The sequence below is a fragment of the Gossypium raimondii genome, chromosome 8, assembly GCF_025698545.1.
Source record: "Gossypium raimondii isolate GPD5lz chromosome 8, ASM2569854v1, whole genome shotgun sequence".
In the NCBI taxonomy this organism is placed as follows: domain Eukaryota; kingdom Viridiplantae; phylum Streptophyta; class Magnoliopsida; order Malvales; family Malvaceae; genus Gossypium; species Gossypium raimondii.
This window is the reverse complement of record NC_068572.1, coordinates 1,310,162-1,429,437: the sequence shown is the minus strand read 5'-3', so window position 1 is coordinate 1,429,437 and position 119,276 is coordinate 1,310,162. Positions and strand designations below refer to the sequence as shown.

General features: G+C 30.7%; 10 protein-coding genes and 2 pseudogenes across 12 annotated transcripts; 6 read left to right on the top strand and 6 right to left on the bottom strand.

The window, feature by feature from the left end:
* Window positions 1-11,377: 11,377 nt before the first annotated feature.
* Window positions 11,378-20,261, top strand: LOC105790116 (1-acyl-sn-glycerol-3-phosphate acyltransferase 2). The gene is made up of 11 exons (XM_052634372.1): window positions 11,378-11,483; window positions 11,585-11,707; window positions 12,283-12,322; window positions 12,797-12,870; window positions 14,344-14,403; window positions 16,014-16,091; window positions 16,664-16,822; window positions 17,661-17,789; window positions 18,263-18,355; window positions 19,161-19,247; window positions 19,794-20,261. Exons 1-11 carry the CDS (start codon window positions 11,403-11,405, stop codon window positions 19,980-19,982), a joined length of 1,113 nt encoding a protein of 370 aa, XP_052490332.1. The 5' UTR covers window positions 11,378-11,402; the 3' UTR covers window positions 19,983-20,261.
* A 1,120-nt stretch (window positions 20,262-21,381) lies between these two features.
* LOC105790115 (E3 ubiquitin-protein ligase BIG BROTHER) lies at window positions 21,382-26,420 on the bottom strand. The gene is made up of 9 exons (XM_012617536.2): window positions 26,200-26,420; window positions 25,899-25,961; window positions 25,631-25,794; window positions 25,103-25,343; window positions 23,924-23,958; window positions 23,622-23,666; window positions 22,885-23,012; window positions 21,804-21,912; window positions 21,382-21,663 (listed from the first exon to the last, which is right to left on the bottom strand). Exons 3-9 carry the CDS (start codon window positions 25,769-25,771, stop codon window positions 21,613-21,615), a joined length of 750 nt encoding a protein of 249 aa, XP_012472990.1. The 5' UTR covers window positions 25,772-25,794; window positions 25,899-25,961; window positions 26,200-26,420; the 3' UTR covers window positions 21,382-21,612.
* An 18,347-nt stretch (window positions 26,421-44,767) lies between these two features.
* Window positions 44,768-49,217, top strand: LOC105790113 (serine/threonine-protein kinase rio2). The gene is made up of 14 exons (XM_052634178.1): window positions 44,768-44,969; window positions 45,821-45,937; window positions 46,021-46,067; window positions 46,150-46,220; window positions 46,498-46,611; window positions 46,700-46,875; window positions 46,960-47,048; window positions 47,463-47,580; window positions 47,688-47,761; window positions 47,843-47,890; window positions 48,074-48,227; window positions 48,395-48,499; window positions 48,583-48,693; window positions 48,864-49,217. The coding sequence occupies exons 2-14, from the start codon at window positions 45,854-45,856 to the stop codon at window positions 49,038-49,040; spliced, it is 1,368 nt and encodes a 455-aa protein (XP_052490138.1). The 5' UTR covers window positions 44,768-44,969; window positions 45,821-45,853; the 3' UTR covers window positions 49,041-49,217.
* A 1,587-nt stretch (window positions 49,218-50,804) lies between these two features.
* On the top strand, window positions 50,805-57,420 carry LOC105790110 (outer envelope protein 80, chloroplastic). Its single transcript, XM_012617528.2, has 16 exons — window positions 50,805-51,522; window positions 52,374-52,467; window positions 52,597-52,679; window positions 52,776-52,873; window positions 53,020-53,089; window positions 53,624-53,714; window positions 54,125-54,206; window positions 54,336-54,371; window positions 55,125-55,278; window positions 55,349-55,489; window positions 55,685-55,755; window positions 55,843-55,921; window positions 55,993-56,108; window positions 56,360-56,507; window positions 56,791-56,860; window positions 57,079-57,420. Exons 1-16 carry the CDS (start codon window positions 50,923-50,925, stop codon window positions 57,231-57,233), a joined length of 2,088 nt encoding a protein of 695 aa, XP_012472982.1. The 5' UTR covers window positions 50,805-50,922; the 3' UTR covers window positions 57,234-57,420.
* Window positions 57,421-58,709: 1,289 nt separating this feature from the next.
* Window positions 58,710-65,704, bottom strand: LOC105790112 (zinc transporter ZTP29). Its single transcript, XM_012617533.2, has 12 exons — window positions 65,288-65,704; window positions 63,871-63,929; window positions 63,151-63,243; window positions 62,953-63,042; window positions 62,409-62,490; window positions 61,993-62,048; window positions 60,943-60,999; window positions 60,462-60,502; window positions 60,078-60,145; window positions 59,760-59,816; window positions 59,513-59,630; window positions 58,710-58,984 (listed from the first exon to the last, which is right to left on the bottom strand). The coding sequence occupies exons 1-12, from the start codon at window positions 65,349-65,351 to the stop codon at window positions 58,939-58,941; spliced, it is 831 nt and encodes a 276-aa protein (XP_012472987.1). The 5' UTR covers window positions 65,352-65,704; the 3' UTR covers window positions 58,710-58,938.
* Window positions 65,705-68,624: 2,920 nt separating this feature from the next.
* LOC105790111 (serine/threonine-protein kinase Nek6) lies at window positions 68,625-75,287 on the bottom strand. 3 transcript variants are annotated; one of them, XM_052634116.1, is made up of 14 exons: window positions 75,032-75,287; window positions 74,717-74,866; window positions 74,058-74,124; window positions 73,702-73,767; window positions 73,513-73,559; window positions 72,964-73,009; window positions 72,545-72,625; window positions 72,413-72,455; window positions 72,267-72,316; window positions 71,367-71,448; window positions 70,515-70,579; window positions 69,981-70,054; window positions 69,833-69,884; window positions 68,625-69,458 (listed from the first exon to the last, which is right to left on the bottom strand). In XM_052634116.1, exons 2-14 carry the CDS (start codon window positions 74,833-74,835, stop codon window positions 68,790-68,792), a joined length of 1,461 nt encoding a protein of 486 aa, XP_052490076.1. In that variant the 5' UTR covers window positions 74,836-74,866; window positions 75,032-75,287; the 3' UTR covers window positions 68,625-68,789. The 3 variants fall into 3 exon arrangements, with proteins under 3 accessions (XP_052490076.1, XP_052490077.1, XP_012472983.1); XM_052634117.1 differs by having other exon boundaries at window positions 74,717-74,856; XM_012617529.2 differs by having other exon boundaries at window positions 70,530-70,579; window positions 75,032-75,286.
* A 13,041-nt stretch (window positions 75,288-88,328) lies between these two features.
* On the top strand, window positions 88,329-89,898 carry LOC105790109 (serine/threonine-protein kinase UCNL-like; annotated as a pseudogene).
* Window positions 89,899-90,129: 231 nt separating this feature from the next.
* On the top strand, window positions 90,130-91,456 carry LOC128043096 (30S ribosomal protein S4, chloroplastic-like; annotated as a pseudogene).
* A 445-nt stretch (window positions 91,457-91,901) lies between these two features.
* Window positions 91,902-96,779, bottom strand: LOC105790108 (uncharacterized). The gene is given in 9 exon segments (XM_012617526.2): window positions 91,902-92,431; window positions 92,832-93,105; window positions 93,191-93,497; window positions 94,145-94,392; window positions 94,516-94,815; window positions 94,909-94,939; window positions 94,942-94,964; window positions 95,987-96,096; window positions 96,342-96,779. Coding segments are annotated over 9 exon segments (1,932 nt in total). The 5' UTR covers window positions 96,726-96,779; the 3' UTR covers window positions 91,902-92,176.
* Window positions 96,780-100,015: 3,236 nt separating this feature from the next.
* On the top strand, window positions 100,016-105,359 carry LOC105790107 (protein EMSY-LIKE 3). The gene is made up of 12 exons (XM_052634939.1): window positions 100,016-100,296; window positions 100,382-100,474; window positions 101,355-101,481; window positions 101,929-102,137; window positions 102,223-102,332; window positions 102,434-102,671; window positions 102,785-102,979; window positions 103,057-103,125; window positions 103,944-104,189; window positions 104,278-104,346; window positions 104,422-104,485; window positions 104,892-105,359. The coding sequence occupies exons 3-12, from the start codon at window positions 101,454-101,456 to the stop codon at window positions 105,008-105,010; spliced, it is 1,347 nt and encodes a 448-aa protein (XP_052490899.1). The 5' UTR covers window positions 100,016-100,296; window positions 100,382-100,474; window positions 101,355-101,453; the 3' UTR covers window positions 105,011-105,359.
* Window positions 105,360-106,645: 1,286 nt separating this feature from the next.
* Window positions 106,646-111,360, bottom strand: LOC105790105 (enoyl-[acyl-carrier-protein] reductase [NADH], chloroplastic). Its single transcript, XM_012617520.2, has 13 exons — window positions 111,110-111,360; window positions 110,008-110,324; window positions 109,627-109,736; window positions 109,484-109,539; window positions 109,316-109,400; window positions 109,174-109,221; window positions 108,459-108,533; window positions 108,274-108,385; window positions 108,117-108,168; window positions 107,971-108,022; window positions 107,808-107,865; window positions 107,183-107,281; window positions 106,646-107,097 (listed from the first exon to the last, which is right to left on the bottom strand). The coding sequence occupies exons 2-13, from the start codon at window positions 110,285-110,287 to the stop codon at window positions 106,943-106,945; spliced, it is 1,182 nt and encodes a 393-aa protein (XP_012472974.1). The 5' UTR covers window positions 110,288-110,324; window positions 111,110-111,360; the 3' UTR covers window positions 106,646-106,942.
* A 4,377-nt stretch (window positions 111,361-115,737) lies between these two features.
* LOC105790106 (AP2/ERF and B3 domain-containing transcription factor At1g50680) lies at window positions 115,738-117,053 on the bottom strand. The gene has a single exon (XM_012617522.2). The coding sequence runs from the start codon at window positions 116,888-116,890 to the stop codon at window positions 115,838-115,840; it is 1,053 nt and encodes a 350-aa protein (XP_012472976.1). The 5' UTR covers window positions 116,891-117,053; the 3' UTR covers window positions 115,738-115,837.
* Window positions 117,054-119,276: the final 2,223 nt, after the last annotated feature.

Here is a 119,276-nt window from a genome sequence, read left to right as displayed (position 1 = left end):
ATTGAATAATTTAGTGACTTAAATAGAAACTTTCGAATAGTTCAATAACCATTTTGTAACTTTCTAAAGTTGAGTAACCAAAATGTAAACTTAGTAATAGTTTAGTGACCTTGGGTATAGTTTACCCTTTAGTTTATCGGTTCGGCTCAATTTTAAAAAACAAAATATAATTATTGTGTAATATTTTGGTTTTATTCAAATTAATCTAAAATGAAATCAATTCGAATTTTCACAGTTCAAATCCATTTGGGATTTTTTTTAATAATCCAAACTGATTAGATTGTGAATTGATCAGTACACCGGTCTAGAGTAAGGGAAAGAATCAATTAACCCGCTAATCAGTACCAATTGTTTGAACCAAGATAAAAAAAAATGGTTGAGTCGTTGGTTAAACTAGGTTTTTATTTTTTATATTTTTAATTTATAAAAAAATTTAATAATTTATTTAATTGAAATCAAACTGACGGTCATAATCTTTTTAAAAAGTTTAGGTGATGGGATGGTATAATATCATAGTGTCGTGTCATCGATCATGGACTTAATTCAAGTTCAAGGATTAAATTGAGAAAAGTTGACAAGTTTTGAGACTAATGTGAATAAAAATAGTTTAGGACCAAATTGAAAAAAATGATCAAATTCAAGAACTAAATGTTGCTTTATCCCTTTATTTAATAAGAATTTGTTTTTGCCAATGTGTTAATAGAGATCGAGTTTCAGAAACATTTAGTACTTAAGTTTGAGCCCCACCATGTGCATATGTCATGTATGAATTATCCTCCAGATATATTTTAATTTTATGTATTTTTTAGTACATTATTAATACATGAAAATGTTTTATAAATAAATTAAAAAAATATTTACAATAATCATGTGTATAATTTTTTTTTTTAATTATACATATTTAGTGATAAAAAAGGATATGCAAGTATCATGGGGCTGTTACCCTATTCCCAAAAGAAATGTCTAATAAGATATGCAACACAAATTTGTTTTTCGATGTTGGATTAATATACCCAAATGTAAGGATGGCAATGGAGTGAGTTAGAGGTGGATGTTGTTAAACTCACCAACGCTCCACATTTGACATGTTTTATTCCATCACCCGTCCCACTCCATTATGGATGTATAATTTTGAAATCCACTATCACCTCCATGGATGTAGAATGCATTCATCCCCATCTCATCACCTTGCTCTACTTCGATTTAATTTTTGCTACGTATCTTTAATATTTTCCATATTAAGTCAAGTAAATATTTAAAAATAATTCTTCAAAAAATATGTAAGCATAAAATATATGGATTTTTTTTCTATAATACATTATTACATTTTTGCCATTTTAATAGTTATATATAGACAAGGATAAAATTGTAATTTTATATAGTAGAGCGGGACAGAATCGAGCAAGCAATTACTATAACCGCTCCATACTCACTATGCAAAAGAAAAAATCCATCTCATCTAGTCCCTCACCGCATCCACTATTTTTTTTAAAAAAGAATTCACTCCATTTGGAGTGGATTAAAATCAATCAGACGGTTCAAGTTTTGTCATCGCTACTCAAATGACATTAAATTGTATGATCAATGGTTGCTTTGATACCACTTGTCAATGAACCATTGTCCTATTCTCAGAAGACATTTCTAATAGATAGTTCAGTACACTCACTTATACAACTAAGGACCTTTCCTTTCTTTTCAGATGTAGGATTAACGCACTCTACCTACTTCTTTGGAGCACTTAGTGTAACACAAGAGCCTTGGCCGCTAAAAATTGATAAAATTGTAAATAAGTCTTTTTAGAAATAACAAAATTACAAGCCAATTAATAGTTAAAATTACATTTTAACCCCTAAAACATGGTTATATTTCAGTTGAATTTCTTTTAATTTATAAAATCTTAAGTTACAATGATAAATTTTAATTTTTAGTCTTTTAAAAAATTATTATTCGAATTTACTCCCTATTTTTTTCTTGGTTTGCCTTGCATCTAAGGAATATATTCAAATATCTATCTATCAATTTATACTATACTTGTTCAAAGTCGAGCTACCCGCCCAAGCCCGAATGTTTGTCCAAATTTTAGGAAGGTTTTGAAAAAAAAAAAATTAGGCCTATTCAAAATATGGACTAAGCTCGGGTTTAAACATTTAAGGCCTAAACCCAACTCAAATTCTAAATTTATAATATATTATATTATATTATTTATATATTTTTTAAAAATTTATAACATATAAAAATTAGATCTATCGTAATATATAATACTATAATGTTAAAACATTAAAAAATAAATATTGAGATGTCTAAATAAAAATTTTAATAAATTATTAAATATTAAATTAAAAATAATATAAGATGTAGGCCCATGTGTTGGACCAATTTAAGCTTAGGCAATTATAAATTATGTTAGTATCATGCTTAATCTCGACCCATACCTAGCCCACAAATACATCTAATCTATACTATTTACTATTATTAAGAGTTTGACGAAAACGATGATACTCGTCAGCAAGGTCCCAACTCAATTATGAAATCACTAAAAAGCTCATTCGTTTTACAAAGAAGCAAATATTATTTTGATAGTATTTATGTCTTTTTTATATTTTGATAAATGTAGAAAAATATATACATATTATGAGAATCATGAGATATGAACCCAAATCCTCATACCTTTTTAGGTTAAACATGTCATAAGTCCATGTACTTCTCAAAAATTTTGAAATTTAGTTCATCTACTTTTCAAATTTCAAAATTTAGATCCGATCTATTAACATTGTAAAATTCAGGTCCATTACAACGCTATTTTTTAAATTACCTGGCTACCGAGGTCAGTTTTTTCTTTTTAAATTTCAAAACGTCACACTAACAAATTTAACAAATAATAATAATGTTAACAGTTGAACCTAAATTTTAAAATCTGAAAAGTAAAAACACTAGATTCCTGAAAATAAAAGCATCGGAACTAAATTCCAAAATTTTGAAAAGTACATGAACTTATGGCATATTTTAACCTAATTTTTCTCATCTGGACTTTATCATTTTAATTAAAATCACATTTTAGTTTCATATCAAAATTTAAAAGATATATTATATAAATTTTTTCTCCCAATTTATAAGTGTGTCATAATATAATATTCATAAAAATCGAATCAAGTTCAAGTAAAATATTAGGGTTTTTTCCTTTTTCCAACACATGCAAATAATTTTGCAATTTCATTTAAAGAAAATATATATTTTCTTATTTCTCAAGATATCTACCGAAGTGAGTCCAATAACTAATTTTCTACATTCTGTAGGCTCATTAAAGGGGTAAATATTGACCATTAGTTTTAAAGTTGCTTTATATCCACTAATTAAAATAAAAAAAAACCCCTTACCATTTCACCCAATTCCCGTGATTAAAGAAAAGCGTTGTCATATAATTAAAGTTACAACTCAAAGTATACCTTCACATTCAATTTGTGGACAACTTTTATGATTCATGGACCCAACCTCTAATAAGTTATTGTTTCAATTAATATTAATATTTGGTCAACCTTATTTTTTAATCCCATAAATAGATTTTAAAATTTATTGTGTAACATATAATTATTTAATTTTTTATTAGGATAATTATTTAATTCACAGATGATGAAGTTTTCTAACTCAACATTATGATTATGATTAAGACAAACAAATATCAATACTTACAAAAAAATAAAAAATAAAAACGAGGGATGTGACAGTCTATTAATTTCGTTTTGTATCAAATAATTATTCTTTTTACTGTACCTATGTCTACTTAATATCACCTAAAATTTTAATTTTATTTTACCGTGTATCAAATTTTTTCCTTAAATTTATCAAATATTAAAAAATAAAGAAAATAAAAATAAAAAGTAATTTTGAAAAATAATTGTAAGGTTTCTTTGATATTTCTAAACCCTTACATCCCGTCAATAATGTATTGTTTTTATTTGAGATAATGCCCCTACGCAAGGGAATTAATAATTTTCCAATAATTTGTTTTATTAAATAATAAAATTTAATATAAAATGTATATTAAATTATTTTATGAGTCAAGTTAAAATAATCATTTTAAATACAAATGTAAAATAAAAATATTTTTTCGAACATATTGATTCAATGTTATTTTGAATGAATATTGAAAACTAACTATTGAATATATTATTTTAGAAATAAAAAAAAATTTCAAGCAGATCATGTGTGATACCTTACATCTGATTCAGTTGTTGGATCCGAATGTGTGACATCGCGTTGCGTTGTCGGAGTAGCTCAAACTAGCTCAATATCGTATTGTTAAATGACATGTATTCAAATAAATAAAATCACATAAAATCTCAATCAAAACATATGAATATAATCAATGGATGTTAATGGAATAGGTTTAAAGTTTTTTAGATGTTGTACAACGTTAGAAACGGAGTTAGGATTCGAATCTGAACTCATCTGTCCAAATTCTACCGATGGTCTCGATATATGGTCTTTATGTCTCAAGACATAATAAAATTTATTTTTGATTTAATGTTGAAGTGTATCGAGATTAATGCCTCCTTGTCTTGAGATTGATCTCGAAATGTTCTTCCCATATTTTCCTAATTTAATGTTGATGTTTAGCTATCTCGAGACAAAGCCTGAAACATGACAAATCTAATTTAGCTTCGATGTGCCCCTGTATTGATACTTGCTTGATAAGTCTCGAGACCATACTCAATGAATTACACCAAATGATAAATTTTGTTCTTAAGGTCTCGAGACATATTCTTACTATCTCGAGACTAAACGATACAATGGTAAAAAATGCACATTTCAATGCTTCCAAACTTATACAAAACACACTTAAACTTATCTAAACTTACACCAAACTTAAACGCATATATATAATACAGAGACCTCACATTATCATTATTCACTAATAAACCTTACAGTTTTTATCTCTTACAATTAGGTCCCTTTAACACATGATTAACTAAATCACTCAACAAAATTTCAAGCTTAAATCAATACTTCTTATAAAACAACAAGTATTTAAGTCATGTGTTAAGAAAAACTCTAAAAATTGTTTTCTTTTTTTCTCCAAGCTGTTTGCTTCTTATATTTTGTTTTTCTCAGCGGCGATGCCAACCTCCGAGCTGGTTATCACCTGCCTTTTTCCTCCTGTCAACACTTTCTTTCTTTCTTCTTCTCATTCACTACACATGTCCTCTCTCTTTTCAGTTTGCAAATCTATTTTACAGGTATCTTTGTTGTCTTCACAAGTTGTGACGGAGAGATGACAATGCCTGTCGTTCGCTAAAACTCCACCGACCACCGGTAGTTTTTCCTGGAAAAAGGATGGCTCTTTGTCAACTTCTTAATTTTTTTCTCTTTTGTGAGTATTTTAGAATAATAAATTATTTCACGTGTCGATTTGGACCCATATTGTCTTAAGTTTTATATGTTTTTTTGTTTGTTTTTTCCATTGTTTAATAAATCTTCAGTTTTAAAAGTTTTTTATCTGCTTTTGTAGCATGTTTTTTAGCCTTGCTTATGCATGTAATATTAGTTTTACAAGTGACTTTAGGGATGAATTTGTTGTCGTCCTCTCTAGTTTGGTGAATGCTCGGTTCTTTTGTCGATTTTTGCTCGCCACTTTGGACCATTCGAGGTTGATTTTCTTATTGTATCAAGTGCTTGCAATCACTCCAGATATGTCGTACTTAAGTTGTGACAAAACCAATTGTCAGCGTGTCATAATATTTTATTGATGCTGAGGCTAAAACCTTTGTTATGTTGGTGGAGCTTGTCCTTCACCATCTACAACGAATGTTTACTATTTTTTCTCTGAATTATATGATTCCATTCTTTGAATGAATTAATGAATTTACTTAAAAAAAACAGTACTTCTTATTTGCCATAATTTTATCTAATATCAAACATGGATAGATTTAAACTCTAAACATCCCTAAATCTCTATAACTTGAGATGGAATTAAAACTTCATTAATCAATAATCCTAATACATGGGTCGGTTAACCGAATTTTTTCGGTTTTACCCGAATTTTGCACACCCCTACTCTTAGAAGAGAATATGTTTCTTTCTCTCTCCTATTTACCTTTATTTTAATTAAAATAATTAATACAAATCAGTCATCCTTATCATCCCAACTAAAGTTTAATGGCAATTAATGGTTTAAATCATATCAGCCCACTAAGTCATGTAAAACAATGGTTTAATTGCCAGCATAACCCTAGATTAATTTCCACTCATTTTGGTCACTTTATAAATTACTATTTGTACTATTATTAACAATCTATCTAATTTAATTCCAATTTAAGATTTGATTCTACAATTCCACACTTGACACATAATTATTCAATTCTAATATCTGATTAACTCGATTTAAGAAATTTAGTCTCAAACTGAATTTTTCCGACACCAATAAAAATCGAGTCGTTACATCATATATCGATCTTAAATTAATTTGCAAACGAACATGTTGTTCAAACATATCTAAAATTAAATTAGAAATATTACTATTAATAATATCATATTTTGTTAATTGTTAAAATAAAGTTTATGATAATTTAAGAAAATATATTATTTAAAAATATATACATATATTAAATTAACTTCCAAGGCGAAGTCAGGAAATTTGTTTAGAGGGGCGAAATTAAATTGTAATTTTTATAATGGTAAAATGTAATTTTAAAAGATTAAATCAAAATTTTATCATTTTTAAAATTTTAGACCCATATTTCGGGCTAGACCGGACTTGGACAAATATAAAATATGTTAATATCATATTTAGACTCGATCCAAATCCAGCCCAACCTAACCCATTAGCACCTGTAACCACCGCCAAACAATTAAAAAACAAAGGCAAAAAAAACTTTTATATATAGTAATAAATATAATTTAAGAAATTTCATCTTGAATTTTGAATTTATTTAAAGATGAAGTTAAGAATTTTGTTTAATTGTGTTGAAATAAAATTTTAATATTTTGAGAGGTTAAAATTAATAAAGTTGTGTTAAAAAATTAATTAAAAGTTAAAAGATTTAAATTGTTTGTTTTATTTTATAAGGAGACCAAAGCTTTTGTTTGCCTCTAATTATACTCGTAAGTTTATAAATAAGTGTTCATGGGTTGAGTAATTTGTTTTGTGTCGAGTTTTATTATTTAAAATAATATTTGTATATTTTATAATCAAATAAAAATATTATTTTATCAATAAAATAAACCATTTCAATAGAGCAAACATAAACACGGATAACATAATTTTGCGATTGTTGCTTGATTTACATGGATGTAGGATATACATTAAAAAAAAGGCACATGCTAATTTTTAATTCTATTTGTGAAGTTATAAAATGCATTATTAATGTACCGAATATCAACTCCTATTAACTAATTAATTAATTAAACTCAAACTAATTAATTATATAAATTTCATAATATAAAACTCGAAGTTAAACACTTCGTCATGTTAAATTATTGAATTTAATATTTATTAATAATAAATACGAGTCATTATAATTTGAATAAATAATTATAAAATATGATCTGACTGATAAATTAAAATATATTTGGATCTAAATTAAAATATAAATTTGGACAATATTCATACACGGTGAGCATGCATAAAGTCAAAAAAAAAATTGTGAGGTTTGATAAAATTATATAATCAAAGGGTTAGAGGGTAGGGGGGCTATGGTCTCCCCAAGGTTTAAAATTTTTGTAATTTAGTCCTTTGTAGATATACTATGGTCGTCTCAAAAATATAAGTAGGCCCCTCAAGGTTTAAGATTTTTGCAATTTCCTAAAAATATTACTTCTTTTGGATCGATTGTTTTTGTTTTTAAATCGATTGCCATGTTGCACTACATTGTTTATATATTTAAATTGATTGTCATGTTGCAATACTTCTTTTGAATTGACTATTACGGTGGAATACTGCTTCTTCTTCTTTTGAATCGATTGTTTATATGTTTAAGTCGATTGTTACGAAGCATGTTTAATTTTAGCTTACCCCTAAGATTAACATCCTGGCTCCGCCACTACTTAAATTAAATAACTAATTATTACTAAGGGTTAAAATAACAAATTTCTCATTTAATCAAGGGAGTCAAAGTCCTATTCTTATGCTATTGGCTTAGGTGGATTTTATACTAAAATAAATTTGAAGATAATTCAAACATGATTTACGCGGACGAGTATGTTTCAATATGAATACTACCATTTCATAGGAGTTTTACGAAAAAAAGTCAAAAGCCCCTTATCGGATTTGAACCGATGACTTACGCCTTACCATGGCGTTACTCTACCACTGAGTTAAAAGGCGGTTCGACTCAATTCTTGAATGAATCAGAGACGGATAAGATCTATTTATGTATATAAGTATATGCAGAGACTCATAGTGGCTAGTAGCTCTCAGGAATGAGAATTCTAATTTACTTAACGTGTAGAGGGTAAAATGGTTTTATTGATATTGGGTTTGATAAATATCAATGCAATAAATTGTTTCAAGGCCAATCATAATTGGCTTATCAGAACAGAACGAAATTCATTTATTTGATTAATACATGTACCTTAGCAATTCGACATAGATCCAATCTAGTTTATCGAAACATGTGATGATGGGATTTGCTTTGTCCACCGAACCCAATTTTTAGAAAAAAACTAAGAAAATCTCTAAATCACGGCCTCATTTGATTTTTTTTTTGAAGGATAAATATACATTTTAGCTAATGAATTTGACTTTAATGTTCAAATTGATACTTCTGAACTTGACTTCTGTCCCACATTTCAATCTATTTTTATAGCTTCATTAAAATTGAATGATATAGACCAATCAAATTTAGACACGTAGCAATGACAACACGCATGCCATGTCATCAATCGATGTACTTGTCCTATAAAACAACTAGATTAGTCAACATCATCCCATTTTAACAAAATTTTAAAAAATAAACTAAAATATATAACAAAATTCAAATTAAAAATATTAACCTAAATAAAAAATATAAACATAAATTTAACCATTAAAATCAAACTCAAATATTATTAAATAAAAAGTGCACTTAGCCACCCTTAAAGAGATTACACATAACTTGTCAGATTTAGGGCCTTAAATTCCTTTACTCTATGCACCGAAATATAAATAAAAAGAGAAGCCAAACCTAAACCCTAAGTAGAATGCTGCTAATTAAATATGGTGACGACCCCTTAATTACGTTACCTCATATATAGGAAGGAGAGGGAGGGTTAATTAATTAATTTTTTTCAAAAATTTTCCTATTCGATAATCTCGACTAAGGGTCTGTTTGATTGAAGGAATTGATTTTCCGAAAAATCATTTCCAACTTTTCCAGCGTTTGATTGGCGGAAAACATTTTCCATTTGGAAAATAAACTCCAAAACAAGAGAAAATGGGTTACATTTTAGGGAAAATGTCTTACCCTTTCAATTTCCGTAAGACATTTTCCGTGCTCTCCTCTCTATCGCCTCCTTCATTCCTTCCTTCATTTTCGGTAGAAAATTGCTTCTGTTTATCGATTTTCCAGTAACTTGTTTTTTTAATTATTCAATGCTTATTTTTTTAACACAATTACAAATAATTTATTTGATATTAATTTTTTTCAATTTATAACGATTAATATTATAGCTTAATAATTGAGTATTATTATAAATAAATCATTGCAATATATGTAAAAATAATTTAATATATAAAAATTATTAATATATATATCAATATATGTAAAAAATTCAAAAATATTTCTAGAAATCATAAACAGTAGAAAATATTTTACATGATTCAATCAAACACCGAAAATATTTTCCAGTAAATCATTTTGCAGAAAAGTAAAACATTTTCCCGAAATCATTTTACGGAAAATATTTTACTGGCAATCAAACAGACCCTAAATTTATAATCTAGCCGGATTTAATGCCTAAACAGGAACAAAGCTTGTAAGATTCAAATCTCAAAACTTTGTTTAAGAGATTCTGAAAACTCAATCCATAAGCGTGATTATTAATTAACACTATAATTTTTTTATGAGATTTTTCGATATCCAATTTTCACATTGGATTCTATTAAATCTAAAATTAAGTTGAATCAATTTACTAGACGGAGTAAAAATCTTCTAGCTGTATTTTTTTTTTAATTCACAATACTTAAATCGAAAACATTATTTAAGAAGAGATGTTGAACTCTTTATCACTCAATCTGATAATGCGTTAATATCATTTTTTTTCCTATGAAATTTTTTCATATTCAGTAATCAAATCGGGTTCAACTAAACCCGTAGTTAAGCCGAATCTAACTCCTAAATAGGGACAAAACTCTTCCACAATACTTAAAATTAAGAACCTTGCTTAATAGATGTCGAGATCTTTACAACTCAACCCAATAAATGTGAGTATTAATTAATGTTATTTTTATGAAATTTTTCGGTATTCAATAATCACATTGGATCCAATTAAAAATGAAATTGAATCGAACTAAACCCTTAAACGAGAGCAAAGCTCTTCTAATAATGTTGTTTTAATCCACATTAATACACAAATCAGAAACCATAAAGGTTGTATCAATTAATAATTGTTAAAACATGTTATAAGTTTTGTACTTCTCTCAAATTTAGAATTTAGCCTCTATACTTTAATTTTTAGGAATTCAGTCCTTCTACTTTTCAGATTTTAAAATTCAAGTCCAATTGTTAACACTGTTAAAATTATTTTGTTAAATTCAAGTTCATTACAACATTACTTTTTAGTTACATGACTACTAAATGAGTATTTTTTTTGTCTATTTCAAAATGTAACACCAACAAATTTAATGAAAACAAAAGTATAAAGACTAAACTTGAATTTTAAAAGAGCACAGAAACTGACGATATATTTTAACCATTAATAATTCCTTCGAGATTCTTTTATATTCGTTAATCACGTTAAATTCGATTAAATCTATAATTACCCTAAATGAGGGCAAAACTATTCTAGGATCCTACTCCATACCAATTCACAATTAATATAATTTCTCCTTTTAAAAATTATACTAGTAGTCGCGTAATTATTAGCAAATTTCTTTTTAGTTATCAAATTATGAAAAGTTACAAAATAATCACTCAGTTATTCAATTTTGTCCTTTTTAGTCACCCAACTATCTTGGATTTTTTGTTGTTTCCATTTTTACATTAGTTAGTTGGTGACTAGAAAAGAAAAAAATTGAATTGCTGAGTGACCATTTTGTAACTTTTTATAGTTGGATGACCAAAAAAGAAATTTACTAATAGTTGGGTAACTACTAGTGTAGTTTACCCAAAGAAAAAAAGACCAACATCATTTCAACAATCTTTATATATACAGATGCTTACCTTCTCGTTTACTTCCCATAACACCCATTAATCGCTCACAGAGAGGCAATGGAATTTTCCGGCATCGTCGGCGGTATTCCGTTCATTTCGTTATTCATCTTCACCGGAATCCTCGTAAACCTCATCCAAGTAATTATTCAAATTCCCTTGTTTCGTTCACGTAATCAGTGTAATTATCGAGTAATTTTCATGATTCATAGTTGCCGATTCTTAAATACACACATTTTCAGGTGAGTTGTTATCTAACAATCTGGCCGGTGTCGAAAAGTACATTCCGGCGAATTAACGGAGCAATAACGGAGTTGTTATGGTTAGAGGTTGTTTGGTTGATGGAATGGTGGTCTGGCTTTGAGGTTCTCTTTTTTTTCTCTTTTGCATTTTTTTTCCTTAAAATTACTTAAAAGATTCTTATACTATATATATTTTTAATTTAGTCCTTTTACTATGATTTAATTATTTTGAATCTTCAATTGTTTTTTCGAAATGTGTATTTCAGTTACCAGATCAACTTTTTTTTCAAATTAGTCAAATAATTTGACTTGATTTATTTTAAAAAAATACATGATGATGTGAAATAAAATTATAAAAATTTTGAAGGAAAGTTAAAATTTTCATTTTACAATGACTTAAATTAAATTATTTTTAGTTGAAAGGTATCAAAGTTGTTATTATTCCATTTAGCTAAAAAGGTAAGCCCCTACCTGCTCCCACCTTAGCTCTTGTCATATCATCACATGTCTTCGTGATTGAAAATATACATTTCGAAAAGTATAGGGACCATAAATAATTAATTAATAATAAAAGCACTAAATTTACTAAAAACACATAGTAGAAGGCCTTTCCGTAAAATTTAACCCTTTTTTTTGTTATATATTGTTCCCACTTCATTTATTTTTGTAGTCATAATTTATTTGGTTTCTTGTTACAGGTTAAAGTGCATACAGATGCCAAAACTTCTCAGTTGATGGGTAATGCAATAATAATAATAATAATAATAATAATAATAATAATAATAATAATAATAATCAAATAATAACATATAAATTTTCAAATATTTTAAAATTGAAAAAAAATAGTGCAATTATCTTGACCATGTTATATTTTATATTATTTTTATATTTATGAGAAGGGCAAGCATTCAATTTTTCGATTAATTTGAGCCATCTTTAAATTTAATTGATCTAACTAAACAAGCTTAACATCAATCGATTTAGTCAATTAAGTAAGTTAATTAACTAAATTTTTATATATTATAAAATTATATTTAAATTATATGTTTATTATATATATTTAAAATAAATAAAAATCAATATATATTAAATTAATTAAGTTGATCAATTTGATTATAAATTTTAGCAATTGATAACCAACTAATTTAATCAAACTTAACTGAATTAAAACCAATAAAACCGATTATAACCAATTTCTATTGACTCCTGCAGGGAAGGAACACGCAATTATTATGCCTAATCATGTATCAGATTCCGATACGCTACTTACATGGATTTTAGCACAGGTAGTTTTTTAATTATATATATATTTTTTAATTATAAGAGGAGGGTAAAGCCCTAACAACGCGACTAGTGCAACTTGAACCCAGACCACACCCAAAGCGTTGAATACCTTGGTCATCAAGTCAAAAAACATAGAGTTGTATATATCATACACATATCATTTCACTTTTATAATTATATATAAAAATATAAATATGAAGAACGAGGTTTAAATATGCTTAAGTTATTGTACCTTCATACTATTTTTCAAAATTAAATATGAAAATCGAATTGTTAATATTAATTTTTATTAAATTAATGTTTATTGTAACGTTTTTCTTATATGATTATCAAGTTTGATACTTTTTAAAGGATAAATTACATTAGTAGTTATTTAACTATTAGTAATTTTCTTTTTAGTCATCTAACTATAAAAAGTTACAAAATGATCATCTAATTATTAGTAATTTTCTTTTTGGTAACCCAATTATTCAATTTTTTATTTTTTATCACCAACTGGCTAACATAAAAAAATTCCAAGACAATTTAGTGACTAAAAAGAACAAATCAAATAGTTGAGTGATATTTTTGTAATTTTTCATAGCTGGTGACCAGAAAGGAAAATTACTAATAATTTGGTAACAATTTTGTAACTTTTCATAGTTAGGTGTCCCAAAAAGGAAAATAACATAGTTGGGTGACTAACAATATAATTTACCATTTTTAAAATTTCAAAATGTCGCGTCAGTGAATTTTACAGAAAATTTTTAATGGTATTAACATTTGGACATAAAATTTGAAATCTGAAAAATAGAGTGATTGTCAATAAGGCTTTCCTACAGTTGGTAAAGGTTCGAGACCATGCATGTGTGGGGCCTTAATCTAGATTATTTCGATTCTTAATCCATTTGTGTTGATTTTAGTTTGATTTTAATTTGGAGTTACTTAGTCATGTATTTGTAATTTATATTGTAATTGTAAACTCTAAACAAAAGTAAGGGACTACATTTCAAATATAAAAAGAGTACAAGGGCTTGGAATATATTTTAACCAAAATTTGAATTACTTAATTTATTTTTATCGGTAAACAAATTGATTTATTTATTACATATTTTTGTTAAGGTTAAAATATGCCATAAGTCACTATATTCTTCAAATATTTAAAATTTAGTCCCTTTATTTTCTGCTTTCAAATTTTAGATTCAACTGTTATCACAGTTAAAATTATGTTATTAAATTCAGTTTACTACAATGTTATTTTTAATTACATTGCTATCAGTGAGTATTTTTTATTTTAAAATGTCACACAAATAACAAAATAAATTTAACAGTTAAACAATTATACTTGAATTTTAAAATTTGAAAAGTACAATAACTTTATTCCTAGAAATAGAAATATAAGGACTAAGTTTAGAATTTTTGAAGAGTACAAGGACATATGGTACATTTTAACCTTTTATTAATTATAATTTTAATATAATATATTTTTATGGCAGCGCGTGGGTTGTCTTCGTAGTGCACTAACAATCGTAAAGAAAACAACAGGATACCTTCCGGTGAGATTTTCAACTTCGGCTTAATTATTGTTTAAATTAGGTATAATAGCAAATTTAGCTCTTAACGTTTATATTTTTATCAATTTGACCCTTTTTTAGCTAAATTTGGCTCTCAATCTTTTAAAAATAATCAAATTTAATCACCAACTTTTCAAATAGAGCTAGTTTATTGTTTTCATAATGGACATACAGAGGAAAACGTGTACGTTATGCTAATTTTTGAATTTTATTTTTGAATATTTTAAAAATTTAAATTATTTGTTGATTTTACATATAAGACATTATTTTTAAAAATGTTATTGCTAGTGTGATTATTGTGAATCTTGTATTTGAAAAACGATATATTAGATTCTCGAAACACGAAAAGCACTTAAGTGATATTTAATTTTATGGAAAATAATTATTCATGGTATGTTAGCTTCATGAAATATTTTATGTACTTAAGGCTTAGACATGTTTGGTCTAAATGTTTAACAGAAATGGAAAAATATTTTAAAAGAACGTCTACTAGTGAAATAGAGGAAGAACAAGAAGAAAAAGAGTATTATGCATTAGTTTATTATAATTTTCTCGGGAAAATTTCACCGAAACCAGTGATTTGAGAAAAACAAAGGGATAAAAGTGACATTTAGGGAGATAACTTTTTTTTAGTGTTTGAAATTGTTTTGGTCCATATTAATAAACCGTGAATCTAGAGGTTGGCAGGTGCCTCGGTCTAGGAAATGGAAAATTTTTTATTTTAGCTTTTTAAAATTTTTAAAATTTTAAATTAGTAAAGGTAAAATTATACTTTGACCCCTTAAAAATGACAAAATTTTGATTTAATCCTTTAAATTTTACATTTTTACTATCGTAAAAATTGCAATTTAATTTCAACCCCCTAAAAATTTATTTTGGCTTTGCCCCGATATTAATCATGAGATTTGGCGTCTTTTCCTAATTTGGTCCTTCAACTTAGATTTCGATAAGGTATAATGACATGACACTATGATTTTATGTCAAATCATCACTTAAAATTTTTGAAAAAAAATATAAAGTTGTTAATTTTTAGATATTATGTAAAAAAAATTAATAACTTCCAAGTGATGACTTGACGTAATTTCAGAGTATCATGTCATCGCTAGAGATGATCATGGGCCGGGCCAAGAAAAAATTTTGGCCATATGGGCCTGAAATTTTGTCTAGGCCCAACCTGAAAAAAATCATAAGCCCGAGCCCGGCCCATTTTTAATAAACACCAAAATTGTATTTTAAAATAAAAAAGTATTTTAAAAATACTTTAAAATTAAAAAAACAAATATTTATTATATTCGGGCCCGGCCCTGCCCGCTTTCTAAACGGGCCTCTTTTTTGCCCAAACCCATATTTCGGGCCTATATTTTTACCCAAACCCTCCCATATTTCGGGAGGACCGTCGGGCCGGGCCGGGCCGCCCAACCCATGATCACCTCTAGTCATCGCACTTGATCAGAATCGAAGTTCAGAGGCTAAAGTGGGAAAAGTTGCCTAGTTTCGAGATTAATGCAAACAAAAAAAAGGGACCAAATTAAAAAATATATGCTAAGTTCATATACCAAATATTGCTTTATCCATAAAATAAATATTGGCAGGTGTTTGGATGGACAAATTGGTTTTCTGAATCTATTTTCCTGGATAGAAATTGGGCAAAGGATGAAAGCAAATTGAAGGTAATTAAAATGTTCTTTTTCCTCATCATATCATATAATATAATGTGGGTTAATTTTACTAAACATCCTCAAACTATCAAAATATTTTAATTAAGTCCTCGATGTATTAGCATTGTATTAATTAGATCCTTACATAAGTTTAGTCGTCATTAATTTAGACGTTAAATGTCAGTTTGAATACGACATGGAGCTTTTTAAGAACACATTAATTAAATTGCAAACACGTGTACCTACTGTATGTGCAGCTCAAATCTGATGTATTAAAAGAACATACAACACTATTAAAATTTAGTATGATTTTTTTTTTTTAAAACGCGTCAAATAGAAGACATTCATGTAGTAAGTATGCACGTATTTTAAATACGCTACATGCCATATTTGAGCTGCTATTTAACATACAAGTTGATGGAAGGATCTAATTGATACGAATAATTATACTTTGAGGTTTCAAGTATAATGTTTTGATGTTTTAGGACCACTTTAAAAATCGTAACATAGTTTGAGGAAGCTATGTAGAATTAACCCCATAAATATATATTTATGAAATATAATCTACTTGATGTGATTGGCAGTCAAGTTTTGAAGCGTTAAGTGATTATCCGACGCCGTTTTGGATGACAATATTTGTGGAGGGAACACGTTTAACGGCTGATAAACTCCTTGAAGCTCAATCATTTGCTTCTTCTAAAGGCTACCCCATCCCTAAGAATGTCCTCATCCCCAAGACCAAGGTTTTTTTTTTTTTAATAAAAATTTTATTATATTTTTTTATCCCTGAACTAGGTAATAAATTTCATTTTGGTACCTATATTTTTCGGTTCGTTTTTGTACTTGAGCTTTGCAGTTATGTTCATTTTAGTTCCTGAACTTAGAAAATGTAAAAAAAAATTAATGATATGGTACAATCGTATAGTGTCACGTCGTCAAATCTTGAGGAAATCTAAGTTTAGAGACCAAAACGGACTTAGTTGCCAAGTTCAGGTATCAAAGTTATTGAAGGGAGGTCGAACTAGCTTTGGGAGTAGTTTTTGAAGTGTTGTCTGTCGAGAGTCAATGGACCCCTAAATGGTGAATTTATTGTGCCCGGGGTGTCTGTGCTTGGTTTTATCCCCAAATTTTGTCTCCTATCTCTGTTGAGATTCACAGAGTGGGAGCACCTCACCCACCAAGGAAATGTGAGCATTTGGTCTTGATGGGATTTGAACCCATGCCTATTTATGGCATTAGTGAGTAAGAATACTACCACTGTGCTCACATTTCCTTGGCGGGTGAGGCGATCCCACCCTGTGAACCCGTAAAGGGCTTTACACGGAGTCATGAGACAAAATCCGAGAATAAATCGAGCACAAACACTCCAAGCACAATACCTCCATCGTTGAGGGGTTGGTTGACTCTTGACGGACGACACTTAGAAAGTTTCTCCTAGAACGAGTCCGACCTCCTCTCAACAAAAATGAATAAAAGACAGTACAAGTATCAAAGTGAACTGAATTGTCAAATTCAGGGGTTAAAATTATATTAACCCTTTATTAATTGTTGGGCTAATTTTCTCTGTACATAAATATTCAGGGGATAGTAACAGCAGTACAAAGCTTGAGATCCTTTGTTCCAGCAATTTATGATGTTACAATTGCTATTCCTAAACAGCAACCTTTCTTCCCCACTTTACTCACTTTTTTGAAGATGCAACCTTGCAAGGTAACCTCTATTGTTTTTACATACACTATATATGGTAAATAATAAATAATAAAAATTTTAAGGAATTAAAGTTTAATTTTATTTTGTTAAATTGCAATTTCATACACTTTGAAGGGACTAAATGATAAATTTATCAATTTTGGGGTCAAGCTACCTTCCCTTATTTATGCCATTTTGAATCAAATGTCAATTGAAATCTCAAATTTCATTTGTTTACTAACGTTTGTTGGGTCAACTAATAAGAAGTTGATGCCTTAAGATCATAGTTTTAAGTCTAGTGGATGTAGGGAGACAGGGTTGAGAGATCTAATCCTCGTTTAAGAGCTTGATCTGACTCGACTTTAAAGCTAATCGGAACTCTATATTATTGTAGAACATGGAAAAATATCGAAAAAAATAATATTTTCTTCAATATAATATAAAAATTGTTGTAATATTGTACTTTTTTTAAATAACATAATAATATAACACAGGTGGCAGTGCATATAAAGAGATATTCAACCAAGGATCTGCCTGAATCAGATCAAGGCATTGCTCAATGGTGTAGAAATAGGTTCATTGCCAAGGTATACATGCAATTTTCTTTTTCAATTTCCAATTTTCAATCTATTCTATTCTATTCTTTATTTATTTATTTATTTATTTATTTTAGGTCTAATTATGGGTTTAGTCTATTATAAAAAGGAAATTTGGATTTGGCCTTCATATTTTAATTTAACATAATTTGATCCTTCTACTTTTATAATGATATTAGTAGGTCCATATCGATAACATAGCAATTGCGATTAAAGTGATGATGTATTAAAAAAAAGAGAAGAGAGAATGCAAGCATTCAATTAACATATAGGTTTATTAATGCTTGAACATGGGTGATTGGATTTTTGTGTAACCCTGATTGCACGAACAAATAACAATAATAAAAAATCTAACATTATTACTTTAACGACAATAATTAATGGTATTATCAATTTGGGCATGTTAATTACAATTTAAGAATAGAAAGGCCAAATAATGTCAAATTAAAACCAAGAGATCAAATCTCAAATTTCAGCATAGTGGGCAAGGGTGTAGCTAGAGGGGATAGGTAGTGACATTGTCCCTAGAGGTGTTCATGAGTCAGATCGGGCCTAAGTATGATGTTAACACACTTTTTACTTGCTCAAGCCTCACCCAATCCAGAATAAGAGCCTAAATTTTTGTGCAAACTCACTCATATTTATAAATGGCTAACTCAGGCTTTTATTTCGTTTGTGTTTTTTATTAATCAACTAAACTATCACAACAATTATTAATATTAATATAAAAATATGTATATTCAATAAAAGTTGTAATGCTCATTGTTTATATATTTTTGTGTTGCTAAAATACCAGGATGAACTACTGGAAACATTTGCAGCAACGGGCACATTTGATGAAGAAGAAATCACAGAATTTCGTCGTTCAACAAAGTCATTGATAGTAAGATTATCAATTTATCATACAAAATTAGCACATTATAATTTTAATTATCTGAAAGATTTTTTTTTCCTAAATATCTCCTCATTAAATTTCGGGGTTCGATTAAAATTTTCAACAATTTAAAAAGATTTAATGAAAATTTTTAAAAGTTTTGAAAAGCCTAATTAAAATTTTCAAAATCTTTCGAGAATCTAATTAGAGATTTCAAAAGAAATTTAAGAGAGTGAAGGAGAGCCAGGGACGCTCCCCTATATGTCATCAATCTCGGTACTCTTCAGAATTTTAAAATTTAGTCCCTTATCATTTCTAATTTAAAATTTTAAAATTTAATTGATAATACATATTCAAATTCGAAGGAGTTGTGTTAATAGTGCCATCAAATTAATTTTATTTTTAAATCAAATAAGTAAATGAACTAAATCCTTAAATTTAAAAGCAAATAAATTAAATTTCAAAAATTTGAAAAAATACATATATGTGTGTGTGTATATATATATATATTAATTTGCTAATATATATGGTGATTGTTTATTTTTATTTTTGTAGGTTACTCTAATATTCGCCAGTATATTTTTAGTTGGAGGATGGATATTTTTGCAAAGGCTCTCAAGTGGATGGCAATATCCCACTTTAGCCACCATTATTGGAAGTGTTGCCATAGTTGTTCACATTTTCATTGAATTCACCAAAATGCCTCCACCAAAGATCAAAGCTACTCAAATTTGTACACAATAATATCTACATTAAAGCCTAAGTAATAATAATAATAATAATAATAATAATAATAATAATAATGACGACGACGATGATGATGTTCCCGAGCCGGTCATCGAAGTAACTAGAGTTGTTGGATTTTATGGGAATTTAGAGTAGATTTCATATATATATATAAGTTTGCAAGAGAGAGCTTAGAAATCAATACTCAATTCTATTTCTCATCAATAATTGCTTTTTTTTTTTAATTATATGATTAAGATGATAATGAATGAGACTAAACATTTTATTACTACTTAATAGAGGTGTAAATAAGATATTGTAGCTCGTAAGCTATTCAAGTTCAACTCGAAAAAAATTCAAACTCAATTTGGTAATTATCGAGCTGAGTTCGACCTTTAACAGCTTGAGCAATGAGTCAAGCTAAATTGGAGTTTATAATATTTGACTTGAACGGCTCAAACTCAATTATATCTTGAGTCAAGCTCAAGCTTAAAAATAAATGCTCAATTAAGCTTGAGTCGAACTAAAACTCAAGCTTGACAGTATTCAAGCTCAATTCGACTCGATTACACCCCTACTCTCTTACTCTTGACTTGGTTCTTATGCATCCTATTTCAATTTAGTTTTAAATTCGATTTTATTTAAAATTTTACTATTGAAACCCAAATTAAAATTATTCATAAAAGTTATAAAATCCACTTTTAACTAGATTTAATTGATTTATATCGATTCTCAATTCAACTGACTAAACTGATGATTCTAGAAACTTTAGTTGAAGGTAAAAGTGATAAAAATATGGGTTGCTCACATAATGACAACTATTCAAAATATCATATTTAAGGGTTAATCAGATAAGGGCAAAAACCTTTCAAAATGGTCATATACACCTTTACAAAAGTGATGGAATGAAAGCTCATACCAAACCTGATAAGATGATAAATTAAATACCAAACCTTTTCCAAAATGCAGTATATGAAAGCAATATTTGATTCAGTTATCATATATTCTATTCTAAATACATCAACATTCATCTAATTTTTACTAAAATTGAAATGAAATGTATGAGAATCTATTATTTGAGCATTTTTCTAAAAATTATGTCCTTGTATGATTATTTTAAAAATATTTGACCGTGAACAATTCCTAAAAAGTTGGATCCTAATTTGAATTTAACCTAATAAAAGAGAATTAAAGCTAAAATGATAAAATATAAACGCTACCTATTAAACATATTATTATGCCGAAATTTTAATTGAAAAACCATCTCACCCTGAACTCAATTTTCAAATTGTTAAAAATCCACCACTATAAAGTCAGATCATGCCAAAATCTGATGAGCTCAGATTATTGTATTATCATATATATATATATATAAATAAGGAAAGATAATAAAATTGGAATAATAAGACAAAAAACATCAAAAGAAAAACTCTAATTCTCTATACAATCTCCACATATTCTAGTTAAAACATCCCATATTTTTTTCTACAGTGTTCATTCCTTTCATTTATTGCAAAACCTAATTCAACTCTTACTTCTGTTCCAAGAAAGTAAAAAAAAAAAAAACGAAATAAAGCATATTCATATTAGAGGAAAAATACCCAAACCCAAGCGAAAATTTAATGAAGAAACCATGATTAGTTCGTCATCAATGTTTTGAAGCATCGCCGAACACCTCGGTGTAACATATGGGGCAAGCCTAGAGAAATGGAACAGCGGTTAGCAAAAAGCTTTTAAAATGGCTACCTAAAGGAAATAAAGATAAAATGTTTTTAAGGCTTCTCTCTTTTTCTTTTATCCTTTTCGGGCATTATGTTCAATCGGGGAAAAAATGCTTACCTTGTTGATACTAAGCCATCGGTTGCCACATCCGGCATGGTAGACGTGTTTGCAAGGCAGGGTAATCTGTCTCTCACCTCGTTTATATTCCATTTGGCAAATCACGCATCTAGTCCAAAATAATTAAAAGTAAGATTCACCAACACAATGCCTTGGGCTAGAGAGAAAGAAGGCGAGGAAATTCGAAAATGAAACAAATTGCAGAACTCGAGTATTTGAAGGATGTGCCAATACCCGCATGCAGATTATTCACACGACTAAAATGAAAGGCATTTTCCACAAATCCTGACAAGGATTTTGGAGATTTTAGAATGAATTATGGACACAACTGATAGGTCCTACCACTATAAGTGATCTGCCGATCAAAAGCAAAGGTGCAAATTGATATTTCTGATGCAAACGTGTCCATGGTGGAAGGACTGAACAAAGAGAACAGTCAAGTGCCCTAGAACCATTTACAAGGCAATCCTAAGAGGGTTTTAATAAAATAATATAATTATTGAGACGAGTTTGCTGTTTGACCACCATTAGCTACATATATACATCTATGTTACCACCATTAATTTCAATATTGTTAAGACATTTCAGATTTATTAGACAACAACATTTAAGTACAAGTATTGTTTCATTAAGAATATGAAACTAGAAAGATTTGACTCGAGACCTAAAATACACTCACAGACACTCTGAAAGCATCATCTTGATTAAATGAATCACTTATCATGATTATGAACCATTTTCGGGATTCTGATTGCTCTCTATTTAAGAATAACTGATATAGATCAACAGCTTCAATTTAAGACCCTTTTACGAGACCTGACACAATTACAAATCAAGGCAGAATCAGTTGGTTCACGGAAAGAGGAAACAAATGACAAATCTTAAATCTCAATAGATTTATAGTAAAATGTAAACAAGGAGCTTAAAGCCAGCCAGCAAAGTTACAGATCAAAAACACTTAAAAAAAAAAGAACTAGGGTTATTTATTGCAATTTAAAAATCTGTTGAAGAACATAACCGGCAGTGGGTAAAAAAGGGAATCAAATTTTAACAGACATAGTGGAGAAAGCAGATGATGTACCTCTCATTCCTTGATTTCTTCCTTGAGAATAAGCTGCACTTGTATTTTGAAACCGGAAGCAAAGAAATAAGTTCTTGGGAGAGGCCTCGACTTTGAGTTCCAACAGTCTCCCCTAATTCAAGTAATTCCTAAAGTGAAACATAATCAGAAATGATTAATCAAATTTAAAGAAAAGGGGAAAGAGAATCACAGATACACAACCCAAATTTTGTAAGAAATTGATTTATTTCTAGTGTTCATTAAAACCAGGGGGAACATCCTTACAAAGGATGTTTGCTGCTGCATTACTGAAAAAGACACAAGGAGTCAACTACAATGTTTTAATCTGTTAATATTAACAATTTCAGTTAGAACACCAGGCTATAACTTGGTTCTCTCATCCTGACAGCTTCTATATCCATCTCTAAGCGAGCACATACAAAGGGGCTTAAAAAAGCAGTATGAAAACCCACATAATTGTCTAGACAACTAATGCAGTAATTCTAGCTGGTCTTTGGAACAATGTCAGAAATTTTGAATTCTAGGGATCAAAATTACCCTTTAAAGGGAAGAAAATTCTTTGCTCAGAAGAACAGCCAGTCACGGATAACTACAAAGAAAAGGTGACCGTTCACTTAAAAGTTACATGAGCAGACAGTGTTCCAACTTTCAGCAGAATTGATTGAACTTGAAGGATGTTAATAGATTCCAAAACATTTTAAGGGGAAAAAAAAGGAGTTTGGAACTCTTTATCTAACCTCATAAGTCATGTTGTCAGGATCCACACCATCTTGCCAAATGACCTGCATAATTTAACAAATTTGCAACATTTAATTTTTTGAACCATAGAACTGAAATATAATTAGATGTAAGGCTCTATAAGTATTTATTCTTTGAAAAGCATTTACAGTCATGCTGACAGCATAAGAACTAAGAAGATTCAGTAATAATTAGGTGCAGATGCAAATGACCTACTAAGATATGTGAGCATGAAAATCCATGGTGTATGAAGAGAGCGTTATGCACATTTATTGAACAAAAAGAATAGAGAGAGAGAGACCTGATAATCTTGAGCATTCTGCAGCCTCCGTGGACCTATAAATTGGGGGGGAGGGGGGGGGGAAGCATTGTAGTGAGAACTTTTCAAAAAAAATCCCAGATAAATATAGTTTTAAGTAAGACTAGGAGCTATCCAAATGATAGAGAAAATTTGTGATTAACTACATAATTAGAGAAATTTGACACTAATTAAAGCCCCACAACACCAACTTCTGTTTTAATAGATTTTTTCAACTAATTCAGGTAAGCCACATAACTTCATCCTGGTCAATCAATTGGAACAACTATGCACCACATAGTAAAAGACATGCACTGGAGAGCATACTCATAAGTAGCTGTTGTTTCTACTGATGCACCAACATAGCTAGGCAGGCATGAAAGCCAAGCCATATCAAACTTGGAGGTATTTGAACTCAGACTGCAACAAAAGCTCAAAGTTCAAGACTTAAGCTTCAGTTAACAAGCAAAAATTTCAACTGAATGAAGCTTAATAACTTCAGGCTAGTTTATCTCAATTTTCTACAGCAGATCCAAGTCAAGATCAGTGCTGTTATATGTGGCAAGTAGTTTTCTCTGAAGGGAATGAGGCAAGGAATATGCTTTTGAATACAGGAAGCCTTGACCACTTAAGCGGCACAGGACCAGGTCATAATGGTTGATACAACACGTCGAGGTCAGGATCATGACACTATTATATTGCAAAATTCTAATATGGCTAAATTAAAAATACTAGCTAAGATGTTGTTTAGCTGAACCCACCACCTCCACCTACGAAAACTACATATCAAGATAATATTGTTAGATGGTGTTAGTACTGGAAATATATATATTAAAGAAGGATCCTTTAGAACTAATCCTATTGCAATTGAGACATCTCAATTATTGTTTACCAGGTTTGATGATCACTTTAAGACCAGACTGGTGATAAAGAGGACTGCATTTTATTTCATGATCTAAAGGAGGAAATGAAACCTCAAAAGTAAAAGAGCAGTCCATCTTGGAGAAAAGGCAGAACCTATCAGCAAGGAAAAACAGACTCTTTGGACAGAGTCAAAAATATTGTAGCTGCTAGATAGGGCCTTATAAGGAAATATTATGTCATTGACATAATATTTGGATGAACTGTAACTTTCAAAATGTTACATTATAGACATCATCAAAGGCAGAACTGATAACTTACAATCTACTGGGTTTTCACGAGAGGTTGAATTTGCATTTCCTTCCCATTCCACATTCATTGCTACAGTCTCTTCATTGCTCATTGATGGGGAATTCACTGATGCCCTTCTATATTCTTCAGGGCATGGTTCATGGTTACTCCCATCATAACTAGGACTATGATCATAATATGAAATATTATTGCCAAAATCAGATAATCCAAACTTGTAGAAGCTTGTAGTCATCGATGGGTACGCACTCTCCTGCAGATGGAAAATCCATTTTTGGATGTGACCAATTGCAGCAATTCATTTACAATAAAACATCTAAATATAGTACAACGGATATGATTCAAATCCTTCAAACACACCCGGAGATATTCTTGCAAGCTAAGAGGCAAATACCGCAACGAACCAATGGATCATTACGACAAATTTATCCAGAAAATAGGCATATTTTTCATCTGATTATTTGCAAAAAGAAAACCATAGATTCTAAAGGAAGTCGATTCAGGAAATCAAAAGGAAATTTTTTTTATAATAATTGGTACCTGAAGATGAGAAGCACCGTCAAAAATGAAATTGACATGTTGATATGTAAGACCTTCAAAATATTCCATAAAGCTGCCAGCACTGTTATAAGGGTAGCTACTGTTGATGTACTGAACTTCCATGTTCGGATTCCAACTCATTTTTCAAAACCCAACTAATCTAGCTAAAAACAGAAAGAAAAACAACAAAAGCCGTAAAATTTACATTTTAAATTGGCAATGAGTAATAGAAACAATCGATTAAAGCAATTTTAAAAAAAATGCAAACCTGATCTCAAAATTTCCACAAACTAATAGCGAATTTCAGTATTGTAGCATTCAAGAAAGACACCTACACAAGTGTAATAAAGAAAGAAAGAAAAATCAAAATCTATGCAAAATTTAATAGTCTCTAAAAGAACAAGTTATGCAAAAACGGCGAGATTCGGTTACTAAAACAAAAAAACGTACAACGTGTTAGCAAATTTTCAAGCAAATGGCAACGTGTAAAACAAATTGATCGATATTTTACATTTGGCTACCGAGAAAACGCAGGAAAATGAGGAAGAAAAAGAGAAGGAAAACATTACTGTTTTAAACTTTGTCTAAGCCGATCAACGAGTAATCTACGGAGGATAACCTTACTTTCCAGTTGCTTTTCACTCCGGAAAACTTAAAAAAACACCCTCATTATACGATTTTCCGGCTCTTTCTCTCCGGTGAGAAAATGCGAGATTTTCTCGGGAAAATTCAAAGAGAGAGAGAGAAAGAGAAATGGATTGAAGGGATCAATAGTGAGAGAGAGATAAAGAAGCGACTGGAATATATAATCCAATAAAACATTTATTAAAAAAATAAATACCACGGGTTAATTTTACTATACATCCCCAAAATATGGTTTAGATTTTAAATTAATCCATAAATTTAAAAAATTATAATTGAACCCTCAAAATTCAATGTTAGCTCAAATCGGACATGGAGTATAATTAAAAACGTTTGGATCAAATTTTAAACATGTTTGTATCTATTTGGATAGCTTGGACACGTCAAATTATTTTTTATGGAAAATCTAAATTGTTTATATAGTAAATATGCACGTCACATGCGAATTTGATATTAAGCTAGCCATCGACTCTCGAGTATTATATGTTTGTATTTAAAGTGGAGTATAATTTAAAATATGTAGATCAAAATTTAAATATATTTATACATATCAAATGGATAGCTTGAATCATATGTGTTTCGAAAGGAAAAAAAAAATGGCGCTTTTAAATTTTAAATTTAATGATACCTTTTGTTTTTTTAACACATCAAATCTAATTTGTTCATGCAGTAAGTAGATAAGTACTTAAAAATTGTTCCGTATGTTTTTTTGGGTAAATTACACCCGATGTCACTAAACACTTAGTAAGTTTACATTTTGATCGTTCAACTTCAAAAAGTTATAAAATGATCCCCGAAAGTTTTTGTTTAAGTTATTTTGTATGGCATTCTTTGTTCACACTGTTTGTAAGATTTCCTTCCCCTTCTCTTTTACAATTTAGTTTATTTTTCATAAAACAGCTTTAAATGTCACAAATCTGTGAACCAAAATACAAACAACTTTCTTCTTCAATCTCTGGCATTGACCGTTAGATCGACTTGGATGATCCACCATACCTATCGTCGAATTGTCACTTGGAACTCGCTAGCCAGACTTTAAAAAAACTTAACAGCCTAGTGAGTTAAACAAAAACTTTTGAATAGTTCAATGACCATTTTGTAACTTTTTAAAGTTAAATGACCAAAATGTAAATTTACTAATATGTTTTGTAACTTTTGATTGTAGTTTACCTTTCTTTGCCTTAGATCTGCATGTTTTTAATATGTTCCATACGATGTTAGGCTCGTAAAAGGACCTGATTATATGTTGAGGACTTGGTTATTTTAAAGTTTATGAACTAATTTAAAATCAAGTTCATAATTCGGGGATGTTCGGAGAAATTAAACCAAAGAAAAAAGAAAAGCAAAATAAAGATAGAGATTGTGGATTCTTTGAGAAATAAAAGATGAGATTAAAGAGCCGACATTCATCGCTTTTTTAATTTAAAACAAAACAACTCTTTCACTCTGCTACTATTTTTATCAATTAATTAATTTTAATTAATTAATTAATTATATTTAGATTAAATTATTTTTTTAAATCACTTGTCTTTTTCTAATGATTTATGAAGTAGTAGTTTGAAGAACACGCGGAGTCCGTTAGAATTAGATGGGAGAAAGGGAAATGATAGCGTGTTTCGCGGTATAGGATAAGGTAATTTAATGCCCTATTGCTTTCCCTTTGATTTTCTCACTCTTTTTTCTTTAATGTACACCCCCCAAGAATTCTACACTATATATTATAGACGGTAATTTTAAAAAAAAATCATATAATATTTGATAAATAATTTTCTTCTGTTTTATTTTATTTTTATTTTAAAGATTAAATTATAATTTTAACAGACCTACCCATAAATAAGAGAATAATATGTTTTAGCGCACCCGAACTCACGTCCTCCTACATTCAGGGGCATATTTAGGGGGCTGACAGGGACCCGGCCCCCCTAAAATGAAAATTTTTTCATTTAGGCTCTTTAAAATTTTTAAAATTTTAAATTAGTAAAGGTAAAATTACACATTAGCCCCCTAAAAATGATAAAGAAAATTAATTTAATCCTTTAAAAATTATAAAAATATAGACTAGTCAAATGATGAAATTGAATTTTTACTATCGTAAAAATTACAATTTAAATTCAGCCCTCTACAAATAGTTTTTAGTTTCGTCCCTACCTGCATTGACAACAATACCTATGCCATTTGAGTTAAGACTCAATTGACAAAAAATTATTAAATTGAATAAACTTTATTTATAATGATTGAATTTTTTTATGAATTGTAAATAGACAATACAACAAGACGATATTTCATCACTCGAGATATATATAAAATAATGAACGACGTATAAATAGAAACTAATAATTCTATAATAAAAACAAAAAACAAAATAAAATATTCTATGTTTACATTTATTTCAACAAATATAATAGATTTATTATTTAAAAACATTTTTGTGTTTGTAGGAGTTTTAAATGAGGTTAATTCATTTAAAAATATTTTTTATTTTCAACTTTTCAATTTTATAAAATTAAAATAAATTTTATTTTTTAAAATTTTCACACATTCCCATTCTAATTTAACAAATAAATCATTTTAAAATTTTTTCAATGTTTTCATATTTCAAAAATATATTAATATTTCATATTCCAACTTTTTTTTTAATCACATGTTGAAACCACAAAATGTGGCATAACTTTGAAGCAATTCCCAAAATTTAATGTAGTACACAACTTTTTTTTTCACAGATTTCATAACACATGATTCAAACCTTTTTCCTTGAGATGATATTTATATATATATTAAAATCCTTTCGTATTTTTTGTATAATTAATATTTTAATAATTAACCGATGAATTTAATATTTTATTCATAGATTATGTATATCAAATTTGACTAATTGATTCATGTAAAAGTAATGTATAAAGTATTTTAAATCGGTTCGGATTTTACATGCATGACAAGTATAATTATATTAATAAATTCAATGATTGAATCTTTAAAAGTTTAATCGTATAAAAATATTTAAAGAGTGTAAAACTACTTTAATTTTACGTCAGTGTAAGTGAATTTCTCCCGTATATGATGGTTTTTTTTAATAATCTTATTATAGATTTTGATCATATCTATTCTTTATGACATAATACTTAGAACTACTCATAGTCCCTCCCCAACCCATGAATAAGAGGATAATGTGTTTTTGTGTACTCAAACCTACGTCCTCTTACATTAGCAACAATGTCAATGTCAATCGGGTTAAGACTCAATTGACCATGTAAATAAATATTATAATTTATTTTGTTGTTATTAAAAGAAATCCAATTAGGTGAAAAACAGATGACAATTTGTCTAACAAACAAATTTTTATTAAGTCCTTTTGCTTTTGAATAATTTACCAATTATTTAAAAATTTAAAAAAAAAATAAGAGACATTGAAAATTGAAGATTTGGGTGAACCAAAATTGAACCCAAATGAACAAATAAAGGGACCCCATTATTTAGAGAAAGAAGATACTAAAAAAAGACTGTAGGTTTTGTCAGGCAGACATATGAAAACATGTGATTTGGTTGGAAAAACAAACATATGAAACTGGTGTCAGTTGGGGTTAGTTAAGAACCAATAACCAAATGTTAAGAAACTAATTGGTATTTAAGACCGAGTCTTGTTTCAATTGACATCGTTATTATTGTAATTCATGATGTTTAAATTGGATTAGATTAGTTAGTTAGATTGTTTGGATCGAGGATCGATTTAGGATATCAGTTTGAATATTAATTCTAAACTAGTTAAGTCGAGAATCAGTACAGACCAATTGAACCATGTTTTTTTTATGATTTTTTTAATCAGATTGACAAATCGATGAGCTAATCGATTCAATCAACAATCCAATTCGAAAAACATTTATTGTAATATTATGGAAAATGTGATTTCATCATGCTTAATTGTGTGATATTTTCATAAGTAAACTACATTAGTAGTCACCCAACAGATAGTAAATTTCTTTTTTGGTCACCTAACTATGAAAAGTTAGAAAATGGCCACTTAACTATTTAATTTTGTCTTTTTTAGTCACCAATTGGCTAACAATGGCATATTTTGAAATTAGCATAGTAACAACTTTAACCCTCAACATTTATACATTGTGTCAATTTAGTCTTGATTCTAAAAAAATTAACTCTCAACATTTACACGTTATGTAATTTGGTCTTTTTATGATTTTGCCTCTTTTTTTTTTGTGTGATCGTTTCACCTAAAAAACTAAACAACAACAACAAATACGTCGGCTAATTTTGATTAAAAAAAAATAGAAGCACTTAAAAATCAAAGATAATAATTTTTATATTTTCTCAATGTTTTAAAATTGACCCTCAACTTCATAAAGAAAAACAAAATTGCAAAAAAGAGAAAGGCTAAATTACATAATATGTAAATGTCAGGGTTTGATTTTTTTAGAATTAATACTAAATTGACATAACATATAAGTGTTGAGGGTTAAAGTTGCTATTATGCCAATTTTAAAAGTTGTCACTGTTAGCCAGCTGGTGACAAAAAACGACAAAGTTGAATAGTTGGATGATCATTTTATAACATTTTATAGTTGGAAAAAAAAATATTAATAGTTAGATGACTATTAGTATACCTTACCCATGTATGTATATAAGGAAGGGTTAATTGCATCAAGGTTCTTTATTATTATTATTATTATTATTATTATTATTATTATTCAAATTATAGACAATAAGGTGTTAGTAGATATTGTACTGACCATATATCAGTAGTCAAATTAGTTAGATTATCGATTTTTAGTTTAACTCGTTTAATCAATTGGATCGCTGGACCATTACAAAATAGAAAATTTCAAAAAATTTACATCACGAGTAAACAATACTGGAAGCATAAGAATACATTTATAATTTAAAACAATAAAATTACATATTTACTCGAATTTAAATGTTTTTTAATCGAAATTTTACTCGACTCTAGTTTTTTTATTAGTTCAAGTCATTGGTACTAGTTGGACCGGTTAGATCCCAAATTACTAATTCAATCGGCTGGTTAGATCAATTCTAACAACCTTGATTAGCAATATTGACGAGGGATGAGGTTAGGGGACAGCAAATTTTGGTTAAAATTGAAAAAAAAAATGACCCAACTAGTTTAGTCAGTTTTTGTTTAAGTTAGGTTTTTGGTTATGAATTCGGTTTTGTTGGTTATTTCAGTTGGTTATCAATTTTTGAATTTCCAAATCGACCTGATTGAAAAAATCGACTTAATTTAATATTTAAAATTATTTATAACATATTTATATTTTATATTATATAAAATAAATATATATTATTCAAGCCCAATAACCTAGCTCAATAACCAAGCTGGTTCAGTGTGATAACCGATCAACCTAGTTTTAAATTATATCTACAATATATAAAATAAATATATATTATTCAATCTCAATAACTTTGCCCGATAACTAAAGGTGATTAAGTCGGTTGGTTATTGAGCTTTGATTCAGTCAGATCGATTTTGGTAGGTTATGGCCAATTAAGTCAATTTAATTAAAAAAAGGGTAAAAAAAACTGAATGCTCTCTCTAGCCAAGGTCGTGAGACTTTGAGCGCGCAGGTTCGAGTTTCAACACGAAAAACTGTCATGTTTTTAGGTTTAAGTCTCACCAAGTGTTGACGTTGTCTAGTTATATTTCAACTTTCACTCCATGATACTTTATATCGAGTTTATTCTAGTTCTAGTTGGTTGGACATGTATTACTAGTGTTTGTACCTTCGTACTTGTAAACTCATACAAATGAAAATGTTTTCCAAATTATAAATTATAACTTGGATTCATCTTAAATTTCAAAATGTTCTAATCGAATCATCAAAGTATCAATAGTATATTAATATAATCCTTTTGTTTGTTTAGTTGTTAACGGGACATTAAATTTTAGCTAGTATTCAACACAAAGTTTATTTAAAATACGTGATTAAAATTTCAACATATCTGGACTTACTACATGGATAACGTGTTTCAAAAAAAGATTGCATCATTAAAATTTGATAAGTCTATTTTTTTAACATATTAGATTCAAGTTATCAATGTGATAGACAAGTATACACGCGTGCAATTTTTGATTGTTGTGTTTAATTGTCGAATATTGAAATCTCAAACACACACAAATAACAAAATAAATGTTTTATTAGTAAATCGGCCCTTGAACTATACCGTAATTCTCAGTTTGACCCTTTAGCTTTTTTTTGTTAGAAGTGGTATCAAAATCCCAGTTCACCCAGAAAACAGTACTAGCCAATAAGAACATGACATGTGGTACAGTCTTATTGGATATTGTATTTTTTGGGGGTAAAATGAGGCAAAAATAACCATTCAAGTATTAATTTTGATAAAAATAAAATATAAAATATAAAAACCAATTTGAGAATTGGAGTATAATGCAAGGACTAATTGACTAATAAAGTTTAAATTAAAATATCCCTGCAATTTTCATAAATACTATAAAAATTTTCTACCTACAAATAACTTTTAATGGTTTTCATGTTTATTTTATTTTATTTTATGAATTACAATAATAAGGTAAAGCTCGAACAACAAACGCAACTAGAGTGACTCGAATCCTAGCCACACTTAGGGCGATAAATACCATTGACCATCAAGCAATCACACGAGTTCACGTTTTCATGTTTTTTTTTCTTCTCATGCTTTCAAGCATTTTTATGCAGGTTTTAAGCACATGCTTTTTTTAGGTTAAAATTTGCTTCAAGTCCTTGTATTCTTCATATATTTAAAATATAATCCCCTTTTATTTTAGGTTATTTAATTCCATACTTTTCAAATTTATAAAATGCTAGTCCAACTGTGAACATAGTAAAATGCTTTTGTTAAATTTAAGTTCACAACAACATCGTTTTTTGTTACATGGTGAATTTTTTAAATCTCAAAACATCACATGAAGAATTTAACAAACGAATTTTAACAGTGTAAACAATTGAACCTGAATTTTAAAATATGAAAAGTAAAATGACTAAATTCTAAATGTACAATGAATATAGGGACTTAAAAACACATTTTAACGTTCTTTTCTATTATTAAAATAAAAAAAGGAATATCATAAAAAGAATCAAATCATCAAAGGCTTTTGGGATTACTTAAAAGGGACCTACATTGTTGTTACTTGTTAGCCTTCAAAAGAATTCAACCCAAACGTGAGAATCAAGATTAGATTTTCAGAGAAAAAAACGTGCAAAGGATTGGTTAGGGCATAATCGAGCCAAGTTGAGTTCGAACAGTGAAAAACTCGAGCTTGATCAAAAATATTATCCAAGTTCATGCTAGCTTAAAAATAAATCGAATTATTTGAGATTGATTTATAAGCCTGTATGCATCGTATTCTTTCATTTCATAAACAAAAATTTTGATAAAATAGTAGTTTACTATTAAAATATTAAAATTGCAGTCCTCAATCAAGCTCGCGATTTGCTTGAATTGAGTATTCAGTATTTAAACTCAACTCTATTGATAACTCGAGCTACTTGAACTTGACACTTAAACTTAATCTGAAAATGATTGAATCAAATTTAAATTCTTATTTCGAATTAAACTCGAATTGCTTACCAACTTTAGACTTAATTTCCAGCTTGATTTCAAAATTCGACACCAACATGACTTTGTTTAACGATATGAAAACATGTGAAATTACGTTCTAAATCCTTTTATTATAGGGATCAAATCAAATTAGTCATTCTACCATTAAAAGAAGTGATGTAGGCTTTGTACTATTAAAGAAAAATTTAAAAAAAAAAGACTAAATTTAAACGGAGTTAATATTTACTATTTAAAAAAACAACATGAAAATTATTATTTTTCATTCATAGTTCAATTTTAAACGAAAAAAAAAATACAAAACCATAAAAGCTTTAAAAATATTAATTTTGTTAAATAGTATATTATACACAAAATCCGTTTTGTGGTCTATGTTCGGGGCTCGTGATTACCCCTCCCAACAATATTATCTTCAAGATTTGAACCTATGTTCTCCCATTGGGAATACAATATGCCATACCATTGCACCCAAACACTTGTTAATGTAAATGCCATTTTTAAACCATATATGTCAATTGTGTTAAAATTTATTCTTACTTAATTTTTTAATGATACATGGACTAAATTGATATATTTAATAATAAGGAGACTTCTTTGAAAGATTCCTATAATATAAGGACCAATCCACTACTTCCACTTAGGAAAATGACATAATAATTATACAACACAAGGTATTTAAACATAATTAACATAAAAATATATATAATTTCATATCTATGAATAATAATTTTATTGAAAATTAATTTATGAAAAATTATTTGGTAAATATATATTTTAAATTATAAAAATATTATATTAGAAAATTTTAACTAAAAAAGGCAAAGTCTCTGCCTCTCTAATCTCTATATATGTGTGTATATGTAGGTGAATGAAACCCTACATAACCTAGCGTGCAAGCAAAGCACCCAATCAAATAAATTTTTTTCTTAAAAAAAGACATTCTTTTTTGTCTTTACACTTTAGTCATCATGGAGCTCGACATGTCAATAACAAAATTAAACTATTTAAGTGTAGATTTTTGTTTGGATTATTTTCAAATTTTTCATCTATTTATATGTTATAATAATTTGATTTTACTTTATAATTTGTTAGTAAATTCAGAAGAAAAAACTTTTAGTTGACTCAAATTGGATTGTAAAATTTTAGAGGTCAAAATATAAATTTATTATGTATTAATGTATAATTTCATCATTTTTAAAGGAATTAGAGTTTTTTTTTTGTTCCATTTTTAGGGCTAAATTCTAATTTTTACTATATGTTAATTTATAAATTTATTATATATGAAGGGCTAAATTATAATTTATCTATTTTAGGGACCAGGACCCTCTATATTCGCATATGATCGTATTGTACTTTTGAAAAAAATCAAAAATTAAATATATTAGTAGAGATAGATAAAAATTATATATATATATATATATATATATATATTTGAAAATCACGGTGAAATTCAAAAAACATAACCCAAATTAGAGGAGAGTAATTTCTCAATTTAGTTTAAAACAACTTAAACTAACAACCTCGTATTTTAACCGATTAACCGTAAAGTTAACTACCCTAACCAAATAAAGATCGATTTATTAAACCAAAATTATTGGGTTTGGGTTTTGATTGAAATTTATATATATATTATATATATTATAAGTATATTTAAAGAAATTATATTGGGAGCGGATAAATCAATTGATTCGATTAAAATTTTTATAATTAATAATCGATCGATATAACTATCTTGAATGAACCAATTCAACCAAAATCATCAATTAAGTCAATTAAATCGGTTTAAACCAAATTTTACTCATCCTTATTTTTAATAGAATATATGTATGTAGAGATGAGGCCAAGACACAAGTGCTTTGACCTCCCTAAAATGGTAAAATTGTTTTGTAGTTTTTTTTAAATTTGAAATTTTAAGTTAATGCAATGATACAATTGCACACTGGTCCCTCTAATATAGTAAAATTTTAGTTTAATCCCATTAAAAATTCTTAAATAAAAAGATAATACAAAAAAATTTATACCTTAACCCCTTTAAAAATATAATTTAATCTTGATCTCTCTTAAAATAAATTTCTAGCTTCGTCCGATAGATTATACAAGACATTTGTAAACTTGTCCATGGGGTTGGGCCACCCGGTCTGACCTGAAGGTTCACCCGAAAAGTGAGAGGATTTGGCAAAAACATATGGCTGAAAAATGGGTTTGGAAAAAAGTAAAGCTCGTTAACCTAAATGGGTTAGGTCTCGAGTAAGCTCCTTTTGAGTTTTGCCCATGCCTAACCCGAATTTACAAAAAAAAAATGTTGCTTTTTTTTAACTGTTTTTTCATTATTTTGTTATCATTTCACTATTATATTGTTACTATTTTGTTATTATTGTTTGAATATTGTATAACTCTTATTTTATTATTAATTTTGCTACTGCTTTAAAGGTATTTGTTTGTTAGTTGCACTTGTCTTAGTGTTCTTTAAGTATTTTTTTTTAGAAAATATTTATTTTAATGTTTTTAGTGTATTTGATGTATTATATTTTTAAATTTTATTTTTATATAAAAAATTTAATACGGGCGGGCTAAGTCAAGCCTGAATTTTAACATTTTTATCTGAGTCAAACTTGAATAAACTTTTAAATCTATTTTTCAAGTCAAACCGATTTTGAACTTAGAAAGCAAACCTAAATTATTTACTTGACCCGGCCCGGCCATGGACAACCTATACATCCACCATTATTGATGAAGATGGGCATTGAACGACATGCCTTGTCTGAAAACTGCCTCTCTTTCTCTGAACACAACAATATCAGCAACCTTTGATTAACTGTTTGAATTACTTTTTGGGGGCTAAAAATGATGAAGTTGAAGCTGCTCCCACTCCGACATGTAATTCCAATGCAAATGATAGAAATTATATTAAATTCTCACAACAATGTTTGTTGGTTCCTTGATTGCTGTAATAATTTCATAAAGCATGCTCGGTTATAAATTCCATGAGCAAAATGATGACCACAAAGATTATTTGGTTCAATTTCTACGTACAATAAATATATATATATATATAATAGTCGATTGAGTCTTAACTCGATTGGTATAAGTATTGTTATCAATGTAGGAGGACGAGGGTTCGAATGTGCTGAAATTTATTATCTAACTATTTATGGATTGGGGATAGACTATGAATAGTTCTAGGCATGGTGTAAAAAAAATCATATATGATCAGATTCTATTATAATATTAAAAAAAAAGAGACAAAATCTAAAGTCAAATGAAATAATGTTGGGCTTCAAAGTAGTGAGGATAGAAATGAGTAGAAATAATTGGTTGAAATAAAAATCGGTAGTTGGATCGTTTGAAGAGATAATATAAAATAGAATATGAATTAAAGTACTGTGAACTAATAAAAGAATTTGAAAATAATCTTACGGTTCATGTAACGCCCCTAACTCGAATTCGTCGCCGAAACAAGGTTACGGAGCATTACCGGAGTTTACCAATTAATTATCAAACATTTCATTTCATCTAGCATTCATATTAGAAACACATATGGACTAAGTTGAAAACTCAGAAAATTTTTCGAAAATATTTAAAGTTTCCAACACTACAGGGGTCACACGACTGTGTCACCTGGCTGTGTGTCACACATGGTTGAGACACACGCCCGTATCTCTACTCGTGTGGAGGAAAATAGGCCATTTTATAAGCCATATTTCTCACCCAATTTTGTGTCTATCTACAATCAACATTACACATATCAACAAGCCATAATTAGACATCCAAAACAAGCCAAAATAAGTGGTTAAACTCAACACACTACATATAAGCCATCGTTAAACAAAATACCTATACGTGTCATTATAACCAAAATCAAAACATTCGAAAATACCGATAGAATCGATGGATTGTGTGATATATCTCCGACAAGCTTCCAACCCAATCGAGCTTCCGATAATCTGAAAAGTAGAAGAAAACAAATACATAACCAATGAATGCTTAGTAAGCTCATATAAACTTTAATCATAATACTTCCTTTTCAAATATAAAATTTATACTTATCAAGAATAATCTAATATTGCTACCACAATACTCATGAAGTTATATTTAACAACTCACTAAGTGAATAAATCTACAGTATCACTTATACATAATATTTCTAGCATAGTAGGATTTTAAACAACTTTAACTCTTCCAAAATTTTTATTTTCATTTGCGTTTCTTTACTTTCCACACTCATTCCATATGAATAACACACTAGTCATAAGCATATCATTCAACCATAGATACAAGCTAGTGCATTTAAACATAGACCTTTTTCGAATTAATCACACGATAACTCATTTTATAAAAAATTGCATAACTTAAAACTTACAACTCTTTCACGAGCACAAGTATATTTTCATTTGAGCACTTACCCTTTCAACGTATCATATAATAAAAATATTACCATTTAACCAGTAACTTGGCACTTGTCTAAGCGTCAACAATAAAGCTTATTAGCATACTTGAACATATTTCATATAAATTCAACATTGATAAACTTATTTTATCAACATATCACACTTGAGTTTATTACTCATCACAACTTACATAATTTCCATATATTAACATATCAAGATATTGATATATATACATATCATTCTTTTACTGTTTCTTCATATACATATAACATCAAAAAACAACTCCTGTTATTTTACCATTCGAAGAACGACTTACAGATATGAGTACATCATTTTCAAAAGCCTGAAGGCTGAACAGAAACTCATGAGAGTTAAACAGAAAGTAAACACGAAAGTTCGCAAGAAATGCTGAACCTCGGTTTACTTGGGTAATTTGTCGTCAATTCACCATTTACATTTTCCGTCAATTCATCCTTTACATTCGTAGCACCATAACCCAGTTATGGTCTTATCATCAAAAAGGCATAGCCCAGCTATGGTACATATAAACACTGCCATGATCCAATCATGGTCTTACGTTCATAGTGCCATAACTCAGTTATGGTCTTATCATCAGAATGCCATAACCCATCTATGGTCTTACATATAAACACTGCCATGGTCAAACCATGGTCTTAAGTTCATAGTGTCATAACCTAGTTATGATATTATCCGTCAATTCATCCTTTACCACAGAACGATTGTACTCAATCCCGTTTTCCATTTGTTTTAAACATTTAATTCATTTCCATAATTTAACAATAATTTTGTTTTCAGTAATAGATATGAATAAATACATAATACCATTCAAAAATTTAATAAGTAAACATTAAAGTTTAACCATACAAACTTACCTGAATTGAATTGTAATAATTGCGGGAGTTCGGGACTATTCCGCTATTTTTCTTTTTCACATGTATCTGCGAAATCTTGATCTAAAATATAAAATTACTCATTCATTAGCATATATTTCAGTTCCAATTCATTTCAGTATTTATACCCTTCAATTTTTTAATTTACATAATTATCCCAACTTTTACAACTTTTATAATTTAGTCCCTTAACTAATTAATCTATCAAATCAACTAATTTTTCTCAATTAATAATTCATCCAAATATTCTAGGCTATCAAACAGCCCTTAATAAAACAAACCAAACCCTAATATTTTAACCATTTTCACAATTTGATCCTAACATCAATATTTAACAAAATCACTTTATAATATCATCATACAACAAAATTAAAGCTCTAAACCCACTTGATATTAATAATTTCTTTCAATATATTAATTTAGACAATAAAATAATTCATTTTGTGCAATTTGGTCATTTTTGACATTTTTACAAAATTACCCTTAAATTTGTACTTTTATTCAATTTAGCCCCTGAGCCTAAAACATGCAAATTAGCCATTTTTAATGAAAACCCATGCTAGTTGAATATTCATATGTTTTCCTCCTCCTCTCCATTCCACATCCTTAATGTATATAACATGCCTATATGTAATATTATCTATAATTCTACTATTTACTTATGTTCATATCAAAGTTGTCCACTTGAGTCATAGTCAATAAATTATTTATATCTTGAGCTATAGAATTCTAAATTAAGATTCGCTTGATGTTTTTGAAACTACACTCAAATATAATTCAACCATAAAATTTTCAAAATTTATAGTTTAGCCAATAAGTACAGTAAAATCTTCAAATTTATCCCTGTTCTGTTGTTTGACAGCTTTGACATTTGCTTACTAAAAATTAATTATCTCTTAGTACGGGATTTGGATGATGTTTTCGTTTGTTTCTCTTGAAAATAGACTCATCAAGAATTTAAAAATAAAAATTTAAACCCCTAATTATTTTTACGACTTTTGATGATTTTCCAAAGTTAGAACAGGAGAACCTGAAATCAATCTGACCTTGTCTCACAAAAAATCACATATCTCACAATATGAAATTCTTTTGCTTACACCGTTTCTTCTATGTAAATCTAGACTCAATAGAATTTAATTTAATATTATAATTAACCTCTAATTTAATTTATACAATTTTTGGTGAATTTTCAAAGTCAAACTATTGTCGCTATCCAAAATTGTTTTAGTGTAAAATGTTGATAACCAAATTTATAACACCCTCATTTCCTTTCTCTACAATATTTCCTATCACTTCCTCTTATTTCCCTTCACTAACATATCAAGAACATAGAACCTTATATAATAAAACTCTACTTTAACATCATTTTCATACTTTTCAATAATATCAAACTCAAAAATATATTGAAATCTTGATGTTCTTACCTTGTCCTATTGATTTCAATATTTAACTTGATTTTCTCTCCTCGAGCTTGTTTTTATTGAATCTAACTTGATATTCTAGCTCCCCATTGTCTCATTATTATTTTTCTCTTAGTAGCTATGAAATTTCTTTTGATTTTTAAGTGAAAATGGTGAATTTTTGGTAAAATATTAAATTGTAAAGAAAGGAAAATTTCTTTCTTCTATTTTCTTCTCACGTGGATGCATGGAAAGATGATGAAAATTCTTCATCTTTCTTTCCATTTATACTAAATAAAATAATAATAAAATATCTCATTAAAATATTAATAAAAATAATAATTATCTAATTAAATAATTATAAAATATCATCAAAATATCTCTAATATCATCGTTGCCTTCTAGAGTTCTCTCATCATTGCCTTCTAGAGTTCTCTCTCTTTCTAATTGACCATTTTGCCCTTTATGATCTTTTAAAATTCCATCCTTGAGTCATCACTTAATTTGGTAAAATTGCAATTTAGTCCCTCATAATTCTTCACCTATTCAATTTGGTCCTAATTCATCCATTTTCCTTAGTTTCTAGATCATTCCACCCTTAAAATAATGCACTATTAGTCCTTCAACTTTTTCATATTTAAATTTTAACCTCTCAAATTTTGAGTATTTATTCTTGGGTAATAAAACTTTTCTCACTTTTGCGATTTAATCATTTCTTGAATTAATATGTCATAATATACTTCCTAATGTTGACATAACTCAAAATTTCCCTTTTTGTCACTTTATTTCATTATTTTACTATATCAAGGATACTATATTACTTTCTTACTGTAGTAATTTTCGGGGTATTACAGTTCAACAGTTAGACTGATTTTTTTTATTGATCTAACTAGTTCTACCTAGAAATGCTCATGGTCGGGCTGGGCTAGGTTTGGACCGGGCCTATACAAGGTATTTAGATCAAATTTTCAAGCCTGGACTCGATCCGAAAAATGGGCTGTTTTTCCAAGCTCAATCCAATTTAAGAAAGGTAAACCCGGACTCGATTTGGCTCCCTCATATTTGATTTTTTAGATTAGTTTTTGATTAAAACTATTTAAATATATATAATACACTAAATGCACTAAAAATGCTAAAAAATGTTTTCTAACACATTAAAAAGTATTTATATTAAAACACTACCATAAATATAATAAATATTTTATTGTATTAAATATATATTTAAAAATTTTATATTTTGGGCTGGGTTATTTAGTTGGGAAAGTATTTTTTCTTCTTTTAGATTTGAGTAATGAGTTTAATTGTTATTGGGTTAGTGATTTAATATAAATATAAATATAAATATAATTATAATTATAAAATTATTATTTAACATATATAATTAATATAATCATTTTTCATAACATAATATATTCGGGCCGGTCAAAAAATCTTGCCCAAGGCTTGACCCATATAGAAAATGGGTATTAAATTTTACCCAAACTCATTTTAAAGTTTTGTATTCCTGCCTAACCTTACCATTTTTCGGACGAACCTTCGGACCTAGATTAGTCGTCGGTCCATGAGTAGGTCTAATTCCACATATGATCTAATTTCTACAACATTGTTTGAAAGTTGCTAGATGTATAGAGATCCTTGTCTTTCTTGCTCATTTTTATTTAGGTTAAAATATGTCTATAGTATTTGTACTTTTCAAATATTAGGAATTTGGTCTCTGTACTTGTATTTTTAGGAATTTAGTCTCTACTTTTTAAATTTCAAATTTGATTCAACTGTTAACACTTGTTATTTTTATTAAATTTAAGTTAATTACATCATTTTTTAATTACATTGCTACTAAATGACTAGTTTTTATTTCAAAATGTCATAACAATAAATTTAACAAAAAAATATTAACAGTTGGACTTAAATTTTGAAATTTAAAAAGTAGAGGTACTAAATTTCTATAAATACAAGTATATGGACTAAATTCTTAATTTTGAAAAGTACAAAACTATGGGCACATTTTAACCTTTATTTATGACCCAAGTTTTGAGTAATAATGATAAAGAGAGATTATTAATAGTTCTGGACATTTAATCTGTGTGTGACATTCGTATTCAATACATATTTAAGCATAGGTATATGAATATGATCCACCAATGACTCTACAAATACATAAACCTGCCTACATCTAGTACTTGGAGTGCAAAAAAATTGGTTAAACTGATCCAATCGAATCAAATAAATCTAAAGTTTTTGGTTAATTCGATTAACAAATTGATTTAAATAATTAAACCAGTTCAATTTTCGATTTTTGAAATTCAAACAGAAATAATCAAATAAACTGATTTTGATTTTTAAAATTAATAAATAGTTTAATACCCAACCCAATATCATTTTACTTAACCCAACCCAACCCCCTAAATATATATAAACTAAACCCAACCCAAATATAAATCTATAAACCCAACTCAACCCAAGTTAATTTAATGATGAATTTAAGGGTAAACTACATTAGTAGTCACCTAATTTAATAAAATTATATTTTGGTCACCCAACTATCAAAAGTTATAAAATGATCACCAACTGTTCAAATTTTTCTTTTATGACTAATAGTTACAACTTTTAAAATTGACATAATAGCAACTTTAATCATCAACATTTATAAATTATATCAATTTAGTCTTGGTCTAAAAAATGAACTCTCAACATTTACACATTGTGTAATTTAGTTTTTTTTTTTAGATTTGCTTTCTCTTTGTGTTATTGAAGGTTAAATTTGTATACGTTGAGGGTTAGTTGTTTGACCATTTTGTAACTTTTTATAGTTGGGTGACAAAGTAAGAAATTTATTAATAATTGGGTGACTATTAGTGTAGTTTACCCTTAATTTTACAATTAAATTAAGGATAAACTACCTAGTTTGTCACTCAACTTTTAGGGTGCTTTCATTTTGGTCTCTCTGAATGAAATCATTGTAATTTGATCACCCAACTTTTAAGGCGCTTTCATTTAGTTATTCAAGCGTTAAATCTCCAATAACAATTAATTGTACATTCCGTATCATGTTTACACTTTCATTTTAGTCACCAAAAAAATATTTTTTTTAAGTATTGATCAGAGTGAAAAAAATCAAAGATTAAAGAGCAAAAGTGGTAGAAACTAAAACAATACACAAAATTTGTCAAATTTTACTTGTTTATCCAATTGTCGAAAATTCTAAATTTGGGTTTTGAAATATAAATTTTAAATATCAAGATTCAAATTTGTAGTAACTATCAAGATTCAAATTTGTAGTAACGAATAGTTGACATTATCAATGGATAATTTCTTTTGAATAATTTATTTTGATGCTTTGAAATTATTTGAAAAATTATCAATGACAATTCTTGTCTTTAATAGTTGTCTCTGAAATCCAATTTTTTTATTATATGATTTTGAATCTTCCATGGTAAAAGTAAATAAAATCCTTGCAATTAATTAAATTAATTAATTGTATCTTCCATCCCAAACAAAACTCGTAATTTTTTATCACTTATTTACCCAAACAAAGAACAAACAATTAATTTAATTAACTACAAGTATTGTTTCCTTTACTTTTAGCTTAGAATGAAAAATTTGAGATTATATAATCATCAAAATTCAAGTTTCATAGACAATTATTAAATATGAGTTTTGAGTTGATTTCATTAAGGGTAATCTGAAACATAAAATGAAAATTTAAAATTTAAAAGGAAATTAAATTAATTAATTTTAATATTACAAGAATAAATCGATTGATGTTATCAACGGATAAAAATTTCAGCAAATTATTCAATTTATTTTGATGTTTTGAAATTTAAAATTTCGACATTAAAAAAGAATTTTTATAATGGGATAAACAAGTACAATTTAACAATTTTTGTGTATCATTTTAGTTTCTACGGCTTTTTTTACCCCAATCAATACTTAAAAGAATATTTTTTGGTGACTAAAATGAAAGCAACCTAAAAGGTGGGAGACCAAAATGAAAATATAAACATGATGTGAGGTGTACAACTAACTGCAGTAAGAGATTTAATACTTGGGTGACTAAAATGAAAGCCCCCTAAAATTTGGGTGACCAAATTACAAAAATTTCATTTTGGATGACTAAAATGAAAGCTTCTAAAAGTTAAGTGACTAACTAGGTAGTTTACCCTAAAATTAACTCATATTACATACATAATTTAATAAAAAAGAAAAAAAACCCTAAGAGGCCTAAGAAATAAAAACCAAGCAAAACGTCTAAATCTAGTCCCTAATCTCCCAAAACCCCAAAATTCCCAGTGCCGACAGCCCAACCACTCACACGGTCACACTCACCACCTTCCGGCGTCCACCAGGCCGCCACCATCGTACTTCATTCGTCCTTCACCGCTCCACCATCATCGTCTTTCACGCCTTGACCACAAAGGTAACATGCAAGTGAACAGTATATATATCAGGATCTTTGTTGTCGACTAGTATTGATTCTCTGCTGTAGTGCTGGATTTGGGTTAAAGATAATAGTTTTTTTATTTTTATTTTTTTATGAATCAAAATGGAGACCTTTTTGTAGTCTTTGTGAAGATTGAAGAGGATTTCGAATAAGAGAACGAAAGTGTTCATAAGAATAAGAAATAGATGAAGTAATGGAGTATCTTTGATGGAATTGGTTCTCAGTATGTTTTATGCGTAATTAAATGTCTTCCTAAATCATATGGTGAATTTTCGTTTGAGTTTTGATTCTTTTTCACCAATGTTCCAGGCATTTTAACCTCATTAGTATGAGTTTGACTGTTTCATCATTATAGTTGGACTCACTTGCAATTAAAAACTGATAAACCAAACCGAACCAGTCTTATTCGGTTTGGTTATTTTGGTTACACTCTTCAAATCGGTTGGGTTATTTCAGTTTGTATAATTAGTCGGTTTATTTGGTTATTACCATAGAAAAACTGAACCAACCAAATGCATGCCCCTATATGAAAAATTATATGGCACTTATGGAGTTTTTAAATTTTTATATGAAAAATTTTCCTTATGTTAATGTGTGGTTTCTAATTTTACTAGGCTTGCAAAAACATTAAAAATCTTATTAGAATCTGTTTAAAACCTAAATAATCCGAACCTTAAGTTTAATTGAAATCTTCCAGGCTCAAACCAACACTATTTAAAATACAAAACTTCGGGTTTTTGGCTTTTTCTTCTTTCAATCTCTTGTCTGTATTATGCCGCTTCACTGTTGGCTTCGTTTGCTCAATTGAAATTCTTGTTTTGAAGCAGAAGTAGAATAAATCATCAAGAAGAAAGAACAAGATGAAGTTGGATGTCGATGTTTTGAGATATCTCTCCAAAGATGATTTTAGGGTTCTAACTGCTGTCGAGATGGGCATGAGAAATGTGAATTTACTTTTTGCTTTTATTTCCTTTTTGAAATTTATTTTCATCATTAATTTTTACTTATTTTTATTTTTCTTTTTCAGCATGAAATCGTGCCCTCAGACCTCATCGGTCGTATTGCTTCCCTCAAGTAATTATAATATTATATTGATTTATAACTAATTATGCCTTTTTTATTTGTAAATAATAAAATGTATTAATGATAATTGCAGGCATGGAGGCACTTATAAGGTCTTGAAGAACTTACTCAAGCATAAGCTAGTGCACCATGATTCTTCCAAATGTTCGTTTTTACCCTCATTCATTTTTCTGTCTTATGTTTAAAGATCGTGGTTGAATGTTATTTTTCTATTTATCTCTGGAAAAATGAAGTGCATACTTTTATGAAGAATAAGCATGTTGGAATTGGTTTACATTTTAATCAGATTATTGTTTTAGTTTTGCCTTATCTGAACTTTTCAAGTAGCTTAAAGTAAGTAGCAAAGGCAATAATCTAGCATAACAATTATGTATTTTGCTATTGAATGACTTTTAGAGCTTTTTTTCTGTCTTAAATTTAGATGATGGCTTTCGTCTCACGTACCTTGGCTATGATTTCCTTGCCATTAAAACCATGGTCAACCGCGGAGTCTTTACTGCTGTTGGTCGTCAAATTGGGGTTGGCAAAGAGTCCGGTAACTCTTTCTATCAAAATCTACCAGTTTGTGTATTTTAATATTTCATGACAGTTACTGAAATTATCTGACGTTTTGCTTGTTCAAGATATCTTTGAGGTTTCCAATGAAGATGGTACTGTGATGGCAATGAAGTTGCATAGGCTCGGTAGAACGTCCTTTAGGGCTGTCAAATCTAAGCGTGATTACTTGAGACATCGTAGTAGTTTTAACTGGCTCTATTTGTCTCGGTTAGCTGCACTCAAGGAATTTGCGTTTATGAAGGTTTTTTTTTTTTGCCATTACCTGCTTTGCTTCTTTCTTGTAGCAAACAAAGTTGGGACTTATGCATGCGCTTTGCTTATGCAGGCTTTGGAAGAGCATGGTTTTCCCGTACCAAATGCTGTGGACTGTAATAGACATTGTGTTGTTATGTCACTTATCCAAGGTTATCCGCTGTAAGGGTTTCTCCTTAATCCTCTGCATTTGTTTGCTTATAATCCTGTTGCATGCATGTCAAGTGGCTTTAGCATCTATAGTTTGAAGTGAATGAACAAAATTGATAGTTGGAAAAAGTGAATGGAATTATAATCTTTTCATCCTATTTCTCATGAAATGAGTTCACAAGAGTTGATGAGAGCATGCTTGGTTGTTTCAATAAACCAATTTTACCGATGACACTATGATAATGTTAATTGGTGTTGCAGTTAGAATTGCAGATAACTCTAGGTTTATCTTCATCATGTGTTGATGGCTACTCTCTGCTTTCCCCCCTTTTTCTTTTCTTATCTTTCTCTCTTTAGACATTTAGGCACTTTAACTGTCTTTTGGCTTAGATGTCTTGGATTATTAGTTTCTTTTGCATAATGCAGTGTTCAGGTGAAACAGTTGCAAAATCCAGAGACAGTTTTTGAAACAATCATTGGCCTTGTTGTTCGTCTGGCAGAACATGGTCTCATTCATTGTGACTTCAATGAGTTTAACATAATGGTAAGCCTTTGAGGCACACTTACAACTTTAGTAAGATCATGTCATTAAATTGGTTCAGTTTTCCTTTAATTAATTTAATAATATGTTTTCTGAATTTTCCTCTGTAGATTGATGATGATGAAAAGGTGACAATGATTGATTTTCCCCAAATGGTATCTGTTTCACACCGTAATGCGCAGATGTATGCTATTCCCAGTTCTTGTGCTCGTTTTACTTGTGAATTAGTTGTTATATACTTATTTTTCCAAGTTTCTATTGTCAGGTACTTTGATCGTGATATAGAATGCATTTTTAAGTTTTTTGGCAAGAGGTCAGCGATTTCTTTTCTAATTTAACATTACATTGTATATGATAATGATATGATGATTATGTATAACCTGTTGGCATTGTTACATTCCAAAGGTCGTAGTTATTTTAGCCATAGTAAATAACCTCGTCTTGTATTTAAACACCACAATTTCTGTGTTTTATATCATTCCAATGCTTTTTCTAGGTTCAACTTGTCCTTTGAAGAATGCTCTGATGATATTGATGATGATGAAAGTAGCAGACCTTCCTTTTCTTCAATAACCAAAACTGCTGGTTTTCTTGACAAGGAGCTTGCTGCAAGTGGATTTACGAGAAAAGATGAGGATGACATTCAGAAAGTACGTACGGTGAAGCATTACTTTAATTTTTGCCATTTTGGGTGTTCTTTTTTTATGTAATGGTTAATTATTTTATAAGCATGCCATGTTAAAATTTTCAGTCTTTCAGACTTTCATAGGATGTCATACCATACATAATGATTGCAGCCAATGCTACTTTTTTGCAGTTCATTGAAGGTGATGTCGAAGATGATGATGTTTCTGATGATGAACATGATTCTGAGTTAAGTCAAACAAATATAAAGGGCTTTGATTCATTGCACTTAGATCAGGTGTGTTATTCCGGTACTTTTGGATTATGAACATGAATCTGAGTTATGTGAATGTGGATACTGATTATCAAAAAATGATTCAGGAAGAGTCAACTTCAAGATGTAACGAGGAAGGTCAAGTAGTTGAAAACCTCCAAAGCCCTGAAGTAGGCCAGAGTGGTGATCCTGAAAGTCAAAACTTGAGCAGCAATGAGGTATATATATATGTATTTGTCTTTGCTCCAAATATGTTCTTATCTATATTTTCTTGAATATATAAGCTGCATCTTTGTTGGTTTGGTTTTTTGGCTTTTCGTCTCGAATGGCTTTCTTGCAAGGTTGTTGATAGAGAAGCAGATTGCTAATGCTAGTTTTGATGTTGCAGGGTGACGAAAATGATGACACTGAACTCGTGAAGAGCTTGGCGAAGCAGAGACGACGAGTGATGGCAGCAGCACGCAAAGGGCATCATAAGAATAGCACATCTAGAAATTCCTACAAAGACAAAGGGGGTAAATCTTCTAATAATTCTAAAATCCAGAAACAACTGGCTAGTTGGTAAACTTTAGTAATTTATCCAACACAAGCTGAGTTAAAAAAAAACGTACATCTCAATAGGGATGATTCAATTTTATAGGGTTTTTTTTTTTTTTTTTTTGGTTTTTGGCTTTACCAAGAACATCTTGTTTAATGATCAAATTATCATTTTTGTGCTATGGATTTTTAGTTTTTATGTGTATATGTACACACAAGCACACGCATTTAGATTGAATTGGGTTTTCAGTTCACAAAATTTGGAACTTAAATTATTCAAACTAAACTAAAATATTAACTCTATTCCAATTTGGTCTTATACTCTTATTTGATTCTTTTTAAATAATACAAGGACTAAATTCACCTATTTAATAGTAGAGGGACTAAATTTGTCCGCTTAAACTCTTGCTTGTGTAATTTTTTCTTTACACTGATTGTATGTCTGTAAAGATATTTTTTATCTGTTATGTTGTCAGACGCTCGGTACCTCTGGTACCTAGAGGTTCATAGATAGAGGGGATGTGTCTTGGGGTCTAAACTCACTAAGACTCTTATCCTTTTGGATGTGTAGTGCATTTATCTTCAGTAAGATTAAAAATGCAGTGCATTTATCTTTAGTAAGATTAAAAATAATAGTGGTGGTGAAATTAATTACCGTAATTATAAGATAAAAGATTTTATTGCATTACAATCACCGGTAAAATTTTAACCCAGACAATGTATGACGGTCCGTCGTGAGCAGTGCACACAAGGATGCCAGAGAGGCCCTTCCAAGACAATGTACCATCATAGTACCCTCCGAGGAACGTAGGAAAAGACGATAGAAACTTAGTCCTTTTCAATAGCATATGCACTCCAACAAATAACATTTAAAATATAATTAGACTTGAAATGGATTAAAGCATTTGGGTGGTTGTTCTCTTATTGGGATTGGATAATTACATAGATTAATTTAGTACACATATTATTATTAAAAAATTAAACGAGTTCAAATTATAATAAAATTAAAATTAAAATTCATTTGTAAAATATACGGTTTAAAAATATTAATTTTGCTAAATAGATGCTTAGGTTTTTTTATACGTATGTTAATATATAAGCTAGCAATAAAGGAATTTAATTAGTAATATTTTTCATATAATTTGAACAGATTTAATTTTTACAAGAGTTTTATTTATCTTTTAGTTTCAAGTTTAAAATCATACTAATCATTCTTTATTTTATATTTAACTATTATAATACATATGTAATAAATAATTTTTTCAATCATGTTACTACACTAGTAACCAAATGCTGTATAAATGTTAATTCTATTCTAATTTGACTTTATTTGATTTTTTTAATTGTATAGGGGCTAAATTGATCCATTGAATTGTGGGGGACTAATTTGATCAAGTTCCTATAATAGAGGGACCTTTCATTTACATTCACCTTCAAAAATAATATTAGATCATCTTGGTTCAGTCGTTAGTCTGGTTCGATTGAATAAATTATTAAAAATAAAAAAAAATTGGTTTAATCGATTTAACTGTTGGTTCAATCGATCAATTTGATGAATCGGTCCAACTGACCAAATCAGGACCCTTTATTTTAGATTGGTACCTAATTCAACCAGTTCAGTTCGATTCTGGAAACAATGCTGAAAAGAGTTTTGCCCCATGATTACTATCCAATTTGACTTGATTTCGAAATTAGACGGACACAATGTAATTATCGAGATTTGAAGGACTAAAAAACTAAAAACCATATTTGTAATAATTAAAAAAAATAAAATTTTGGTGATGTCCCTCAAAGTTTTCAAACCCAAAAATTATTTCCCGATCAGTTCTTTTTAATGTTTTCACAGTATTTATTGCAATCAAATTGAATCTCGATCTCATTTCACAATCTCCGGTTGTTTTTCATCAGTAATGCGTCAAAACGACGGCGTTTCCTTCACCTCTTCTCCTCTCAAAATCCCTCTCTCACAAACTCCAGCATTTCAACTCACCGGAACTCGTCACTTGGCGTTTCAACTCATTGACTCGCTCAGGAATCGCTTCAACAATGTAAAACATCACTCGACTCAACTCAATGTGTCAGCTCAGTCTGAGTTAGGAGTTCGCTCGAGTACCAGAAGATCTCCCTTGTTATGCTTTGCATCGGTGTCTCTCGCAGCTGAAAAACAAAGCATTGGTAGATCGCCTCTATTGTATTCCGCTTCGTTGTCGTTGACTCAACCGGACTCGACAGAGTCGACTCAGGATGGACATTTGGCAACGGCAGGTCGGTACAGCGAGGACAGAGTCCTAGTTGGTGAGGTTCTGGTTAGGAACAAAGATGGGGACGAATTGGAGAGGAAAGACCTCGAAATGGAAGCTCTTAACGCGTTGAAAGCTTGCGGAGCTAACTCAGCATTGACGGCCTGGGAGATACAAGAAGATGTGGACCGGATCATTGATAGCGGCTATTTCTCGTCGTGTACGCCTGTGGCTGTTGACTCGCGGGACGGTATCAGATTGGTGTTTCAAGTATGCTATCCAAAGCTATTTCTTCATAATTAGAGTTTTTGAATGTATTTTTTTTCTTGAAGTTGAAAATGTCACATGTAGCAGACTGCTACATTGTGTGGCTTTTACATGGTACTAAGCAGGGGGCGAAGTTAGATTTTTTTGGGGGACGAATTTGAATTATAAATTTTCGAGCGTCCTTGTATTAATGTAAAATCTTAAAATTTTAAGGGATTAACTCTAAACTTTTTTTTGGAGAGAGCATAATTGAATTTTAAATTTTAGGACGGGCAAAATGTAATTTTATCATTAAATTAACTTTAAACTTTACAAAATACTCAAAGGGCTAAAGATAATTTTTCATTTTTGGGGCCAGGGCCGCTGCCTGCCGCCTCTAGCTTCGCCCCTGGCACTAAGTGTGATTCAAATTCTCAATAAGCAGCCTATTGAAGACACTGAGGCTGTTGCTACTGCAGAACAGCGGCTGCTAATGCTATTTCTTCATACGTGTACATAGACCTATACACTTAGCTCAATATGATCAGTGTAGAGTTGGGGGCTTGGGGTGGTTGATCTCTTTGGCACTAAAGAGGTGAATTGGCTGCATTGTGCCACCTTCTTTCTGCCTTTGTTGGCAACTGTTTCCAGGAAAGCAGAGCACATGGTTACTTCATAGAGTGTTGCTAGGAAACCTTCATGCAATGAGATACAATGTGGAATGAGTAAAAGGAGCAATGCTGGTTTTGGTTGGTTTTCCACATGTGTCATAGTTTATTTTCATTGTCATATTGTTTCTGTTTTGAGCAATGTAAGCGTATATCTTATGTGTATATATAACTGATTTAATCAAAATTGGGTTCTTGTGGCATAAGGTTGAACCAAACCAAGAGTTACGTGGATTGGTCTGTGAAGGAGCTAATGTTTTGCCATCAAAGTTTCTTGAGAATGCTTTTCGTGATGGACATGGTAGGTTTTCTTTTTGCATTCTTAAGTATGGATGTATATACATTTTAGATTATCTGATTAATGAACTGCTTTCTAATTTTGGTCATGCTACGCCTTCATTATTTTCACTTATGGTGTCAAATTGTGCAGGAAAAGTGGTAAATCTCAAGCGATTAGATCAAGTAATTAGTTCTATCAATGGATGGTATATGGACCGTGGTCTTTTTGGTTTGGTTAGTGCTTTGCCTTCTTTAACTGGAGATGCTAATGTTCTCTTCATTGATCTTTAAATATAATCATGTTCAACAAACTGTTCTTTGACCTTATAGGTTTATGGAGTTGATATCTTCTCTGGGGGTATCGTTAGGTTAAAAGTTGCAGAATCAGAGGTCAATGATATATCTGTACATTTCCTTGATCAAAAGACGTAAGAACCTCCCTTCAGTTTGCTTTACCTGCACCTGGGTGTGCATTTACTTAAATAGGTGCTTTCACAAACATGCATATAAAACTTTTTAATTTAGTAGTGTTAGGATGTAATGTATGACCAGAAATGTTTTGATGTTGTCTCAGTGGTGAACCAACTAAGGGGAAGACAAAGCCTGCAACAATACTTAGGCAACTCACAACCAAGAAGGGGCAGGTGTGACCCTAGATCTAGCTTTTTGTACATAAATGAGCATTTAATTGATGAAAAGTCTTAAAGAATTGTCTATTCTAATCCAAGAGTATGCCCATGGAAGGTAAAAGTATCATAGAGGCCCCTGTACTAGGAGTTAGATAACATTTTGCCCCCTTTACTCAAAAAATGGGAAATTAATCCCTATATGTTAGATTAAAGAGTAATTTGACCATTTTTATTAAAATTTTCATCTATTTCTACTGTTAAAAACTGATGTAGTTGATAGAATGACTAGACAGCTACATGTGATGTGTCACATATACCTTATGCTGGCATACAAAGACCAATTTTTAACAGTAGAAATGAACAGAATTTCAATAGAAAGACCAGTTTGTTCGTTGATCTAACTTACAGGGACTAATTTGCTCATTTTTTTAGTAGAAGGGCCAAAATGCAATTTGGCTCCTAGTGTAAGGCCTTGTACTTTTGCTCCCATAGAAATTGCCATTTGTCCCAACTAACTTGGATTGCTTCATTTAAATTATCATCCTACAGGTGTATAGTAGGCTTCAAGGAAAAAGAGATGTGGATGCTATATCAGCTATGGGTCTCATGGATGTCAGTATCCTTCCTCAATCAGCTGGAGGTGAGGAAATATATCTTTTAAAGACACATGCATGCAAATACTGGATATAGTATTCTGAGGCATGCTGAGCTGGTTGACAAAATGGTTAAGCTAATTCCTGGAAAATGTATTTGATGTGCAATCTCCTTCGTTTTTAGTCATTGTTTCATGCTGAGGACCTTACCTCACTTAAAGCTGAATTTTCAAACACATAATTATGCTATAACAAGCATGTCTTTGGAATTATATTGTGGAATATTATTATGGATTAACATTAACCACAAATATTATGCAATAATTGTGCTTAGGGTATGGTCCTAGGGCATTACCCTGAACTTGGTCATATTATTATGGTGCTTTCGTGTTAATATTTTGAGTGCTTTTCTATGTATTTACTTGCTGATTGTTGTTTGGATTGTGCAACATTGTAGATGCTGGTAAGGTTGATTTGATAATGAATGTTGTTGAACGTCCAAGTGGTCGTTTTTCTGCTGGTGCTGGAATATCTAGTGGGTAAGACTAGTTGAATTAAAATACATGTCCTAGCTTCTACCCTCACCTAATTTAGTTGCCAGACTTAATGCTTATTATACTATAGTACATCTAAATGAACATTTATTGAAGTGATTTTTAATTTTGTAGGATTACAAGTGACCTCTTATCAGGACTCTTTGGAAGGTAATAGCATGCTGCTTTTCTGCCTGATTAGTTTTTCCATTCATCTTACTTCATCTGGGGTTCATTGTGATAATGTGATTAGTGCAAATGATTGATTTGTTTGATCTCTGTGAATGTCTTTCCATGCTTCAAGGAGCAAGTTCAATTATTGAATGCAATGTAGTTCACATTGGTTAATTTATTCCTTTACTCATATCAGAACTTTGGTCTATTCCTTTGGTTGTCAGTCTTGTGGACAAGGGTTTCTTATTTCTTAGTGGTCCTTATCAAGCCATTATTTGCATAGTAGTTGATATAGTAGAAGTTGCTTTTGTGGGGTTGCATGTTTCAGAACCAGGGTACTCCAGTTCCTCTCAATTTTGAAATTGAGTAAATTGGTCCCTCTCAAAAAAATTGAAGCAATTTAATCCCTATAAATTTCGAAAGTGAGCAACTAAGACAAGGATTAAATTGCTTCAATTTTTTTGAGGGATCAATTTGCTCAATTTCGAAATTGACAGGGACTGAAGAGGTCTTTTAAATTGTCTCCATCATCTTGGTTTCTTATTTTATTCCTGTTTCTATGGTGCAAGCTTTCTTATATGCTACTGTGCACGAATGGTCTTGTTTTGTCACTATGAACTTTCTGCTTTTCTCAGTTCCCCCAATTGTTACTGAGATAAAAAAGAGAGGAATTATATTCTGCTCTATTTATGTTGAGGCATGTGATATGTTGTTTATCTTCTCTCATACTCTATTATTTCCTATTTGCAGTTTTGCATACTCCGAGAGAAATTTGTTTGGAAAAAACCAAAAGCTTAATGTTTCCTTAGAGAAGGGCCAAATTGACTCTACATTCGGCATTAACTACACAGACCCCTGGATTGAAGGAAATGACAAGCAGACATCTAGAACTATAACTGTTCAGGTGGGTTTTGAATTTACGCTTTGCATGATTGAAAGATAGGTTATTATCTGAGCTATTTTGGTTATGTTAGAATTCAAGAAACTCTGGCACACTTGTGCATGGCAACCAACATGATAATAGCAGTCTCAGCATTGGCCGTGTAACAGCCGGTGTAGAGTTTAGTCGACCACTCTGGCCAAAATGGAGTGGAACAGCTGGGCTCTTTTTTCAGGTATAGCCTGCTACTTTATTTGATAGGGGTTCTTTTTCCTTGTCAGCTAGGCATCCGTTCTCAATTTTCTTCAAAACTAAGTTTGTGAAAAGTAATGCCTTAAATTTAGTTTTCATTCTGAATCTGAATTTGATATTCTTTTTTGGAAGGATTAGGCTTATGTCTCAGTTATATGATTTGTTTTTAATTATTTAGCGCTCAGGTGCTCATGATGAAAAAAGAAATCCACTTATTAAAGACTTCTATGGCAGCCCACTCACGGCAAGGTATGTGTCTCTTTAATTTGCTTTTGTTATTACTTTTATGGTTTAATTTGCTGCTAATCTTCTATGAAATCCCCTTTCTTAATGTAGTGGTAAGTTATGTGACGATATATTACTGGCCAAAGTTGAGTGTGTCTATCCTGGTTCTGGTAACAAAGGATCCTCGATGGTTAGCATCTGTACCCTGTGGTTTTCCATCACTTATTATATGGATGGGCCTCATTTCTGTTACCTTTGCAGTTTATAATTAACATGGAACAAGGACTTCCTGTCATGCCTGATTGGCTGTACTTCAACAGAGTGAATGCTCGTGCGAGTAAAAGTGTTAAACTTGGTCCTGCCCGTCTTCTTCTAAGGTATTATGTTTATTGTATACGATGTACTTCTTAGCACACGGTGTGAAATGTGATCACTTCTGTTGTGTATATTTGTGAGGATAATCATTAATTGACATTTCTATATCTTTTAATTTGCTTTCTAAACTTAAGTTTTCAATGGTTGGTTGGTTTGACTGTGAACTTCAATATATCTCCCCTATACGGAATTCAGGTAGAGAAGGAAGAGAGATTGTTATAGTTTGCTGATTTGTGCTGTTTTTGCTTGCTAGATTGTCGGGTGGACATGTAGTGGGTAATTTTCCTCCTCATGAAGCCTTTGCTATTGGGGGAACGAACAGCGTGAGAGGTTATAAAGAAGGTGCCGTAGGCTCTGGTCGATCTTACGTAGTTGGCTCCAGTGAAGTTTCTTTAAAAATGGTAGGTGTTTAACAATTCTGCCTCTTATTTTTGCTTGAATATTTAGGTCCGGATTTTGTATTCCTTCCACTTGCCTTTGTTTGAGACCTTTCACCTTGATTCTACATGATTTTGAGCTTTGTGAGCTATGTTGTTATGGCTCTTTATTTTCCTTGAAGTATCAAATTCCTTTGCTGGAGGCATTTTCATATTTGACACTCACTATGTAGTCCAAGTAACATAGCTCGAGAGATTTCTACATAATAGCTTAATTTTTATTCTTTTATCGATTGCTGTTGTGCAGCTAGGGCCTGTGGAAGGAGTTATTTTTTCTGATTATGGACATGATCTCTGGTCAGGCCCCAATGTGCCAGGTAAGTTTTTTTTTTGGTAGAAAAAACTATCAGAAATGGTATGATACAAACACCTCTAGGTGACAATCTGGTGGCCGAAGAAAATTCGGATCAAGTTCGGGTCTTTTTGGATCTAAGTTATTGTCTTTTAAAATGAATTCAATTATATAATGGATTGGGTTTTTTTATGAAATTCCTTGTGCAAACTAACATATGTTGGTTGAGGTCGGTTTTTGTAGGGAATCCAGCCGGTGCGAGGAATAAGTGTGGGAGTGGATACGGATACGGGATTGGCATCCGACTGAACTCGCCTTTAGGACTTCTGCGTCTTGAATATGCTTTCAATGACAGGTTTGCTAAGAGGCTTCACTTTGCATTTGGCAATCCTAAATAAACTTTAACTGCTTTCTTCAGTCCATTAATGGCCAAAATGATAATAATAATATAAATTCTAGTCTTAAGTCTATCTTTCTTGGACAATTAATTTCTATATTATTTAGATTTGACAATTGTGGACACGATTGAACGATATGAACAAATAAATAAAACACCATAATAATAAAGCGAATTCATCACAAATACATGAATGACTTATAAGATATAATGTTGTCATTGGAAAATGGAGATAAAGGATGACATAATTTGAAGTCGTGTCATTTAAATTATTGATGAGAGCTTTGATCATTGCTCTAAACATGTGTTGGCATTGTCATTGGATGTCTTGATAAATCTTGTTGATGCGTGATTTTGAAATGAATCCTGCTCTAGCGGCATTGGTCAAATTTTATAGGGACTGATTCAAAGTAGTCCTTCAAGTCTATTACATGGATCAATGCAATCCCAAGATATTTGAACTGGATTGGGTGGATGAGGAACTGGTTGGGTACCGATTGGGAGAAGAGCTTTGAACCGGTTAAATCTAAAACTAGTGCAAATCGGTTGAATTTAAAAAAAAAATGATATTCAAACCGGTCGGAACTGGGTTCGATGTAGAAAATATTGATGTAATCCCTTTATTTGTAAAAAGAATCAAATGAGATCAAATTTTAACGGAGTTAAATTTATTGTTTAACAAAATATTTTAAAATTTTTATGGTAATGTAAAACAAATATTTAATTTAAAATTGAATTGCAAAATGGAAAAAAAAAGTAACTTTCAAGTTTTTTTAAATAATAAATTTTGTTAAAATTTACCTTTATTTAATTTTTTATAAACAGCAATCAAAGCACAATAAGAAGAAAAGGATTTGTTATGAAGATGGTATTAGGGTCAATAGTATGGCAACTCAACCTTTCAATAGCCAAACAAGTGTTTTGAAATTTATTAAACTTTAAACTTGAAATGACTCAACCTATTTAACATTTTGACAAAGAAAAGCTCAATACTTAAAATCGAATGACTTAGATAAAATACAATCTACATTTGAGCATTAACTTGAACCTTTTAAAATTTGAATTGGCAGATGATTAAAATATTGCAAGTTTTATATTTTCATAAATTTAAAATTTAATTTTTTAGATTTTAAAATTTAAGTTAAATTGTTAATCTTATAAAATTATTTTTGTTAAATTCAGGTTAATTGAAACGTTTTAATTATATTGTTACTAAATGGGTACCTTCTTTATTTAAAAATATTACACCAACCAATTTAACAAATACAATTAATAGTGTTAACAACTGAGCTAAAATTTTGAAATTTAAATTCTTGAAAATAAAAGCATAAGGACTAAATTCTTAATTTACTAAGAGTGCAAGGACTTATAGCATATTTTAACCTTGCATAACTATACTAATCTAAAAAATGTGCCAATTAGAGATGAAAGATTCAATATTCTGAATTTGCACTTTGTTAAAGAAATAAAAATGAGGTTTGTAAGGAAATTATCCATAAATTTATTTGAAACCCCCTCTTTTTTTCCCCTTTTCAATGTTCATGTTGTTACAAGGAAACAAGTTATGTACATTGCAAACTGGGGCCGTTCATCCTTTTTGCTTTTAAGATATCTCATAGTTTGGCTAAAATTATCAGAGAAATCAACTAAAATAAAACATCTTGGTTCAGGAATTTACAACATTTTTTTGTTCATATGGAAAGAGGTTACAAGCTCATGTCCTTCGGTAAGCTTAGTTCGAGAAAGTATAGGCTGCAGACAAAACCAAAACGAGATACGTCAAAGTTCGTAAGAAAACGAACATATATAATGCAAGTATCATGGAGACCTGACGTTAGATTGCATTTTGCTCCCCTTTATTCAAAAAATGGACTAGTCTTTTGTATGTTAGATCAAAGAGCAAACTAGTCATTCTTGTTAAAAATTGTCATTTCTACTGTTAAAAGCTGAAGTAGTTGACGAAATAGCTAGACAATTATACGTGGCGTGCCACGCGTACTCATGCTAATGTAACTAATTTTACCATTTTTTGAGTAGAGAGGACAAAATGCAATCCGACTCCTAATACAAGGGCTTAAATGGTATTTTTACCAATAATTCTGCTAAATGCTGTTTTTTCCCATGTTATTTTGTGTTATCATGATGTGCCTTGGATTAATATTTCTGTTCCTCATCGAGTTTGGAACATTGTTTGTGCATGATTAATCTTTCGATACGAAAACGATAATCAAAGTGCATGTGTATATACGAGCTAAGAACCGAATATTAGAAGCTTGTTACCTTGCAGACATGAAAGCCATCCCGAAGAACACAGCCTTGACAGCTTGCTTCTGCCCGGCATAGTCAAATGCCAATGGCAGCATTTCATGTAATGTCAGGAAGGCCATCACCCCACCAACTGAAAATTTTAAACATAAATTTAGAGTTAAGAGATTTTTACTAGATGATAATATCAGAGAGCACAGTAAACTAGATTCTTTTTTTCCGGAACCAAAATCCAATACGAATGATTGATGGTACGACAAACCTGATCCTAACAAGCCCTCAAGAATTTCGGGACTTAAGCTGCTCGGGAACAGATAAGCTGCAGTGCAAGAACAAAGATAAATCAACAAAGATAATCCGAAATCTTGATAGAAAATAGGCTATAAATTCAACCTAAATGCAAACTATATTCAACAAAAAGAAAAACCATTCCCGATTCACAAAAGAAGAAAGAGGATGTACAGTACTTTCATGATATCACAGCTTATAGCTCATAACCTATGTTTACATTTCTGTTAGAATATGAACATTTAACTTCTTCAAAAGAAATTTTTATGTTTAAATTTTACTATTCGCTTACCAACAATTACAACGCCGAGCGGCTCCGCAAAACCAGAAAGAGTTGCCAACTTGAATGCCTGCCACTTGCTGACAAATAATACAAAACCAAACAGTTAACGGTTTCGTCATACAAATAAGTTCGAGTTCATTTATGCTAACACCTGCACCATAACAGGCAAATTAATCCAACTATCATGACTAGAATAGATGAAAATCAGCTAGTAATAGATGAGCAAGCCATTATTCCACGATTATTGTCCCATCATTAAGTATTAATCCTCACACACTGTGCCAAATAAATTCAGACCTACCACCTACAAGTTTGGAAATCCCTACTTCCTAACCATTTGATTGTCAACTTTGAACCCCGAATTTCAAGACCGGTGTCTCAATAAACTCTCACCTCTGTGTAGCAAAATAAACAGGCAGTGCAACAGCAACACCCTATAAAATGAACATAAAGAAGTTAAGGGAAAAAAAAACTTGCACTCTATTATATATATATATGTATGTATGCATTAATTATATTATAAGATATTAGAATATTGCATTTTGTAAGCATGACCGATTTTTGATCAATTAACAAAATAGTTCAGGATGCATGCATACATACACATGTATCATGGATTAGACCAGTTCTTGTTCATTGAAACTGGATTCTAATTCTTTCTTTTTACAAGGTATGGGATATACACCTCGCCGTGGTAATTGATAAAGCAGTTGTAAAATAATCAACCAAATGCACACCGCTATCATAATCACTAAATTCAATATACATATAAGAAAACGTAATTTATTTTGATTATTTTGAACTAGTTAAACCAGGAACCGACCACTTAAGTGGTCGCTTTCAAGGTCCGCTTACTGGATTAAAGAATATGTACCTCGGGGATGTTGTGCAAAGCAATGGCCAAAGCCAAATTAAGACCGACACGAAGGCCCTATAAGAGAAACATTAGGCAAGAAAAAGAGACTCATTAGCATACATAGAAAAACATTGTGGGATCTCAACTAGAAATTAGTAGCCTCTCCTAGCTAACAAGAATGAACCATTTCAACCTATGAGTTGCTAGCATCGAGAAGATATTCCTTCAAAGCGAAACAATAGCAAAGCAAGTTTAATACTGAGATGTTTTTTTTTTCTGATGAGTATATTCCGACTTTAATATTCCCAATATTCTGCAGACTTGTATATGGAAATTACAGCCATGAACTAATAAATTGCTCACCATCGTATATCACTTGGCATGGTAGCATTCGACTTTTGTTTTGGGAGCGGGGAGTAGGAGTTATAATTGGCATCGGAATCAACCCCCCAACCTCAACAAAGAGGTTCTATGTAAAAAGGGTCCTTTGAGATCAATCAGGAACCTAAATTTAGTACTCTCTACGTCCTACGAAATGTCACATTTGGACTTCAAGTAGTAAAAAATTTTCAACTGACTTCTTATTTTTAAAATTTATTATGGATAAAAAATTGAAAAAAAAAATATCATAGAAATTTTCAATGAAGTAGTTTTCAAATATTTTTTTTATAAAATTTAATTAATTAAAATACTTAAAATAATTGAAGTCAGTTTAAAAAGTTAGATCTTAAAAATGTCAACTGTGATATTTTTATTGGCACAGGAGGAGTATTTCTTATTAACAGAGAACCTTCTCCTGGTGTAATTTCCGAGGTTTTATAGGCTTCAGAATAGTTCAATCAAAATACTTGGCACATCAATAATCTAGAATCATGGAAAAATCACTGAATAACAATGATAATTTAAGCTGATAACATTTAAGAAAAACAGTATCTAGATTTCCGAATCAACCACCATTGCCAACCATGAAAAGGTAACTTATCATTCAAGAAAACCGCTTCTGGAGTTCAAAAGCTGCAAAATTAACCAGCTAAGAGTATTTGAATAAAGTAGGTTGGGACTACCTACCTTCATGGATCCAAGGAAAACTGCCATCCCCTCAGGAAAATTATGCAAGCTTATGCCTGCCATTTATAAAAGGAAAAATATTCAGTCACTCAAACCGGTATGAGCACGTCCCATGGTTAGGAAAAAGGCAATAGGGGAGACCAAAAAGGGTTCAAAGGGAACTAAGATGTCGAATCTCCCACCCCGAGATTAATAAATATTGTCCTAATATCATATAAAGGAGAAAATAAATATACATAATGGAGAAAGAAAATAATGAAATATTCACACTTTTTTTTTTCTCTTTTTGCAGAGCAAAACCAATACTAAAAATACGAAGATTTGCCAAAATTTCAAACCAGATATCCCAAATATTTGTAAATGAAATGTCAAATATCCAAAATTTTGAACCAAATTCCACTACAAGACAACTTTACCTATTGCTGTAATAATTCCACTGAAAAAAACCTGGCGTCGATGCTTTTTCATCATATCCTTGCCCCCTTCATCACCCTTGTTCTGTTCTCAAATCATTAGCAAACAGTCAATGAACCTTTTGATACTAATGGGGTTAAAATATGCTATAAGTCCCTGTACTCTTCTTAGATTTGGAATTTAGTCCCTGTCCTTTTATTTCTAAGAATTTAGTCCCTCTACTTTTCAAATTTCAAAATTCAAGTCCAATGTTGATACAGTTAAGATTATTTTATTAAATTCAGGTTCACTACAACGTCATTTTTTAATTACATTCCAACCAAGTGAGTTTTTTTATTATTATTTCAAAATGTCACACCAACAAATTTCACAAAAAAAATATTAACAATTGGACCTGAATTTTAAAATCTGGAAAGTAGAGGGACCAATTTCCTGAAAATAAAACTACATGGACTAAATTTCAAATTTAGAAAGAGTATAAAGACCTATGGCATATGTTAACCTTTTGGTTTAAATAAAGATGTACAACACAAAAATAGTCCAAACCTTTTTGCCTTTCACCTCAGAACTGTGAGATAGGGTAGGCTCAGGTATAAAATTGGCAACCACAGCAAAGAAGATAACACCAGAAAAAAACTGCATTGTTGTAGAAAGAAATATTAGATATCGAGAACATAAAAGGACCCTGAACTAGATAAAGGTCATGCATGGCAATTAGAATGGGAGTGATAAGATATAGCTAACCCAGAGGTTGCCTTTCAAGAACCCAATTGAGTTCATAGCGTTATGAGCTAAATCAAGGAATGAAATGCTCAACATTAGACCTGCAGCAAAACCCTGCATTAAGGTGACAACATGGTATTAGACAAGATATTTGCATACAATCCATCTATATTTCTTCAAAATGTTGTGTAGCACTATTTTTCATGAAGCACCTGTGTCTGACATTCCTTTCCGACACACAGATATGGGGATATGACTTTTGAAGATCCTTTAAATGCATGGAAAAACTTACCATACCCAGTGTCAGATACATACTCATATCCGACACTCACACCCGAGTCCGAGTAACATAGGCGTAGCATTCTCGAATTAAAGAAATATAAGGTGGACAACTTTTTACTAAGAACTTCGAAAAAAACCAAGCAGCTAAGCAAACAAAATTCCCACCAACAAATGTTCAAGGCTACAATCCTTTTAATGCATAATTCTTTAATAAAAAAGATGGTGTGTTTTATGCATTTAAAATTTTTAATAATTAATATTTTCTCAACGTGTTTGATTATAGCCTTTCGAAATCACTTAATTAGAATATATTCAATTAAAAGTTATTGAAAATGCAAAATCTATTCAATATTTAATTATTAGCATTGAAAACTCCTATTAGAAAAATATCACCAAGTAACTAATATTTGGATGAAGGGTTTCATCCTTCTTCTTTGGAACCAGATCTTGTAGCATTACCTGTAAAAGCCCAAGCATTTTCAAATTGGGAGCTTGATTAAGAATTACAAAAAGAGCACCTGTTCCAAAAACGAGGACGAGCTGTTAGAACAAACAGCAAACTGTTCCAGAACTAGTCGCATATCATTAATTGTATGAAAAAAAGCACCAAATAAGTGATGAATAAAAATGCCGGTTGAGTCTTTAGCTCGACTGGCATCGGCATTGTTGCCAGGAGGACATGGATTCAAGTGCATTGAAGCACATTATCCTCCTATATGAGGGTTGGGGAGGGGCTAGAGGTAGTTCTAGGCATTATGTTAAAAAAAAAAAAAAGTAATGAAGAAAAGGAATCAACAGAAACAATGATATTATACACTTAGAGATAATAACATACTGTTTTATGCTTAAGTATTAAACTTATCAAAAAAAATTTTCAGTACACCATAACGTTGTTAACTAAACAAATTCGAGACCAAGTACACCAAACAGAAAAAAAAACTTAGCACTTCCTTCGACAACAAAGTCGAAGCCATTATGAAACCGGGGATGACAATAGGACTAACAGAGATGCAAGGATGTGCTTTCTGCATTACTACTTGAAGCAAAAAAAATCATTCCCATAGTTCGAGCACAACATGCCAACTCATTTTCTACAAGATATTGAGCTCTTTAAATCTTGCTTGAAAGCTAACTACAAAGCCTAGAGGTTAATCTCAGATATATCCACAATCAGTGATCTATCTCCTTCCTCCGTTTAACACAAGACAGCAAGGGTTTACGGTCTCTCTAACATTCTTTGTCATTGTAGAACACCGAGACTAGTAAATGCGATGTTTGAAATTCTCTATGAAAATATAACAAATAAAAGCAATGTTACTTCGACTCTTCATTTTTTTTCTGTACATGACCCTCCTAGAATCCTCCAAATACATGAAAAACTCTTTAAAAAATTAAACATACCCATATCAGACACTCAAACCGAAGCCTGAACTTTAGAACTTTATAAATTACTAATAGAAAATTGGGAATTCTCTGCTCTTAGGATGAAACTTTCTTGTTAAACAATACACCCACGAATAACCAAGTTTACAACTAAAATGTTTTCACCAATTGCCAACATTTGTAATTTCATACTACGATTTTCACAGTACTGGAACTTCAACACAAAGCCATCACATTTGTATAGATAAAATCCAACACACCAAAACACTAATAAAACTTCCATCGTGTTGAATAGATTTCAAAACAAAAATATGAACAGTTTTTGTCGCACATGGAAGAAATTTACATACAAATTCATTAAAAAACCACAAAGTACAAAGTACCCAGAACCACATATATCATAACAATGAAACAATTAAGGCTTTACTGATAAAAAAAATAGCTTATTAAAATTGGGAAAATAAAATTTTAAAAAAAATACTGGTGAGCTCACCTAGAGAAGTACTCAATCCACCGACGAGAGAGAGAGCAAGCGCCACCAAAACCTGAGAATCCATGGAAACTTTTGCTTCCTTTTTTTTTTTCTATATCTCTTTTATTTCCTTTAAAAAAAAAACTATAAGCAAATTGGGAGTGGGAATTTGATAATTTCAGGGTGGGGCTTTGGATTTTGGACTGATAATGACAACCCCAAAAAGGATTAAATAAAGACAACAAAAAGGAAGGAATAATTGAAGAAAAAGAAAGAGATGAATTAATAGAGAGGTTGAAGAAATAGGGGAGCTATGGTTTCATGCTGTTCTTTTTCTTTTCTTTTAAAACCTTAAACCATCATTTTCTTGCTCTACAGTCTATTCCATGCTTCAACCAATTGTTCTTTTTTTTTTTCTGCAATTAATTGAATATTGCAAGTAGATTACCCATAAATTTGGACATATATAAAATGCTCTATAAAAAGGGGATGAACAAAATATGATAGATAAAATATTCAGCATTGACTGTTGGATTTGGTTAAATTATGCTATTAGTCCCTGTATTATGTATAAGGTGTGAATTTAGTGTTTTATACTTTAAATTTGGTCAATTTTACCACGTTTTCCGGAACCCGATCAATGGTCAAACCAATTAGGTCAATGGTTCACCGGTTCAACTAGTCTAATAGGTTCATCTAATTCAATTAGATAAAGCATTAAATATTTCATAAAAGTAAAAAATATATATCAAAATTTTAGTTCAACCGATCTGTACCAATTATTAAGTCAATTGGTTCTATGTCCTCCTTTGAATTGGTACCTTAGCCGATTTTTGGTCCAACCGGCTAGTTCAGTCCAGTTTAAACAACCTTCAATTTAGTCTTATATTTTTCGAAATTTAAAATTTTTAGTCCTAAACTAAAACGGTAGCTTAAATCTATTAAGTCAAATTTTGATATTTGTCTCGTAAGTTTGTGATTTAGTTCGTATTCTCCAATTTGATTATTTTTAGTTCGTAAATTAACATGACTTTTATGTGAGTAGATCTGTTCAAGGGTCGGGCTGCCCATCCAAGCCTGAAGATCCGACTAAAAATTGGAAGAATTTAGAAAAATATATTAGGTCCAAAAGTAAGCTTAAACAAAAAATAAATAAATAGACTCATTTAAAATATGAGCAGGGCTCAGGCTTAGGCTCAAGGCCCAAATTTGACTCGACTTAACTTGTTCTCTAAGTTTATATTACATTATATTATATTATATTATATTATATTATATTATATTATATTATATTATATTATATTATATTATATTATATTATATTATATTATATTATATTATATTATGTATCATATAATTTATAACACATAAATATTAAATCTATAATAATATATAAATGCAATCATGAAAACATTAAAAAATAAGTTGCATGAATATAAAATTTTAATAAATAAAAATAAAATAAAATTTTATTATAAAAAATAAAAATAATATGGACGAAGCTAAAATATACTTAAATTAATCATTTATAAATATAGACAGGTTTAGGTAAATTTTAATACCCACAAGAGATTTGATTTGAGCTAACATATTTAATACCAATTTGATGACGGACTTTAAAGACTCAATTAAAATATTTTAAAATTTTAGGGTTAATTTAAAGTTTGAGCTATAGTTTGAGAACATCCAATAAAATTAACCTGAAAATTTTGTATGTGACATACTCGGAATTTTGGTTAAAATATGCCATCAGTCCATATACTTTTCTTAAATCTGGAATTTAATCATTATACTTTTATTTTTAAGAATTTAGTCTCGCTATTTTTCAGATTTTTAAATTCAGGTCCAATTATTACTATTAGAAATTAGTCATTAAATTTGTAATTAACTTGAATTTTGAAAAGTAAAGGATTGAATTCCTAGAAATAAAAATACAGGGATTAAATTCTAAATTTGAAAATAATATAAGGACTTATGACGGTTTTAAACCCGTAATTTTCTATTCACGGAATTCAAATTTCACGACTTTTGATTACCCCAGAATATATTTTATTGTATCTTAAAGACTATTCGCCAAGACCTTATTCTAAGGTTAAAAGGAAAATGGCATTTGCCATATGCTTTGAAAAAAAGTAATTCTTAAACAAGACAATTGGTCAATGGGTTTCTAGAAGGTTACAATATGCTGTTAGTCCCCTGTATTTTGATAAAGTTTGAGATTTAGTCCATACCATTAAAAGGTTAAAAATTAAGTCCTACATTTTTATTTAGAAATCTTACTTTGGTCATTAAAATTATAAACATTTTCTATCAGAATTTGTTAACTTGAAATTTTGATTGGCTGCCCTCGGATGACGTGACTTATGATTAAGAGAAAATAAATATGTTAAATTGATAAATTTTAGCAGAAACGGCCAACGACGATGATTGGATTAGAATTTCTAAATTGAAAAGGTAATAGGATTGAATTTTTAACTTTCAAGTACAATGACCAAATCTCAAACTCTGTACAAATACAAGAACTTACAGCACTTAACTTTTTAGAAATAGCAGGACATAATGAATTCAATAGTTACAATACATTTGAATAAAATGACCAAGTTAAAATACAATGACTAAATACACAAGTTACGAATAATACAAGGACTAATAACAGAATTTAACACACAAAAAGGTTAAATTTTGTTATTAGTCCTTGTATTTTGCAAAAGTTTAGGACTCAATCCCGCATTTTAATTTAGTTATTTTAGTCCTTATACTTTTCAAAATTTGAAATTTCAGTCCTTATCAAACGATAACTTGAGTTAAGTTCTTTTATTTTCAAAATTTGATGTGACAAATATGTTATCATATGTGTAATGCAATGCCAACTTGTTATTTTCATAATTACTCACTAAAATTTCGGTTAATAAATTAATGATTACCATTTGTACTAAGACTGGAATTTCAAAATTCGGAAAAAAAGGGACTTGGAATGATTCAACTAGAGAATGAGAACTAAATTTACAACTATACGCATAGTATATGATTAGTAATTGAATTTAAAGAGACGAATTTAACTACTACGGTTTGGTTCAAGACAAAGTTTTTAAAGTAAACCTCCTGTCCGTCCGGTTTGATTAAATAAATCTTTAAAAAATAAAAATATAAAAATCTGGTTCAAACCGCTCAGTTCAATCGGTTTTTTGTTTGGTTCAACCGGTCAATATCGATTCCCATATCAATCAATTCAATGCCTTTCTTTAAACTGATACCTGACCAATTTCCAATCCAAATAGTCGGTCTAGTGTAGTTCAAACAACCTTGGTTTAGGACTAAATTTTCAAATTTTGAAAAGTACAATGATTAAAATTGGCCATTTCGAAAAGTGCATGGATTAAAATTAATTAAATTATAGGAATTAAATCCACAACTTTCACGAACTACAAAAACTAATAGCAAAATTAAAAAAAAAAACCACACACAAAAAAAAACCATCATTGAGTTACCTATTGCTGGATTTTTTTTGTTAAAAACTCACAATTCATTTCCTATGATCTATTGGGATTTTGCTTTTAGCATTCATCAAACTCTTTGTTAACCAAATTGCTGTTTCTCTTGATGAAACAGCTTCTTCACCAAATGGTCTTAAAACCCCTGCAAGTTCCTCAAGTCTTTGCTGTTTAAGTAAACTAGCACAAATCTCCAACAATGATTCCAATGCTTCAGCTCTTTCTAAGCTCTGAGGATCTTGTTTGATCTTTTTCTCGTAATCGTGGAGCATCGTTAACGTGTTCATTATCGATCTTTCTTGCGTGTTTTCTGTTGTTTTGACTCGGTTTTCGGGTTGGAGTCTCCGTTTAGTCTCCATCGTCGCCTTTTGTGGTGTTTCTGGTGCATGTATTAGCTTTAAATCTCCATTGCATTGGCTTCTGTCGTCGTGCTTACCCGGTTGAGATGGTTCGGAGGTGAATTCTTGTTTATGAAGATTGCTTGACGTGCACTCCAAGATTATTCTCGAGGTGCCAGACTCATTTGATGGGATTGGTCTTTCACTTTGGGGATCCATTGTGTTGTATTTGTGGGGCGAAGGGCTTCCTTTCAGCTTCCCTTTGACGCTTGCTTCGGATTTTACGGGGAGAAAAACCGGTGATAGATTCTGGCATTGAGTAAGATATGGTTGTAAATGTGGATGCCTTAAAAGCTCAGCAGCCTGAAGGAACAATTAAAATGCAGTAAGTTTCAAGACGTGACAATGGACAGTAAAACTATCATAGAGGCACTTGTACTAGAAGTCAGATTATATTTTACCCCTGTACTAAAATATTGCACAAATTAGTTGTTGTATGTTAGATCAAAGAGCAAACTAGTTCTAATGTTAAAAATTTTATCCATTTCTACTGTTAAAAACCAATTCATGTATGTTAGCATGGTGTAAACGTGGCAAACCACGTATTACTGTCTAGTTATTCTATCAATCACGCCAGTTTTTAATAGAAAAATGCACAAGGACTAATTTGGCAGTGGCCTTTATGATAGTTTTACTGAGATAGGACATAAGTATATCATCGGATTAGTTGAACTTACAGTCGGTCGGTGTTCCGGGTTTTTTCGTAACATCGTTCTGATCAGTTGCTTACTGCAAATGGGGGAGATTTCATTGCATTATTTAGTAACTTATAAAGTTGGAAAATGAATCAAATTTATACACAAACTGGTAATAAGCTTTACTTACAGTGCAGATGAATACATTGTTGGAAGTGGAGAAATGGAGGATCTGTTTATTTTATTGACTAATCCAGCCATGTCCTGTTTGCAAATTGAAATAATTATGACAAATGGAACTTCAGTTTCATGCTCTTGTATGAAGGACAATGAAAATTTTCTAAGTAAAGATTAAAACCAAACCAATGCCTAAAAGTATCGTGAGGTTTCTATAATAGAAGTTAGATTATATTTTGTCATATTTACTCAAAAATAGATAAATTAATCCCTATACATTAGATAAAAAGCAACATAGTCCTTTATGTTAAAAATTCAATTCATCTTTACGATTAAAAATTGGTGTCGCTGACTGAATAATCAAATAGATACACATTCATTTTGATATAAAAATATCAGTTTTTAACAGTAAAAATGCAAGAAATTTTTAACAAAAAGACCAATTTACTTTTTGATCTAATATACAAGAATTAATCTGCTTATTTTTTAATAGAAATGATAAAATATAATCTAACTTTTAATACAAAAGCTTCCATGATACTTTTACCAAATCAATGCTTACAGGTGCTCTGAATGCAGGTTGACGTGCAGCTATTTCAAACATGCAGCAACCTGTAAGAATGTATTGGAATTCCAATGATGTCAACCACTAGGTTCATGGTCCTAAATATAACAAAATACATGTTATGTTGCTCCAACTACACATTTTTCATGAAGTAATCGTGTTCAGGGACTAAGGCAGAAAAAGGTTTTAAGGGCGTAAAGTAAACCATAAATTTTTAGAGAGATTAAAAGAAAATTTTATTATTATATTAATTTATAATTTTATAATTTTCAAAAGAATTTAAAAATAATTTTCTTAATGGGAGGTCAAGGTCATTGTCTACCTCTTAAATTCATCTCTGATCGTGTTTAATATAGACATTGGGATATAAGAGATAAAAGTAACATGGAGGCTTTTGGATTAAAAGTAGGATTACATTTTGTTTCGTCTACTCAAAAAATAAACAAATTAGTTTATATACGTTAGATAAAAGCAAATTGGCTCTTCTGTTAAAAATTCCATCCGTTTTTACTATTAAAAATTAGTTTCTATACATCAGTATGAGGTACACGTGGCATACCACATGATACTATCTAATTATTCCGTTAGTCATGCCAATTTCTAATTGTACAAACGGATGAAATTTTTAACAAAAATGATCAATTTTTTTTATTTAATGTACAAAGACTAATTTGTCCATTTTTTGAATAGAGAAAATGAAATGTAATCTAACTCTTAGTATAAATACTCCATAATACTTTTACTTTTATAAAACAATAATTTTTTTTTAAATTGAATATACTGATATCTGACAATCACATACAAGTAACACTATTTCAGGTTTATGTATATTACCTAGGGACCATATGTCTGATTTATAGCCATATGGGATATCTGCAAGAAGCTCCGGACACATGTAGTTTGGAGTGCCTACAACCTGTTTAAGAATAGAAGTAACATTGGTGCCTATATCAGCTATTATCTGATCCTCAAACTTTGATACATTAGGGAAGTCAATCCTTTCGTAGAAGTCCACGACTGTTCAGAGTTGACAAATCTCTCAATTAGCCAGGATCTACTAACTCTGATGAGAGTTTGAACTAGAGTCGGGATTACAAAGCAGGAACGTCTCGTCAGATAGGGTATATATATGTCTATAGTTGCCATTTAAGGGGCAAGGATTCAAACTAGGGTTCAAACTAAGGTTGTTTGAATCAGACTAGACTAGTCGGAATACCGATTCAAAGAAGGGCATTGAATCGGTTGACTCAAGAACCGGTTGAACCAAGCAAAAAATAGGCGGTTGAACTGGATTTTTAATCTTTTTTTTTATTTTTATGAAATTTATAATGATTTATTTAATCGAACCAAATGGACTGGTCGAACCGACGATTTGACTAATTCAACCACTAATCCGATTTTGAAAATCTTGGTTCAAACCCTACCATGCACGGATATTCATATCTCCTTGGTAACTTGGTAGGTGGCCATGCACCAACTAAGCGTTCTTGCTCTGTGAACCCCGCCTCTAGCTCGGGTTATTGTTAGAGTTGAGGGGCAATCCCAGCTCGATACAAGGACAATACCGACCTATTAAGGAGTCCGCCAACTCCGAACAGACAACACTTCGTAGACTTCTCTATAAAAAATCGGCCTTCCAACACTAAACTAAATTTTCAGAAAAAAATTGATTAACAGGCAATCAAATAAGATTCTGCAATATTTTAAAAGTTTCCCAGAAAATGAAGGCATTACAGTTGAAGTGAGATCTTCTTGGTTTAGCAGTTTTGCTAGTCCAAAGTCACCTATATAATATAATTAAATATATAAATCAGTGAGCATGGAAGTGAAACATTAAGTAAAAAAGAAAAGGCTTTATAGGAACTGTAATAGTTTCTTACCTAACCTAATGTCATTGTGTTCTGTAAGGAAAATGTTGGAGCACTGAGTTTTTTAGAGACAAAAATTTAGTTGACAAAGATATGGAAAACAGAACAAAAAAGAACAGTGTCTTAAATTTGAGATATATATACTTTGAGATCCCTGTGAAGGACACGGTTGGAATGAAGGTAATCCACTGCCACTAACAGTTGTGTTAGCCATTTGCAAAGCTTCTGAAGAAGAAGAAGAAGGAGTATATGGTGAGTGGTGAGCAGTAAAGCAGTAAGAAGGGTGTTGAGGGATTCCCAACTCCTTTGGAAGAAATTTAAGAAGTGTTGTTTGTTGGGAGCTAGCCCAATCAGTAGTGCTCTCGCTCATAAGTGTTTTATAAGACACTAGTTCGAGTCCAACCACGTGCAGTACACATGACATTCCTATCTCTTTAACCATAGCAAAATCGAAAGATAAAATTTTCACTGAAATCAATATCAACTCTAAACAAACAACACTTCATAAACTTTTTCCGAAAAAGTCATAAATCCCTCAACAATATGGAGAGGTCCCTGCGAACCTTTTCTGGAAAGAATGTTCCTCTACTTTTCTTTATAATCTCACCCCTGCAATAATAATTTTGTATATTAGCATACCTAAATATAGTGTACTAAAATCTCTGCTCTGCTTTTCTATATACATAGACTTGTTTAAGGGTGAGGTTATTTGTCTAAATTCGAAGGTTTAGACAAAAATGTTAGACCTAAAAAATGAGTTTTAACATTTAAGGCCTGAATCTAGCTCAACCCATTTTCTAATTATAGATAGCTCAGACAAAATTTTAGGTCCATATTTTGGATCAAGTCGAGCTTAAGCAAGCACAAAGTATATTAATACTATGCTTAAACTTGACCCGACCTATGAACACATTTACACAAATATATTACACATTTAAGTGTATTTAAACCCATATCTTCTAAATTTTTATAGTAACAATAACGTCAACTAAGTTAAAATTCAATCAACATTGACAATAACACATTCTATTGGATGTCCTTATGATTCAGCTATCAGATTGTTCAAAGATTGAAATTGTGATTAATGTCAACTATATGATAAACAAACTTACATGTCTCCTCCCTCACAATAATTTGTCACAATGCAAACATAAGATTCCTACAAGAACAAGAATTTTAATCCAAAAAAACCCAAAGTTAATGCCAATTATATTTTATATTTTATATTTCAAGAATTAAACAAGTTTGATTAAGGGATCAAATCATCCAAAACAAGAATAATAAATGTGTATAATCAAAACCTTTTCCACCCATCCATCTTTGTGCTCTATAATATATGGATTGTTAAGCTTTGCCATCAAATTCATCTGCAAACAGAAATAAGTAAACAACATTAAGTAAACATCTTCTTTGGAAATATGTTTCCACTTTCCACTAGCTTTTATATTTTCTTGATGGGTTAATATACTATTTGGTACTTGAGTCTTGTTTCAATATTCAATTTGGTATTTGAAAGGTTTTTCGTCTTAATTCGGTACCTAAATTTGGTTTCGATGTTTAATTTTCACAGACCAAACAATTCAATAAATGTTTGATTCGTGTACTTGTACTGAATTGAGACAAAAGAAATAATTTTGTGCCAAAAATAAGTGTAAACCTCTTGAAGTGCTGTACGCTTGAACTTCTCAGTTTGTTTAGCCAAACGAATCTTCTTCAATACATACCTGCACATATATATTATCAAAGATAATGTACCAAAATCTACAATAATCAGTAAAATTACCATAAAAGTTCTCGTATTAAAAGTTAAATTACATTTTACCCCTTCACTAAGAAAATGGACAAATTAATTCCTATATGTTAGATAAAAAACAAATTGATCATTCTCTTAAAAATTCCATCTAGTTTTATTGTTAAAAACTGGTTTTTGTACGTCAAAATGAGGTACACGTGTTATTTCGTCAACCACCCCAATTTTAAATAATAGAAATGGATACAATTTTTAACAAAAAGGATTGATTTGTTCTTTGATCTAACGTATAGGGACTAATTTACTCATTTTTTGAGTAAAAGAGACAAAATGTAATCTGACTAGTACTACAACCACCTTCATAATACTTTTACCACAATAATCACACTACGAAACTGCAATATTTTTAACATGATCCAAGATTTCTAGGAAAAACATGTTACTTCGATTCGGATATGTTTAATTAAGCTGGAAGGTTATATCTCCGTATCCATGTCCAGATTTATATCCGATCTCGATTTTAGATACTAATAAAACAGAAAATTAAGAAGAAAAAAAAAACTTACTTTTTTTTCTCAGCTTTATGAAGAACAAGAAATGCAGCACCAAAAGCACCTCTCCCAATCTGTTCAATCACTTCGTAATCATCCATTTTTGACATTGTTTCTTGATCTTTCTCCTCCATGAAAGAAACACCATTCAAAGCCTGTAGAACACTAAAAATAAAAACACTGAACTTCAATCTTCACTGGTTGATTTACCTTAAAGCTTTGCTCTTCATTTAATATTGTTTGGTAGCTTATACATACACATACATACGTATATATATGTTCAGTACTATAGCATTAAATAGAATTTAAAGTTGACACCAGAAACGAAACCTGTTTGCAGGGGAGACAATGTCACACCAAAAAAAATTTTGAGCAATGGTGAATGATGATCACAGGTTGAGGCAGGAACCATTAAAGAAACATGACGCATTAAATGCTACCATATTTATGGAAAAAAATAGGGGACTCGATTATTCGTTTTATGTAGATTTTGACATATTCGTGTACGCACGACAAGTGTTTGAAGAAATGTAGATGTGAGAAGAAGGATTGTTGGGATAAAAGAAAAATTAAACAAAGGACATTGAAAGATTGGAAGTTTAAATTGTGAATGGTGGGAAAGATTTGAGGCAAAAGAAGAAAAAAAAAAGGATGAGATGAAAAAATAGGATGAATTTTCCTATTAGCCCTTGTACTTTATGAAAGTTATCGATTTAGTCCTTGTACTTTTCAAATAAGCCATTTTAATCTCTCTACTTTTCAAATTTTGAAATTTGACTTGTGATCTAAATAGTAAGAGTTAAATCCATTTGATTAAATTCAATTACTAGTGTTGTACTATGGATACAGTTAAGGGAGAGAAATTAGTTTAATCGATCGGTTTGGTCGGTTTTATTTTCAAACCGACTTAACCAACTTTAACATGAGAAGATCGATTCGATTGACTTTACTTGAGAAAACTGACCAAATCAAACCAATTTTAATTTGATTGGTTCAGTCAAGTTTTCCTGTTAACCAACCTTAGATTATTGAGTTGAGTTATATGGTTATATATCTATTATATATTATAAATTATAAGTCTAGTTTAAATAATTAAAAAATAATATAAAATAATTCAGTTTTTCAGTCGATTCGATTTTGATATTCAAAAATCAATAACCAACCGAATTACGCAATTAAATCAAGGTCAAAATCAACTAATTTGCCTCACCCGACTAAACCGAAATTGAAAAAACCGAATGGGTTAATTTTTTCAATTAAAACCGAAAATTCCTCTTCCCTATGTACAATTGTAAATTTAGTCTGTATTCTCCAATTAGATTATTTGTCTATTACTTGGATTTTTAGTGAGTAATACGTGGAAATAATAAGTTGAAATGGCATTACATGGACGGTAATATGTTTTATCACATCAGATTTTGAAATTAGTAGTACTTAACTTAATGAATTTAGTGATTATAGTTGGATGAGGACTAAATTTTAAAATTTTGAAAAATATAAGGACTGAGCTAAATTTAACCCAAAGGAAAAAGGGAAGGACCCCATTAGCCTGCAACAACTATGGCTTAGCTTTGCTTGAATTTTCAGTTTCCATAGTTATTATTACATTACCCATGTGGTTGGTATGTTCATGTCACTATCTTCTTAACTGAAAATTCACCTTCCTTTTTTTTTCTTTCTTTTTTTATATATATTTGAGCTTCGAAAATTGAAAATCAAAAATATTTTAGTGGGAAACAAAATAAAAATTGTTGCTTAGAAAAAAAATTGTGCCTTTGTTGGGATTTTTAATTGATTTTATTTTTATTTTTATTTTTGTTAAAATTGGTCATTTCTGTTAAAATTTTTATTCATTTGTATTGTTAAAAATTGACGTAGCTGATAGAATAACCAGAAAGTGACACGTGACGTGCTACGTGTACTTTATGCTGATGTATAATGACCAATTTAAAACAGTAAAATTGGAAGAAATTTTTAATAGAATAACCGATTTGCTCTTTGAACTAACGTATAGAGATTAATTTGTCCATATTTTGAGTAGAGGGAGAAAAATACAAGTTGACTCCTAATATAAGGACTCCCTCATATAATATATATAGTACGTATACATGTATTTACAATTTGATCCACATGATTTTAATATGATTCACGTCAAATTTTGAATTTTCAGCTAACATCCAAATTGGGTAGACGGATCGAAAAATCTAATTAGTATAATACTAATACTTTGAGGGTTTAATAAAAAAATTTAAATTTGGGGTATGGGGAGTTCATGTGAAATTAACCCAAATAAAGAATAAAGATGGTTGCTTAGAAAAACAATGGCGGGTTTTAGTCTATGGTTGGCCAACACCATTTCAGTTCTTTTGTAAAAGGGGTAATATATCATCTGGTACTTTAGGTTGGCTTCAATGTCCGATTTGGTACTTGAGCCTTTTTGTCTTGAATTGGTATCTACGTTTAGTTTCAATGTTCAATTTGGTACCCCAACCAAATAGCATTACTTGGCTCAATAAATATTTGACATGTGTGCTCTTTGGCGAAGGCAAAAAATTATTTTAGGGGGGCCGAAATTAAATTTTAATAGTCTATATATTTATAATTTTTAAAGGAATAAATCAAACTTTTATCATTTTTAGGGGGTTAAAGTGTAATTTTACCTTTACTAATTTAAAATTTTAAAATTTTTAAAGGACCTAAATGGATAATTTTCCATTTTAGGGAGGTCGAGGCCCCTGTCAGCCCCCTAGATACGCTACTGTGTGCTTTAGTAAAAAACATAGGTACTTAATTGGGACAAAAACAAGCTCAGATACTAAATTGAACATTAAAGTCAAATTCAGGTACTTAACTAGGACAAAATAAAGCTCAGGTATTAATTTGAGAAAACCCAGATACTAAAGTAAACATTTAAGCCAAACTTAGGTACCAAATTGAGAAAAAAAATCTCTCAAATACTAAATTCAACATTAAAACTAAATTTAGATATCAAATAATATTATTTTCATTTTCTTATGAAATTATTTGTATATTTAAAATTCAAATCTATAATAACTAAAATATCAATTGAATCTAAGTCGGTCCAACCTCACAATATGATTTCAAAAATAATTAGGCGATTGGTGTAAATATGAAAATTACGTTGTTGGTTGATAAATTCCTTTTAATATTTTTATTACTTTTATTCACAAAATGGGTGCCTCAAATTTTATTATTAATAAATAAATAATAAATAAATGCTTTACTGACTTCAAAGGCTCATCTAAATGAAAGAAATAACGTCTTACTTTGAAAATTAAAAATATCTATTATTTTTCACCGAAATTATTCAAATATTGATAATTTTTCATATATTTACTACTATAAATTTCTACTAAAATTATTTAGAATTACGTTTAAATGCATGCATATTTATTTTGTAATCTATTAAGAGGAATTAAAATGTTGTTAAGTATAATTGCCTTATATTTCAAAAATAATTGTTGGAGGTGCCTATAAATCGAGTCACGTTAGATTCAAGTCTGGTACATATGAAGTTCGGGGTGATATTAAAAGAGAATTAATAGCGTTTTGATCCTCTTCATTTGGTATATTAGCTTTTTTAAGTCCTTAAATTTTAGTTAATAAATAGTAAAATTTATATTTTGGCCCCTCCAAAAGTTTTCAGTTCAATTTCGACCTTTCACTATAAAAATTCTAGCTTTATTCCTGGCTAGGTTTATGTATTATATTAATACACTTTATCATTGTCTAAACTTAGTTTGACCTGAAATATGGGTCTAGAATTTTGTCCAAACTCGCTCAGATTATTATTTTTTAATTCAATATTTTAAATACCCTTTCTTTTAGTAAAAGTTCACTTTTAGACCACTTAACACATATTTTTATGTTTTACCTACTGTTTTGTGATATAATTTACACAATATATATTACAATGTATAGAACAGGTCAAGTTGAGTATTAAATATTGAAATTCAAGCCTGATCCATATTTTAAAAAGATTTAATTTTTTGTCGAAACCCCTTTTTTGATTTTTTGATTAGATACATTTGTCCAAACATTTTCATATTTTTAACGAGTCTTTAGTCTTAAGCGAGTAGCTCAACTCATGGACAACTCTAGTAACTTCCTAACTCTAGAGTTTTCTTAACTCTTGCCAATGCACCTGATAATTATCCATTATATATATATGAGGACTTACGCACTTACATAAAATTTTATACGATTAATATTTTTAATAACTCAACAATTGAATTTATTAATATAATTATATTTTTCATGCATTTAAAAATTCAAACCAATCCGATAACTTTATCACTTGATCCATAATATTTCATTTTCTAATATATATCTAATTTAAGTGTCAAAAGTTTTTCACACTAAACAAATAGTTAAATATTTTAATTTCTTCAAAATTCTACTTACATGATCTACGTGAATAAAACATGAAATACAACTGTCAAATTATTAAAATATCACCCTACAAAATTTTATAAAAATGCACAAAATTATTATAAATTTATATTAGTACAATTGGATCACTTCCATTTTTACATGAGCTTATAATTGGCATCATGATTCATAGATTTGGATTAAGAAATTGGGCTCCAACCAATGTGTACACTCCTTGTTAATGGGGCCTAAAAGTTGTTAGATACTATTGGGTTTTCCTTCATTGATATTAGTCTCATAGGTAAGTGAGACTTAGGGTGGGTTTGGATGGGCGATTGGGTGCGGTGCGGTGTGTTTAGCTTACTTTTTGTCTCACGCTACAGTATCGCTACAGTATCTAATCTCACCGCCACCGTTGTTTTTACACTAACCGTAGGTAAACGCACCGCCCATCCAAACTCACCCTTAGCTAAATGATTTGCAATTTCTTTTAGCAAAATGCTTAAATTGGTGTATTTTTTTTTTCAAATATTTATATTTTTTTAATTATTCGAATTCATAATTTTTTTAAATATTTGAATATGTTTATCATACACAATTTATTTAAATGTTATTATCTGAATTTAAATTTGGATTAAATATTATTATCAGTTGAATATTTAAATACACGTAAAAAATGATTTCAAATTCGAATCCACTAAATTTTTATATATATAAGAATTTTGTAACCAATGGACTTGGATATCCGAATCTGAATCTGCATCCATGATCTAAATAAGTAATGTGGATTCGAATGATGGATATTTGGGACATCTACCTGCATCCGCTCCAAATCTGTAGAGAATAGTAATTTTAAAATTCGAATCCCAAAAAATGGGTCGGGTATCCGAATATGCAATTTGAAATGTCATCTCTATGCTCACATAAATACCGAACTTTTCATATTGGTCAAATAAAGGCTTTTCACACACTTCACCCTAATTTGTGGTACAAAATTAAGTGAATGTTGATATGTTTAAAATACAGCATATGGCGGTTGAGTGAGATATTACTTGAAGCACAATCAAAATTTCATGTCTATAATCACAACAAATTAAAGTTCATATATCAAACTGCATATTAAACTAAAGTTTTTGAAGACATATTTCACCATCAGTTCAAGGTCTAATTGTGATTTTAATCATTCTACCATGCTCAAATTCATGTTTAATACTTTTATTTTAATTCGACAATGTCCAAATAGATGATAATGTAAAATGATCATCGTTGTAGTTAAAACGACGACATAAATTTTATTACAATAAAAAACCACGTCATCACTTTAAAAATAGTCGTCAATAGTTTTATTAATTTGAATTTACTAATAACATCATTAATTTAATAATAATTAAAAAAATTATAAACTGATGCAATCACTTTTTTTTATCTCGATTTTTCGATTTTTTACCAGTTTCAAGTAATTCCCTCAGAAATCGAGTTAACCCCTTTATCTGAACCAATATACCGGTCGATATCTGATTCAATCCATCTAACCAGCTAGTCCAATTCCAGAGGGGAAATGAAAAGAAAAATATAAATGGTGGGCTTTCTTGCAAAAATGCAAATGTGTGGAGGGTCCCTATTTTTTTTTTAGTTCAAAACAAAAGGAATGTACTCAATTGTACACTTGTACATGCCTTGTATCCCACTTTAAGCATTATGGAAGGCAAAGAGGCTCCCTCCAAAGAAACTCAACCAACAAGTTATTATAAATCAATGATTTTCCATTATGATGGATCAATATAATCTCACATTTTTTCTTTCCTTCCAAACAATTTCTCAATCTTCCATTTCCATCATACCAATGCTTTTCTCTTTTAAGTTTTTAGATTTATATATAATATGTATATTGTACTTGAATACTCATTTCTATGTTTATTTAATATATTATTTTTTTTTAAATAATGGCGAGCAAAATTCGTTTCGGTTCGACAAAATTAATTAAAATTTCAATTTCAAATTAAATAATTGAGTCATTGAATTTATTCAACTTTCAAGTGAACTTGAATAAATGGTTATGGTTAAATAGTTTAGCTCAATTTTAATTGTACAACTCTAGTTATTTGAATACCTCGAATAATTAATTATAATTTAATTATACTAATCGAAGGGTCATTTATGTTCGATTAGGCTTTTTTTAAATGGCTAGTAGACTTATAGATGTTGGTTTTAAATGGTCAAGATTTTTATTTGACTCGATTTGGTAAAAATTAAATAAAATTTAGCTGTAAAAATAAGACATATCGATTTGATTAATTCAAAAAATTACTCGATTCAGTTGAATTCTCACTTGTAACTACAAATAAAGTAAAATTAAAATAAAAAGTTAATACTTTTATTTCTCATGCAAAATTACAATTTTTTTTTATTTATCAAATAAAATTCATTATAAACTTTTAACTCTCTTTTTTCTCATCATTACTTATTTAATTGAATAAACCTTTATAATAACATATATATATATATATTTAAATGTAACTAAAACAAGTAAAACAAATGTTGATTGAGTTTTGGCTCAATTAGTATAGGTATTGCTGTTAATGCAGGAGGACGTAGGTTCGAGTGCGTTGAAGTGCATTATCCTCCTTTTTATGAGTTGAGAGGGACTATGGGTAGTTTTAAGGCTTGTGTAAAAAAGAACATATATGATCAGAACCTATAATGGGATTGTTCAAAAATATATATAACAAGAATTGTAGCCTAAATTTATAATTATTTTTTATTTTTATTAACCAAAAGTTAATTGTAATTAAATATTTGATCTTTTAACAATTGTGTTCCCTTTAAGTGATCCTAAAATATTTTCAAAATGCAAAAAAACAAAAAAGGTTTCTTTTATGTGGTGAAATAATGGCCGACAACATCATCATCAAAGTATATATAGCTTTTTCTTTAAACTATATTCCTAACTTTCACATTTGGGTGAAATGGAATATAATTAGTTTTTTTTTTTTCCTTTGCTTTTGCTTTGAGTTTTAGCTTAGGTGGAAAGTAGCATGTTGATGGTTTAGGTTGAGTAGCAATTGGAATTTTTTAATTGGGAGAATATTTGATATATTGATATGGTACTTGATAAGGGAAGAGTATAGAAAAAAAGAGAATGGTTACGGAGAAAGTCGATTCGCCCATTCGAGGTTGAGAGTCGGAAGTTATGGAGAATGGAGATGGAGGGAGTTTGAAGATTGAGTGTAGAGGGAATATTGGAGGTATTTATAGGCAAATGTCTCGCGTAATATGGTGTTAACGTGCTGGACTTGTCATCTAGCCATCATGCGCGTTGAAATTAGGGGTGAGCAAAATCCGATTCGATTCGAAAAACTTCATAAAAAATTTAAATTTTGAATTAAATAGTTCGAGTTATTTGAGTTAATCAAGTTATTTGGATCAAATCGAATAAAAAATTAAGTTTTTCGGTTTAACTCGAATATGAGTTACACAATTCGAGTTATCCGAAAATCTGAATAAGAAAAGACAAAACTACGTCGTTTTGATAAATGTTTACTTTTTTAAAAATTAAAAATCAAAATAATTAAGTTAAAAGACAAAATTACGTCGTTTTGATAAATTTTTACCCATTAAGTTAAAAGGCAAAATCATTATATTGTTCATGTAGTTAAATAATCTTATATTTCGTCTACTAGTTAAATAATCGGTTCATCTAAACGCAACATTAAGTATAATAAGATTCGTTAACTCAACTCGATTTAACTCGAAATTTTTTGAATCGATTCGAAAAAAATTCAAATTGAGTTTGGTTGCTAAAATAGGATTTGTCTACTTGACTAACTCGAAAATTTTTTACTCGACTCGATCGAATACTCACCCCTAGTTGGAAGGATGTCTTCAGTGGGACAAGGATGTTTGTGACAAGACAAATCTTGTTGTTCATTCTGGCTCTGATGGGATAAAGCAGTTGAGCCCACGTAATGTTTGGTGATTGAACGACTTCATGTTCAGGTGGTAATCTTCTCAAGAGAATTATTTCATAGGTGACCTCCCAACTTGCTGGTGGTAGGTTTACTGGTCAAGTTCCCTCTAAGCTTGCCACGTGTCCTAACACGAGTGGAAGTATAACAACTGTAGTGCAAGAGTTTCATGTATTATTGACGACATAAGTAAATATCAATAACTTTTATTTAAACGTAAATAAATACTAAAACTCTAAAATTTAAACCCAATATTGTAAACTCAAACATGAGAGTTATTAATATTTATTGTAGAAGTCTTCCACAATTTTGTTGCTTTATTTAATGATATAAGATGTCATGTTATTATTCATTGATAATACATGAGACCAGAGGCAAAGCCAAAAATTATTTTTTGGGGGTCGAAATTGAGTTATGTATTTTTAGAGCTAAAATACTACTTCGTCATTGTATTAGCTTATATATTTATAGATTTTAAAGGATTAAATTAAATTTTTTATCATTTGAGGGGCCAATGTGCAATTTGACCAATTACTCATTTATAATTTTATAAAATATAAATGGGTCAATGTGATATTTTTCCATTTTAGGCCGGTTCTAACCTCTATCAACCCCTTGGTATCGTTCCTCCACGAGACTCATACATTGACGAATACAATGCATCGGATATTATTTATTTTCTAATTTTATTTTACTTTTGAACAATCTCATTATAGGTTCTGATCATATTTCTTCTTTTTGACACAATGCCTAGAACTACTCATAGTCCCTCTCCAACTCATAAAAAGGAGGATAATGCGCTTCAACGCGCTGGAACCCATATCCTCCTTCTGCATTAGCTACAATACCCATGTCAACCGAACTAAGACTCAATCGACTTTTTCTAATTTTATTTGATTTCATTTTTAACGAATTTAAATTATTAAATAATAATCCGAGCATAATAAATTACCATAATATCTTATCCAACCTACCAATTTATCAAACTAGACGAGAACCCCAATCTTTCTATAAGTCTAAAGTTAGTATTGGTGGATGCTTACATTTTCTCCGACCAAATGATGCCATTCAAGAATATATTATTTGAAACTTCAAAGAGGAAAAAAAGAAATTTGATTTAGGGTTTCATTAAGAAAGCTTGTAGGGGTGAAAAAGATAAGGCAAAAAGAAAATAGTAGAAAAAGATTTTGTGTATCCTAAAGTTGGGAAATATGGGGTTTCTAGGTTTTTTTTATCCTTTTCCAAAGAAATGTTTTTTTATATGCCACCATATGCCAAAGTTTAAAACCCCTTAAATAATCTTCTTTTTTTTTGGTCATAGCTAACTATCCTTTTAGGTAGGGACCAAGTAAGATTTTTTTTAGGGAGGGTCGAAATTAAATTATAATTTTTACGATAGTAAAATGTAATTTCATCATTTTAATAGCCTATATCTTTATAATTTCTAAATGATTGAATCAATTTTTGTCATTTTAGAGAGGTCAAAGTGTAATTTTATATTTACTAATTTAATATTCTAAAAATTTTAAAAGACCTAAATGAAAATTTTTCTATTTTAGAGGGACCTTACCAACCGATTTGAATTATGGTGATGGGTTTTGATTTACAAGATAAAAATAATAATTGTAATCTGAATAAAATCAAATTTTATTTTTATTAATTTATTTTTTAATACCAAACATTAAAAAGAAAAAGGATTTGATTTTTCTTGAAACGATAATGATTGAGAGTTAAATTTATTATTATATCAAAATATTAGAACTTACAAATCACAACTCTTTCTTTCCATAAATTATTCGTAAATTTTGATAAAATCTTAACTTAATTAGTATTATTATTGTATTTAGATGCCTAGTATCTTTTTTTTTTTATTTTGAACAATCTCATTATAAGTTCATTTTTGTTCTTTTTGACATAATGTCTAAAACTACTCATAGCCCCTCCTCAACCCATAAATTGGAGGATAATGCACTTCAGCACACTCGAATTCACGTCCTCCTACATTAACAACAATACCCATATCAATCAAGTTAATAATCAATATACCTGATATCTTTCAAATTAAGGGTTTATATATAATTTAAACCTATACATAAATAAGTGATTGAAGACAAAATTTTGCTTGTTTATAGCCTAATTAAGAGCTGTCTAAAGGCTTGACTTTTGTACAAAATATTGCATTATTTATGGCCATCCATCCTTTTAATTAAACCCTAAAAAATATTTGGGCATACAAAGAAAAGTTCCATATTTCCCTTAAATTGTGTGACATATTTTAAGCTTATATAACTCATAGTCTGTTGACCAAAACTCAACTTCTTAGTATTCTTTTTAATATTTTAGTTCAATACACTTGCTACCTAACTTTAATAATTAAAGTTTCATATTGGTTAAGTCTTAACTCGATTGACATTGATATTGTTGCCAGTACATGAAGATGTAGGTTTGATTGCGCTGGAGCGCATTATCCTCCAATTTAAGAGTTAGAGAGGAGTTATGGTTAGTTCTAAGCATTGTATAAAAAAAAAACAGATATAACCAGAACCTATAATAAGATTAATCCACTAATGTGGACCATGATATGGCCATTAACCGTGTTGACCAAATCAAAAAAATTGTAAACAATATTTAAATTATTAGAAAACATTAAAAATATTTAAAAATTCTAAAAAAGGAGAAAATTTATAAATAATTTATAAAATATTGTTTAAAATATTTAAAAATTTTAAAAATTTATTAAAATCATTAAACATTATTTAATTTTTGTTAAAATTATTAAAATTGGAAATAATCAACAAATCAAATTCTTCTTCTTCAATTTTCTCTAAAATTTCCAAAAGAATACAAGGAGATTTTCTATGTTGTCATCTACTTTCTTTTCTTGATTTATTCTGGCATTACTATTTACAAATCTGAGGTCTTGAAACAATAATAGCATATGATTCGATTAAAAGTTATGAAATTTCCGATTAAATTCTATTGGTTCACAATTTTAAATAATTTTACAACTTTTAATAAATATTTACAATTTTAAATAATTTTACAAAATTTAAATAATGTTTTATAATTTTTAATAAGATTTTTACAAATTTAAAATCTTTTTAACAGTATTTGATTTTTTAATAATTTAATTATTTTTTTTACAATTTTTATATATTTTTAAATACTTTATGCTGTTTTTAATAATTTTTACAATTTATTTATATGGTCATCACACAGTCAACGCGGGCAACGGCCATGTTATCGTCCACAATAGCGATCAATTGAGGATATGTGACATGTTCTGATTGGTTGCTATTTTTTTAACACCATTAACGATAAAGGTTAAAAAGTGTAACGGAATTATAATTTAGTTACTAAATCAAGATAAAAAAAATAAAAATGGGCTAATTTTTTCAAAAAAAATTATTTTTATAAAAAGATTATATGAAAATTTTAAAATACATAATTATTCTTTTCTTTAAATAAATATAATATTTTAATGTTTTTAATTAAATTAATGTCTGATATACATAAAATAGGAAGGTGACGACATTATTCGAATATGAACCCTACACGTGTGACAAAATATAAATTCATGATGGTACACGTTCACACGTGCTGTACTGTTCTTAGGTTGTGGGGCGCCACGTGTGAAATCCGTACAAATAGGAATGTTTTTATTCTCATTTTTATCCCAAACACGTGTGCCCTATTTTCTTTGCCAATTTGTTGTTTGTTTGGTAAGAAAAAGAAAAAGGGGGGCTATATCCACTTTAACCAACTCATTACACTCAAGACCTCTTAATTTCCATATGGGTGCCCATTGCAATTTTTTTATTTGTAATTTGAAGTAAAATTATTGTACTCTTTCGAACTTTAGAGACAATATTGTTGTGAGGAGTAATCTCGAACCCTGAACATAAATTGTAAAACAGACATGAAGAGTATAAAAAAATTTATTATACTCTCGTTGTATTAAAATATATATAATATTCATCACCATGGTGATTGTAAAAGTATTTATAGATCAAAAAATCCGAATTTATAATAAAATTATCTAAAACTCGAATTATATGTATTAGATATATTAAATTGAGCAAATAAATTTATTAAAAATATTATTTAAAAAATATTTTTATAGGGCAAGAGAGTAGAAGCGACACTAGAGGGGGCAATGAAGGGTCTCGCCTCCTAAAAAAATAAAAATTTTAGTTTCTTTAAAGTTCAAAAAATATAAATTAATAAGTGGTAAAATTACATTTTAGGCCTTAAAATATTATCTAAATTCACTATTGCAAGAGAGATTGGGTTAATCAAATTCAAAACCTTAGGCTTGATATTGATTATGTCATTTGAACAAAATAATAAAAATTAGGTGATTGAGGCAATTTACTATAAACAAAAATTAAAAAGGTTTTGGCTAATCCGCCAAACGTCCCTAAAATATCGTTAAGATTTTAAATAGGTCCCTAGAGTTCATAAATTTTAATTAATCTCTCAATTTTCAAAATTATATTAATTAACTTCCGTCACTCCATTAGTTATTTGGACATTAAATGTCGGTTTGGATCTAATGTGAAAAACATATGGATTAAATTATAAGAATGTGTATATCTTGCATAAATAATTTGGATCTAACATGATAAATATATTATTTTAACACGACCAATCCAAGCTATTCATGCAATAGGATGTGTTTACAATTTGATCCATTAAATTTAAATATGCTCCATATTAGATTAACGAAAAGACTTAATTTATACAATCGATGATTTAGAAACACAATTAAATTATTTTAAACATTATAAATTAATTTTAAAATCAAATTAAAATGTATGCTTTAATTTGAAAACTAACCCTTTTCTTTAATTCGCCCTACAGATATTCATAGGCCGAGTCGGGTCAGATTTTAATTTACATAAATACAAGTTATATAATATGTAAAAAATTTAAAAAAAAATATATTACAAAAATATAAATTGAGTCAAGTTGGGGTCAGGCCTTAAATGTTGAAACTTTAGTCTTTTTCTTTTTTTGCCCAAGGTTTCTAGAATTGGTCAGACCCACCGATTATCGGTCCGACCAATTCATCATGTTTAATTAAATAAATTATTAATAATTCATAAAAAAATTTAAAAATAAAGAAAAACAAATTCATATTTGGTGCACAAGTTCGAGCTTGGAAAAGTCTAAATTGCCCTAAGAAAAGGCCAAATAAAGGAACTTTCCACTAGTTTCTCATTGAGTCCACTATGCTTTCAATCATAATCCACCCTTAACGTAAGGAACCCAAGTCCCATGTTTTTCCACTAACACACAAAATCACACACTACATACAAAAAACCAAAATCAGACTATATATACCAATCCCCCCACGATCTAACATCATAGCTCCCCCCACCATTCTCATAGTCTCTTTTCACCTTTTTTTTTATTTCTTTTGGCTAAAAAATGGAGTATCCATCTTCAGCTTCAAATCCTTCACTACAATTGAATTTAGAAACCCTCAAAGCCATTAAAATCCTCGGTAAAGGAGCAACGGGCACTGTTTTTCTCGTCCACGACACCTCCATTGATCCCGCTGCTCGTTCCCCTTTTGCTCTTAAAGTCGTTCAAAGGTTCAACAATGGCGGAGACCGTCGAGCTCGTTGGGAAGTTGGGGTTTTGAAGATGGTTTCGGATCCTGACCCGACGCGAAACCACCCGTTTCTGCCACGTCTTTTGGGTTTTTTCGAAACCGATGAGTTCATCGGTTGGGCTGTACCTTATTGCCCCGGTGCTGATCTTAATGTACTTCGTCACCGTCAAAACGATGGCGTTTTTGCTATTTCTGTTATAAGGTTTTACTTGGCGGAGATCCTTTGTGCTCTGGAGCACCTTCATTCCATGGGGGTTGTTTATAGAGACCTGAAGCCTGAAAACGTACTTGTTCAACGGTCTGGTCACGTGACATTGACGGATTTTGACCTTTCACGTGGTTTAAAGAAGAAGCAATTGTCGGAAATCTTGGATTACCGGAAAAATTCGCCGGAAATCAATGTCCGACGTAAATGTCGGGTGAATTTTACTCAATGGATCACCGGTGTACCTTATAACAAAGCTTTGAAGAAACCGAAATCAGCTCGAGTTAGCCCAGTGAGTCGTCGGAAACTGAGTTTCTCGAATGGGGAATGTTCTAACTCGTTCGTTGGGACAGAAGAATACGTTTCACCCGAAGTTGTGCGAGGAGACGGTCATGAATTCGCCGTCGATTGGTGGGCTTTGGGTATATTAAGCTACGAGATGATGTACGGTACGACGCCGTTTAAAGGGAATAACCGCAAAGAAACGTTTAGAAATGTATTGGGTAAACAGCCTGAGTTCATGGGTCAACGTAACGGTTTGACTGATTTAATCGGACGGTTGTTACAAAAGGATCCGAAAATGAGACTTGGGTATCACGGCGGCGCGTGTGAGATTAAGGAACACCCGTTCTTCGAAGGGGTGAAGTGGGATATCTTGACGGAGGTTTTACGACCGCCGTTTATTCCGTCGGGAGATGACGCTGAGTTGATGGAGAACGTAACGGCTCGAGGGATAGATATAAGGGAATATTTCTGGAGTTTGAAGGCTTCGTTGTCAATGCCATATCGCCGTTACAGTCACCGTCATCGGAGTATAGACGGAGCGTTTCTTTCACCGAGTTCTAACGCGTGTGTGAGGGAGTTTGAGTGCACGTATATAAGCTAATTCATTTTTGATTTTTGGTTTTGTTATTACCTTTTTTTAATTTTTTATGCTATTAGTGTACATTAAATAAAGCCATTATAAATTGTAATAATAAACAATTGTTTATGCAAATATTATAATTTTGATTAATTTTATCATAAACTATAATCTATATTTTAAAATTTAAAGCATTCTAATTAAAATCTATTTAATATAATATTATATTAATCCGAAACACACTGATCAAATCTGCAAACACATTAATTTATTTATCTCATTAATATTTATACTACAACCCTTTAGTCGATTTCATTTCATTTAGTTGAGCTTTAATTTCGATTTATAAAATTTTAATAAAATTTAAATTAATAAAGAGTCCTTATGTCACGTTACTGAGGGCTTCGTTTCAAAAAAATACATCGTATAGAGGATTTACAGAGACTAACAAGTAAAAGACCTAGAACCGGAAGTAATCTTAGAAATCAATCGTGCCCCAATAAAAAATCTCAAATTTATGTTCGTTTTCAAGAAAAACAAAAATTACATTTTCATTATGGCCTTACAGAACGACAACCACTTAAATGCATTCGTATTACCAAAAAAACCAAAAAATCAATAGGTCAAGTTTTACTCCAGTTACTTGGAATGTGATTGAATAACATCCTTTTCCGATTAGGTATAGCTTCAACTATTCCTCAAGCCCATCAATTAGTTAACCATGGATATATTTTAGTTAATGAGCGTACACTAGATGTACAAAGTTATTGCTACAAATCCTAAAATATTATTTCAAAAAAAGATGAACAAAAATCTAAAATTCTAATTCAATATTATCTTGATCCATCCAGCAATGAAGAATTACTAAAACATTTAACCCTTCACATTACAGTACAAAATATTAATCAATCAAATAATAAATAGGCAATGGATTAGTTTGAAAATAAATGAATTGCTTGTATGCAAAGATATGAGTCGTTAAAAGATATTGTTTCTTAAATTTTATTGACATAATTCAAATTCAAATTATTCATGCTACAAGTACACATACTTTTACAATATTATTTACATATCTTAAATACGCTCCACGATAAATTCAAACTAGTATTTAACATCTTAGTTGACAGCTTTAGTATCTTAGTTAATAACTAAATTACTTTAATAATTCAATTAAAACATTTTGAAATCGAAAGATTAACTTAAAATTGAAACATTTATCAATACTTCTAGGGATGAAAAGAAAAAACTTGACAATAGTTTTCATTTTTCATCCTTTTGTGAAAGTATGTCATGAAACACTGATATTGTACCATAATATTTACTTACTTTCTAAATTCTATATAAATTCTAAAAATATAAAAAGAACCATTAAAAATAAATTCTTTAACCAAAAAAATTATAAAAAAGAACATTAAAAACAAATTCTTTAAACCAAATAGGTGATGATGATGCAGAGAATTGCCAATAAGGACGTTTGGGTCGGGGTCATTTCCGTTTTCATCCAGATGAATAAATAATACTAAAACAAGTTGAAAATAAATATGACCGACCTAAATCAAGCACTTCAAATGTTGACCTCGACCTTATTTTAAACAAATCTAAATTTTTTTTCCAAACTCAATATTTTTTTAAGCCCTCTAAAATTCTAAATTCTGAATGATCCTTCATATTTGAATATATAACCCTACCCTTTACCCTTGAACCAGTCTATTGCAACACCATCACTCATCATCTTCTAATCTAATTTGGGCCACCTCTTCATTGAATTTCATATATGAATACCGGATACATTACATACATACATACATACTTACATATATATATATATATATATCCAATAAGCATATCCATCTTTTTTATGTTTTTATGTATTAAGATCACATCTACGTATGCAATTATGCATCTCCGGATATACATCGGACACACATATCAAACACCTTAAAAAATCACATAAACTCAAAAGCAGCATAAATTTGATGCTTACTACACTAGTAAGATTGCCGATTAAGTCTTAGCTCGACTAGCATCAGCATTGTTGCTAGCGTAGAAGGATATGAGTTTGATCACGCTCAAACAAGTTTAATCCTCCTATTTATGAATTGAGGAGGATTTATAGGTAATTCTAGACATTAAATAAAAAATAAAAAAACACTAGGTAAGATTAAGAGTTAAATTCTAAATTTAATCCTTGCTTCTGTTGTTATACATACAACAAATGGGCTATATAGGTATCAGAAATAATGGCATGGTCAAAGCATAAACAAGCATACAACATAAAAGCCTAAAAGGGTATACAAGCACTACTAAAATTTATGATATAGGAGAGGAAAAGGGAAACAAAAATCTTTTCCACTATTATATACGAAGGTACAATCATTTTTTTCTTTTTTGGTATTTGTGATTTTTGTATAACGTACCTTAAGTGATAAACTCATGACGAACAGGATAGCATACACACACCAGGCCGATAAGCCCATGCTGGAGGCAAACGAGCATATTTTTCCATTCTCGGTTGTTCATCATATGGTCGCTCCATTACTTTAAGGAGCCTTCGGACTTCTTCGAAGTCGCCCATTTCAGCTGCATCGATGGCGCTCTGACATAAGTAGTTCCTGAGAACATATTTAGGGTTAACTGAGTTCATTGAAGCTTTCCTCTCCTCATCTGAGATGCCGCTCGCAACAAGCTGCAGTAAAAAAAAAAACGAGTTTGTGAGATTTCGGCTATGATTAATATGGAGGTAAAAGTACCATGGAAGCCCTCTAGAAGCCATATTATATTTTGCCTCCCTTTATTAAAAAAAGGACAAATTAGTCATTGTACATCAAATCAAAGAGCAAATTGGTTCTTTCTATTAAAAATTACATCAATTTGTATTGTTAAAAACTTACATGGTTGACCGAATAACCAGACAGGAACACATGACGTGTCGCGTGTACCTTATGCTGATATACACGAATCAATTTAACAACAAAAATTAATGAAAAATTTTAACAATAGAAATCCAATTTCTAATACAGGGCCTCCATGATACCTTTACCTTAATATCTATGTGCATATTCATATGAGGAAAAACCCAATTGTACCTCTTGAATGTAGGATTGTACCCAACTAGTCCACGCCTCCTTGCGTTCCTTGCCAATGTCTAGCAGAACAGCTTTCAGTGGCACCAATAACTCATCACCTGGAACGCTAGGATCTGCTTTGATATTGGAAAGTGCTCGAAAGAAGTTCGTGTAATCCACTTTATCAACAGCCAAATTACTAAGAAGTTTATTGACAAGCTGTTTATTGTATTTTTGGAGGCCAAGCTTTTGGCTCAGTATTGCTTGATAATCGTCCATAAATTTTGCCCCATACCTGTATAGCAGGACAACTTATTTGATTGTCTACAATGGAATACTTTAGTTTTATTGCAAAGAAAGAGAACACAAACCAGACATACCTTTCCATAGCATAATTTGCTTCTTGATCACTTATCAAGTTGGCAGTCATCAAAGTTGAGGCAAATTGTGCAATATTCCATAAGCCAATATCAGGCTGATTTGCAAAACAGTATCTTCTCCCAGGAAGATCTGTAACATTTGGTGTGTAACTCGGATCAAAAGCATCCAAAAATCCAAAAGGACCATAATCAATGGTGAGACCTAAAATACTCATGTTGTCCGTGTTCAGCACACCATGAGTAAAGCCAACTCCCTGCCATCTAGCAACCAAAGAGGCAGTACGCTCAGCAATCTCCACTGTCCATGCTGTACATAAACAAGAGTAGTAAATATTAGAATCGTTACCAATATGTGCAAAAGGCATACGCAAGACTTGACTAATTGTCTTCCTTCACCCCCAAAAAGGACACCAAAAAATTGCACAGCGGAGGAGCAAGAAAGCACTCATGTCTTCCACAACACAGTCAAATTCAATTCTCTATGTACCTACGTGGATTAGTTTACCTAATGCAAGACAATTCTCATCTGGTTTCGGCTTTCAAACCAAAATTTATGCTCCATGGATCAGAAGTGACAATTTTTTTTAACAAAGTGCTTCACAGTGACCCAGAAGCAAAGAGTGAAGCTATCCTGTCTCAATCACTTGCACAAATCGTGACACTAGTTAAAGGAGTGGACACGCCATTGGCCTAGATGCACAAGTCAGCACCATACAAGAAACCAGGCCTTTACTCAGTATGTTAAGTCAGTCATATGTTCTATGTTAACTTAGGGAAGAATCAGAATATCCTACAGCTTTTGAATGTAAAAGGGTTTAAAGCCAAAAGCAATAGGAAATCAAGTTCTCAGGGCCGCTAGATATTTTACCTATCCAAATTTTACTAGTACAACTTTCACTTTGTTCTTGACGTTTACACTTCATACAACGTGTGGGAACGAATCTTAATGTTTACCTGCATACTTGTTTGAAGTCAAATCCACAACTGATTGATCATTGTCACCAGTGCTAAAAGACAAGCTCTCACTTTTGCTCATGTTCTCAATGTGAGGGAAATGATGTCTGATGGCATAGTCTGCCAACGAACGTACAATACCAAGGTCCTCTCCTCCCCTTGAAGCATGTATTTGGAATGAACCAAACCGCAGAAAGGACTGGGAAACTCTGCAAACAACTGCACCAGGCTCATCCTTTGGATTGCCACTGCAGTAAAAAATGTAAAGAGTTATAATTGAAAATACACCCTACATAGTTATACATTGTATGCAAGAAATGTCTTGTCAGCCCGTGGTTATCTTAATAAAAAACAAAATCCAATGAACATACTCATAAAACATGTCCCGAGTTACAAATTTTCCTGTAGTCACAAGACAAAGAGCGCGAGTAGTTGGAATTCCTAGAAAATGCATTGCTTCACTGCAAAGATATTCACGGATGCTACTCCGTAAAACTGCAAGCCCATCCGCAAATCGACTGTATGGCGTCTTCCCAGCTCCTTTAAGCTGCAGTTCCCACCTTTCTAATTTCGAATTCATTATCTCCCCAAGAGTAATGGCACGGCCGTCACCCAGTTGACCAGCCCATGTGCCAAACTGATGTCCTCCATAACATTGAGCATATGGCACCCTGTCATAGGAAATATCAAAGAGGACCAAATGGAGAGTGACTAAGGAAGTAGCAGAAAGTAATTTGTAAAAAGAACAGAAGACAAATACTTACGCTCCTGCCAAGGGAGAGGCCCCAGAAAATTTAAGGGAAAATCTGGTCTTTCAAATCTGCAACACCGATAAAGAGCTGTACGGTTAATCCCATGGATAACATGATGCAATGCGGGAATACATAAAAAGGAAGTAAATAACAATCAAAACCAAGGCATGAAAGATAAATTTCTCAAGATTATGTGCATTGAATTAATCCTACAGAGAATTTTCTTGATAGGATAATATATTAGGTCTTACAATGCAAAGCTGATGAGTGAATGATCATAGTTTATCTTATTTCCATGCATACATGACAAGATGCCCTAAACTTATTCAAAATAATCCTATTCATAAGGCGTTTCCAATCTAATCCTTCTATAGGATTATGTATCCTATATATGGCAATTAATCCATCTCACTTTCAAATTCTATTATCAGAAAATTAGAGATGATGACACAGATAGCACAAAATAAGAAGCCATTTCAAACACAAAACAAGCTTTAAAAACAAAACATGAACTTCAATGTTTGTACAGAAAAATATCAAAATACCAGACACATATAGAAATAGCATGACATCTCCATAAATCATTGGCACATGATCACTGTTAGCTTTGCAAATTTATCCCCGGTCTCCCCCTCCCTTCCCCTTCATCAATTATTTCATACAAATGTTGAAATTTGAACATTCCAAGGGAATTTTTTATTTTTTTTTAAATACTACATCTAGCAGTTTCAATGATAAACAGATATGAAATACAACCCAAGTTCCCACATGCAAGTTCAGTGTAGTCATGGCGTGCCCCTGGGAGCAAAGGCAGTGCCAGACACTGTTATCGCTTCAAGAGCCAAAATTTGATGCCCATTTGATGAGGCTAGAAGTAATTTAGACCCTAGCGCTTGTTTTTAGGGTTTAATGAGTAGAAAGGCATGCCCGAGAAAATATCTCTTCGTTTCAGCTTCATTTTTCTTTAATTTAAAACTGGTTGAACTTACTTCTAGGGTCTAAATACGGAATACAGATTTCCCTGATGCCCATCACCATTCATCCTTCATTCGCTGCTATGTTTTGAAATCCAATGTAAAGCAATACTTACTCTTTGGGATCCAAATCAAGCAAATCAGCCACTGAATCTGACCAGGCAACAAGCTTAGGATTCTCTACTTCAGCTGACGGCAAAACTTTTGTATAACATGCATGGAAAACCTACAAAATCACCATAAAACTTAGAAAAAATAAAAATAAAAATCTAATACGAAACGTTGATATTCCTCGCTAGTTAACTAAAAAATTGCAGTTTGAAATAATAAAACAGTTTAGGCAAAAGAAAAACTAACAGAATCACAAAAAAAATAAATACATAACACTTTCAACAAATTTCAATTCAACCGAGAAAAAAATAAGAAGCATAAAACTAAAAACATGAAAAAATAAAATAGTAGAAATCAAACCTGACGTGGAATTGAATCGCTTATAGGGTCACCAGGCAGTTCTCTAACGAATGAATGGTCCCAATTAAGATCTTCAAGGCTCAATTTACCATTATTCTTCTTATTTTCATTGTTCATATTATTATTATTACTGATATCATGTTCTCTTAAGCTTTGGTTTTTCAAACCGTCGGCGACGGAGTCAACGGAGACGGAGGAGGAAGAGGAGGGATCCGGTGAAGTCGAGTCCATGCGAAGGTTGCCGCCGGTGGACACGTGGCATGCGAGGGAAGGGTAAAAAGGGGATTTAGTGGCAGAAGGAAGGAAAGGACGGAGGCAAAGGGAAGTGATAGAGGAAGAAGAGAGTGAGAAGAGCGGTGTCTTTGGAGAGAAATGAAATCTCATTTTCCTTTTTTCCTTTTTTTTATTTTTTTTCCTTTTAAAATTTTGAGAGAAGGTAAAGAGGTGTGTTGATTGTTGGTCTAATGGATATACGTAACCTTACTATCCAACCAAGTCTTTCACACGTGTGAAATTTTGAAATTTTGCGTTTTTATTCTTATATTTTTTATTTTATTAGGTAATATTTTTGCGTTTAAAATAAGGTAAATTCCACTTAAGGTCACTAAACTATTGGTATGTTTATGTTTTGATCATACAATTTCAAAAAGTTACAAAAGAATATTTAATTATTCGAAGTTTTTTACTTTAGTCACTGAACTATTAAAAAAATTAGTTTTTTTTTTAAATTTAATTAGCGAGCTCCAAGTGACGATTCAACAACTAATATGGCGGATCAATACCCAACAACGAGTAGGAAAACATGCCTTAGATCCAAGTCCCAACAACGAGTAGGAAAACATGCCTTAGATCCAAGTTAATCTAACGGTCAATTTTGGATATTGAAAAAGAAAGTTGTTTGAATTTTTGTTAGTAGATTCGTAACGTTCAAATTTACTTTTTAATGAAAAAAATGAACCGTAAAAGAGAAATGAAGAAAAATTTTTGATTGATGCAAACAGTGTGAATGGAGAATGCCATACAACAGTGATTTTAATATCCCAATGACTTAAATGGAAATTTTCAAATAGTTGAGCGACCATTTTGTAACTTTTTAAAGTTAAGTTATCAAAACGTAAATTTACTGATAGTTTAGTTACCTCGAGTGTAAGTTACCCTTAAAGTAAAGATAATTAAAATTTGGGGCTTGAATTTGGCAACTAGATCTATTTTGGTCTTATACTTTTTGTGATTCATTTTTGTATTCGAACTTGACATCTAGATATATTTCGGTCCTAAACTTGAAAATTATTAAAGTTTGATAATGTGGCATTCCGAGATTGTGTCACATCATCATTTGAATTTTAAAATATTTATATAATATTTCAAGTGACGAAGTGGTACAATCCTAGAGTGTCACGTATAGTATTTTAATAACTGGACTAGTAGTCAAACCAATCAGACCATTGGTTATTGATTCAATCGGTTTGTTTTGTTCAGTTGCTAAACTAATAAAAATTCACAAATATATATTAAACTGATTCAACCTGTTCAACTATAAATTTTTGTCCAAGTTTTCCATTTTTTATTAGTTTTGAGCAGTTTTTAATTCAATCGGTTCAACTCATTTATCTGAAGTTCGGACCAGTATATTAATTGGTTCTCTGTCCCATCGAGCCAACTAACTAATTAATATTGTTCCAAAAATATTGGTCACATCATCAAATTTTGACCGAATCTAAGTTCAATGACCAAAATGGATTTAATTAACACATTCATGTACCAATGTGAAAGAAAATGATACGAGTACCAAAATAGAGCTAATTGCTAAGATAATGGCCACAAGTTAGATCATCTATTTAGAATACATGCACCAAAAAGTGTTTTACATTTTTGTAAAACAAATGGTATAAGCACTTCTGTAGCCCCTCTTAAATTTCATATTGAATTATTGAGGTAAAAGGACATCTTCGGACATTCTCAATTTTGAAATTGAGTAAATTGGTCCATCTAAAAAAATCAGAGTAATTTAATCCCTATTAATTTTGAAAGTGAGCAATTAAGGACAATTAACCGCGACACTAATATATTCAGTACATAATTTTAATTGGTATAACAATAAATTTAGTTTGCGATGTTTACATGTTTTGCACTAATATATTCAGTACATAATTTTAATTGGTATAACAATAAATTTAGTTTGCGATGTTTACATGTTTTGTCAAATTGGTCTAGATTCTAAAAAATTAAACAAGTTCAACTTCAACATTTTACACATTTATACAAACGTTGCTAGCTAAAATTTGTTAAATCATTACTAAATTGACAAAATGTTTAAACTTTGAGGTCTAAATTTGTTATTATACCAATCATATTTATGCATAACAAAACATTAACGTTGCAATTAATTATTCTTAACTGCTCACTTTCAAAATTGACAGGGGTTAAATTGTTCCATTTTTTTAGAGAAATAAATTTGCTCAATTTCGAATTTGAGAGAGACTCGAGAGGTCTTTTTACCAATAATTGACCCCTGATTAAAAGATTGAAATAATTAAATCTCTGTTAATTTTGAAAATGAGCAATAAAAGGCAATTTACTCACGACATTAATGTTTTCCATGAATTGTACATAATTTTGACTAGTATAATAACAAATTTAGCCATTAATGTTTACATACTTTATGTAAATGTTTACAGAATGTGCAAGCGTTGTAGGCCAATTTTGTTAAATCAAGACCTAAATGATAAAACATGTAAACTGTAAAGGCTAATTTTGTTATTAAACTAATAAAAATATGCACAATTGACGAAAAATATTAACCGCAATTAATTATCCTTAATTGCTCGCTTTTAAAATTGACATGGATTAAATTACACAATGCATTAAAGTTGTAACAACTAAACCCTTCCATTTGTCCAAATAATAAGCTCGAGTATTAAATATACCATTCATATTTTAAACATTTTCATACATATTATATGTATAATTTATATCAACATACTAACAAACAGATGACGTCATTAGAATTTAAGATAACTACTTTTAGCTTGATTGGCATCTGGAAATATAAATTCGAGCGTATTTAAATGTGTTTTCTTATCCAATTTAAGAAATCCGAGGTAAATCATTAATTTTATCATTCCAAAACATTATATTTTATATAAAAAGTAGAAAAATCCATGCACATATTTAGATTCAACCCAATACGTTATAATATTACTATCTCAATATTATCATTCCAAGACAAAATTTATATATTATTTTTTATAATTTTGTTAATTTAAAATTTAAATCATATTTTTTATATTCGACGATCGGTATAATGAATTAATACTTGTAAATGAGTAGAAGAACAAACCTTATAATTAAAAAAAATTGAATTGTAGAAAAGAATGAAAGCTTTCATTTTGTGCTGGCGGTACGAATAAAAAAGGTCATACAACAATAATTTTAACAGTTGAGTGACGTAAGTGAAAACTTTTAAATAGTTCAGTGACTATTTTGTAACATTTTGAAGTTAAGTAACCAAAATATAAACGGACTAATAGTTTAATGACTTTGGTTCTAGTTTGTCCAAATTGTATTTTATCAAAACGACATTAATTATGGTCGTAAAGGGCGGAACTCAAAATGAATTATTAACTAAAAAAATTAAAAAAAGATTTCAAGTCCGCGTTGTTTCTCTCTCCTCTCTCAAACACACGCACTCTCTCTCTCTCTTTCTCTCTCTTTCGCAATCCAAACCAAATCTCGTCACACAAATTTTTTTTCACTCTCTAAACCCTAGTTTCATCCCTAATTTTCATCTCCAAATCTTTCCTTAAATTCGTTAAATCTCAATATTTGCTCGAATTTCAAGCAGAATTTGAATTTTCGCATCGGAGTTTCGCCCTTGACCGAACGTGTTCGGTTTCGAATTGACTTTTTCTTTCGCGAGCTTATTTTGCTTGGGATTCGAAGAACTTTTATCCGAGTAAGTTTCGTATTTTTTGGTGGTGTTGGAGCTTCTCGGATTTTAGCTATTGGAAGAGATTCGTTGAATTTTATTGGTCTCGCAGCTTGTTTGAAGTGAATTTTGGTTGAAAATTGAGAAATGTTTGGTGAAATAATTTGCTTTCCATCCTTGGAATAGGAGGCGTTGGATAGAAAAGGTAAGTTTGTAAGATTTTGTGATTTTCTTTCGAGTAATTATAGGAGCGTAGTTTTGTGAATTTAGGGTTTGTCTTCGATGAACTTGACGTGAAATTGATTTTTTTTTAGTTTTATGGCGGTGGGCCTGGTTAAAAAATTGTAAAGCTTGATTACAGTAGAAAGTTTGTATCTTTGAATTTATGTTCTTTAGTTAAGATCATACTTTTGGGAATTAGGGTTTTTGTTTCAACGAATTTGCTTGAATTTATGTTTCTTTGGTTATTGGCTATTTTCCTTTTTGCTTCATGAAAAGCAAGTTGCTATAGAGTTTAAGTAATAAAAAGCAAAATCATCAATTATCAAATGGCTAAAATACAATGCCAATCCTAATATAATTGTTCTATGCTAAAGTAAAAAATTACGTGTTTCTTCAAAAAGAGTTAAATTTGTAATGTTTCAAAATGTTATTTAATTCCATTTCCAAAGGTGCTTATACAAGCCAAAAAAAAGGAGTAGACTAGAAATAGTTACAATTAATTGATACCTCAATTATTTGCATATTAATGCATAATTAGGAGCGAAGGCAAACTCATTAGGCTGAAACCTCATCAATTTAACTCGTTGAACAGTGAAAGCACTATGGCTTTTGGACAGAGAGAAGGAAAAGTATGACAGTGGTGACAAGTAGCTGGTTTGAAGTAAAAAGTTAGACTTATAATTTCTATGCTCGATATTTTCAGTGCATACTTTAAGGATCTTGCGTTCAGCTGGCACAATCAATTGTTACTAATTGTTGTAGCACCAAGATTTGGAATAGGGAGTTTATAGCTAGTTTAGCTGATTGATGTTTTCATTTAGCTGAATTTATGACTATTTTGGGTTTTTATTGATTGTTTCCAGGTATCTTTCTCAACAATTTGGTACCTTGATTCTGTTTCTTCTATTGGACCAAAGGGTTTTCATAGCATTTAGTCAAGATTGAATTTTGAAGGAGCTGTCATGGACTATGCGCTTTCTGATAGCAGTGGTGAGTTGAGTTCAAAAGTTCTATTTCAGTTTGTCTTTATTTTTCCTTGTAAATTTGATGATTTGTGAGATTAAAAGAACTTGGTTCATTAGCTTGGTTGGCTTTCCTTGGGGACCTTGTCTAATATTGAGCAAGTATCTAGGGTTATGAAACCTGCTTTTCAATCTAATGTTAGCTTGTATTCACAAAAGGCTGAAGCTCCCTTTTGCTCGCAAATCTGTTTCTCTTTCTCCATGTTGCTACGTCATTTGAAGTGTTCTAAAATGTTTATTAATGAGTGATTTCAAGAAACAATTTAACAGCTTGTAACTTTATGAAAGTTTTTGTATCTCAGATTTCTTTTGGTAATAAGAGGTAGATTATTCCTTCTGAACCCTTGCATAGATCTTCTGGCATCCTGGAAACTTAACTTAAATAATGAATCTTTCTGAGCTGACACAACTGCAGGAACAGATGATGACCTTCCTCCTTCACATCAGAATAGGTTTCAAAGAGGGGGTCGCACTGCTGCTGGGAATGGAAGATCAGCAGTTGCAGGTTCCACTCCTTTGCCTCGAATGCATGGCGACATGGAAACTCAAATCCATCTCATTGAGCAGGAAGCATACTGTTCAGTCTTACGGGCCTTTAAAGCTCAGTCAGATGCTTTAACTTGGGTATCGTAACTATTCAATATTTTTTTCCATTGAAGCTTATATCAGTTGTTTTAAAGCTATTGACCAAATATGTTGTCCCTCTCAGGAGAAGGAAAGTTTAATTACTGAACTCAGAAAGGAGTTGAGAGTATCAGATGAGGAACATAGGGAGCTTCTATTGAGGGTTAATGCTGAAGACATCATCCGTAGGATAAGGTCTGATTATATGAATGCCATGCTCTGCTGAGCAACTTTTATTAATGATTTCTGGTTATCCCTGAATTGTAACGGGAACTATGATCAATTATTACTGTTAGGGAGTGGAGAACCATGAGTGGGCTCCAGCCTGGAATGCTTAGTACCAGTCAGCCTCTTCATGACCCTTTACCTAGTCCAAGTGTATCAGGATCACGGAAGAAGCAAAAAACATCACAATCTGTAGCTTCATTATCTATGGGTGCACCATCTCCTGCATTACATCCATCTATGCAACCATCTTCATCGGCCTTGAGACGGGGTCCTCCCCCAGGAGCAAAGAGCAAGAAGTCAAAATCAGTGAGTTAATTTATTTCAAATGACATAAGAAACGTTAATGATTGAGATAGCATATTCTATTTCTATTTCTCCCACTTACTGCTTATGCATCTTTTGCTGCATCCTCAATGCAGTCGACACAGTACCCTTCCACAGGTCTTCCCGGAAGGCCACAGCCTCCTAATCGTACTTCTTCAGGGGCCTTTGCAACAAATGAACCTGCTGAAGCAGCACCATACGATCCATTAATTGGAAGGAAAGTTTGGACCAGGTGGCCCGAAGATAACCATTTCTATGAGGCTGTTATAACAGACTATAACGCAGCTGAGGTATATTTCACTGTCAATAATACTATAAGCTGTTAATTAACGGAGCTCTTTATAATCCCATGTCTCAATATTGATAGGGGCGGCATGCTTTGGTTTATGATATTAATACGGCAGATGAAACCTGGGAATGGGTCAATCTCAAAGAGGTAGAATTGTTGTATCTTAATGCTATTTCATACATTACATTGTTGCTTTTATGATCTGATTTACCTTTATTTAACATGTCACATACCTTTTCTAACAAATCAACTCTTAAGGTTGTTGCATGTGTTTCTTAGTAACCTTTACGCCATTTATCAGATATTGCTGAATTTATGTGTTTGCCATCCTTGCCTCTTGAACCCTTATTTTTTGAGAGATATGCTTTATATCTCAGAGTTACATCTTTGGTCAAGCATATGTGATTTTCATGAATATGCTGCCAGTTTGCCTAGAATTGTAAATTAAGGAGGTTCCCAAGTGACTGTTGCAAATATATATTATCTACTAATATGAATTAGGATCATGTATTACTGTACTGTATGACCAAGTTATTGTTCCAATCTCCCTATAAATAACTATATTGAAGTTCCGTTACCAACCATTTTTGTCTACCATCTGCATATCTTGACAATTTGCTCCCAATAAACAGTTGTGCATTGCATTTATAGGATAGGGTCCATGTTTGAACTGTTGTATTTATGTCACTAACTCCTATAAATCAAACTTTGGGCTTATATTATTGCATGCTGAATTGGTAATTTTGATAATTGTGACATTTCTCATTTTTGTTACTCCCTAGGTTCTCTTTTACCATCTGTTCGTACTTTTTACTACTTGATGCTCAGAGAGCAGTAAGAAAAATAAAAATGGTACTTTATTTGTCCAGTCCTTTTTGATCATGGAGTACAAGATTAGAAAAAAGGTCCTTTGGATTATACTTTCCTGTCACCCACTGATTTGTTATATGTGTGTACGATGGCAGATATCTCCTGAAGACATTAAATGGGAAGGTGAAGATCCTGGAATATCCCGTAGAGGTGGTCGCCCAGGACAAGGCCATGGGGTTAAGAAGTCCATGTCTCGTGGTGGCGGGGTTGCCGGAGCAGGAAGAGGTAGGGGGAGTCTAAAGGGTCAGGCCAAAAAGGATTTTCCTTCGAAGCAAAATGGTGTTGGAAAAAAGGTTTTGGGTGATATTGAGATACTTCATACAGATACTCTAATTAAGGAGGTATAATAGATATTGGAAGATCATCTATTAGACTGTGATCGTCCCATGTGGTTTCTCCTCTTTTACTAATTGTGTAAATTTTCAATAGGTGGAAAAAGTGTTTGGCGCTAGCCATCCTGATCCCATAGAGATTGAGAAAGCAAAGAAAGTGCTGAAAGTAAGTATAGCCGTTGTCTTATTTTGTTCTACCTTAAGCTATTGCAGCAATCGTGATGGATATTTGTCATTGTAGGAACATGAACAAGCCCTAGTTGATGCAATTGCGAGGCTTGAAGAGGCATCTGATGATGAAAGCGGTAATAACTAATTATGTATAATCATGATATACGATAATAGTAAAAATAAGAATGCATCATCATCTGTTGTATAATATGATTGTAGCTTTTGGATGCTCAATTTACCTGTGCCGAAGGTGTACATTTTTCCAATTAATTATTGTTTTCCTCATTGCGATTCTCATTATTAGAATACAATGATACGGATTTCAAACAAGGGAGGGTACTGCATGTATTCCGTAGCTTCTTTTTAAGTCTCTCATTGTTGAACATTTTACTTCTGTTCCTGCAACTTCAACAACAGCATCAAGAAAACGGATTGACGTGTTTAAAGCCATGTAGCTCAAAACAGTGAATTTTTATAACTATATTTGTGAAAAAATAACGGCATTTGTTATTTTTATTTATTTGTTTGGCTTAAAACCAGATGGAGAGCATCGATTCTCACAAGGTCAATCAATGGATCAAGAAAGAGCATGGAGAAAACGGCAATACGATGAGATGGGTGAAGGTAGGATGATTGAAGGGTCCGATGGCAATAAATGACTCGGCCGATGAGAGATAGTCAGCAAAGCAAGAATTGGGAGGGGTTAACGACTTGTGATTTTAGCCGCAGCTTTTGTATATCCAGTAGCAGTAGCAACAACAACAGCAGTAGCAGCGTCGTCCACTTCGAGTGCTTGTATCTTGTTTTATCCTTTTGACCTTATACCAAGCTAAGGTAAATGACCTATCTTTTTAGTTTATCCGGTTCATCGGATTTAGTTTTATTGTAACTTTAATTTAAAACTCTAATCTAGGGAAATGCTTGTATTATGAATCTTTTAGATGCTTAGCTCATATATGCCTGACCGTTTTAGATGTTTTTTAAGTTATTCATTTTGTTTGCTTTGTACTTTCTCCTTATTTATTCTGGTTTGCAACCAAGTGAAGTAGGATCCATTATTTTCGGTTTGACCCGACAGCACCGAGACAATTGGTCTAATTTTCTCGAAATTACATATATATACGTATGTGTGTGCGTGTAAAAATCAGCATAAGCTGTTTTGTGCTCGTATATCTATCCCGAATTCCCATTGCAGAAGAGTTTCGGTTAATGTTAGTTTCAAGAATTTTTCGAGTCCTCAACATTTGGTCTGGGAATTTTTATGCTCTTGGCTAAACTCTGATTGTGTAACAGACAGAGCCTCTACAAATGTACATTCAAAGACGAAATGAAAGCCATCTTTTTAGTTTGGAAATGGCTGCTGAGCTTAGGGTTCAATTCAAAGAGTTAAATATTTTGGGGTGATTCTCTTGTGGATATTGGGGTGGGAAGGTATTGACTGTTGAGTATTTTGGATTTAGCAGAATGTTTTACCAAAATTTGAATTTAATCTTTTTAAATTTTATGAAGTATATATGACTTTTTTGTGTTTTGTTAATGTCTTTAAAATTTTAATAATTAATTTTTTATTTAAAAAAAGTAAAATGGCTAAAATTATCTAAATAAATTAAGGTTAAAGTAAAAATAAAATGACTGAAGCTATAATTTTAATTGAGTGAATCACTGCAGATCTATTCGATATATACCAAAATTGGCGGCCCATGTGGTTGAGATTAGTTAAAAGGTGGTAAATGCATATTCAAGAAAATTTTATAGTTTCTACACCATTAGCGATTAAATTATTGACCAAAATAAAAGTTATAATTTGGTTATTCAATTAATCGAAAGTTATTATTTAAGTTACTTCAAGTAATGGATCAATATTTATTAACAAGGAGGGTATACTTTAAATTTAAGTCGATTTAATGATTAATGTCGAAGAATAGAAAAAAATTGTTTAAATTTTAATTTATAAATTCATGATGTCCAAAGCTGTTTTATAAAAAAATTAAACTGTAAAAGAGGAGTTTTTAGTTGGTGCAAATAATGCATATGGAGGAAACAGTATAACATCAATTTTAACAGCCAATAAGTTAAATAAAAATTTTGAATTTAATGATCAAATTATAATTATTTAATTAAGTAATTAAAATAAAAACTTCAAATGGTTTAATGATTAAAAGTGTAGTTTATCCAAATTTATATTAGCAGTAATAATTAATAGTGGATTAATTAACAATGCAAGATTAAATTAAGTTGAAGTGCAACAAAATCTCAAATTTGAGTTTAGTAAAAGGATTAAAACCAAGAAAAAGTTAGGAAATCACTGAAAACCCAGTGATCAATTGAAATTGTTTATCAAAAAAGTTTAATCTAAGATTTAACAGCACAGTAATTCAGGCTAGACAGTATCAAAAAACACTCAAAAATTCTAAAAAACAAAAAGCCAGAGCATGAACTTCTAAAGGAAAAATGGGGCCGCTGACCGAAACATCCTAGACACAGTACGACAGCAAATGTCTTACATTGAACATTCAGCGTCGAGTTTGCTAGCAGTACTGATGGTAAACATCTCGAGTTAAAAATTCGGCATCGAGTTTGCTATCAGATCCCTAATGCTTTTCGCCAGGAATGTTGAGGTCTTTAAATATGGGACTGTCAACTCCAACACCCATTGCGTTGAGACCGTTATCGACGTATATGACGGCACCAGTGATAGCCGAAGCCAAAGGTGATGCCAAGAAGGCAGCAGCGTTCCCCACCTCATCTGTTTCATTAAGTTCTTTAATTCAGTAAAAAATGAAAAGAAAATATGGAACATCTGGAGATCTTAATGGTTCCTAGAAAATAACCTGCTGATAGTTCTTTTTGAAGAGGTGCGTTGGCGATTGAATATTCAATAATTGTATCAATAAATCCAATTGCTTTTGCAGCACGACTTCTTAATGGACCTGTAGACCAGAAAAAGAAAGAAACTTAGGGACATTAGTATTACTCATGCTAAGTGCCGGGCAAATAACGTGGTCAAGGTCTAAAAGTTCCGAAGAAAGGCAACCGATGATTCGAATTATGAAGTCTAATTATTACATTAGTTAATTCTTCAAGCACGGTAAGACAAAGTCCATCAAGAAAATAATTTTTGTCAACTATCCCCTTGAAATGGGCAATCATTAATTGACTTCAATAGTAGGCATCGGGCTTGTAGTTGCAAATAATGCTACTATGCTTACACAAAATTCTACTGAGGTAAAGCTAACATCGATATGAGATGAGACAGGGTGCAACAAGGATAACCAGAAGTCGTTGAAACATTTCACTGCATTGATATATCTAAAGGACCGAATTATCTCGTGGCAATATCGAGGAAAAGCATTGAAATTACAAGTCATGGATCAAAAAATAAAAAATAAAGAAAAATTTTCAGGTAATGATATTGAAAATGTTGATAAAAGATAAAGAGCAAGAGTCATTTCATACCGGCAGATATTGTGTTCACCCTAATTTTGTGCTTTCTTCCTGCTTCGAAAGCAAGTACCTGAATGAGAATAGAGAAAGGCATGAATATGCCAAATTACGGAAAACTGAATAATCAATCAATTAAACATATAAATAAGTTGAAAAATGAAGAACTGGAGCTCACTCTTGTATCACTTTCTAGAGCAGCTTTAGCAGAACTCATACCTCCACCATATCTGCATTATCACATTGTTTGAAACTTCTTTCACCTAATGAGAACTATTGATTCTATTTTTGGAGTATTATGAAAACAAAATATAACAAACATACCCCGGAATTATTCGCTCAGAAGCAATGTATGTAAGAGAAATAGAAGAGCCTCCTGTATCAGAAATAGCTTATTTTAGAAAACACATTTTATTTGATAAGAGACCAACATAAGACGCACCATGAACCTAATGACGAATAAAAAATACAAAGTACATGCCTGGATTCATTAATGGGATAAAATGCTTGAGTAAAGAAACATAGGAGTAACTTGAAGCAGATAAAGCTGCAAGATACCCGTTCCGGGATGTCTCCAGCAGAGGTTTGCTGACCTGTTAAAAAGAATTTGTTTGTTAAGAATAAAGCAGAAACCAATTAGTATTTAGAAGCAAAAGCCATGCGTACCTCTGGCCCATTGGCTAGCGAATGCACCAGAATGTCAATGCTGCCAAAATCCTGTTTAACGGATTCAGCAACTTCCTGCAACACATGAGAATTAACATAACATATTGATAAATCTCGTCCGCTAAGCATACAAAAAGTAGGGGTGATATCAATTCGGTCAGGTCAGGTTTTTTAGATTTCTTTGAACTGTCCATAATTTGGTTCGATTCAGTTCGCTACTCAGTTTTTTCATATTAATTTTTTATTTTCGATTTTTAGACTTATTTTTGATAAAATGACTTTGTTTTATGACTTTTGAATATTATTTAACAAAATGTTAAAAGTTTTTTCATAAATATTTCTAAAAAACCAATATTTTATTATTTTAAATATAAAATATTTATCTTTATATCATAAATCATTAAAATTAATTATAAATTAAATAAAAAATAGAATTTGGTTCGGTTTCGGGAAATTGCAGTTTTTTAACTTGTATTCCATAAACCGTCCAAACACCTCGATTCAGTCAGCTTTTGGTTTTTCTTGCTCAGCCCTAACAGAATGTACATCTTGAAAGGGATCAAAAATCCTATAGTTTTCTATAACCGCTGTAGGCAGTTCAAATACGAAATCAAATTTACTTGAGAACTAAAAATTTAGGCTCTAAAAGTTCCTAGTCATGAACTTCTGGCTGGTTTTTCTTTTTTTATATAATGGAAGGTGTTTCGATACATACCTTAACAGTCCAATTTGCAGATCCTGCATATCGCTTATTTGTTTTTATCTGCACGTTATAACCAAGATAAAAAGATGTTAAAAAGATAATAGAGACTTATTAACCTGCGTGTTGCATGGAGTGTCATAAACTTATCCCTTACATCTTCAGGGACATCATCAGGGTTGTCAAAGACTGCATCTAGGGGATATACTTTGGTAATCTCCATTAAAGAGCCATTGGGCAATCTGAAATATCAACTTCTATCAGAAAAAAAAGGCATCACTTCGAGTAAGTATCCATTGAATTGCAACATATAACCAGCTCTTACAATCGAGATTCATCGAACTTTCCACGTCGCAAGCTGGTTTCAAATATGTTCAAAGCCTACAAGGGCCAACTTGTCATCAGCATGACAAATTTTTATGTTAATACCTACAAGGTCTACAAAGTACAAAGATCTAATTTACTTACAGGCACCCATGTCCCAACTAGAATTTCAGCACCTGCAGCAGCAAGAGATTTCGCTATTGCCCAGCCATATCCATTGTCATCAGCTACACCAGCAATAAATGCCCTCTTACCTGAAGAAAGCAGCACTCTTACAGTTAAAATAAAAAAGCTTAAACTATTAAAGAATTAAAATAGCTTCATGAAAGCCCTCAGGATTAGCAGCCTTCCAGTTAGGTAAACCCTCCATAACAAAAAGGTCAAGGAGAGAAATGTAGTAGAGACATCATTTTCTGAAAATTATTTGTTCTACTGAAGGAGACGTATAAGGAAATCGGACAGCAAAGTTTAATGAGCAACCTATATGAGAACATAGGCATAAGTACTACAAATAGCAAGTCAAACCTTTCAAGTCAATTGGCAACCCAGAAACCGGCTTATTTTCACTAGATTCAGACATTGCCCTTGTCACAACTTTGTTAAAATATACCGAAGACGATGCAAAACTGCGCCGGAAAGGCTCCAAAGATTGTGATAAATGGCAAGCACTAGCTAGCTTATTCCATGGCACAGCTTTGGAATTGACATCTAGACTGGCAGCACCAGCCTTAAATACCCTGTGAGAAGATGCAATGCAGGGTCTTGCTGAAGCTAGTTGAAGGCCAGAAGCTGCTGTTGCTGCCATTCTCAAGAAGTGATATTTCACAGCAGAAACTAAGAATCTGCAGAAAGCAAAAATGAATCAGGGACTTACTCAAAACATACATAATAACTCACATTGTGCTTTAAGAACATATTTAATTCACAAATTTGAAGTCAAGAAAATGAACTAAAGCAGTCAAACTGTGGTAAAAAAATGTTGCACGATAAATGTATGAAGAAATTCCTCAAAGACCCAAATTAATATGAAATGAACCCATCAAAACTTTCCATCTCTTTACCTTACCAAAAACCCAAAATGCCTAACTTTGTAGCTCTATGAAAAAGATACATTCCACCCCAAACTTCAAATATGAAGCCACATTTTACATATTTCCCAAAAATAAATTACAGAAAAAATGAAAAGAAACCTTAAACATACAGGCAAAATGAATCAGGGACTTACTCAAAACATACATAATAACACACATTCTGCTTTAAGAATATATTTAATTCACAAAATTGAAGTCAAGGAGATGAACTAAAGCGGTCAAACTGTGGTTAAAAAGTGTTGCTCGATAAATGTATGAAGAAATTCCTCAAAGACCCAAATTAATATGAAATGAACCCATCAAAACTTTCCATCCTTTTACCTTACCAAAAACCCAAAATGCGTAACTTTGTAGCTCTAAAAAAAGATACATTCTACCCCAAACTTCAAATTTGAAGCCACATTTTACATATTTCTCAAAAATAAATTATAGAAAAAATGAAACCCATATAAAAAAACCATGAAATTTTCCAATTTTTGAGTATGGAGTACCCATTGGGGCATAAAGCATGAAAATCAAGAGAAAGTGAAAGATACCTTTAAGATGCAGAGAGAGCCAATGTGGGGAATGGGGAGTGAAAAGAAAAGGAAAAGAAATGTTGAGGAAGTTTCGATGAGATCAAAGTGATTTTTCAAAGCGATGACGGAAAAGGCAAAGCTGAAGCTAAAAGTAAACAAGCAGATCGATCAAACAATTATATTTAGCAATAAAAAAACAAAGATTTAAACGCAGTTGGTTGCTGGTAGGCGTAGCTCTTCAATGTTAGGTATCGTTTACACAGTGTGCAGTCGAGTTGAATTAGTAAGCATTAACTACACGGTTAATCACTAAATTAATTATCCCTATTTTCAGTTAAGTCATTAGAGTATTAAATTGTTGGCTAAACTATAAAAATAATCATTTCTGTTTGACTTAGATTTTATTTTAGTCACTTATGTTTGAAATATTACGTTTTAGTCGCTTATGTTATCGTTTTGTTACAAAGTGTTCACTTTACTGTTAAGCTTTGTTACCTTCCTAACTGTAGTCCTACATGGCAGTCCAAATGAGTTTTAAATACCAACTTAGATGTCCAGTTGTTACGATGAAAAAAGGTTTTTAATTAAATAAATTTAATTTAAATTGCCACGTAGGGCTGTCTCTGTTATATTCTATTAAATGCCAAATAGGTCTTTTATATTCTTTTAATTTTCCTTTTTTTTCCTTTTTTTTTCATTCTTTTCTGTTTCTCCTTCTATTTTCCCCACTTCTCCATCTCTTTTACCGTAAAAAAAATTAAATTGCTCAAAACGAAAAAAATATAGAGACCAATTGTATAATTTAACCTAAAATTTTCATTTGAAATGATGATTTAACGTGTCACGTCAGCTTACTGTTACACTGTTAACGGCAATTAATGCTTAGTGACTAAAATGTTACAACACGATAACGTAAGTGACTAAAATGTAATATTTCAAACATAAGTGGCTAAAATGTAATTTAAGACAAACAAAAGTGACTATTTTACTTAATTGGTACATAAACTTAAAAACTGTAACCCATGTGATACATTTTGTTAGGTAATTGACTAACACCACTAAAATACGCTAATGTGGAATTGACAATCAATTGCACGATAATACATGATAACCTCACATTTTGACATGTGGTAAAAAATAAAATATTTGAATTTTATAATAAACTATAACTTTTTTGTCACGTGTCACCATGCTATTGATCGTTAGCGCCACAATGTTAGTCAGGTAACTAAAAGAATATCAAGTTGGCTTATGATTTCTAAGATTAGGTATTAGTTAGGTTACAAAAAAAAATGTACCAAGTAGGTATGAGTTTCAAAGTTTAGGTACCCCTGCATATATTAACCCTCGTTTTTTTGGAGAGTATAGTGACACTTATGTGTACTGAGTTTAAAATAAAGTACCAACGAGGAAATAAAATGTCAATTGACAAGTTTGATTTAAGACCTCAACACCTATAAGCATCTAAGGCTCTATTTGTTTCACTGAAAATGACTTCCGGAAAATAATTTCTGGAAAATAATTTACTTTTTTGGAAAAACTAATATCTTTTGGTGTTTGGATGAATCTGTGTAAAATATTTTCATTTGTTTGGCAGGTTCTTTAAAAATATTTCATAAAAGTCGTTTTCAATTAAACAAACATACATTTGAGATTTTTTTTATTTTTTCATTGTTTAATTGAGTTTATTTTATATCTACAATTTTATATTTTACATTATTTTTACATATATTAAAAATATTTTGTTAAATTTAGGTTCATTGCAACGATTATTTTTAGTTACATGACTACCAACTGGGTATTTTTATTTAAAATGTGACATTAACAAAGTTGACAAAAAAATCAACAATGTCAAGATTGGACTTGATTTTCAAATCAAGAAAGTAAATGGACTAAATTCTTGAAAATAAAAATACATAAACTAAATTACAAATTTGTGAAGAGTATATAGACTTATGACATATTTTAACATTTACACTACAAAACATTTATTATTAATATATTTATAATTGTAATAAATCTTTAGTATTAAAATATTAATATTGATATTTTCAATAATATGTGAATAATATTATTTAAAATTATTTTTAAAATTTAGTATTAAAATAAAATTTAAATATTAAATAATTTATTAAAATAATAATTTATATTAATTATATTAATAATTTATTATATGACTAAATATAAATAATTAAATATGTATGTTTAATAATATTAAAAATATAATATTTTATATTAATATTTTAAATATTTTAAAAAGAAAAAATAAAATTTATTATTAATATAATAATATTAAACTTAATTTAAGTTAATTTTATATAAAAGTAAAATTATCTATTGATGAGCTCTTTTCCGGAAAATGACTTACGCTTTTCAAAAGGGTAAGTCATTTTACAAGGAAAAAGGCTTATTTTTCGTTGACCTATAAGTCATTTTCCGTTGACCAAGTTGTTTTATGTGAAACAAATATAGAAAAATGCAGAAAACATTTTCCGTAAAACCTTTTACATGTAAACAAACGGACCCTAAGTTATGGATTATTCATCGACTCCCATTTGTGCTAGACCTGTCCATGGGGCGGGCGTAGTTAGAGGGTTTGTGTAAAAATATAGGCCTGAAAATGGGCTTGGGTAAAAAATAATGCCCATTTAGAAAACAAGCCCGACCCAAATTTTCAAAAAAGAAATGTTGTTTTCTTGTTGATTTTTACTGTTTTGTTGTTTTCTCACTGTTTTGCTACCATTTAACTATCATGTTGCTACTATTTTGTTATCATTGTTTGGATATTATATAACTCTTATTTTATTGTTAATTTTGTTACTATTTTAGAGGTATTTGTTTGTTAAGTTGTACATATTTTAGTGTTATTTAAGTATTTATATTTTTTTAAAATTTGTTGGAAAACATTTATTTTGATGTTTTTAGCATTTTTTATGTATGATATATTTTTAATAAAAATTAAATACAACCAGATCAGGCTCGAGTTTTAATATTTTTATCCGGGTTGAGCTTGGGCAAAGTTGTAGGCCCATTTTCTTAGACCGAACCTAGCAAACAGGCCTAATATTTTGGTCAAGCCCTGCTCGGCCCATAAACACCTTTAATTGGTGCCGAATTTAGTTATTTTGACTATTTTTTCTTACTTCTTTGTTTCTTTTATTTTTTTCTTTCTTGCATTTTGAATAGTTTGACTAAAAGCTCTCTTATGATGATTTTTTAATGGAATAAACTCTTAAAAGTTTGAAAAAAAAAATATTAAGAGCTTATTCTATTTATAAATGAAAAGATCAGCATATAAAAAGTCTAAAATGCTATTTGGAACCCAACACTACGGTTTGACTTAGTAGTTAACTAAACCATTATACGAAAATTTCAATTTTCACGATGAATTTAGTCTTAGTTTAATTGGCATCGTTGTCGTTACAACAAGTATATGAAGTCTTCAATTTCCAATTTTCACTATGAATTGAGTATTAGTTTGATTGGCATCGTTATTGTTACAACTAGGAGAATGTAATACGTTTGAATAAATATGGCAAAAAGACCTCTTCAATCTTCTATAAATTCGAAATAGAGCAAATTGGTCCCTCTCAAAAAATTGGAGTAGTTTAATCCATACTAATTTAAAAACTGAGCAACTAAGGGCAATTAATTACAACAATAATGACTTTCGTCAGTCGTAGATAATTTTGATTGGTATAATAACAAATGTAGCCTTTGATTTTTACATATTTTTTTCATTTTGGCCTTAATTCTAAAAAGTTCAACAAATTCAGCCTCAATTTACACAAATGTTGTGGGATTAAATTGTTAACTTAATACCAAATTGACAAAATGTGTAAATTTTGAGGCTAATTTTGTTACTATACCAATCAAAATCATGTATAATTGATGGAAAATATTAGTGTTGTGATTAATCGTCCTTAGTTGCTCACATTCGAAATTGAGAAGGACTAGAGATATATTTTTATCAAGAAATGTTATCATTTGTTTTAAAGGTTAAAAACATAATAGTAAAAATTGTATTATGAAAATCTTCAATCATGGAAGGTTGTTGAAATCGAACCGAACCAATCCAACAAACCAATAGGGGTGAAGCTAGATTTTTTTTGGGGCCAGAATTAAGTTGTTTATTTTTACATAAGTAAAAAAAAAAAAGCAATTTAACCATTTAAATAGCCTACATCTTTATAATTTTTATAGTACTAAATCAAAATTTTATAATTTTACCTTATACTAATTTAAAGTTTTTATAAATTATAAAGGATTTAATAGTTAAATTTCCATTTTAGGCTGGGTCTGGCTTGCCAACCCCTTGACTCCACCCCAGTGACAGATATACTAATTTGGAGAAAGAAGTTAAATTGATTGTTCCCTAAACTAATATGAACGGATCAAATTGAGCTAAAAATTTAATGAACCAATTTTTAAAAAAAATTATATTTATTTTTTATAAAACTTTAATAATTTATTTAATTATTGGACCAACCATTTGCATTGATATCTAATCAATGTTACCCCAATCTAATTACAAAAACATCGAAAATATAATTAAGGTTGGGTTTGGAAGGGCGGTGGGGTGCGATGCGTATAGTTTACTTTTTGTCTCATGTTATAGTATCGTTACCAAATTTAATTTCACCGCTATCACTGATTTTACACTAATCACAGTTAAAATACCGCTCATCCAAATCCAGCATAATGCTTGGGAAAAAAAAGTCCAAAATATATATAATACTGTAATTATCAGTTAATCCGTGCTCCAAATAAAGTAATCCTCTTCTCCTTCACACTATGGGAGGATGACGATTTTAATCCACTGAGACCCTGTTCTTCACCATTTTCATTGTGTTTTTCATCCAAATTGCAGTAAAAATTCGTCCCCAAGTTCAATTCCAATCCCACATGCAACTCACCTTGATGATGACGAAGAACCGATGACGACCCCAATCTCTTAAACACATCGATGCGACCACCATTTTCGTCATCACCACCATTATAATTCACATCGATCAAGAAGAAACCCCGGCCATGTTCGATCTCCCCGGTGCATTCGCATGTGTAAAACGCGATGGCGTCCTTTTCCTTCAGCTTTTTATCCTTCACGAATCGGTTCCATCCCCTCGTAAACACAAAGCTTTGGCTGCTCTTACAGTAACAGTACCGAAATCTCCACATTTTCATCGACGTATCGTAGAAAACAAGCTCGACGTCTTCGCAACCGCCATTGGCGGTGGTGAAGGTTTGGTGATCGTTTTCGATGTGCGGGAAGTGTTTGACGGCATGTTTTTTAGGGATGACGAGACGGTTAAGCTTTCCGACGTCACTTGGAGTTAATTCCTTCTGAAAAAGTTGTTGGCATGCGAATTTTGTGTCGTTGTGGATCGTGTTTTTGTTGTGATTTGCGCTTGATTTGGTATAATCGGCGTATTTGGATTGGTAAGAACCGGATTTGATCATGTTCAGTATATCTCGAGTGGTGTGAAGATTTTGGAAATTAGGTTCTTGGATGTTGTCATAGGACCAGGGAAAATTCCGATGGGGATCTCCAATACGAAGTCCGATCGCCGCACTGTCATACGCCAGCGCTGCTTCGTTCTCCGATTTGAATGTACCGAGCCAAATCCTTTGATGGTTGGCGTAGATTTGAGCGCCCCAATGCCCATTTTGTTGCGGCGCGATTCCTTTGAACCTTGCTAATCCGCCGCTAGTTTCCGTTTTTAAACGTTTGCTGGCGCGAAACATATAGTCGTCGCCACCGCTTCCGCCGCCGGATCGTGAGGTTTTAGTTGCCGCCATAATCAAAATCTTGCTTGATTCATCTTCTTCATTAATAATTGATTTAATGAATAAATAAAATTAAGTTTAAAAAAAAATAGGAGAATTGGAGGGAGAAAATTCTGCAAACAAACACATAGATTATTGTTGTATGTAAAAAAATAACAACCAAGTTAAAACACCATATTAACTTCCATTTTCCAGGAAAATGTTAAATTTTCCATGAAAGTAATAGGTTAGGAAACGGATTCTTTTTCCTTTTAATTTTGGAAAAAATAAAACAAAAACTTTGTGAAATAATAAAAAACAATGTCATTATCAATGGATTAATTAGTTGTTGAAGAACAAATTGTGAGTGATTTGATTTTTTTTTAAATTTGTTCAACTGAAAATGCCAAATTGTTCAGTACTGTTTCATATTGGTTGCTGTTGCAACAAATTGGAGTGAAAATTATCTGTATTTTAACTAAATAAATACTAGTTTTATAACTAGAATTCCTAACTTGGGGTTATTGGCAATGGGGTTTAAGTTTTGGGGGCTAATAAGATTTTCAAAATTTTGAGGGGTTTATGAGAATTTTTTAAAAAAAATTGGTTATTGGAATCTTAAAATAACTTTCAACTATGTTAATATCAACTGAGTTAATACTGCGCTTAGAGTTTTAAATCGCAATTAATGTATGAAATTAACTTAAATATTATGTTGAGGATAATATGTACATGTTCTCACCAAAATCATAATCTATTTAAAATGTGAAGAAGATAAGGCCTTAAGTTAATAGTGAAGTTATGGCTTTGTAAATGAAGTTTTAAAGTTTGAGATTTATTGTAATATTATGTGTGGATTATTTTATAACTACATCAAGTTGGATTATTTTCTCCTCAAGCATCATCCGTATGGAGTCGATGAACCCTTAACGAGTCAGTACTATTGCTAGGTAGTCTATCAAGGTACTCAGTTCCCCGTGAAGTTAGAATTCAAAACCCTAACTAAACCCAATGACAATATCAACCCATTCGAGGGTTTGTTGGTTATGAATAGACAACACTTTGAAGACTTGTTTAAAAGGAATTGGCTTTCCTTTAACAAAAAAATAAGTCAGGGTTTTGACTTTAAACTTTGTAAAGAGCCCAAGTGTCTATGGCTGTCTAAATAAGCGACAGATTCATTGAGTAGGAACATTTCATCAGATTGGATCGTGTGTGGCGCACAATCATTTACCAAAAAGAAATATAGACACTTGCATCCTCTCTTGTGACATATATGCTATAGGTCAAGGGTTTAAGCCACCGAGCACGAATGTGCATGTTCTCTTGGTATGTGGGCGTGTGCCATGCATGGTTTGATATGATGGAACACTATTGCTTTGTAAATCTATCACCTTCTTGGGCATCTTTTCAATGCACTTGAGCTTTTCATAAAGTTTGTAGACAAAATTCAGGCACAATATCAACTCATTGAAGGGTCTATTAACTCTAAACAAATAACACTTTAAAAACTTCTATATAAGTAGTCAACCTCCCTTTAAAAAAAGACAAATTTAGAATTTTTCTCCTAACTCTACAGAGAGCTCGAATGACTTGAGGTATCAATTCCTACTAAATTTATTACATATAAAACATATATTCTGCTTGACTCAACCAATGATACAAATTCTATTTAATTTTAAATCAATTAATAATGAATATATAAATATTAATATAAAATAAAATTAATTATATTATTAAATTTTGAGTTGTGAAAATTCTATGCCATTTTTTTAGTCGTTTTATATCTAATTAAACCCTAATACCACCGTCAAAATAATAATTAAGTTTTAATTATATGATGAACGTGCCGATTGAGTTTTAACTCGATTGATATCGGTATTGTTACCAATGTATGAAGACGTGGGTTCGAGTGTGCTGAGGCGCATTAACCTTCTATTTAAGAGTTGAGAGGGGCTATGAATAATTCTAGGAATTGTATAAAAAAACAGATATGATAAGAATTTATAATAAAATAAATTTATATGATATACATTAAATAACCTTAAATTTAATTTTAATTACTCAATTAATGTGTCCTCAACAAAAGAACAAATCATCTATATCTAATTAAGCAACCCATTCAAATTGGGACGGCTTTCATTGTTGGTATAGATTTCCAATTTTGTCCAGATTATTAACTTAAATACTAAGTATAAGCAATCCATTTACTGGCCAAAATAAAATAAAAAAGTATAAGCAATCCATTCAAATTGGGAGGCTTTTAGTTGTTATAGATTTCCAATTTTGTCCAGATTTATAGTTATAGTTTCTAGACTCTACGATTAAAGTTAGAGGGTTGACAAGTGTTCGGGTTATAGTAAAATTTTAAAAAATTAATATTAAAAAAAAAGAGACACACATGCTGTCTGTGGAATAA

Excerpts from the sequence above, each read along its gene's own strand:
- LOC105790116 (XM_052634372.1), top strand. The coding sequence starts at position 11,403 with ATGGAATTTTCCGGCATCGTCGGCGGTATTCCGTTCATTTCGTTATTC. Across the intron at positions 16,092-16,663 it reads AGGATGAAAGCAAATTGAAG|TCAAGTTTTGAAGCGTTAAG; the intron begins GTAATTAAAATG and ends TGTGATTGGCAG. Across the intron at positions 17,790-18,262 it reads TGAAGATGCAACCTTGCAAG|GTGGCAGTGCATATAAAGAG; the intron begins GTAACCTCTATT and ends AATATAACACAG.
- LOC105790115 (XM_012617536.2), bottom strand. The coding sequence starts at position 25,771 with ATGAGTTGGAATCCGAACATGGAAGTTCAGTACATCAACAGTAGCTAC. Across the intron at positions 23,013-23,621 it reads CTGACAACATGACTTATGAG|GAATTACTTGAATTAGGGGA; the intron begins GTTAGATAAAGA and ends GTTTCACTTTAG. Across the intron at positions 21,664-21,803 it reads GATGGCTTAGTATCAACAAG|GCTTGCCCCATATGTTACAC; the intron begins GTAAGCATTTTT and ends CCATTTCTCTAG.
- LOC105790113 (XM_052634178.1), top strand. The coding sequence starts at position 45,854 with ATGAAGTTGGATGTCGATGTTTTGAGATATCTCTCCAAAGATGATTTT. Across the intron at positions 46,221-46,497 it reads GCACCATGATTCTTCCAAAT|ATGATGGCTTTCGTCTCACG; the intron begins GTTCGTTTTTAC and ends TCTTAAATTTAG. Across the intron at positions 46,876-46,959 it reads AGGAATTTGCGTTTATGAAG|GCTTTGGAAGAGCATGGTTT; the intron begins GTTTTTTTTTTT and ends TTGCTTATGCAG.
- LOC105790110 (XM_012617528.2), top strand. The coding sequence starts at position 50,923 with ATGCGTCAAAACGACGGCGTTTCCTTCACCTCTTCTCCTCTCAAAATC. Across the intron at positions 55,922-55,992 it reads GTAACAAAGGATCCTCGATG|TTTATAATTAACATGGAACA; the intron begins GTTAGCATCTGT and ends TTACCTTTGCAG. Across the intron at positions 56,861-57,078 it reads GTCAGGCCCCAATGTGCCAG|GGAATCCAGCCGGTGCGAGG; the intron begins GTAAGTTTTTTT and ends CGGTTTTTGTAG.
- LOC105790112 (XM_012617533.2), bottom strand. The coding sequence starts at position 65,351 with ATGGATTCTCAGGTTTTGGTGGCGCTTGCTCTCTCTCTCGTCGGTGGA. Across the intron at positions 63,930-65,287 it reads TGGATTGAGTACTTCTCTAG|GTGCTCTTTTTGTAATTCTT; the intron begins GTGAGCTCACCA and ends TTTTTGGAACAG. Across the intron at positions 60,146-60,461 it reads GTTTATTTTGCTACACAGAG|CAAGTGGCAGGCATTCAAGT; the intron begins GTGAGAGTTTAT and ends ATTATTTGTCAG.
- LOC105790111 (XM_052634116.1), bottom strand. The coding sequence starts at position 74,835 with ATGGAGGAGAAAGATCAAGAAACAATGTCAAAAATGGATGATTACGAA. Across the intron at positions 73,010-73,512 it reads TATTGTGAGGGAGGAGACAT|GGGTGAGATTATAAAGAAAA; the intron begins GTAAGTTTGTTT and ends TTATTATTGCAG. Across the intron at positions 72,626-72,963 it reads GAACATTCTTTCCAGAAAAG|AAGCTTTGCAAATGGCTAAC; the intron begins GTTCGCAGGGAC and ends CTTCTTCTTCAG.
- LOC105790107 (XM_052634939.1), top strand. The coding sequence starts at position 101,454 with ATGGACTATGCGCTTTCTGATAGCAGTG. Across the intron at positions 102,672-102,784 it reads AGAGCAAGAAGTCAAAATCA|TCGACACAGTACCCTTCCAC; the intron begins GTGAGTTAATTT and ends TCCTCAATGCAG. Across the intron at positions 104,486-104,891 it reads GGCATCTGATGATGAAAGCG|ATGGAGAGCATCGATTCTCA; the intron begins GTAATAACTAAT and ends GCTTAAAACCAG.
- LOC105790105 (XM_012617520.2), bottom strand. The coding sequence starts at position 110,287 with ATGGCAGCAACAGCAGCTTCTGGCCTTCAACTAGCTTCAGCAAGACCC. Across the intron at positions 109,222-109,315 it reads CTGATGATGTCCCTGAAGAT|ATAAAAACAAATAAGCGATA; the intron begins GTAAGGGATAAG and ends TATAACGTGCAG. Across the intron at positions 108,023-108,116 it reads TCTGAGCGAATAATTCCGGG|ATATGGTGGAGGTATGAGTT; the intron begins GTATGTTTGTTA and ends GTGATAATGCAG.
- LOC105790106 (XM_012617522.2), bottom strand. The coding sequence starts at position 116,890 with ATGGCGGCAACTAAAACCTCACGATCCGGCGGCGGAAGCGGTGGCGAC.